Here is a 144,179-nt window from a genome sequence, read left to right as displayed (position 1 = left end):
ACTGGGCTTCTGCCTATGAATTTAGGAGGACACAATTCAGCCTATGAATAGCAGTAGAAGAACTGCCACGGGGCTCTGCTCCTGGCAGTGAAATGGTACAGAGTAGCCCTCTCGTGGCAAAGTCCCCCAGCTCTCTCCCTGTCCAGGACAAGAGATCTCTGAGGAGTCTCCCTGGAGTGTAGGCCGCCGAGCAAGGGATAGCTTAGCTTTTCCCTTCTCACCTCCTTCTTGCCTTCCCTATGGCATAAACTCTGTGCCCCAAGGCCCTCACGGCCTCATCTTTTAATTTGCAAGGACCTGATTTGGAAGTGTACAATAACCTCGATACCAGTATTTTCTTCTCTTTGCATTCTGACTATAACAGGCCCCTTAAAGAAAGGATCCAGAATGAAGGGGGAGAAGGAACAGCCCAAAGATTGGTATTTCAAGACCTCCTTTCTTTGCACATTTTAATGCAGCTCTACAAAATTCATTGTCCTAATTTGAAGATCCAATTTCAGAGCACCCCTATTATAATCTTCCTTATGATGGCCAAAGACTTGAGAAACCAGGAGGTAGGAAACTTCTACCAAGACTAACAGGGAGAATTAAATCAGATAACAGCTGAATATCAAAGTACCTGGCACAGAGTGGAATATAATCTAAACCTGTCTGCACTTCAATTGGCTAATGTGTGCACTGTGGATAATTATCAGGTACAGAGTTTATTTTAATGCAAAACTCAGGCATCACCCATAGTAGCTGCTCAATAAATATTCATTAAACTTTTAAAACATTTTCATTTTTCAGGACTCTGAATTATGTCCAGTAGTGTCCCGGTTCAGATCAATGATTCCAAGAGCAGCAATGTAATTCCTTGGGGCTTATATAGTATATAATTTCTCCTTACCCTGGAAGGCTTAGTATCAAGTCTTCAGATTAAGCACTTGGTTTTATTTTCTATATATTTTTTTCTCTTTCAGTCTACAAAGGCAGAAGTAGTGACTCCAGAATTTCTATATAGGAGGTGTAAATTGGATTAAAAAGATTAGTCCCAGAGACTTAAAGATGCATTTACATAAAATATAGCTGCTTTTTACATTCACGTGCAAGTTTTTGTGTGAACGTGAGGCTTGGTTTCTCTGGGATGACTGCCCAGGAATACAGTTGCTGGGTTGTATGGTAGTGGCATGTTTTATTTTTTAAAGAAACCATGACACTGTTCTCCAGAGTGGCTGTGCCACTTAACATTCCCACTGGCAATGCGTGAAAGAATGAGTTTCTTCACATCTTCACCAGCATTTGGTGGTATTGTCACTATTTTTTATTTTAGCCATTCTGATAGGTGTGTAGTGCTGTGGTTTTAATTTGCCATTCCCTGATGGCTAGTGATGCTGAACATATTTTTAGGTGTGTATTTGCTATCTGTATGTCTTTTTCAGTGAAATATATCTTCATGTCTTTTACCCATTTTCTAGTTGGATTCTTCGTTTTTTCCTTGTTGTTTCAAGAGTCTTTTCTGTATTTCTAAGATGCTATTCCTTGGTCAGATATGTGGCTTCCAAATATTTTCCCCCTGTCTGTAATTTGTCTTTTCATCCTTTTACCAGGGCCTTTTGTGAACAAAAATGTCTAACTTTGATGAAGTCTAATTTATTTATTTTTACTCTAATGAATTGTGCTTTTGGTGAAAAGCTTAAAAGATCTCTACTTAGACCAAGATCCTGAAGATTTTCTCTTATGTTTCTTTCTAAAAGTTTTATGGTTTTACATTTTACACTTTAAATCCATGACCCATTTTAAGTTAATTTTTGTATAAGGTGTGCAACTGAGGTCAAGGTTAAATGTTTTTAGCTTATGGATATCCAATTGCTACAGCACCATTTATTGATTAGTCTGTCTTTCCATCACTGAACTGCTTTTGCACCTTTGTCCAAAATGACAGTCCACTCACTATATCAGAATGATTTGGAGCCCTTATTACAAATACAAATTTCCAGGACCCACCCAACCTACTGAATCAGAAAGTTTGGGGGTACACTCACTATAATCCCTTTCATTCTTAACATTCCTGGACAGTTTCCTCTTTGTTTATCCCTTTGCTTTCTTACTGACTGAGATTTTGAACTCTTCTTTCCTGCCTGCTTCTGAAATTTTGGCTTAATAAAATTTCCTTCAAGCAAGGAATAAATTCTATCCAGATTCTTTAAAAAAGATGAAGTAATGGCATTAACATTACATTTGTTTCTATTGAATAGCTAAATTATGGAAATTAAATAGCTTTTAATAATATTCAAAAGTTGAATTAAGTGAGACCTCAGATCCATAATCTTGTATCTATTTGTGAAGGCTTATATTACCAGCCATTCTAAAATATCTTAATGCCAGAATATCTGTGCTGAATTTGTTCCATATTTTCCATTTGTTCTCCTAAATCCTCTCACTTCTCTCTTTCATCCTCCTTAGGGATTTAGGAGACTGACTTTAATGGATGGCATTAACTATACCCCCTGGCATTTGGGCTGGGTCAATGAGAGGCACCCCGGGAGATCAGACGGTAAGTAGAAATCATCAGGGTCAGGATATTCATTACCTGTTCCCTCCCCACTGGGTCACCGTAGGCTGATAGTATCTCTCCAAAGGCCACAGCTCCTGTCAGGCAGCCCTTTCCTAAAACTATCTCTCTGGGTTCCTTTACCTGGGCCCTCCCTTTACCACTTCAGGCCTAGAAATGATATCACTGTGGCTAGCCCTAGGTACTATACCATCCCTTGTTAACTTCCCTTAATATTACCACACCTTTGTAAATTTCCCCTTTATTAAACACTCCTCACTACATTCAGACTAAGACCTTGACTAACAGAATATCCTACCCAACTCTTTCTTTCAACATTCCAAGGGTGATTCCATAAGCTTTTTATTTTTAACAGGTGAACAGATGTGTCATCAACAAGTTTACCTTTGCAACTAGAGTCAGTTGGACTCCTCTACAAGAGAAGGTACAATTAGTAACATAAGCATATGGAAAATATTCAATATTTAGCCTCAATTATTATCAAAATACAGATTAAGCAACAATGATCTTTGTTTTCAGCCAGTTACCATTATGCTGGCAAAAATGTTAAAAAATGATGATATTACTAGTTCTGGTAAGGATATGCTGAGACTGGTAGACTCATACCTTGTTAACAGGTATAACCTTTGGAAACCATGTTAATTAATACAACTCTTGGAAAGCCATTCAGCAATATATTTTGAAAACCATTCACCGTTCACTGTTCAAACCCTTTGAGGCAGTAATTCTGTTGCTGATAGTTCATCTAAAAGGAAATAATTTATAAAAATTAGAGGGCTATATTAATGCTTGAGTTAATTAGATTGCTGCTTAAATAAATTTAAAAAACAACATTGGAAACTACTCAAATTCCACTGATTGGAAATTATTGAGTAAATAAAATGATAATTAAGAAAATTAAGTAACCATAAGAGGAAAGTCTTAGGGTATAATGCTAAGTTCAAAAGGATACTTCAAAATTGTAGCTATGTAAAATGATATATGCACATGGTCAAAGATTAAAATACAACCATTAGAGTAAAAAAACATTTTTAAGACGGTAGAATTATGGTTGATCATTTCTCTTTTTCACTTATTTTGTCTGTACAACTAATTTTTTAATGAGGTCAAAGGACATTTCAATAAGACAATAATATATATAATAGAGTACATATTATGGTGATATACTATGTTATATACCACTTATACCATATTGCATGGTACTACAATAGGCACTTACCTATAACATGCAGTCAATGTAATCCTCATTTTATACATGAGAAAGCAGAGGCCTGAAAAGTTATGTAAACTTGCTCAAGAACACAATGTAAATAAGAAGTAGAGCTGGGGGCCAGGCCCAATGCCCACACCACACCACTGTCTGCTATAAGATCTGGCTGGAGGGAGAGGACCTTGAACCCTTCTAGAGGCTTTCCTTCCCTGACATTTGTAATGTAGTTCTTGACTGTTCAGCTCCTCTGGCCATCCCTACTGAATCCCAAGAACACAAGCCTGGAACGTAGGCATTCCTGTGGTTCTATTCTTGGCTTTCCCCCTCTGTACACTTCATCCCTGAGAACACTGAGCTATCCGCAGAGTTGTAACTACGATCTGTCTATGGATCTAGACCAGTTCATTCCCTTGTGTTGGAAACCTGCCTTTTCAGCTAGTCGGTAGGACTTTGTATATGCTGGGCAGCTCAACCTAAGCATGTCCAAGACCTAAGCATCCTCTTATGTCAGAATACTGCCTGGACCCCTAACCTTTAACCTCCATTAGTGATACCATCACCTTTCCTAATAACACAGGCTGAAAACATCTTTGAATTTCTCCCTGCCCTATACTATCCTCACATTCGGTCACTTGCCAAGACATGTTGCTTCTTGCCTTACTTAGTTTATTGTATCCTTCCCACTTTTTTTACTCCTGCTGCTTCCATCCAAGTACTAGTCTCATTAACTTTCCACTGGACTATCATAATCCTTACAATTGAACTCATAAATTCCAACACTAGCTTTTGCTTCAGAATCACACACACACACACACACACACACACTCCCACGCCCAGCCCACACCTACTGAATCAAAACCTCTAGAAATGCAATGGAGTCTGGGAATTTTTTAATCCCCAAATGATTCCAATATGTAGCCTAGTTGAGGAGCCCCTTGCCTCTAGTATTTTCATCAAGTGCCCTCTTCCCCAAATTTTGATTTGAAAATCTTTCTGAAGCAGCTGCTTACATTACTCTTTTCAAAGACCTCCAATGGCCTCCCACTGCCCCTGCAGCAGCTTCCAAAGCATATACCTGCTAACAAATAATATAAGGGGAGTAGGGGAGAGAGGAACCCAGGACTGATTTTAACCAGCTCCTTTAATGCAAAACTTCTCAGCATTTAATATGCAATTATAGAGTGTGAGTTTTCAAGGGAGAGCGATGTAGCATGTATAGTTCCCAAACTTATCTGACCATGGAATCCTTCTTTTATGAAACATCTCATTGCTCTAGAGTTCTACGGAAGCCTTTGGGAAAGGCCAGTCTACAGGATAAATTCCAAACTCCTGAACCTGGCCCCAAGGCACCCTGTTAGATCCCGGGTCTGCCTTTCCAGCCTCGTCATGCACAGGCATCAATTACCCACTCAGACTGAACTATTCACTGTTCTACCAACACTTCTTGTTCTTTCTCTCTTCAGGTGGAAAGAGCTTTATTATGAGTGCCAAACAAGAGTCCACCACTCTGATTCTTGTCCAATCAGTCCATGGGCCCATTTCTATTTGCCAAACTAAAATGTATGTTTACACAACATAAACTAGATCTTTAACTGAGGGAAAAGGAAGTCTAGGTTCCTCATCTGTGCTAAAGAACAGTATCAGTGATGCATAGGTATACATGTCCATGGGCCCATTAACAGATGTGTGCACACTTAAAGACCTTTTGATTATTTGGTGCAGCAGGATATGGAACTGACTTTTGTTCTTGATGTTCTCATTTACTAGAGAAGCTTGCTGGATGATTGGGAGGGGAGTCTTTTACATAAGCATGACTAGGGGTGCACAGACAGACTCTGTAAAGTTATCTTCTTCCACTAAATTTCTGCAAAGTTGAGACCATCAGACAAATATCTTCTTGCCTTTTGGGTCACAGTGGCTACTGGAAGCTACTCAAGCATTGGGAGAGGAATCTCAGAGTTTTCTTTCTTTTTTTTTTTTTTTTGCCAAATCAAATCCTCAGGATGTTTGAAAATTGATCTTTCTTAAACTCTAAGTGGAGTGATGTCATGGGACAATTGAGCCACTCTTGTTTAGAACCAGGGCTCCTCAGGTTAAGTACCCTGCTGTAAGGACATTCGGCAACACGTACCAGTGCTTCAGATGCCTGAAACAGAAACCTGACTGCAGTGGCTAACACAAGTGGTCTATTTCCCTGGCATGAGAATTGCAGAGGCAGCATTGGCATCCAAGGGTTCGCCATCCAAGGGTTCTGATACCATCAAGGACCAATTTCTCCTACCTTCCTGCTCTGCCATCATTAGCATGTAGCTCCTGCCCTCTTTATGTCCATGCTCCTGTAAGAAAGAAGGAGGAAGAAAAAAGAACAAAATACACAGGCCAGCTTTTTATGAGAGAAAACAGTGGCTTTTCTAAAAGACCCTTCGATCAGGCTTTCATTTAAATCCTGTTGGCCAGCTGTACATTATATGACTACCTTAAGCAGCAGGGGAGTCTGGGGAATCGAGTTTATTAGCTGGCAAATAGTCACTCACCTCAAAATAGGTTCTGCTTGCCAAGAAGGGGAGATCGGAAATTAGGTAATCAGCCAGAAGTGTTTGACCTAGCAGAAGCACCAAGCTACCTGCACCATCAGGCAGAGGACTTGTAGCTTCTGAATGGACATAATGTGAGTGTGTGAGAGAGCCAAGATATCTCCTCTCCCTTCCACCAGAGCACCTGTAGCTTCTATATGGACATAACGTGAAAACCTTAAATTAAAAGGTATCGAAATAGATGTTCGTGCTCTCTTTACCTGTCTATTGCAATGTGCATATACACCTAGCATACCTTTGGGCATTCCATCTATATTAATAGCATTTAGCAAATTGCTTACCCAGGAATTATGCAACATCACTGAGATCTTCTGGTTTTTAAGCATTTAAAGCCAAATTTCAGCATATGAAATAGAAAGCATGGTGTGTCCTGAAGACGGCAGTTGTTATAAAAGCTAAAAACTGCTTTTGCCCAGAGACAAAAAGGTCGGTAGGCATTTGAATGACAAGTTTTTTCGTGAACTCCACTAATTCATTTATTTACACACAGCCTGGAAAAGGAATGAATTGTCTTCCTCAGCTTGCTGTTGCTGGATCCACTGTATTTTTTTAGTAGAAATTGTTCCAGAAGAGTCTAGTGTGAGTTTTCTGTGTATTAAATGACTTGAATGTAAGAACCTGAGCAAACCTCAGACATAACTGTCCCCACAAAGCAGACACCAGAAATGTTCACAGCAAATAACTGGGACAGTGAAAAAGAGCGACTGGTTCCTTCTGTAAAGGTCCAAGAGGAATAACCATGAAAGACAGGTATTTTCCAAAGAGCTTTCTTGCAAGGCTTTTGGGAGCTTTCCACTCCTGTGACAGCAAAGCCAAGAGAATTGAGCTGGAGCCCTTCTCCCCCTCTGTGACTCAGGCCAAGTAGGTCTTTTCAAACAGCACTTGTTAATCTTGTTAAATCTTAAGTGCCTCTTGGTGTTATGAGCTACACTCACTTTCCCTTCCAGCCCTCACTGACTTTGCTGTCTTTTCATGGCTTGAATGTCATCTCACGAAAGAAGTGGACAGTTAATTCTAGGACAACACCAGACCAACGAGTATGTGTGTGGCCTGCATCACAGGGAGAGGCCCAGGGCCAAGGGTCTATATCTGATGCCATCAAATTCATTTTCAATCTGTTAACAAACATCTTTTAGAGACTGAATTTTGGTGAGCAGCTTGTTGCATTTGTCTTTTTTTTTCTTTCTTTTTTAAAGATTTCATCCATTCATTTGACAGAGAGAGACATAGCGAGCGAGGGAACACAAGCAGGGGGAGTGGGAGAGGGAGAAGCAGGCTCTCCGCTGAGCAGGGAACCCGATGCGGGGCTCGATCCCAGGACCCCGGGATCATGACCCGAGCCGAAGGCAGAAGCCCAACGACTGAGCCACCCAGGCGCCCCTGTCTTTGTTTTTTAAAAGGGGAAAATGAATTTGTCCTAAGGGTGGTTCAGCTGAGTGGAGATGCATCACACATGGGAGTAAAAATGTGTCTAGTTGGTACAACTGTGCTGGACAGAAACCTAGTAGTATCCACAAAACTATTAGATGTGCATTCCCTATGATCCAGCAATTTCATCTCTAAATGGGCCAATGCTTAGATTTTTCACAAGAACATATCCTGGTTTTGCTTGTGAGAATAGCATTCAATGAAGCAGTTCACTTTTTTTTTTCAAGATTTATTTATTGACTTTAGAGGGAGAGAGAGGGAGAGAGTCCGGGGGTGGGGGGGCGGAGGGGCAGAGGAAGAGAGAATCTCAAGCAGACTCCCCGCTGATCATGGAGCCCAACTTCGGGCTCTATCTCACAACCCTGAGACCAGGACCTGAGCCGAAACCAAGACTTGGAGACTTCACCGACTGCACCACCCAGGTACCTCCAAAGCAGTTCACTTTTTGATACTAAATCGAGCTTCTTGGGAGAGACAAACATTCTAGAAGCAGAGGTAGCTTCCAAGTGCAGTGTCTAAGGACTAAATATAGGCATCTCAAATCGTGAAACAGCCCACCTTTTCAGTACTACCTGGACTCGGGCTCATTTTCATTGGGTCCCCTACACTATGCCCAGCTGAGAAGTGACTACAGAAAGGCCCCTCAGAATCATCAAAGAGAAATGGAGGCCATGAAAATTTCAAGATCTCTCCTCTCCCTTCCACCATCACTCAACCCCTCCTGCTGGATGATGACCCTCCAGACTTACTCCTGCTTCTGCCTTCATAAGGCCTGTCACATTTGGGGACACATTCTTCAATAAAATTCTATAGAGTTCAGGAAGAAATTATTTGTCCCCCACCCCAGATACAAACCATTTGCTCCAGGAAACAGCTGTGTTTCTCTGAAACCATGCTCGTTTTCAAGAGGATGGCAGTAGAAACACACTGTACTCCAGATGCAGAAACACCTCTTTACATTCTCCCAGTCTGGTTCAGTGTCATAAAGGAGTTCAAGTATCTACTCTAAGTAAGATCTGCACTTGGCATCATGAGTTTCCCCATAGTTGTAAATTACTTTTTAACATCTATATACTTGCTTTGCTTTGTGAATTCTTTAGAGTACTGTTATGCTGCGAGCTATAGGGTAAGTTTTCTAAGACAGCTTTAAGGTGTTATGAAAATGGGTAAATCTTGTTGAAATATCCCCAAGACAATGGGACAGAACTTGTGAGAAGGAAAAGAACCTGCTCACATACGTGTCACTGACGGCAATCGAGTCAGTTCAGTAGCAAGAATGACCTTTATTCAGATCCCAGGTAGAATCCTTTAATCCCTCTGGCTCAGAGTACGCATTTGGTCTGCTGGGAAGTTTACACAGCATGTTGCTGAATGTTATTCCTGATGACTATTTTTGCAAAGAGCACTTACTACCAAGTTTTGTCCCAGCCTTTCAAACCGGGATGTCATATGTAAATAAAGGTAGAGAGGAATTAAAACAAAATGTCTCTTCAGGCTCAAAGAGGGGATTTTACCAAACTCCAGCAAAAGAAATGCAAAGCCACTAAATCCTACTGGAACTAAAAGTCTTAAGGATAATGACTGCTACTCTGTGAGCTCTTCTGGACAGAAAGAGAATGGCACGTTGTGGGAGATGTGTATTCTGCCGTCGTCCAAAATAAAACTCCTCATCTTTGGATTTCTCCCTTACCTAAGCCTGGTCTTTAGAAATAAGAAAGTCTAATTCCATAATATAGGAAATGATTTAAAAATATCTTTAAAAGAGTACGTGTGTGTATAAAGCCAAAAATGGTGATGGAAAAAATTTCTTTTGGATTTCCTCTTTTCTCTCCTTCTCTAACTTCACACAGTTCCCCTCTGTGGGGCAGCCCAGACCCCTGTTTCTTACCTCCTCTGCTGCCCTCCTGGTCCTTGGCAGTGTTGTCTGGTCTTACACCCCCTCTGAAGGGCCCGGGGCCCACCGTGCTCACTGCTGCTGGGCCTCACTCTCCTTCCTTTACCCTCTCCCCAGGATGCCACCTGCCATTTCTCCCGGCATTGTTAGCTAACCCCTCACTGCTGCGCCTGGCAGAGCACAGGACTGGTCTTGCCCTGCGTTTTGTACCTTTCTTCTACCTACTCACTCTCTCACCCTAAACTCTGAAGGGGCCCGTCCTTCTTCCAGGCCTATGTGAGAAGCTTAGCGCATGTCATCTTGTTCTGGACTTCAGCCCGGTCATTGCCCCTCAGCATCTAGTCCTGATTCTCAGATTTTTTACAGGCGAATGTAGTAGGCCACCCAAAATGATCATTCTTTTGATGTTGTTCTTACTAAATTCACTACTACCAGCAAGCATGCACACTGCGCGCGCGCGCGCGCGCACACACACACACACACACACACACACACACACACACACACACAGAGGCAGGCTGCAGGACCTTAGAAAGAACTAATAACAAACAAAATTGCTGCTGTTACTATTTTTAGGCTATCTTCAACCCTCTCTGAAGTAACAGCTAAGACAGCATAGCTGAGCTGTCAAGAGCTCTGATTCTGGAGCCACACTGCCTGGGTCAAATCTCACCTCTGCTACCGGACCTAATTTGGCAAGTTAACCAATATCTCCATGCCTCCGTTTTCTCATCTGTAAGATGGGAATGATTAAAGGACTCACCTCCTGGGATTGTCTGAGGGTTAAATGAGTTAATAGTTGAACAGACACGAAGATGCACTGCCCAGATCCCCCTTCAAGGGCGAACTTGCTGCCCAGGTGCAGAAAGAAGAGTGAGCAGACTCCAGCTCTCAGCAACTTCAGTGCTGCTCGGCCAGCAGACTTGCCCGAGGCCATGCCCTTTCTAGAGGAGCCCATGTTTGGTGACTAAGTGAGGCTGGGGTATAAAGGCAGGCCATTCTGGTCTGATGTAGGACGCTGATGGGCAGCACTCGCCTCAAGCTCCCTGCCAGGCCGGCCAAGGCTTTGTTCAGCCGGCGTGGCAGTCTGACATTTTCCTGCTTTTTCCCCTTCTCTTCCAAGGTGTTAATTCCTAAGAAGCATCCCAAACTCTGTCTCAACCATTGCTTCCAGAGACCACAACCTGAGATGGCATTTGTCAGGTATTTAGAGAAGTCCCTGAAGTACAGTGAACACTCTTGTCAGTGCTTGTTAAATAAAATTAAATAAGGAATCTGGAAAGGCAGCCCCTTCACCGCTCATCCCTCTTAGAGAAGAGGTTATAATTAATGTTGAACATCAGGTTACTCTAAAGAGCCTGAGCGTCTCCCTAATCGGGATGAGGAAACAACACCACTCGTACTAACTACCGTACTGCTATGTTTCGGCTTTAGGACTGTTTTTAGCTATTATCTTCCCTGTGCTTGCTCTTATCAACTCAGTTTTTTCTTGCTTACAAGGGTATTTGCTGACGTTTTAAATTTAGGTTCAGCCATTTCTCCCAATGGCTAACATGAATTTAGATATAACTCCGATGGCTTCTAGAATCAAGACTTCCCAGTGGTGGGAAGGACAGCTCAGTGCCGTCTTTACAACCCAAGGCGGATTGTTCTCAGGCTGTGTAACAGGAGGGAAGTGAGTGGACTCTGGCCTTGGGACCCCGGCATCCTCAACAGTTCTGAGGTTATATTTCATCTGTGGATCTGTGGTTGTGCCCAGTTTCACCTCACTTCATGAAGAAGAAAGAAAACAGCCTGCTCTCAAGGCCCTTACCCTCTGGTGTGGGAAGGCCACGCCAACTAATAAACAAGACGATTAAAGATGGAAGTTAAATACTGTGGAGAAGTTGAGGATACAGTGAAGAGCACGGGCCAGGGCCTAAATTAGGGAAGGCCTCTCATGGGAGGGGACACGTAAGAATGGAAGGGTGACAGATCAGAAAAGTGCATTCCAGGCAGGAGGAACAGCAAATGAGAAGACCAAGGGTTAAGTGTACTTGGCTGCTGGAAGAACAGCAGGGAGGCCAGTTTTGGCCAAAGAGCAGCTAAACAAGGGAGAGTGTGGCCCCAGGGGAAGTTGGAGACATAGGGCCAGATCCCGTAGGCCTTAAAAGCCATGGAAAAGAGTTAAGGTTTCATTCTAGATACCAGGAGAACCCACCAAGTGATCTTAAGGAGGGTTGATGTGGTACAACTTCTTTTTTAAATCAAGCTCAACATTGAGGAAGGGGAGCTGAGCTACAATTACTAAAAGAAGCAGCGTCTCCTGGATTCCTGGGTGACACTCTATTTTAGCATTGTGTCATTATTTCAAAGGGCTTTTAGGTGAACCTGTGGCTGTTTTATGTGCCACTAGGAGACCACTGAGAATGAACAGTATTATAGGTTAAAACCATCACTAGACCTGAAACAACACTCATCCTGCCCATACTCAGAAAAGGTACCCATCGTCTGTCCTCACTAAGCCCGTTCCTTCTTATTTCCTTTTATAGCGTATCTGGCATTGGCTTGTCTGTGTAAATCATCTAGAGCCAACTCTTGGTTGTAACTTCTCTAGAATAATTGTTAGCTATATCACTTTGGCTTGAAATAGGATGATACTTTTTGGACTGTCCCAGCTATGGCATCAGTCTGTCAACAGTGACTAAAATTAAAAAGGATGGCTTTCCTTTTATTACTGCAGCTGCAGCCATGCTATGCTCAGGCTTCAGAAGAGGCTTGCCTCCAGGGTCCTGTGCTGTGGCAAAAAGAAGGCCTGGTTGGCCCCAGTGAGACCAATGAGATCGCCCACGCCCGTCAGCAGATCCGAAAACTGATCAAAGATGGGCTGATCATCCGTGACTGTCTGTTCCCATGCTCGGTGCCGGAAAAACCCTTTGGCCTGCCAGAAGGGCATTGGTAAGAGAAAAGGTAATGCTGGAATGCCTGAGAAGGTATTCTGCGCCAGAGATTGACCGCATGTCTCACAGCCTGTATCTGAAAGTGAAGGGTTACGTGTTCACAAACAAGCGGATTCTCATGGAACACATCCACAAGCTGAAGGCGGACAAGGCTTACCAGAAGCTTCCGGCTGACCAGGCTGAGGCCCTCAGATCGAAGACCAAGGAAGCACACAAGGGCTGTGAAGAGTGGCTCCAGGCCCAAAGGAGGAAATCATCAAGACTCTGTCCAAGGAGGAAGAGACCAAGAAATAAAACTCCCTCTCTTTTGTCTGTACCTAGTGGCCTCGGCAATAACACAGATCAGTTATTCAATAAAACAAAACTTTATCTGCCAAAAAGAGAAGGGGAGAGAGAGAGAGAGATGAGTATTGGCCTCCGGGAAGACAGGGACTTCTGCCTTCCAAAGAAGGACCGAATGTATACAGGATGTGTTTGTTTTTAATTTTCTTTCAGGCTGAGAACCTATTCCCTAAAGACGGGTGGAGGAAGAACCTGCTCAGGAGAGCCCAGAGCTAATAGAAGGAGTAGGGAGGAATCTAAAAGACCAGAGAGGAAGTGGACCAGCCTCTCCAGGGGAGAAGCTGGGATTACCAGGGAAATGAGCTATTTTGCATCATTAAGTGTAACCGATGTGTGAGGTGGGCAGGACTGGCCAAGAATCCAGTTGTGTGAGGGCAGATTCCAGATTAGTGTTAAGGGGGACTTGGCTTAACAGAGAAAGCTTCAAAGGATATAAATTTAATACTTGTGTCTCTGCCTCACTCATTTCAAAAACAACAAAACAAACAAACAAAAAACAAACCCAACTTTTTTTTTTAAAGCATGAGTTTCCTCTCTTCTCTTGATGGAGTTTTCCCTTGGTTCCTCTCCCCAATTTACTTGTGTTTATTCTTGGTAATTAAAATGAGGATTGGCTTTTAAGATAAGTTGAAAATTTCCCTCTGTCCCCATTCAACCCAGCCTTGACACACACACACACACACACACACAGAGGCACGCTTGCCAGCAATCTTGAAAAGTCATGCCTAGGCCAAGCCCCAGTGAATTTATAGAGTTCCAACTTATTCTTAGGTGTAGGAGCAACACTAACCAACTCAGGCCAAGGTTGTGAATGAATGAAATGTGAGGAGTTTAATCAGTGTAGACTGCCAATGTGAACTTCTTCTGCTATTTAAAACATTTTCTTCAACTCGTCATTTAATCTTTCTCTGTGAGATAAATTAATCATTTAAACAATTCAGACCTAAAATAAACATGTAGCAGATAATCTAAATTTAGATAGAAAATCTGTTATCTGATTGGAAGTGGAATGTAACCAGCCTCTGGATTCAAAACATTTTATTTCTATTTTCTGGGCTTAAGAAAGTCATATGGACACTGATATGAGGAATTCTTAATCTCAGGAAACAAACTGAGTGTTGCTGGAGTGGTGGGGGGTGGGAGGGATGGGGTGGCTGGGTGATAGACATTGGGGAGGGTATGTGCTATGGTGAGCGCTGTGAATTGTGTAAGACTGTTGAATCACAGACCTGTACCTCTGAAACAAATAATACATTATATGTTAAAAAAAAAAAAGAAGAAGAAGAAGAAGAAGAAGATAGCAGGAGGGGAAGAATGAAGAGGGGGGAATCGGAGGGGGGACGAACCATGAGAGACGATGGACTCTGAAAAACAAACAGGGTTCTAGAGGGGAGGGGGTGGGGGGATGGGTTAGCCTGGTGATGGGTATTAAGGAGGGCACATTCTGCATGGAGCACTGGGTGTTATACGCAAACAATGAATCATGGAACACTACATCAAAAACTAATGATGTAATGTATGGTGATTAACATAACAATAAAAAGAAAAAAGAAAGTCATACGGAAGAAGAAGGCAAGTATTTTAAGTGCAAGCATGTGTATGGTTGTTTTTCTTCTTCTTCTTCTCCTTTTTTTTTTTTGAAAGTAAAAAATTATCATAATGATGACCAAAATGGAGCCCAGCTCCAGAAAGAATAATAAATAAATAATAAATGAATGAATAAATAAATGAAATCTGTTTTCTCTGAATCTCTTTGATTGGTCAAATTTGGATTCCAAGTTTAAATTTCCAGGTCTCTCCTGGCTGGTTGGTGGTCTGCTCAGAAGCTGCGCTGTGTTAATCCCTACTCTGTGTAGCTCACCCTGTAAGAAATCCAGAAATCTGTGTCACCCAACCACATTTCCTCTAAAAACCAAACGACCACCTGGCAGCCTGCCACCTGAGTTTTCCTCCCCACTAGCTGGGATCTCCAAATGACTGCTAAATCCGAATGTGTTGGTCTCCTTCCACCCAGCTGAGCCACGCAAGTTTCCATGAAACTACAAAATAAGGAACCCTTTCTGCCACTTGACAACAAGAAAGTAAAATCACAGACGCAATAAAAGAGAGGACTCTAAACCAGCAAATGAAAACAGAAACATCAAGCACAATGAGAAGAGTGAAATTAGGCCTGGGGCGCTGTCACACAGGCCTGTCATATTCCTCACTGGCAAAAAGACTGGCTGAAGACCAGATCCTCCTCTTGGAATCACTGAAAGGTGAGGCTGGGGAGAAGCCCCAGAAGCGCATCCTCAGCTCTCAGGATACGCCCAATGCCATGCTGGAGAGAATCTTAAAATATCTTTCATTCAAGCTGCCAGTTCCAAACGCTGGAAGCAGTGTTCTTTCTGTTTTCCTTCGCAGAAGGCTTTCACTTCCCCGGCAGCTCTTGTCACCCTTCCCGGGAGTGAGCTCTCAGGACAGGGTGCACCCCAGCGGCTCTCACACACTCTAAAGGGCCCACAGTGACATCCCCTGGGTAGGAAAGAGCAAGTACCTCTGAAGCCTCGGGGGGATGGGCTCATTATTCTCTTCCTCGGCGAGGAGGTTTTCTGAAATCAATCCTTCTTGTGCCTGTAATTAAAACACAAGCAGGAGGCTGGTTCTAGTTTCCTCATAAATAAACTGAAAATAATGAAATGTTAGGAACTGCCATTGACTGCCAAGTTTTATGGTTGTCGCCTGATTACTTTGGTACAACACAAATGTATGCGTGTCTAAAATAATTATTTGATAACGGTGAGCATTGTTCCTACAATAATTAAGGACTTTAATCATGTACTGAAATATAGAAAAAGAGCTTGATAAAATGTGTGCCCTCCTACCTAACTAGGTAAGCAAAAGGATGCTGACTTTGTGTATTTTGCCACTTACATGAATATTTATCATGAGCAGAGACTGGCCTGGCAAAAATAATTAGGGAGAGTGGAAAGCCTGACGGGCCTATAAAACTGTGCAGTGTCATCCCTCAAAATAGGCTGCAACCAGCCTTTAGGGCCTGGGGTGGGGAAGGCACCAAGCCACAGGATAAAAGAAGGTAAACACTTGGGATACTTCAATTTTACTGTAGTTAAGGGTGTAGGGAGCACATTAGGTTTATATCAAAAATAAACATGGCAGTATGATAAAACAATGCAAATTTCTCAATATTACAAAGACATTTTGAGCTGGGAGTTATAGCTACAGGGGCTTTCACAGGTGCCCCTTCATCTTAGGTGTTCTTTGTGCGACCACTTGTGAAGTGCTCATGTAGTATCAGGAAGTGATGACTCACCAAATACAAAAGAAGGCGTTTCTGATGTGCAAGTTTACTCTAGATTAGATTGGATACATTTCATATCATGTATAAAAATATGAATAATGGGAATCTTTTTTAAAGAAGATTTTATTTATTTATTTGAGAGACAGAGAGAGAGAGCACAAAGCAGGCGGAGCGGCAGGTGGAGAGGGAGAAACAGACTCCCCCGATGCGGGGCTCAATCCCAGGACCCTGGGATCATGACCTGAGCTGAAGGCAGACGTTTAATGACTGAGCCACCCAGGTGCCCCTGAATAATAGGAATCTTAGAGCACCTTCTAGATAGCAGGTCCTGAATGGGAGGCAATTTTGCACTCCCCACCTGCACCCCATGGGGTACATTTGTCAATGTCTGAGGACATCTTCAGAGTAGGGGGTGACATTACTGTCATCTAGTGCTGAACATCCTATAATGCACAGGACAGCCCCCCTACAACAAAGGATTTCCCAGCCTACAATGTCAATGGCGCTGAGGTTAGGAAAACCTGCTCCAGCCAACGTGTCTATACACACAGAGAAAACAGGCGGTGAGAAGGTCAAAGTCAGGCCGAGGGGGTCAGGGCCCGCAGAAAGCCTACGAAGGCAGGCACAGGGCAGGGAAACAAGGCATGTCCATCTGTACCAGGGCGGGAGACAAAACGCAACCTCTGAGACATGGCTTTAGCTAGTTGCTGGGCCAGAGAGAATAGAGAAGACTGGATTTAGAACTCAGACCATAAATGGAGCTGTGATGTGGTGTTTGAAGACATGCTTTTTCGGGACTGTGGAAGTCGCTGTACGCTTTTGATCAGAAATTTGCCACCTCCTCCAGGAAGCCGACTTAAGCCTCCAAATGCAACTGACTGCCCCGCTCAGTGCTCGGGCTGTAGGTGTGAGGCCTTTATTACCTTACCAACCACGACATTCTGCCATTGGTTCCCAGAGTGAGCTGTGAGTGCCTGGAAGACAAGACTTGGGCCTTTTCAAGTATTTCTTTTTGGTCCATGGTATCATAGAACAAAACAATAGCCATAAAATAGTTGTTTAGTTGACATCAATGCTGTAGTCTCTTCCCAATATTAGAAATGCGGCCTGCACACATGTGAATAAAACACATTAAATGGGAAGGAAAAAAGGAAGTGATCTACTCTTTTCATCTGGGAAGATCATTTAGCAAAATCTTCAAAGACCTGTTTATACTTCTTTTTTGATGTTAACCATCTGTTTGACTGCACCACCCCCCTTCTTTAGCCTTTTTAGCATTTTCCAGTAGTAGTGCAGTTCATCTTGGAAATTTCACTGGTGCATCTCATAAAAGGGTCACAGTCTTGGTTAATGTTGTTTTAGACACAAATGCCTGAAATCCGAGTACAGAGCAGTCTGCCTTCTCTACACAACTAGGAATAAAAATACAGCTCTATAATTCATTAATTTGCTAATAACTTTTCCCTGTAAAAAGTAGTTTGACTCTGTTCAGCTTTAATTAGAATAAAAAATTCATTTAGGCTTTCTCCTTTCTCTTCATATTTAAAATAAGTCATTCTGTAGACTGAGAAGGAATCAAGCATTTTTGGGATAAAAGGCAATTTTCCACGTCAAAGTATTCTGGGACGGTTCAGTACCTTCCTGTTCTTTAAATTCCCAAGATGTAAGAAACACAGCTCAAGCAATCCAAATATCTTCAACGCCACTTACAAAAAAATTAAAGGATTATTCTTCACCTTATAAAATCACTTATCAAGCCAAGATTCAACCCAAGATTGCTTTCATTCAGCAGCCCTTACTCTCAAACCCATTCAAATTCAGATGGTATTTACACATCTTTTCAGGAACCCCAAGAACTTTCTAAGAGCTCAGAAGGAATGATGAATGAACCCAACCCTTCATTTTGCAAGGGAGGAAACAGGCTCAGAAGTCAGTATGAACTCTCAAAGCTGCATAAATGGTAACAGCTAGGACTTCTCAAGGGCCCACGGCTTTTCACATCTTTATCACTTCCACCGGGTGTCTGAGCCGCCATTATATCTTGCTGGCCCGGTGGAGGAGTCCTGCCTGTACCCTCCCTCCTGGGCACTCCCCGCCCCACAAAGGCCACTCCACACAGCAGCCAGAGGGATGCATCTACAACAGAGGGAAAACTATGTCACTCCTTTGCTCAGAAACTTCCAATGTCTTCCCCCCTCTCTCAAGTAAAAGCCAATCCTCACATGGTCTATGGGGCCTATTCTATTGGTAATTATTTATCTCTTCTGTCCAAGCACCCAACACTCTTCGCATACTTCACCTGGGACTTTTTCCTTGCAGTTCACTCCACCAGAAACCTCTTCTTCCAGACTTCCAAAGGACTCCCTCCGCCTTCCCTTTCTTCAGGGGTCTTATCAAACATCACTTTACCAGAGGTGGCTTCCCTGTCCACCCCTATGTAAATAACACCACTCCACCTCCTATCTCTCTCTCCCACCTTACTTTCTTTCCTATTTTTTTCTAGCACTTTTACTGCCTGACATATTATGTATTTATTTGTTTATGGACTGCCTTTCCCCACTAGAAGATCAACAACAAAAAAATTCCCTGCTGGATCCCCAGTGCCTGGTACGTGGCAGGCACTGAGTATTTTTGTAGAGTGAGTGCTACTATGGACCAGGTACTATTCTAAGGAAGGTACAAGAACCCATTTACTTAATCTTCCCAACAAGAAGGCACTAGGAACATCACCGCCATCTCTGGTTCACAGATGAAGAAATTAAGGCACAGAAAAGCTTAGAAACTTGTCCAAGATCACTCAGCTAGTAAACTGTAGAGACAGGATTTGAACCCAGGGCACAGGCTCTTTAACCACCAAGATGTATTCTGTCACACTTAACTAATGACAAAAAATGACTTCGATGGTTTTTCCCCATACCAGACTCTCAGAAACCGAGATATATCCAAGTGTGCTTTCAAAATGTCAATAGTTTCTTATAACTGCCTATATATTTTAAACAATCACTAAGGTGTGATTTTGAGCTAAGACTTGCAAACAAGATCAAAAATGTGAACCACAACTGTGTTGCATCTGAGTCTCTACTTCAGAGTACACAAAGGATAGGACTGTGGCGTACTGATGTGTGCAGGTAATTCTCCCTACTGGACTGAGATTACTACGATTAGCTCTGGTCCATAAAGGGAAAGCTAAGACACAAAAGCTGCAGTGATGTTCCAGGCCACACAGCCAGCAGCTCTGGCCGGAAGGGAGCCTGTGAGGGCCCCTCTGGGACTGCAGCAGGTCACACATGCTCCCTGCTTATGAGTGTAAAACACCCTGGTGATTCATGCAATGGAATGTTTAAACCAAGATGTCACCTAATAGAGAGTATGTTGATACAGCTTTATCTAAGAAGTTACATAATCATCCTAATGTGGAAATGCCAAAAAGGAATTTGTGCCTTGGACTAAAAGAGGGCTGTACCCCTGGGAATTACTCTACAAAGGATATAAGGAGTTTCCCAGTGAGAAACTTATTGGCCCTCGTGTGAAAAACGGGGCCCAGTGGGGGCTGAGGACTCGGAGCAGTTCCGCTTGGTAAGACATAGCCAGACCCCTGTCCTGGAGAGCCTCCAGGGTGGCCCAGACCCGCCCATCAGTCCAAAAGGGAGAGAGACGCCTATTCTGTATCTAGCCTCCTGGGATTTAAAAAAAAAAAAAAAAGTCCTTACCCTGAGTCCTCTCTGCCTCTTGCTTTCGGGTCAAATATTTATTTACGCAAATCTAGAGCCCTCGCATTATCTTTCTACCCTAGAGGGCCGAACGAATCCATCTTCTCTTCCACTTTGTTGGAATTTTCTGAAAGAAATCTGGAGCTCTGGAATACCGCCCCCCCACCAGTCTTCCCTCGACCTCAGCCTCCACCGTTCCACCTGCCCCAGGACGTGACAGAAGAAAGGAGGTTGGCTGGAAGGGAGGGGCGAAGGTGTCACAAGCACCTGTCACCTGGCAGGCCCTGGTCCCTACTTCCCCAGCCCCCAGGGCCGCCGCCCTCCCGCACGCCCCGACTGCGACTGGCCCGTCCCTCCCCCTTTCAGCCTCCCACCACCTTCCAATGGCCGAGGGGCAGGGCAAGCTGAGCAAGCCGCGGCAGCCCAGCCGGGTCCCCGCCCTGTTCCCAGTTCCCGAGCCGGGCCCCAGCGGCCTTTAAATGCCGCCCAGGGCCAGCGCGACGCGGCCCTCGTCACCTTTCTGCCTCGGGAGGCGACAGCAGCACCCCGAGGAAGAAAGCAGCCCGGACTCTGCAGCCCCGGCCCCGGCAGCGGCGGCCGCCTCCGACCTCCCGGCCCGCGCCGCCCTCCCGCTCCCTTCCCCCTCCACCCCGGCCCAGCCTGCCGGGTCGGCGCCTGGCCTCAGGCGTGCGCGCGCGCGCGCCCGTGTGTGTGTGTGTGTGTGTGTGTGCGCGCGCGCGCGCGCGCGCGCCGGGCCAGCCTCGGACCCGCGCCCCCGCCCGGCGCAGGACCGCCCCGGGATCCCCGCCCGCGCGCCGCGTCCCACGTCCCCCGCCGCCGCCGCCGCCGCCGCCGCGGGGCCGCCAGCCGTGCACCCCGGCGCGCGGTGCAAGAAGATGGCGGGATCGGTGGCCGACAGCGATACCGCGGTGGTGAGTGCGGAGGGGTGCACACGAGGCGCCCCTTTCCCGCGGCCCCGCACGCCGCCGCCTGCTCAGCCTGGCTGCGGCGCAGACGAGGCTGAGGCCCAGCCCGGCGTCCCCCGCGTGGGAAGGCGCCCAGTACCTGTTAGCGAGCGCCGGCTGTGAGCGGCCGGCCTGGGGGGCAAGCGGGGTGCCCCGGGTGCACCGGAGAGAGGGAGCATGGGGGCGGACGGCGGCGTGGGGGTGACCGACTGCCCCCGCGGTGCCATGCAGCCGGCGGCCAGGTGTGTGCACGTTGCACGTGTGAGTGTGCGCTTGTGCGAGTGTGTCTGGGGCGCGCGCCCCGCGGCCGCCTCCGACGTCCCGGGGATTCCCCCTTGGAAATGAGTCTGGCCCGAGGGCCCCCGAGAGAAGTTGAGCACGGCCCTGCACCCCAGCCAGGTCCCTCAGGACAGGCCTGGGCGACTGTGGGTCCGGAGACGTTTGCGGTTGAAGAGGGGCCTCCCCTCCTCCGACGCGGGGCTCTGGCTCCCAGGCGTGCCTCGACCTGGATTTTGATCTAGATCTGAAGGTCTGGGGATCTTCAGAAGCTGAGCTACCGGGTGGAAGGGACGGGTTTTGTTCCCGGGCTTTATGCGGTTATTCAATGGGCTGTGAGGTGGCAGCATCTGCAGACGCTGCCTGTGTCCTGTGAAGGCTGCTGGATTCAGCCAGATTTGTATAGGTGCTTCCCCACTCCCTCCCCTTCTCCTCCCAGCCCCCACGCCCCCTAAAACTAGACCCTCTGGAAAGCCAATCTGTGTGCTGCTATTTTTAGAAACTAGATGATGGGCATTTAAACAACTCCTTGGGCTCTCCAGTTCAAGCCGACGTGTACTTCCCACGCTTGGTAAGTGATTTCGTTCTGGGCTCTGTGTCTCTGCCTGCACCTTTTTCCTTTCTAATTGCATTTTCTGATGGGTCAGGTCCTCAGGATCTGAGGGCTTGGCTCTTCCCAGACAGAAACTTCCTGTTTCTCCTGTCCTCCTTTGCAGATAGTTCCATTTTGTGGGCACATTAAAGGTGGCATGAGACCAGGCAAGAAGGTGTTGGTGATGGGCATTGTAGACCTCAACCCAGAGAGGTAAGCCAGAGAGTCCTTGTCACCCCAAAGCTTATTGGGCAGTTACAAGGCCCTGCCCACTCTTGTGGTTGCTTGCTCCTCCTCTTCTCCCTGTGGCCAGTGTTGCTAGTTGGAAGTGCCAAGAAAGTACCACGTTCCCATGAAAAGAATGTGTATGAATCCCAGCCATCATTTCTCCAGACAGCTATTTATATCAGAGATTATAAATATAGGTCCACATCATTTTCTCTTTGACCCTTGAGGAAGCCAAAGGATTTTTTTTTTTTTTTGAGGGTTTTTAAACATGGTGCTTGGAGCAAGATCTACCAATATAAATGACAAGCAAATATTACAAGACATTATTTCCTCCGGTCAATTTCTGGGGCTGTTTTTGAAAATTCTGAAATGGATTAAGACAGATGTGTGGGTGGTTTGGGGTATCTGAAATCCCTAATGTTAGTCATGTTCAACTCCACTGAAATTCTTACCAGAGTCTCCTTTCGGTATTAAAATACCTGGCTTGGGGGCGCCTGGGTGGCTCAGTTGTTAAGGGTCTGCCTTCGGCTCAGGTCATGATCCCACGGTTCTGGGATCGAACCCCGAATCTGGCTCCTGGCTCAGCAGGAAGCCTGCTTCTCCCTCTCCCACTGCCCCTGCTTGTGTTCCCTCTCTCACTGTGTCTCTCTCTGTCAAATAAATAAATTCTTAAAGAAAAATAAATAAATAAATAAAATACTGGGCTTGATTGTAATCCTCCTCCTCCAGACATAGTCTCATCTCCTATGGAAAGAGTAGTGGCCCATTCAAAGCAGACAAACCCCAAGGAGAAAGAGGAACTATGGGAGCCTGGGTCGATGATAGCCAAACCCAGAATAAATGAAACGATGTTCTTTTCAGCTTTGCCATCAGCTTGACCTGTGGTGACTCCGAAGACCCTCCTGCCGATGTGGCCATTGAACTCAAAGCTGTGTTCACAGACCGGCAACTACTCAGAAATTCTTGTATATCTGGCGAAAGAGGTGAAGAACAATCCGCAATCCCTTACTTTCCATTCATCCCAGACCAGCCGTTCAGGGTGAGTACCTCGAGCGCTTCCACTGCAGCCACTGGTGGGGTGATGGTGCTCTGCTCCTCTAGCGTACGCCAAGAAATGCTTTAAGCAGCCAGAATTTTTCCATGTCTAGGAAATTTGTCACCTGATGGTGAAAAAAAGAAAAATGATCAAAAGAGCCCTGTTTGCTGATACAAACTGATACTCACCATAGTAGCTCTTGGCTCTGTTTAGCCAGTACATTTAGTAAATAAACCCATGTCCAGATTGTTAAGAATAAATACTTTTCTATGTAGTACTCAACCTAGTACTAGGCACGTAATCTATACCTGTCCCAAAATATCCTGATTGATTAATAAATAATAAATGCTAGAAATTTCCTCATTTTTTTTCAATCTATAAGGAGCCCTAAACCTTATTAGTGGTGACTTTTTTTAAGAACAATAGTGATAATCTTTTCATTTTCTCTTGTTACTTTTGCTAATGAGGTCTGGTCCTTGTGTCTCCCTCTGGTTAAGAAACCTCAGTCTGTTTTATTGTCACAGGCTGTATGGCTGACAGATTCCTTCCCTTGGGCCCAGATGGGTATAACTTGGCTCTCCACTATCTAGTGGGCAGGAAGCACAACCCAAACTTCCCATCCAGCCAAGCAATATTAGTAGCACCTTCCTTATGAAGTGCCGAGTAAGAGATGCAAGTAATGTGGGTAATGTGTTAGGAAAGGATTTATTGAAATACCAGGCCTGGTGATGAAGTTGTTTGTATTACACCTTGTTAACATACATCACAATAATAACAGCTCAGTGAAAAGCTCCATGTTGCATATATGCCTAATAAAGCACAACTACCCTTAACCTGTTGCTCTTTATCTAGACATTTACAAGGGCCTTATAAAGAAGTAGTAATTTTTCTTCTCATCATAACATCTGGTGAGGGGGGGATAAGAACCATGACTTTTACGTCAGTGATAGAATTGAGATTGTTGTCCTTCTAATCATAGTCTGGGGAAGGTACCCGTACATATTAGCCGTGCCCTCCCCCTTCTCTAGAATGATAATGGCCCCTTAGGCTCCTCTTGACTATGACAGTTTCTTTCTTTCTTTCTTTCCTTTTTTTTGACTGTGACAGTTTCTTAATGATGAATCTTAATGCGTAGCTCATGAGTATGAGTAACCAGAGCTTCTGTCTGCCAAGAGGAATATAATGCTCCCCAACAACCAAACTGAAATGAAATCAGCCCTTCTTGGTGATATAATTTTAGTAATAATATGAATTAAATGTGACTAATATCACATATGAAGTCTCTTCTTACATGGTGGCCACCAATGCTTTTAATAAATACATAGCACAGAACCAGTGATTAAAATCTATGGTGAATTACTTAAGGAAAAGAGGAAGAAAAAGCTTTTATGGAATCAGCATTTCTGTTTGGCTTAACAAAGCCTTGTTAATTACACATCCTTGATCCAGTGGTAATTACTGTGTACCCTTCTCTCTGCTTTAGTGTTTACCATGGTTAAATGCCTAGACTGTTATTACATGCTTCTAAGTGGGTACCAGTTTATCTCTGCGATGGTTTCCTCTGAGGGTGGGATAGGTTCAGGGGATGACCATGGAAGCCTTAAGTGCCATATAAATAACTCTGTGCTGCTTTACGTTACTTTCTGGAGTACAAAGAGAACGGAGAAGTGTGCAAGCATGAACAATTAAAATCTTTAAAGGATAGTGAAGAGTGAAGAACAATGGTTCACAAGGTGTGTTCCTCATTCCAGCAATAGCAGCATCATGTTAGAACGTGATGCAAATGCAGATTCTTAGATCTTACCCTAGACCTACTAAATCGAAAATTTTGGGGGTGAGGCGTCCAGCAGCCTGTGTTGCACTTCTGTATGATTCCAAGGTTTGAGAACCACTGAAGATGTTGCCTTTCTCTAAAGTGAAGTATTGTGTGTTTGTTCTCCCCATCAGGGTTCATTGAAATTGTGAATTGAGCTTATGATTTTGTTTCTTCCAGGTGGAAATTCTCTGTGAGCACCCACGTTTCAGAGTGTTTGTGGATGGACACCAACTTTTTGATTTCTACCACCGCATTCAGACGTTATCTGCAATTGACACCATAAAGATAAACGGGGACCTCCAGATCACTAAGCTTGGTTGATGCTGTTTAAACCACCTCTATTTCAAATAGGATCAGGTGCCACAATTATCTGACTGTGGGTCTGGAAGAAGTGTCCCAGCCAGACCTGGAGACTTAAAAAGAAAACAAAAACAAAAAGCAGGCTTCACTGTCTCTTCTTTCTGTGCAGTTTAAACCCAAAACGTCAACTTCAAACTGTGGTTTGCCCTTAGGAAGCTGTCAGAACAAAGACACCGAGCCATTATTTCCAGAACAAAGTAATACATTTATGCTGGATTTTATTCAGACTAAACTGACATGGATTTGTGATAATTTGTGATTTGGTAGCAAGTTATTCATCTTTTCAAAGCAAGGGAATACTTAGAAACAAAAGTGCTTAAGACTTAACACCACCGCCAACAAAGATGGTACACCGAGATCAACTCATTTCTGCACTGAGGTGAAGTGAAGTGTGTAGCACAACCAACATTTTAGTCAGGGTATTTACATAGAATGTAGGTTGTTCAAGGTTTGGTTGGCTTTGTTTTGGATTTATTCTTGTTTTTTGGTTTTTGCACAGCATAACGTTAATTCAGATTTTTAAAGCTTTCTCGTATTTATTTATACTCAATGTACGTATTAGAGAATGATTAACGTCTCAAAAATAGCAAGTTACGAACTTTTGAATGTACAGATATCTTAGGTCCAAAGGGGAAAATTACATATTACAGTCATGAAAGAATTGTTATCTTCCATACCCCTAAACTTAGGATCTCTTGATATAAATTGCTGTAAGTGCTTTTGGGAAAAGTTTGCAACATTTTGATAAAACTGCCCTTCAAGTAATCGACGATTACATAAATTCTATTTATATCACGTTTTCTCTTTACTCTGAATTAGCACAGTATTGGCTTCCTTAAGACTAATTAACTACTTTTGCCTAGGTCTTTATAACAGCTTGTTAAGTTGTTATTAAACTAACTGAAAACATGTAAGAGGTGATTGCGGAGACAATTTTTTAAATAACTATTATATAAACTTTCAAAAGTATACTATGAAAATGATTCTGGAATGCAGTGTAAAGCAGAAGCAAATGGCCCCAAATAACTTACTTGGAAATAATTTATATCAACTTAAGCTGTTAGCTCATTGTATTACTTTTATTATGTGACCCTCACCAGTATCTCTAAGCAATGCCTTTGGAACTTCAGAGGAGAGGTTGCTTCCTACTGTGTTAGCTGTGCTGAGACATTAGGATAAGGGGGGATCCAGATTAGGAAATGATCCAGTTAGTTTATCTGGAAGGTTAACTCCCAGAACTCCAGATCCCTGGAGTCCAGCCCATAGTGTGAATGTTTCAAATTAAGCTGTAGGAGTTTCCCTGCGTTTGCGGAGCTGATGGGACAGCAGAGCATCTCCAGGAGGAGGCTGCAGTGGTGTGAATATCACCGCACGGCAAAGGATGGCTGGAGTCCTGAGTGCGGGGCTTCACAAACTGCGCTGGCCCTGGAGAGGAGGAGCCTTGGCATTGCTTTGGTCAGGTAGTGGGGAGGGACAAGGGGGATCTGGGGTGGGGATGTATTTATATACAATTTAGGTTTTGTTTGCACAGCATACTGCGTCACGTTATGACATGTCCTTGTGCTTTGCTTTTGAGTTTTTTTACACAACATGCAGAGGCACGGAAGTGGCCACATCGTTTTCACGTGTCAAGAATGTAGACAGTGTTTCAGTACCAAAGTCTAAGAAAAAAGCAAACTAAAATCGTGAATTTTTTTATAGGTGATATATTTGGGTACTTCTCAACTTCGAAACTATTTAGCACAGTTCCATTGTGTTATAGAAGAAGATAACCTTATCCAACAAGACTGGCTGAGCATTGAAAAGCTTTATGTACCAGCTGACTTAATCGGCCATATTCAGCCAAGAGGGCTGTTCTTTGGCTCCAGGTATTTTCAAGCCTGTGATTCACTTCTCGTGGTTTAGAAAGCCACTAGATTTTGAGGCGTGTTTGTGCAGACACTTCGAGGGTACCCTGAACCGTATTTGTAGGGGTTTTGGTGGAAGATCCCCCCCACGGGAGGTTTCCTTTGAGTGGCCCTCCATCCCCACACACTGCATAATTCAGCAGAAACCAGAGGAGCTGGGCTTGTGACTAATTGGAAGTGACACTGTTCTCTCTACCTATCAGCTAACCGCTTAGCTGCCAAGCCCTTAGGCAGCTCTGTGTAAACATACACTGTTAACCCTTCCTTTCTCTGGGAGGCCCAGTGGGAACCTCTTGGTTAAGCCTGTTGGAATTCATCTAAATGATGTGATGGTTTGATTCAGGTACAGCTCAATTAGCAGGGGGTGGGCTGTGTTACTCATTAGCTGTAAACTAGAAACAATGTTCTCGCCTCTCATTGGCATGTGAGATCTAAGGTGGGAATTCAGGGTGGAAAGTGCAATTTAAAGTTTCACAGGAAAGCATTTGGGTATGTAAGGAGTTATTTCTGACCAGAGCCCTAATTTTGCAACGTGACCAAAACCAAGGAGTATAAATAACAATCAGGCTCTGGGGGAATAAAAGGCAGGCTTTAGACAATCTGTCCATTTCTGCATCAAAATTCGAGTGAATGTATATATCTACTTTAATAGAAGTGACTTCTACTTTCTGGGCTGTCCCAGAATTGTCTTAAAATTCTTATTTTTTTAAAATCTGAAACCCCATTTCAAATCTTGCCAACCTCAGTTCAAAACCCCCTAAGAAGTCACTCTGGGAAATGATGGTGGCTTGTTAAAATGGCAAATCCTTTCATTTCTATTAAGAAGGAAATATCCAAAAAGAGGGAGGGACCCCTGTTGCCTTGAGAGAAACAGCCTTGGCATTTTCCGGCATTAATGTAGGAATAATGTTCTTATGATGACGTATTTTCAAAGAAACACTTTCTTATTTACTGCGTGGTGTAAAATGTTGCTAAATGTGTTCTTACATTATTATGTCACTGCTGAAAGTTATTTGCACTATAATAAAGGAATTTTCTACAAAATGGTTTCCAGTTTATAAAATGCTAAATTTGGTACCAGGTAGGTATACTTAGCCTAAACCATACGGTATAGCAGTGTTCCCTCACTTTCATGTATACTCCCAAGACCAGTTGTTCACATTTCCCACCTTGATAAACGGATCAAGGAGAGTGTCTCAGAGACCTAATGAGTTTATGTTGTATGTGCAATGGGTTTTTTGTTTGTTTGTTTAAAGATTTTATTTATTTATTAGAGAGGGAACACCAGCAGGGGGAGTGGGAGAGGGAGAAGCAGGTTTCCCGCTGAGCAGGGAGCCCAATGTGGGACTCTATCCCAGGACCCTGGGATCATGACCCGAGCTAAAGGCAGATGCTTAACGACTGAGCCACCCAGGCGCCTCCAATGGGTTTTTTTTTAATAGTTTATATACAGTAAATTAGCTTTATTTGGTGTACAGTTCTTGTGGGTTTTAACACATGCATAGATTCCTGTAATTACCACCTCAATCAGGATAGAGAATTGTTCCATCACCCCCAAAAATTCCCTTGTGCTATCCTTTTGTAGTTAAACTTGTCCCCCGTTCCTCACCCTAATCAGGTAACCACTGTTCTCTGCCCGCTCCCTATAGTTTTGCCTTTTCCTGAGTGTCCTATAAAGAATATCATACAGTACCTAATCTTTTGAGGTTAGCTCTTTTCCATTTACATAATGCATTTGAGTTCCATGTGGTGTGTGTATCAATAGTTTTTATTGCTGAGTAGTGTTCTATTGTACAGATGTACCAATTTCTTTATCCATCTACCTGTTAAGGATGCAGTGGTTTCGTAATAAATCATTAAATATAGTCTTAGCACGTTGTATATACAAAAGCAAGGTTGCATTTCCCCATCTTCTCTTTCCTGTGGTTGGAATGATTAGGAAGGGAACTTGATTCCTTGGCTATTCTGCCTACAAATAAAACTATGGCTTATTGAAGTTTGCCTAGCTTCAGTTATGGGAGATGAGTAGAGAGTTACTCACAGGCTGTCCTACTTATGTCTTAATTATTTTTATTCCCCTTTTTTCCCATTTTTATTTTTTAAGGATGCAAAGCTATGAGACTGGTCCCTGTCACAGCTTTTGCAGTTAAGTAGAGGCAGGGTGGTACCTATATAGGCACCTGTTAAGATGGGGACAATTTGTTGACGCTGTTGGGCAGGGATGGGAGAGCTTCCCCTCCCCCACAGCCTAGCTAGGAGATCCCTTGTGGAATATGACATTATACTTGCTGTGTGACAGCATTGTGGATTAGATGGTGTGGAAGAGAACCATAACTGGAGCTCCCAAGTGCCTCAAACACGTAAGGCCTTCATTCATTTAACAGGTATTTATTGAGCTGTGTCAGTTGCTGTTCTAGGCACTTGGATACATCAGTAAATAAACTGACGAAGCTCTCTGGTGGATTCAAAATTTAGTGTGCTTTAAGAATCACCCAGAAATGGCTTAGTTGGTTAGGTGTCCAACTCTTGATTTTGGCTCAGGTGATGATCTCAGGGTGGTGAGATGGAGCCTCGTGTTGGGCTCTGCACTGGGCATGGAGCCTGCTTAGGATTCTCTCTCCCTCCCTCTTCTCCCACATTCCCACCTGGCTCATGCTCTCTCTTTCTCTTTCTCTAAAAAATAAAGATTAAAAAAAAAAATCACCCAGGAAATCTGCTTAAAGGCAGAAGTCCAGCTTCTCCCTTGGGAGATTGTTTCAATAGGTCTGGAGTCAGTCCCAGGAATTTGTATTTTTAAGAAACATCCTGATACTACTCAGCCATCAAAAAGGATGAACTCTTACCATTTACATCGACGTGGATGGAACTGGAGGGTATTATGCAGAGCAAAGTAAGTCAATCAGAGAAAGATAATTATATGGTTTCACTTATATGTGGAATATAGGAAGTAGTGCAGAGGATCATAGGGGAAAGAAGGGAAAACTGAAAGGGAAGAAATCAGGGAGACAAACCATGGGAGACTCTCAGATGTAGGAAGCAAACAGGGTCGCTGGAGGGGAGATGGGTGGGGGGGTGCGGTAACTGGGTGATGGGCGTTAGGGAGAGAACGAGATATGTGAGCAGTGGGTATTACAGGCAACTGATGAATAACAACTCTACATCTGAAACTAATGAGGTACTGTATGTTGGCTAATTGAATTTAAATTAAAAAAGAAAAAAAACATCCTGGATGTCATCAGTGGTCCTGGATCCTAAATTAAGCAGCTCTGCTTGGTGAATTCCATTCACTGTCAAACTGTTGGACTGTATGGGGTTGTGATATTCCAACCTGTGGATATCTTCCTGTGAAAACTGCATTTCCACACAAGTGGGTCCTGCTCTCCCCACAAAAAATCATGCAACTGTCATTATAAACCTTACAGCTATGTGACATTATCCCTGATTTAACCCTCTCCTCTCTTCACTCTGCCCCCACCTCAAATATGACACTGTAGTAAAAGAAAGTGCCTTTCAACCAAGTTTTACGAAAATCTTCCTCATTTGGGTTGTCTTAGGACCTCAGGAACCCCCTGACACCTATTTTAAATAGTGCATGCTCTGAGAAAGATTGAGGTTCTGGAGGAAGCCTGCCTTCCTTATTGCTAAGTATTTCAATTAGTTATTCGTTGGAGAATCGCCAGGGTGGGGCCTAATTTTTCTCTGAGGCAAATATACAAAGTGGCTTATAACTTGGAAAGGGGTCAGAGGGCAAGTGGTAATGGCCCCAGTGAGCTGTTCATGGCATTCTGGAAATGAATTTAGAGTCTTCCTTTCACAAGAAAACACTGGTGAGTTGGTACATGACACTGCATGCTTGCCTTGCTTACTCATCACCATGTTAATTTCACAATGATTTTCCCCTTAAAAAAAAAAGTCTCCTGCCCAAGGCAAAGAACTGCCTTGCAAGACATATACTTAATAATTAATTAATATGGGTGTATACAGATGCCAAAACAATACTCAACCAAGAGAGAAGGGGAAGAAATAGCCACTGACGCTTTCTCTTGCTTTGATACACCCTTCCATCTCCCAGGGAAAGATGGTGACTAGGCAAGCAAACCCAGAAGGTAAGGAGACATCTTTGTGTCCCTAAAAGGCCCTGGGAAGCAGCAAGCCGGCCACAGGCCTTGGGGATGATGTGAGGTTTTGGGGGTCTTCCAAGCTTTCATGAATAAGAATGATAACAAACGTTTGTTAATGACCCCCAGCACCTCCCTTTCTGTCAGTATTCTGTCATTATTTCTCAAATGATAGATGCACATAATCGAAGCTTGCCTAAACAGCTGGTCTGGGAAGAGGAGGAAGAGAAGAGGTGAGGTGGTGGTGAGAGGCGGGACTAGGGCGCCCTGGCCTCAGGGATTCCTTGTGTAAGCTCAGGTGGACACTTTATTGTATTTAGTTTTTTTTTTAAAGAAGGATAAAAATGTTTTGTTTTTTTTAAAAAGGTGATTTTATTTATTTTTTTAAAGATTTTATTTATTATTTATTTATTTGAGAGAGAGAGAAAATGAGAGAGAGAGAGAGCACATGAGAGGGGGGAAGGTCAGAGGGCAAAGCAGACTCCCCACTGAGCAGCAGGGAGCCCGATGCGGGACTCGATCCCGGGACTCCAGGATCATGACCTGAGCCGAAGGCAGTCGCTCAACCAACTGAGCCACCCAGGCGCCCAGGATAAAAATGTTTTAATTGTTGAAATACGTTAGTAAATTGAATAATCTACGTTGCAGTACAAAGCGGCTACACATGGTCATCGTCAGATTAAGAACTTTCCAGGGGTGCCTGGTGGGTGCAGTCAGTTGAGCGTCCAACTCTTGGTTTGGCTCAGGTCGTGATCTCAGAGTTGTGAGATCGAGCCCTTGATCAGTGTGGAATCGGCTTAAGACTCCCTCACCTTTTGTCCCTCCTCCCCACACGCTTTCTCTCTCTCTCAAATAAATTAATTAATTAAAAAAAGAACTTTCCAAATACCCCACGAACCATCAGTCACAATTTCAGGTGGGCACTTTAAACTTCCAACTTTTCTTAGCCCTCCCGTGAGAAATAGAAATAATGACCCCTGTGTCATCGTGTTTGTAGAGCTAGAGTTAACAACAGCTTGTACAGGTGTAAAACATTCATCACATCTGAAAAAGCCAGAGTTAAAATAATCATGATGCCGGGGCGTCTGGGTGGCTCAGTCAGTTAAGCTACAGGCTTGATTTTGGCTTAGGTCATGATCTCAGGGTCCTGAGACCGAGCCCCACATCGGGCTCCACGCTGGGTGTGGAGGCTGCTTGGGATTCTTTCTCCATCCTCCTTTGCCCTGCCCACCTCTCTCCCTCTCTAAAAAAATAAGAAGAATCATGATAACAATTTCTACAATAATCCTCCACAACGTTGTAAAACAGTATTAAAAGTGCTAGTCTTTGAGACTGTGTCTAATCCCTTGGAATATGCTTTTAATATTGTTTCATTCAAGTCTATTTTATTTAAAATCTAAAATCTTTAAAAAAAGGTCGGGGGGGGCGCCCGGGTGGCTCAGTTGTTAAGTGTCTGCCTTCAGCTCAGGTCATGATCCCAGGGTCCTGGGATCGAGCCCCGCATCAGGCTCCCTGCTCGGCGGGAAGCCTGCCTCTCCCTCTCCCACTCCCCCTGCTTGTGTTCCCTCTCTCGCTGTCTGTCAAATAAATAAAATCTTTACAAAAAATCTTTAAAAAAATAAATAAATAAAATAAAATAGAATCTAGCCAAAATTAGCAGTGTATTAGGCAATATTTAGAATGATGTTTGTAAAATATAATTAGAGATTTTTTTCTACCCTCAATTATTACAGCTGTTCCAAAATTAGAAGCATGAGTTTCTCCTAATGCAGTGAAAATAATCTTTAGTTCAACATAAAATGATTTTTCATGTTACATTAAAAAAGTGAACAAGAAAGATATGCACAAAATGATAAGGAACTATTGAAAACACTCTCTTTTAATGAGAATCTTCATGGAGTAATGTGGTCTGTTACTCTAAGATCTAGTTCACCATTCATTTATCCTATATTTTTTAAATCCTCAAATTAAAAAAAAAAAAAAAAAAAACCTCACATTATGGAACACAAGACCAGGCTCTTTATTTGAGGAGATTGGAAAGAGACCTGCTCTCATTAAGACTCTGATTAAAGTCGAATATTGGAGTTACCTCACAGTTTGGGGATTTTTTTAACATATTTTTAAAGATTTTATTTATTTATTTGAGAGAGAGAGAGAATGAGAGATAGAGAGCACAAGAAGGAAGAGGGGCAGAGGGAGAAGCAGACTCCCTGCTGAGCAGGGAGCCCGATGTGGGACTCAACCCCGGGACTCCAGGATCATGACCTGAGCCGAAGGCAGTCGCTTAACCAACTGAGCCACCCAGGCGCCCTGGGGATTTTTTTAAGGCAACTAACATTCTCTCTACTTTTATAAGCAGGGTAAGTTCTTGACTTGGGATTCCCCTTGCAATCCTCAATAACTTCGAAATTATGTAAATGATTTTTAAAAATTCAGCTTGCTAAATTGAAAGGGCAAATACGTTTATACGGTTTATGCTCTTGAAGCACGTCTGCATTGTTATTCACGTCCACAGTTCCTCTCTCCTGTCAGAGAATCACTCGTAACTGATGCTAATGAAGTGAAGCTGGATATCAATGGAGCACTTTTACATGAAGGCAACCTATTAGGCACTGTGGCTTATAAAAAGAGATAAAAGACAAATGTCACGTACCTTTGAAGAATTGACCTAACTGGAAAGACAGGTCATGTACATATAGAGTGTACATAAAGATGAATGTCAATAAATAGGGGCCAGACTGAGAGGGCGGAACCTCGTATGTTCAGAGCACAGAGCTTGCTGGGGTGACCCAGGAGGGTGTCTGGGTCCAGAAGACTGCAGCTGGGCTTCCAAGGACCTGAATGCCCTTTGCACGTCCGTGCTACACCAAAACTCAGCGACGTCTGCACAGCCATCCACAGGACCACTGATGCCACCGATGAGTGTCGGGAGCACAGCTGTCCATTTTAGACGGCAGTGACAATCAGAAGGCTTCATTTATTTTTATGACTAACATGAATGTATTTATGTGTTTGTCTAACCCCTATGTGGCTGGTCTCCTGGGAACAGTCTTGGGTTCACCTGAAGCCAGTCTTGGAGGAGAACGCAGTGCTTTGTCATAGCCTCGAAAAGCCAACCTACTCCAGAAAGTGTTAGGCGGCAAGAGATTTTATTGGCCATTTTGTGGGAAGAAGAGCATTTTATCACATACCACTCAACAAACAGAGGAATAAAAATCCCTACTAGACATTTTTGTTCTCCCCAAGTCCCTCTCTAACTTCTAGCTGTCCACACACAGCTTCTGCATCTCCCCAATCCCCTTTCTTATGCAGAGCTATTTGGCCTGTACCAGCTCCCCAAGGGAGCTTCTTAAAGGCCATTTTCTCCATAGGGGAGATTCAGGCGCAAAGAAAGCTAAGAATTCTCTATCATTTCATTTGCTAGTATCTTTAATACTGTGCCTCATTTCCAAAACAACTCAAGGCAGCAAAGAGTGAGGACACCAAGACAGGTGGGAAGGAAAATGCCAGAACCTCCTGATTCTTTCTAACCTCAAGACTCATGTTTAATGTCTCCTCTTCAACTCTCCCAATAACTTAATTTTAAAGAAGGTGCTTCCTTCTCAATGTTCTCTTATCTCTTTGCTTGTTTAATATCCCTCTCTCCTGCTAGATGATCATTTCCATCAGGGCAGGTACCATATTAATCTTGTTCACTACTGCATTTCAAGCATTTAGCAGGGTGCTTGTCACAATTAATAATAAATGTTTGTTGGATGAATCCATGGTAGCCAAGATGTTGTATGTTATCTATTGCTTTGCAACAAATTATCCCAAAATTTAGAGGCTTAATACAATAGTAAACATTTATTGTCTCACACAGTTTTTATTGTTCAGGAATTTAGAACAGCTTAAGTGGGTGGTTCTGACTCAGGGTCTCTCATGATATTACAATTAAGCGGTCAACCAGGGCTACAGTCATCTGAAGGCTTGCCAGGGCTCTGTAATTGGGTGCCTTCTTTGTATTTGACAAAATCTTGGAGAGGAATCACTTTCTCTCCACTCAGAAATACTGTGCAAAGGACATAGATCAATGGAATAGTATAGAAAGCCCAGAAATAAACGCACATTTACATGGTCAATTAATCTTTGACAAAGGAGGAAAGAACATGCAATGGGAAAAAGTCTCTTCAACAAATGGTGTTGGGAAAACTGGACAGCTACATGCAAAAGAACGAAACTAGACCACTTTCCTACACCATCCACAAAAATAAACTCAAAGTGGATTAAGGACTTAAATGTGAGAACTGAAACTATAAAAATCCTAGAAGAGAGCACAGGCAGTAATTTCTCAGACATTGGCTATAGCAACTTTTTTCTAAATATGTCTCCTGAGGCAAGGGAAACAAAAGCAAAAATAAACTATTGGGACTAAAACACAACCTACTGAATAAGGGAAGGTATTTGCAAATGACATCTCCAATAAAGAATTAGTATCCAAAATATATAAAGAACTTATACAACTCAACACCCAAAAAACAAATAACCCAATTAAAAATGGGCAGAAAACATAAGCAGACATTTCTCCAAAGAAGAAATACAGATGGACATATGAAAAGATGTTCAACATCACTCATCATCAGGGAAATGCAAATCAAAACTACAATGAGATATCACCTCACACCTGTCTGAATGGCTAAAATCAACAACACAAGAAATAAGTGGTGGTGAAGATGTAGAGTAATAGGAACCCTCATGCACTGTTAGTGGGAATTCAAACTGATGCAGCTGCTGTGGAAAACGGCATAGAGGTTCTTCAAAAGTTAAAAATGGAACGGCCCTATAATCCAGTAATTACACCGCTGGGCATTTAGCCCAAAAATACAAAAACACTAATTCAAATGGATACATGCACCCCTATGTTTATTCCTGCATTATTTATAATAGGCCAAATTATGGAAGCAGCCCAAGTGTCCATCAATACACACACACACACACACACACACACACACACACACACACACACACACAATGGAATATTATTCAGCCATAAAAAAGAATGAAATCCTACCATTTGCAACAACATGGATGGATCTAGGGGGTACAATGCTAAGTGAAATAAGCCAGTCAGGGAAAGACAAATACCATATGATTTCATTCATATGTAGAATTTAAGAAGCAAAACAAATGGGCAGAAGATAAAAGAGAGAGAGACAAACCAAGCAACAGACTCTTAAATATAGAGAACAAATTGATGGTTATCAGAGGGGTTGTGGGTTTGGGGATGGGTGACATAGGTGAAGGGGATTTAGAATACACTTATCATGATGAGCACTGAGTATTGTATAGGATTGTTGAATCGGTGTATTTTATACCTGATACCAATATAAAACTATGTGTTAACTATACCAGAATTTTTTAAAAAGTTAATTAAAAAAAAATAAATACCGTGCAAAGGAAGAGCATTAGGACAGACAGGTTCAAATCTTGCTGCTTGCAGCTCTGTGATCTCCCTGTATAAGTTTTGACCAATCTGAGCCTCATTTTTCTCTTCTGTAATGTGGGGATGCAAAAATCTTCTTCACAAGATTATTGTAAGGATTAAGCAAAAGAAGGTCCACAGGGCAGTTAGCATGGTGCCTAGCATGTAATGAGCATTCAGCAAAGGGTGGCTCTTCAAATACATCAGAATGATGACTCCCTCACCTGATACTTTATATTCTGGACCTCAACTTAGCAGTTCTGAGGCTACCCGAGTAGCAGAGCTTGCTAGGTTCTCACATGGCAGATGAGAAAAACAAGCCAGAGAGCTTAAGTGACTTGTCCATGGCCACTTGGGAGGAGGGATCCTGGGCAGAGCTTTCTGCAGAGACACAGTGCGAACCAGCTGAGGAAGGGTGACGAGAGGCCGGAGACAGCAATGTCCTGTCTGGGCTCCTTGGGGCCATTCCGGGGTGAGCTGGGACTCTGGTTACTGTCTTGGTTGATTCTTCAGGAGAGGCTTATGTGCCTGACCCACCTTCCAGTGACTGTTTGAAGGGATTATTTAGTGGCTGGTAAAACAGCAGTGACAGACCATCCTTATTCCAATAAGCCACCCGAGTGCATCCGGCAGCTAGAGCCAGATGGAAAACAACCACTTAGGCCTTAACGAGCTTGCTCAGCTGTAATTCTGGGGAGTCCTAAGAGCCTTACTAATTATCCCATCTTGTTGGGGTTGTTTAGGGGATTTGGGTCTTGTTTTGTCTTTTATTTGTTATGGGGTTTTGGGGTATTTTTTGTTTTTTGTTTTGTTTTGTTTTTAAAGTTCCCTCACAGGGTGCCTGGGTGGCTCAGTCGTTAAGCGTCTACCTTCGGCTCAGGTCATGGTCCCAGGGTCCTGGGATCGAGCCCCGCATCGGGCTCCCTGCTCGGCAGGAAGCCTGCTTCTCCCTCTCCGACTCCCCCTGCTTGTGTTCCTTCTCTCACTGTGTCTGTCAAATAAATAAACAAAATCTTAAAAAAAAAAAACTGTTGAAAGAAAGAAAGAACGAACCAACGAAAGAAAGAAGAAAGAAAGTTCCCTCACTGGAAGACTTCTGCTTTGATTAATCATCCACACTTTCCTGGCAAATTTTAAGTCCTTTGCAAATGTGAGCTTATGAGACTGTGTTTGTATTTGCCTGGGTCTCAGGCTCTCTTCAAGCCACCTGAATGGCTTCCATCTTCACTCCAAAGAGCACACACTTCTTTTTTTAATCCTATCTAGAAAGCTATCACAACCTACCCAGGGCTCTAGAGGAGAAAAGGATCAGATTTTCTCTTTTCCGCAAAAAGTAACTCCCTGGTTAAGCAATGAAAAAAGCACCCAACCTTTTTAGGTCAGGAGGACAGGAGGTCACGCCCTGCACAGGCTTTTATGAAAAACCCCGTATATGAAGCATCACCATGAAAGTTAAATGGGAAGTCGATCTGTGTTCTCACACTACAATAGGTTAAAAGGAACCCCCTAGTCCACCCACCGCCTAGGAGAGAGAGAAAACTCCTACTTACACATGAAGTTTGCTTCAAGTGAAGTGTCTGGCCACAGTGAAAAAGACCCCTTAGACAAGCAAGTTCTGGGTGGCTGACTGTTTGCAATGCGTGGGAGACACCACAAAATCAGGCTCCGAATTCCACTCACCCACCCGTTGCAGGCTGTAGCGTTCCCACCAGCAGAGTCACGCTCTGGAGATGAGGCCTGCTTCTAGAAGTCACCAGGGAAGAATTCAAAGAAAAGATCTGGAAAGCCGAAGCTATTGGCCATGCAGGACTGGGACTTGGAAGGCTAGGTCTAAAGTGAGAAAGGGAACTGACAGAAGACACAGAACTCATTTTTGAGGGGATCTAATATTGCCATTTTACAGATGAGAAAACTGAGGTCCAGGGAGATGATATCAACTGCTTAAAATCACAGTGTGCCCAAGGTAGATGTGGAGATGGAACGCAGATCTTCTCTCTAAGGCTGGAGGCTCTGCAGGAGCAAAGCCAGGAGCAGGAGGAGGTGGTGTGAAAAGTAGGCGTGAGGCGGAGTTCCAGGCTGCTGGAAAGGCCCTGGAAGGCACGGAGTTGGATACTCCAAATACTTCACATGCTTTCCCAGGATTATCCCGGCTTAGAGAGTAATGAGGGTGGCCCTCCAAGAAATTGAACTTTGCTACAAGGGTAAGGAAAACAGATACAGAAAGAGAGAAGGGCCTCATCTGCTTACTCAGAGGCCCTACAAAAGAGAAGGGCTGAGATGAAGTGCTCTCAGGTGACCTTGGAAAGCTGTCTGCAAACACAGTAGTCTGCTGGAAGCATTGCAGACGGTTCAGATCTACAGAGATGCTTCCAGCAGAAAGTCTGTTGAAAGAGACAGAGATAACTTTATCATCTGTGGTACCCAAGAATAACATCGTTATCCAAAGACAGATGCCAAGGCCACCTTTGCCAGACATGCCCACCGCCCACACTCCAAACAGGCATTGGTTCGCCGGGATGGCTCACTCATGGGTTCTGGGATTCTCCGCCTCGTGGAGACCTGTCCATCCCTAAGAAATGGGGAGGGCCAGGGTTCCTGAGAGGCCCTCCAAACTGGGTCAGAAAATGGGGGTATGAGCACCGAGAGGACATGAGGTGGGGACAATAGGAAGGATGGCTAGACCTTAAGTTTCCCTAAGTTGAGGCCTCCACTCATATCCTGAAACAGAGTCCTCAGTAGTCCATGCAGGTGAGGGACAGTGCATGTACTGTGCCCCCTGGCGGGCAGGAGGCCGAAATGTCGAGCCCACGACAGCCTTGGAGCCTGCGGCATCTGCATGTGTCCCTGGGGCTGAGGAGAACGGAGAGGGCACTGGATTCTGCACCTCCATATACCTTCCACTTAGGGTGTCTGTGGTTCCGCCAGGTAGACATTTGAGTCCTCACAGCCAGACCCTCCAGTTTCTGGGCTTTTCCTCATGACCCACAGCCCCCCCCCAAAAAAGGATGAGCTTTTCACTTCTCTTCCCAATAACTGACCCATACCTTCATGTGGGAATTGCAGGTGATAGCAGACACAAAGGCCAAGTGTAAGCTGGGTCTGGAGAGAGAAGGTGCTAAAATGGCTGGCTCTGCTGCTGGGTAACTTTCTCTCTCTCGTGCTCCACCAACCTCCCCATCTTCCTTCACTTTAGATAGTGTGCTGCAGTCATAAACAATCCTTGAATTTTAGTGACTGAAAACAACACAGGTTTGTTTCTTGCTTGTTGCTACACATCTACCTCAGGTTGGTGGATGGTGTCGGATTCCGTATCAGCCTCACTCAAAGATCTAGGCTGATGGGGCCTCCAGTCACCCTGGCAGTAAGCACTTACTAAATGGACCTAATGTTTTTATTCTAGAGTCTGTTTTCTCCCCGCGGTACGGTTCTGTTAAAGAGCGTGTAACCCAGGGTTGACAGGATACGAATATTCATCACAGGAGAGTGGAAAGGTCAAACCATTAAGACTCCAGAAACTTATTCTCAATTTTCAAACTGCCAGTTACTAGCTGTGTGACCTAGAACAATTCATATATGCTATGAACAGTTTCTGTGGCCTTGATGTTGGTCATTGTGATGAGTAAATTAACCTCATGTGAATATGCTTTACGATGTAGTTTTATCATCACGCATGATACATTTTGGTTCTCTGGTCATTCACTGATAACGAGCCTAGTTGTCTAGGGCTTTGGCCCATGCAGGACTCAGGCCCATCCTGGGTGGGAAGGAGCTGGCAGCAGCCTTGTGCGGTCCTCAGACTCACACCACGCTTAGTAGATGTGACGTCCCTGCAGCCATCTTTTCCTGTGGCCCCTGGTCTCAAAAGGGCTCTGATTCTGGTGAACGAATTGTAGAAAGAAGTCCCTTTGCTTGTCATACAACACTTTATGGGCTTTGGAGTGTATGAAGACTGAGACTTTCTTTTTTTCTGCTCCTTGTTTGACTGCAAAGGGCAGCTTATGGGCCAAGAGGCTGTTCCAGATCAACCCCCACCCCCACCCCTGCTGTCAGCACACCACCTTCTCACCTCCTGAAGCACTAGAACATCCAGGCCAATGTTTCCTGTCCCTCAGGAGTCTCACCTGGACAGGAAGAACCAACAGGCCTTCTAAAAGCATTTGCTAAAGCCAAAGGACACTTTTTAAAAAAATCAGACCTTTGAAAAATAGTCATTCTCAAACAGCACAGGTAGAAGCATACATTGGAGCAGGCTTGTTGGCAGGCCAGTGAGCAGAAAGCATCCAAAGTGTGTCCGCCATTTGAGCCAGAAATTCCGCTTCTAGGAACTTACCTCACGGAAACAGTCCTAGACCTAAAGATTGAGATGCCAGGGGTTTCATTACAGCCTGCTTAGTGTAGTGAAAAATCTGGAAACAACCTAAAAGGGAGAGCATCGTCAACAAATAAATGTGATCATGGGGTGAAATCCTATACTGTCACTACAAATGATGTCCTAAAATACTGTAAAATGAAAGGAAGAAAGAAGAAAGAAGTGAGGGAGGAAGAGAGGGAGGAAAGAAGATAAAACAGTATGTAGAGTAAAATCCTATTTTTATAAAAATGTATGAAGGACACATTTCAAGAGGTAGTGGTGGAATTATGTGTGAATCTTATTTCTTCCTTATGCTGCTCAGTACTTCCCAATTTTTCTGCAGGAAACAAGGGCGTTCAGTCTTTCAACAACTATATATTGAGTACCTACTAGGTATCAAGGGCAGGGCTAGGTTGGTCCTGAGAGAGAAGATTCCGGTCCACCAGAACTTTTTGGTCTAGTGCTACTTGTGCAGTTTTTAAAATTATTTTTTGATCAGACTATTCAGTACTATGGTACTAATGGTTAGCAATCATACTAGTTAGTGATTTTTCAGGCTAGAGTCCAGGAGGTGAGTTATGTCAGAGGCTCTCAAATAGTTCCAGTCTTCAAACCAGCTTATAGTGCTAAAAACCCATGGTTCTCCTGGCTCTTTCTTTCACACCCTCATCCCTCTTGCCATGGCAAAATCAAGCAAAATCTTTGGAAGGGCAATAGGGAAAACCAAACTTGTTTTTAGAGAAGGTCATCCTTTTCGTAAATATAAAAGACAATTACCGATTTACGTGGGACACAGAGGGACACTGTGGTAAGAGATGAGCAGCTGGAGGAAGAGCCAGGTTGGCCGTGGGACCAGCCCTGCTGAGGCGTCTAGGTGGCTTACGGAAATACATTAACCTCTCTGGGCCACGCTTCCCCTGGGGGAAAAATGGGAACAATGACATCTGCCCTGCCTGTGTCACCACCTGTATGAAATGAGGGAAAAAACACCTGCCCTGCCTACCTGCATGGGGCGTCGGTTCAGTTCATACTGACCCTCTGTGGAGTGAACCTCACTCCAGGCTGGGCCTCAGCAGCTTGTCTGTAGCCTGTGGCCACCGCTGATTGGACCAGGAGTGGACACCAGTCGCACACAGTGCCAACCAGATTTGCCCTCCTGCAATCTTAGAATGGGTACCAGGGGACCCAGGTTCAGTCTGGGCTGGGTTTTTTGAGAGAAAAATAAAAACCGCCGTTTCTGACCTTGGCCACCCCTTGTTAGAGGAAGCTGGGTTACAGAAGAACCAGCGGCTGGCTGAGAAGCAGAGCTGACAGTCCTGATGGATTTCCAGTTCTGGAACCCTGACCTGACCTCAGGCTGGCCTTTATGCTGATCTTCAAATCTGTGGCAATGCCCCAATAGTTTTATCATAAATTCCCCCGTTTTGCTTAAACTAGCTTAAATGACCTCTAATTCCCATAATTAACAGGTTCTAACAACGCTTCTGTTAGAATCAAACCGACTCGTTTGAGGTGAAGAATTTGAAAACTCCTCTGGAAAGGCTGTCTGCTGACTTTGCAGAGTTAGGGTGGGATCTCAGGGTCTGAGTGTTTTTTTAATCTGAAAATTCAAGCAATTCTGCTAATTCCAACCCCACCCTTACCCCACATTCAAAAGTATCTGTTGCCTGGCACCTGGATGGCTCAGTCGGTTGAGTGCCCGACTCTTGGTTTGGGCTCAGGTCATGATTTTGGGGTCGTGAGATCCAGCCCCACATTGGTGCATTGGTTCCATGCTCATTACAGAGCCTGCTTGAGATTCTCTCCTTCTCCCCCTGTCCCTCCACTTGAGGGGCTCGTGCTCTCTTGCACACACACACACTCTCTCTCTCTCTCTCTGAAATAAATAAATAAAATCTTAAAAAAAAAGGTATATGTTGTATCCAATTCCTGGGCTTTCCAAGGGTCTGTGGCACAAAGTAACATGATCCTTGGATTCTGCACTGTTTCAAAGAAGTAACCTTGGCTGCTGTAACAAACCAACCCGCAATTCTCAGCCAGTTAGCAAAATGAAGAGTTAATGGCTACTTCCTGTCTAGGTCTGACAGTGTGGGCAGGGAAGCTCTGCCCAATCCTATTATCTGGGAACCTAAGTTCCTCCAACCATGTGACTGCAATTTCTGGGGCCTCAGAGTTCTCCCCTGTCTCCTGCTGTACCAGCCAGCAGATAAAGAAAGAGCAAGTGAGAACACAAAGGCCAGACCTGAAAGTAGCATACCCTATTTCTGCCCATTATATGGCACTCTTCAGAGCTCAGTCACATGGCCCCATCTAACTCTGAGGGAGGCTGGAAAAACACAAGCGAATATATGTCTGTACAAAAATGGGGTTTGGTGAACACATAGCCATCGCTGACTCCATTTTCCAGCCCCATTTCCCCCACTTCTCTTTGTAGTTGTCTCTGGCCTGTTGTTGTTTAACCAGTAATAGAAGGATTGGCCAACAATGAATGGCCTGTGGGCCATATCCAACCCATGGCTGTTTTTGTAAATAAAGTTTTATTGGAACACAGCCATACCTATTTGTTTACTTACTGTCTATGGCTATTTTCATGCTATCATGAGAGAGTTAAATAGTTTTGACACAGACCACGTAGCCCGCAAAACCTAAACTATTTGCTACCTGGACTTTTACAGAAAAAATTTGACAACCTGTGCAAAAATATATCAGCTTTCCAAATTCCAAAAGCGGGTAGACCTCTCTTGACCGTATCTTTTCTTCTGTTTCTTTCCCCCTTGTGGGTCAGCATGGTATATTGGGCAAACCACAGGATGAGACAACCTCTAGAGAAGAGTTCCAACATGTTGGAGAAGAACTTGGATGCTTGTTTACTTTCAGGGTTCATTGGAGGCATTTTGGTCATTTTGTAACATAAATGAAGTTTTTTATGTTGTTTAGGCTTGAGGAAGTTCTTCCTGAACTTAATTTCTTTCTCTTATGCACCCTCTAAAAGAAAGTTCCCATACCACCTGGAAGTTTTATATATATTTTCAACTAATGGATCAGAGAGTAAACAATCTGAGTATGATCAACTAAAGGACAAAAAATGAGTTCTCGGAGGAACAAAAATTGGGAAGAGACGTGAGATGTTAAGACAAATCTCACAGACTGCAACACCAACTCTTCTCCTCTTGTGTCTTCTTATTGTTACTGAGAAAGACCAACCGCAGAATATGACGTACCACGTAAGTCGTGCTATCTTTGTAAATTCAGACATTATATGGCACTTCCATCATTTTTAGTTAACAACGACCATATGTTGCCTCATTGTCCTTCATCATAGACAATGTTATTAAACTGTGCTGTGTGAGCAAGGCTTCCCGGATCCTTTATTTAATAAAGATTTTGGTACTTCAAAAGAAGCTGCATCCTGCTCAGATGGCCTCTCCTTGCCTGGGGTTCCTGTGATTCACAGCAGCACCATCCCACCCCCAGGGGTTCTGCCAAGCCCTTCTGTGGTGTTTCTAAGGACATAGATTTGATTTCAAAAAGCACCGACACCTCCCTGCCTCTCCCAGCACTCAGAAAATAAGTTTCCAACCTCCTAGTCTGCTGGCTTTGGCCAGAGCCCACGCCCTGTTCCCCTGTTTGCAGAAGGGAGGCTGGGCCCTCTGGCAGAGGCATTGTCCTCTCATCCCACGGAGTCACTGGTGGGGAGGGGGTGTGGAGGCTGAACTCCCAAGCTGTAGGGAGACTCTGGGTGGGGTTAGGGCTAGAAGATTTGAAGGCTCTCTCTCTGGGCCCCCACCTGAAAGAGTAGTTGTAGCCTACAAAGCATCTCAGGAATGTGGGCTTTCTACTTTCTGGGCCTTTTTCACTAATCCCCCCCTTTTTGTGGATCACTGAGGCCATCTCAATGGCCTGAAATCTGCTGCCCTCCTGCTAAAAGCCTTCCTTCACCCCCCAAAGGGTGCTACTAGAATGTAAGCTCCATGAACACAGTGCTCTTTGTCTCTTCACTGATGGATCCTCAAACAGCCCAGTACATATTAGGTGCTCAGTAAATATTTGTTGAATGAATGGCTCTTAGATGATTGGCATATATGACACTTGGGAATGACTCTGTGTCTACTTACTTGTGTTCCTTTAGAACTATGCCTTTCCTTATTTCCTAGACAAAAGAGGTTTTATTTAGGTAAAGTTTACACACAGAGAAATGTCAGGTCTTCAATGCACACAAGGTTTGAAAAATATATTCCCTATGCAACCAAAACGCCCATCAAGATTTATAATATTTCCATCACCCCATTAAATAATGCCCTTTAAAACCAACTTGGGGTCTTACCTCACTTCACATATTCCGCTTTAGGGTTCTTATTTCATTTCACACTTTAGAGGGACTCATGTCTGCCTTCATCTCCCAAAGTATAAGCTCAGTGAGGTTGGGGATACCGTGATCCGCTGTGACCTCTCCAGAGCTAGGCAAGTGAATAAATGTTGAAGGGCCCTCCTGAATAAGCAGAAGATAAAACTTACATCACAGATGCATGGATGTGCCTGTAACTATTTCTGAGTGCAATGCTGGGTGCAGAAGCACAGAGAGGAGATCCTGCTGGAAAGGAGCAGCTTCTGAAGTTTAAGAAAGAACAGAACAGGCTTCAAGAAGTGCCCCACGATGGGACACAGAAACCTGCCAATTTTGCCTCAAGTCAGACCTGCTCTTCTTACAAGCAAAAGGATTTTCTTTCCAATCTTCAAGTGAAAGATTAGCATGGTTCGTCTCCACACCAAAACCTACACCTCAGGTTTACAAGCTAGCAGTGCTTTGTACCCAGGAGATATTCAACACATGATTCTGGAATAGAATTTATTGAATACCTGTCTTATCTCATGATAGAGCTACACCTGGCCTGCAAATAACAAGGGCCTAAGGGACCCTGCAGAAAATGGGCTAAGATCTGGCACCAGCCAATAACAGTGTCATGGTGAAGAACATCAGCTCTGGAGCCAAGCTGACTGAGTTCAAATTCCAGGACCAACACTAGACTGGTGACTCCGTGCGTGTCACTTAGCATCTCTGTTTGTCAGTGTCCTCATTTTATGACAAGGAGAACAAGCTTCTCGTGAAGATTAATGAAACAACACACATGAAGAGCTCAGCACAAGTCTTGTTGATACTAAGTGCTCAGCAAGGGTGCTCATTATTAACAATCCTCAGAGAAGGGCCAGCCTTCCAAGAACAGCCCCGGCTGCAGGAAGTAGGTAAAAAGTAGCTAGCCCATTCCAGGGCCAGCCACAATATGGGGGAGACATGGCCACAGCACATCAGAGTTCCGGCAGAGAGGAGCCTTGGAGAATCTGGGAGGAGGCAGCAGAACAGCCCAAGGAGCAGAGACGAAAAGCCTGGAATTCGGGGGAGCAGTGGGGATCGAAGACGAGGCAGAGAGAAATCCTGACGGTGAGGATGGAAACCGAATATGAGTGACTTGTCCCAGAAATGGGAAGAAGTCAGTCCAGCCTTCAACCCTCATACATCCGATTCCTTCCCCCATTTCTTGAATTAGGCTATGAGCACACACCAGGTATGTGCTGATTATCGGCGTGTGTACAAATACAGCACGGATCAGGGGCGCCTGGGTGGCTCAGTTGGTTAAGCAACTGCCTTCGGCTCAGGTCATGATCCTGGAGTCCCGGGATAGAGTCCCACATCGGGCTCCCTGCCCAGCAGGGAGTCTGCTTCTCCCTCTGACCCTCTTCTCTCTCGTGCTCTCTATCTCTCATTCTCTCTCTGTCAAATAAATAAATAAAATCTTAAAAAAAAAAGATTTTACAAATACAGCACGGATCTGTCATGAAGAAACGATTGTGGCAATTACCATAGGCTATTGAAAATATAAATGGGGAAAAGAATGTGTGACACGCTTCCGTGGTAGCGGTCTCTGCTGAAATGCGATTGTCAGCTCTATAAATGAGATTAATACTGCAACGCAACTGCAAATCACTAAGGTCTGTGAGAGCTTTGCTCTGGAAAGCAGAGCTGAGTTTCGACATCCCTCAATGAGAGCAATGCAGGGAGGTGGGAGGCACAAATCAGATGTGGAGCCTCTTCCAAGCAATTTTTTCCTTTTCCACGCTACTCTCCCAACATCACAGTTATTAATTATCCAACTCTGTAGTCCCTATTAGAAGCACCCCCTCCAGGGAGAAAGCAGTTGACCTTTAAAAAATGTAGTCCTTAAGGTTTAGACCTATGACTGTCCCCTCGGTGATGTTCTAAAAATGCTTCTCTGGGCAGTTTGGCTATGACTGATACGGCATAGAATAGCATATCAGGGAAATTATTTTTTGCCTGTCTCTGAAACCAGGCTCATGGTCTAGTCACTGTTGTAGGTTTCTCTTGCTGGGCTGATGGGACTTCATGGGACCATCTTAGTGATGGAATCAGAGTTGTATCTGCACATAGAACCTCTCCACTCCATCGCACGTCTCTCCATTTGGTGTGGCAGGAGAAGCTAAGGTGGAGGTTTTCCATTTTGTGGTGTGGAGGCCTGGGACATCCTCTCTGGGCCCTGAAATTCCTGGTTCCCCTTTCCTGCCAGGATGGGCAGCTGTCCTCAATAAACAAGGGCTGTTGCCGGTGCCTGTGGAAGCAGGTGGCCCTGCGTCCTCCCTGGCACGCTCAGTCTTTGATTTAACACAGAAACAATTTGACTTGGAGAGTGAAGAAGAGATTCCTTCCCAGGGGATTTGTTCACCTGGCAGCAGGTCTGGTTAGAAATTTACCTGCTGGCACAGAAAGAAAAGAAGAGAGGAATTCTGTGGAAGCTGTACAATCAAACTGGGCAGCCCTCTCTGAGTGAAGGCCTCATGTTGGAGTCCATGCCCCACGAGCAGGAACAAGTGGGCCTGTTATTGGATAAAACAATTACCTGCATGCCAGGAGGCAGCAGGCTGCCAGGGAATGACCATGCTTTCCCTGTGTCCCAGCACTGTACCTTCCCTGATAAGTGATCTTGAACAAGTCATGTCAACTTTCCAGGCTTCTTACCTATAGAACAGAACTAATAAACACAAAAATAGGGTGTGGGGGAATGACTAAATTAGACCAGTCATGGAAAGTGGCCTGCAAAGTGCTTGACAGTAGGCTGTCATTATTGTGAGTTTCCTAACATATTTCTCTTCCTTGTTCCCTTCCCTTTCCTGCTGGCTCTTATAAAAGCATGGAGAATGGGAAAATAAATAAAGAAAAGGCATGAAGAAAAAAAGGATAATCCAGGCGGGGGGAATACAGAACTGGAAGGAAAAGTCTCAAAAGGAAAGTTCAGGACATTCAGAAACGAGAACAATGATGGTATTTTGTGTCCTAGTACGTTCTGTGATGGATATCTCTGTTTTTCCTATCCGCTCAATGTCGTTCCTTCTTGTGTTGGTTTTCTATTGCTGTGTAACAAATTACCCCCAAACTTAGCAGCCTAAAGCAATGCACATTTATTATCTCTCAGTGTCTGTGGGTGGGGAATGGGAGGGTAGCTTTGCTGGATCATCCAGCTCAGAATCTCTCACAGCTGCAATCAAGCAGTTGGCCTGGGCTGCCCTCTACTCAAGTCTCAGGTGGGGAAGCATCCACTCCCAAGTCCACTTCGTGATTGCCGGCAGGACTCAGTCTCTTGTTCTCTTGTTGACTCAAACTTCAGTTCCTTGCCACATGAGTCTTTCCACAGGGCAACTTACAACATGGGAACTGATTTCATCAGAGTGAGTAAGGAAAAAGGAGGGGGCAGGGGTCCCAGACTTTGGTTAAGCAATGTCAGAAGGGATAGCCCATCAATTTTGCCATATTCTATTCATTAGAAATGAGTCACTAGGTCAAGCTCACACTCAAGGGGAGGGGATTACAGAAGGCCTGGATACAGGAGGTGGTGGGGATCATCTGGGACCATCTTAGATGGCTTACTACCTCACTGCTCTTCTGATAAGAACACCTGCCTTCCTCTATAAAGGCACATACGATTCTGGTAGGGCTGCTCTCCATTATACCTGCCATCTCTACCATACCCCCACATTGGGATAGCATGGGACCCAGGTCTGGTCAATCATCATAACACAACCAGACAGCCACAGTGCTTGGTCCAAGAAGTATCGATGTGACCCAAGCTTGGCCAGTCAGTCTTTCCCTGGGATTTATATACACTGAAACAAGGAGACAGAAGTTCTCTCTTTTATCTAAAATCACTAGCATGAAATGATATAGCCTGGGGTTTCCTGTCGCCATATCTTCTACCAGCCATATAAAGGAATTCGAACTATAATAAGAACAATTGAAGCCATGACATTTTGAAGTAGAGACAAAAGATTTGAGATTAAAAAGAGAGCACAAGGGCGCCTGGGTGGCTCAGTTGGTTAAGCGACTGCGTTCGGCTCAGGTCATGATCCTGGAGTCCCGGGATCGAGTCCCACATCGGGCTCTCCCTGCTCAGCGGGGGGTCTGCTTCTCCCTCTGACCCTCTTCCCTCTCATGCTCTCTGTCTCTCATTCTCTCTCTCAAATAAATAAATAAAATCTTTAAAAAAAAAGAGAGAGAGAGAGAGCACAAATCAACCAGTGACATTTTAAAAAAAATTCCCTGAAAGCTAATATATCTCTGATATCTCTCTCTCTCTTTTTTACTTGAGATAGCTTAAATTGTGTTGTTTCTTGAAGCAAAAAGAATCTTGGTTAACTCAGCTTCAGTTTTTGCATCTGTAAATCAAAAAGCTGAACTAAATGATCTCCATGTTTTCCCCCATATTTTGAGTTCTCAGATTCAAACTTAAATGGCCTGATCCTTTACTAAGAAATAGGTTGTTTAAAAGTGGAGAAAGAGCAGGAGGAGCAGCTTGAAGAAACAGGAGTGCATGAGAGGGGAACAGGGGCACGCCTGTGACCAATGGGAGCCATAGACCGAGTCTGCCTTCTTCATAATGTAGGCAAGGCTCCAAGATGTAACTCAGAGCTTTAAGAATGCCACCAAAAAGGACTCATGCCTCTAGGGATCCAGAGTAAAACCCAGACATATGCTTCTTTCACATGCTTCTGGAGCCATAGTAACACAGTATAAGGGGCATGGGCTTTATTAGCTAATGTTTACTGAGTGCTTACTATGTACCTGGCAATGTCTCATGTCCCAGCTCCTTGACTTACTAGGTATGTAACCTTAGGCAAGTGACTTAACCTTCCCTAAGCTTTGGCTTCCTCATCTGTAAAATGGGCATAACAATTTCTTTCTCACAGGGCTGTTATGAGCCTTGCATATCCATCAATGCCAGTAAAGCACCAAGCACAGTATTTGGCATGGCTGTTCTTAAAAAGCTTCTTCCTTGCCTTTTACACCCAGCTCAAATGTCAGCTCTTCCACAAACCTTCCCCAATTGCTCTCCACCTCCTCTGTGCTCCCACAGCACTTGGCCACTGCCTGCTTTTCTAGGCCTAGGACCCTGCCCTACGTTTCCCTGCTCACATACTTACCACCCCTGGCAGACTGTATCTTAGTTATCTCTGGGTCCCTGAAGGCTAGATCAATGCCAAACACGCAGTGGGAGCTCAACAAATCCAAGTGGATTGATAGACACAATGAGTCTCTCAAGAAGAGGAACAGACGGGCTGCTTAGTACATGGCCACACCTTTTGGTTTCACCACCTCATTGGGCATGAAGGGTTTTTGTCAGGCGAAACTCTGATGTGTGTTTGTAAAAGTGCTTCTCAAAGGAAACCACCAATTGCTCAAGTTAAAAGTAACAATTCCTTACAACTAAGAGGCCAGCCCATCAGTCACTGGTGGGGAGCCCAGTGTTAACAGGTGTGGTACTGCTGGTTTGGAAGCTGACCAAAGACACTGTGAGTAAACATGACGGTTTCCCGGGTGCATAAACACAAAACCACTGTCTCAGCACCTCATCCCAGGGCCACTCCAGTCACAGCATCGGTGACACCCACAAGTGGTTACTTGTTGGCTCCCGTCAAGTGCAGCAACAGGGGCCATCCAGCCCCAGGAGGCAGATATTAAGGACAAAAACAGAGTAACAGCAATTTTTATCAGAAGCTAAATACTGTGTGTGTGTGTGTGTGTGTGAGTGTTCAGAAAAAGATATTTTTCTAAGGAGAGTAGAGAACAAGGGCCTGTGTTAAAAGAGGAAGTATTGTTCTACTTTTGAGACCATATTCTTTTGTCCAGCTAGAGGCTGGGGAGGACTAGAAGGGACATTTTGTTGGAAGTGCCCACCCAAATGAGTAGAGAGAGGCCCTCTGGAGTATAGTCTGCTAGGCTGACCGTGTGGCACCTTATTTCTCATTAGTGCAAATCCTAGGGAAGCAGTCCAAAGTGCTTTCGGAATCTATAAGGAGAGTAGAGGAGGAAATGAGAAGCCTGCCTGGCTGGGGTGGCATAAATAATCGAATAAAAGATTTTAAATCCAATTTGCATTCCCCTGTCTTGATTGGAATTCAACTTAAGGGCTTACAGGATTGCAGTGGTGGGGTCTCCTATCACAGGACAGGAGTACAATAAAACTCTCTTATTCCCAATTCCTCTTCCCCATCTGTTTGTTTCTATTCATTCCCTCATTCATCTATTCCTACCTTGCCTGGTTCCTGAAAGTAACGCAGCCTCATCCGCTATAGGCACTGGGGAGCTATCAGTGGTTTTTAAACAGGTGAACTCCATAATCAAATATGACTTTTAGATCATCTGGAGTCAGTGTTGAGAATGGAATTTGAGGAGACAGAGGCTAGGAACCATCCACATGAGTCCTCATTAGTGGCTGTGGAAGGGAAAGGACAGAGAATCATCAGGATTCTTTGTTGCCTCAATGTGGATGGCAGAGAGAGTAGAAAATAAAAAGTTTCTTGTTTAGATGAATTTGTAAATGCTGACGATAAAATAGCAGATTGACAATATGGGACGGGGACCAGCTTTGGAGAAGGGGAGATAGAAAGCTCAAGGAACTGCTTTAGTGCAAAGTGCCACCAAATGATGTGTCCATTACCAGTGTGGGGGACAGATAACATTGTTCCTGAGGGTCAGTCATGATCTGGCAGTCCGTCATGGGTCGGTCACTTGACGTTGCTCTGTCCTCCATCCATAGCTTGTCTTATGTGCTGATCATGTCCCATGGCATGGTCACTATGGGCACTAGAGAATCTTTGAGAGAGTGAGGGAATGGAACAGTACTACAAGCCTAGGGCCACTCTCAGAGACTCAACCAGAAGGCCTCTCCTACTGAGAGTAGGCCCCACAGGGTACCACTTTCACATAGAAATCAGCACATCATGGAAAAGTGAGTACAGGTGGGTAGATAACGTGACTGTTGTGATTTTTCTCATATCCCTCTCTTGAGTCTCTACCCAAATCTGACCTCCTAGTCTGAGGGTTGGACAGGAGAGAGGAGCCCTTTCGAATTAACTTAGTTTTCTCTTTTGCCCAAAACGCCTTCTTCCCATCTCAGAGCCTCTGCTGCTCCTTGCATGTCCCCAGAATGCCTTCCCTTTCCACACTGGACAAATCTATAGGCTGGGCAGCCTCCTGAGTGGGAGGATTGTTATTTGTTGGAGCAGCACCACCTCTGGATTTAGTAGGCTGTCTGTTTGTAGTACAAATAGAATACTGTCATTCAGCTTGGGAATTTTTTGTGTATTGCTTATTTATTCTCATCTTGTTTTAAATAAACGTTTGAGGCATTTTGCAGTATCACATTTTTTTTTCCCCCACATAAGAACAGAAGGACTGGGGGATGCCTTGCACCTTGCAGGCGCTAAGAACCTACAGAGCAAATGTAGAGGCTCCCCCTGCTGGCTAGTTTTGCTCCTGCAGCCCTCTGTCTGAACGTGTTAGCCTTGGTGAAGTCCTGTGTCTCCTCACAGGGGAGAAGGAGTCACTCAGCTTCAGAGGACACTCTTGCTTTCACAAACAGGGGTTGGTGTCCCTGATAGACTGACAGTGTTTAAAACTCTTTCCATCCCGGGGCGCCTGGGTGGCTCAGTTGATTGGGTGCCTGCCTTTGGCGGGGTTCATGGTCTCGGAGTTCTGGGATCCGGCCCTGTGATGGGAACCCCTGCTCCATGGGGAGTCTGAAGAGTCTGCTTCTCCCTCTCCCTCTGCCCCTTCCCCCCTTGTGTGTTCTCTCTCAAAACAACAACAACAACAACAACAACAACAACAAAAACTCTTTCCAACCCTTTCTGCCCTTCTCTTTCACTGGCTCTTGCACAAATACTCATTTTAGGGTCTTATTTTGTTCGTTTGTGGAACATTTATTGGGCCCCGAGGCTGAGCCAGCCCTTTGCTAGCAGTGGGAACACTAAGGCGAATGTGACCCACTCCTTCCCTGCCTTTAGGAGTCCCCCATTAGCAAAACTGACCTCTTTCGGTACTAAAGCCCCAGTCAGCCCATGTTGAGAACACTCAGACTGAAGGGGCTCCCCAGCCAAGGGTCCAGATAGATAGCATCTGTCTAGGATTTTCAGGAAATAGGAGTATTTTATCAGCAGTTAACCTCCAGGTTATGGGGGGGGGGGGTCCTTACTCTAGGCTGAGACAGAACCAAGCTGCCCCCTACAGGTGCGAGGGAAAGGAAAGGTAGACATCCTGGAGGCTGCAGCCCTGGGCGGGGAAGGGGGGGGCACTGTGCTTCACCCGTGTGATCTTCATCTCTGAGGGCTTCCCCGCCTGGGCGACGGGGAGATCTAGAGCGGTGGTTGTCAACCAGTGATTCCCAGACTAGTGGCAGCAACATCACCTGGGAACTTGTCAGAAATGTAAATTCTCAGGCCCCACCCAGTCCTACTGAAAGGCGACTGGGGGGAGGGGGTCCACAGTCCAGTCTAGGGGATTCTGATGAACCCTCAGGTTTGAGACCCACTGGCATGGCCACATCTGGCATCCCCGCTTGCTAGCTTGGCTTCATGAGATGTGGCCCCTCCTGCCTCCTCTCAGCCTCAGAACCACAACAATTCAGAGGTACCTGCAGCATACCCTTCCCTTACAAATGGAGAACAGTGAGGTAGGAGGATGTGTGGTTTGCCGGAGGCCATCCTGTCAAGGAATCTTCCCCCAAGCCTCCCAAATTACAAGAGAGGAAAAGGGAGGCCAGTAAAAATGACTGTCTGGGGTTCCTCAGACCTAACCGCTCGTGGTGGTCTGCCGCTCCCAGGCCTTGCTGCGTACCTCAGAGCCCCGGGCCCTGGCACAGGCTATGTGGCACCCCACCTTGTCCTCCTCTCTCCTCTGGGGCAACGTTGCATTCAGCTTTACCCTCTTTGCTCACACTGGTCCTGCCTGCCACTCACTCAGAGACGAACACAAAGGGCCCAGCTGTGAAAAGATCGCAACAGGATTTGGTTTTGTTTTTATCAATCCCAGCAGCTAAAACTACTTGTCAATCATGGACAGACGGGAAGTCACTAGAAAGACAGGAAATGTTTGAGGTTGGAAACGCATCCCCCTTAGCCTGGTCCTATGGCACAGATGTCTTTTCAGATAAGTGCCAGGGTCCTTTCGGCAGGCTGACATTAGGAGAATGCTCCGCCCCTGGCCCCCCATAGAATTCACAGGTGTTGATTTTCTAGCAGAGGGGTGGGGGCAGGAGAAAAGGAGAGGAGAATAGCATCTTTATTAATATTAGTATCTTTGTTGGTATCATCAGAAGCATAGGGCCACAAAGGGGAGGCTGTGCTTTTAAGACACAGCTTTCTCTCCAAGAGCAGAAAGATGATCAGCCCCCTTTTCTAAGCACCCTCTGCGTAGCACTGCGCTCAGCCCCAGACAGTCTTTCTGTACCTCTCCGCCTTTTATGGCCTGTGCAACACGTCCAGTGTTCCTTTGTTTCAAAACAACACCACATACACACTTCTGTCGCTTGCCCAGTGGGCGGGGCAGGGAGCGGAAGGAACTGCATACAAAGGAAAAGCTACCGTTTCTCACCAAGTGTGGAGGAGTCACTCTCACAGGAGGCTCTAATCGGTCGGACGTTGCGGGATTGAGGAAGCACTGGGGGAAATCCTCCAGTAATAGGACAACGCTTTCTCATACTTGCAGTGGGGAGCTGCCCTCCCTTCCAGCCCTCTTGGGAGGTGGGCTTTGCAGAAAACCCTGTTCCGTTCAGAGGGGCTTCAGCAGGTATTGGTAGCATGGCTGGACTTTGGAACTAGAATTAAAAGAAGAGAAGGAGAGGAACTTGGTAAGGGGAGCTCACGGTATAAAAGTCTTGCTCATCTCTCTCTCTCTCTCTCTCTCTCTCTCTCTCTCACACACACACACACACACACACACACACACACACACACTTACACACTTACTGCTGATTCTGTTTTGTTTTCTGGATATCCCACTTCATTGCAATAAAGTGGCCAATCCTTCTATTTCTTAACCTCAGGAGCACTTGCTAGGTGGAAAACTGATGTTTCTAGAAGATGAACTCTTTCCCTGGCTTAAATGAAAGTTTAATCTCATTGAGGATACTATATTATTCTGGAAGTGGGCAGTGTCTGGGGAAGGGATGGGGTTGAGCTGAAGGAAGAGGAAGATTCATGGGTTCACCGGTGGGTTGGGACCCACTCTCAGTGCCCTGTTCGTGCCCCAGGGCTGCGGCAGGCCCTTGAGGAGGAACAATGTGTCCCGGGAGGATACATCCAGGTCTGGGGACTACCCAGTTCACACAAAGATAGTGTCGTGGTTAATAGAAATCAGATGGCCTGGATTTCAACCCAAGCTCTGTCACTTGCTGGGTATGTGACGTGGGATAGCTACTTCCCTTTGTGTGTCTCAGTTCTCTCGCCTGCAAAATGAAAAATATGTATGTATTCCACACACATTTATTGAGCTATATGCCAGGTACTGTCCTAGGGGCTTGAGAGACAGAAGTAAACAAAATAAAGACCCTAGCCTTGCGGAGCTTACATTCCAGTAAGGGAGGCAGACAGGAAACACTACTAGTATGGAAATCATAAAGAGGAGTATGTTAGAAGAAAGTGCTCTGGGAAAAAAAGTACCATAAGGGAACGAGATGGGTAGCTATGGGGGGGGGGTTAGGCCCAGATGCAGGGAGTCAGAATAGGCCTCACTGGCGAGGCAATAACTGGGCAAAGACTTGGAAGAGATGAGGGAGAACCGTGAGTTTTCTGGGAAGAGTATGTTCTAGACCAAAGAGTAGTTGCCGCATATGAATTATTCACGTAAAGCACTACTGAGTCCCTGGCACTTCAGTAACATTCCATAAATGCTAGTTGTTATTATTATTCTGATGCCCAAGTGTGGCCCAGCAGCTACCAGACACCAGGTACCGTGTGGGTGTGGAAAAGGAACATACCCACAGTTACCAGCATGCCCTGAACTGCAGCAAGCAAGAGCCGGGTCTGAAAGAACATAATGCACCAACAAGGATCCTGTTGTAGGACAGACCTGGAGATACTAGAAGTGACCTATGAATGGCTCTACCAGCAGGGGCAGGGGGAGAGCCTAAGTCAGAGCAGCTGGTGGTGACGAGGTGAGGAACAAACGCAAAAGAAAGGTGGATACAGATGAATTTCCTTATAACCTGCGGCCTGTGGACAAATACTGGAGGCAGACAGAGTAGGCCATTCCTCCAGGAAACTCCGAGCTATCCCAACGTTAATGCTTTGCTAGAGGAAAAAACAACCTTAGCTTGACAATAGTTAGGCCTCCAGGATCCTGTGAGTCTTTAGCACATGGAAGTTCTTTTGGAAACTTCCCTGTCTTTAGCTCCCCCAACTCCACAGTATATAATCAGTTGCTCCTCACAATCCATTTCTGCCCATGGGTCCTGTCCCTGTGCATTAACAAAACCATCTTTTTGCACTGAAGACATCTCAAGAATTCTTTCTGGGGCTCCAAACCCCAACATTTCCTATATCAGTGATAGGGGCAGAGTGGCATGTGACTCTGGGGAAGCAAGTTCACCCACAGGTGAAAATGTTTGGGCTCCATAGCTTGAGAGCCTTAATCGTGTTAGAATTCTATAAAGTGTTGAAATCCTGGAAAAGGCTTTGGTGCTTTTCTAATGTGACCCACTCCTTTCTATAAGCAAAGGAACTGAGACTCAGAAACATGAAACAACTTGCCCAAAGTCACATTCAACTTGTCAGCACTCTGTCATTCACAGTGACAGAAACCCAGCTCAAACGCAACTCAAACCCAGCTCAAAGCCAGCTCAAACCCAACTCAAACCCAGCTCAAAGCCAGCTCAAACCCAACTCAAACCCAACTCAAACCCAGCTCAAGCCCAGCTCAAACCCAGCTCAAACCCAACTCGAATGCAACTCAAACGCAACTCAAACCCAGCTCAAACCCAGCTCAAACCCAACTCAAACCCAGCTCAAACCCAGCTCAAACCCAACTCAAACGCAACTCAACCGCAACTCAAACCCAGCTCAAACCCAGCTCAAACCCAACTCAAACGCAACTCAAACCCAAAGGCATGGCACTGGCTCCTGTAACTGGGAAGACCAGGACTGGTCTACACGCCAGGATCTAGACAGAAATTTAGGAATGAAATCCAGGCTTTACAGCCGAGACAAGATGAAAAGTAGACTGCTGTCCCAGTATTCTGGGAAGACGAAAGCAGGCATGAGGCTCCCTGAAATAGACAAGACTTTTCTCAAAACGCATTGTGGTCTATTTCCCAGAACAAAATAAATCAAATGTCTACTCTGTGGGAGGCAGAGGACTGCTCACAACCCTAAATGGCACTTTTCTCCAAAGACTGCTCAGTAAGTGTCTAAAAGCAAAATTGTAAACTGATGGCTCTTGAACTGCATCAAATCTCCAGGTGTGCTTGGTCTGATTCACATAGTGGAGTGTTTTTTAAAAATCATTTACTTAACAAATAAATGTTGAGCACTATTTGCCAGGTACTATTCTAGGCACTTGGCATACAAAAGCTAACAAATCAAGACAAACAATTCTTGCCCTCATATACTTTGAGTATAGTGATAGGAAATGGGCAGACCAATCAAAATTTTTTTAAATTATTATTAATTTAGAAGGTGATAAATAGTATGGAAGAGGGGGGAAAAACAGGGAAAGGGGAGAGAATACAGGGGGGAGGGAGAGGGTGTTGCAATTTTAAAGAGGGTGGTCAGGAAAGGCTTTGCTGAAAAGGTGATATTTGGACAAAGACCTGAAGCGAAGAAGGACCAGGTCTTGCAGGTGTCTAAGAGGAAGAACATCCCAGAAGGATCAGCAAGTGCAGAGACCTTGAGGCAGAGGCATTCCTACGATGTTTAGGAAATAGCAAGGATGTCTATTTTTGGTTTTGACTTCATTTTGTTTTAAATTTGTATGAGCTGCCAACATTTAAATTTTGAGGGAGTTCACATTAACATCCAGATTTCCAGCTTCTCTTGAAAAAATAAAAATTCAGTTAAGACCCGGCAATGCTGGCCCCAAAATATTTCATAAGAGAAAGAGCTAGGTCTGAGCCCTGCTCTTCTATAACCGGACAAGCACCTCCTATTCAACACAGTTCCCCTCCCATTCCTAGTTCACTGATAGCTACTTTATTCATTTTAATTGTCTGCTAGTCAAGCCCCTGTAAGCATTTAAGCCCTTGTAGTCTGCATATCAGGCTAGGCTAGGCTGTGGTCATAAGTAAACCCTGACAGCTTAGTGGTTAATTTCACAGATTATTTCTTGTTTACACAAAATCCAACAGGGGTGGGGTAATTCTTCTAGGCATCTGTCCTTCATGCAGTAACTCCAGGATCCAGATCATTTCCATCTTGTGGCTCTACCATTTCAACTTGTCAGTTTCACAGTCACCACGGCCAGTAAAGAGAGAGCATGGAGGGGACACACTTGCCCTTAAATACTTCCCATTGGAAATGATACACATCACTCCCGCTCACATTTTATTGGCTAGAACTAATCACATGGCCTTTCCTAACTGCAGTGAAGATGAGAAGTGTAGCCTTCAGTGTCCAGGGAAGGAGAAAGAACTGGAGAGAAGTAAGAAGTATCGGTCTCTTCCCTACCCCTGTTTAAAACCGTTTAAAGGGGTGTCTGGGAGGCTCATTCTGTTAAGCATCCGACTTTTGGTTTCAGCTCAGGTCATGGCCTCGGGGTCATGGGATCCAGCCCTGCATTGGGCTCCCCATTGGGCAGGGAGTCTGCTTGAGATTCTCTCCCTCTGCCTTTCCCCCCACTCGCATGCACATGCTGTCTCTCCAAAATAAATAAATCAATCTTTTTTTTTTTAAAGGAGAAAAGAAAACTGCTTAAAAACTGTGAATGTAGTCCCAGCCAGAGCCACCTGGTTATAGCTACATGATGTGATGTCATTGAGAATTTTCCAGAGAGCTGAGCCAGCCAGATGGCTGATTAATCTAAGCAATCTTTGGTAAATTATACATGACACAGAGGTGAAGTGCATGAGCTCTGGAATCAGACAGCCTCTCTAAATTACGGCTCAAACATTCCTAACAGTGGGACTTCGGCCGAGTCTTTTAACCTCTCTAAACCTGTTTCCTCATCTTTAACTTGCAGATAGTAAGAGTACTTGCCACATGCAGTTAATGTGAAGATTAAAAGGTATTACACATACAAAGTGCTTTGAAGAGTATTTAGTAAGTATTCATCAAGTCTTCAATAAAAGTTGGTATGATTATTATGAGATATTTTTAAACTTTATATTGTGAAGTAATTGGAAACTGATAAGTTGCAAAAGTAGTACAAAGAATCTCCATATACTTTTTTCAAATTCCCCAGATGTTAATATATTATCACACTTTATTATTCTCAGCCTCTCTCTACACGCATGCAATTTTTTCTGAACTATTTGAGAGTAAATCACAAACATGATACCCCTTTACCTCTACATATCTCACTGTGTATTTTCTAAAAAACAAGGACGTTTGCTTGCATAACCATAGTATAATTGCCAAAATCAAGAAACTGGCATTGAAGCAATAATATTTACTCTACAAACTTTATTCAGATTTTGCCAGTTGCCCCACTAAAGTCCTTTTTCTGGTCCAGGATTAGATTCCAAACCACATGTAGTGTTTAGTTGTTGTGTTTCTTTAATCCCTTCTAATCTGAAATAGTTCTTTCATGACCTTGACATTTTAAGATTTTAAGAATACAGACTAGTTCTTTTGCAGAATAGTCCTCAGTTTGGGTTTGTCTAATGTTTCTTCACGATTAGATCGAGGTTATGCATTTTTGTCAGGAACATTCCAAAAGCCATGTAGTAGCCTTCTCAGAGGTTCATGTCAAGAAGCACATGATGCTTTTTTGTCCCATTAATGATGGTGTTCCCTTTGATCACTTGGTTAAACTGGTATCTGCCAGGTATTCTCCATTGTAAAATGACTAATTTTAGCTTTGTGGTAAGTATTTTATGGGGAGATACTTTGAGATTATATTACTATCCTATTTCTCATCCTACATTTGCTCATTTAGTTTTAGCTTTTCTTGGGGTACCTGGCTGGCTCAGTTGGAAAAAGCATTTGACTCTTGATCTCAGGCTTGTGAGTTTGAGCCCCACATTGGGTGTAGAGATTACTAAACTAAATAAATAAACTTAAAAAAATTTTTTTAGCTTTCCTTGATGAATCTTGCCTGAAGCAGTTATTACTGTGGTGATGGCCAAATAGCAATTTTCTAATGCTGGCATTCCTTCTACCTTCCTCATTAGTTATCATTACATATCAATGTGTCTTGAGTCTCTCAAAGGAATGGGCCCTCTAGTATGAGACTACAAAATGTGCCATTAAATTAAAGATGGTGAACAATGAAAGGATGTGGCAACCTCAAGGGACTTGTGGAATGAGCACTGTTGTTTCTATAGGAACTTGTAATTTCCAGCATGAATGAATGTGGCCACCATCACCACCCACAGCCTTCCAAACTGGTGAATTAGTGTGCGGTAGCCTGGTGCATGTTTGCATATCTTTCAAATTAATCTAAGATAAACTGTGCCTCCTAGGACCAGTATACTCTTGGTCACATCAGAGGAGGAGGGTGCTTCACCGGGCTTTCCGAGAGCATGGGAATGAGAGAGAACTCAAGGGTGGATGTACTGAGAGGAGAGGAATCAGCATGAAGGGGAACTTGGGGTGTTTTGACTATTACAGCTCATGCAACAGATGAGCCAGTGAGAGAGGAAGACCAGAGAGGGAGGAATAGCATGGTGTTATGGAAACCATGGTAAGAATCTGAAAAAAGAGAGAGCATCCAAGGTTATCTTGCGTTCCTGAGTATAGTGTTGGATTTGGAGTGACTTGGGTGCTTTTGATTAGAAACACTCAGGTTGAACATTTTCGGTATGCCTGACTCCATAAAGTAAGTGGGAACCTTCCCGTAGGCCCTGGGATGTCTGTTCAACTCCTTTCCCTAAAACAAAAGTCATACAGCCAGTCCTCTGCCCAAGCAGCACTGTGCCCAAGGTCCACCAGGATGTACAGGGCCTGCTGTTTGGGCTCTGACAATAGGGCCTGGGAGGCAACTCTGCACCCTCCAGCCTCCACAAAAAGGAACCAAGCCCAAGGTCCTGGTGTGTCTGACTCAGCTTTACCTCTGTAATGGCAGCTTGCAAAAACTGCACCTCCCCTCTGGAATCTCATTTACCTCCTTCTCCCTCTCCAACCCCCTTTGTCCTCCTTTCCTAAGCATGGCCCACAGTCAGGAGTATCAAGGGTTACAGAAATCAGCAGCATGAGGTCATTGGGTGTGGTGTTTAAGCAGTGCATTGATGACCTTTAAGAGGCCAGTTTTAATAAAAATTGTGATCATTCCAGGGGCACCTGGGTGGCTCAGTCGTTAAGCGTCTGCCTTCAGCCGGCTCATGTTCCCAGGGTCCTGGGATCGAGCCCCGCCTCGGTCTCCCTGCTCTGCGGGAGGCCTGCTTCTCCCTCTCCCACTCCCCCTGCTTGTGTTCCCTCTTTCGCTGTGTCTCTCTCTATCAAATAAATAAAATCTTTAAAAAAACGAAATTGTGATCGTTCCAGATAAATTGACTATAGCCTACACTTTCCAGAAAGACAGGTTAGCTAGCAATCTGACAGGAAAGCATAGCTGTGGTATAGGTTTTTGCGGTCAAGACAACAGGGCCTGCTTTCAAGAAGCTAGAGGAGAACAAGAACTTGAAGATGCCAGAAGGAGTGAGATAATGAACAATAGGGATTAAGTGGAGAATCATTGGTAAAAGACCCCCGGGAAAGGTTAGCTTTGGGGTGAAAAATAGGATGTGGCTTCTCTGGAAACAGAAAGAATGGATGGTGGGGGGGGGGGACAAAGGATGGATGGTGATTCAGACAAAACTGAGATAGTAGAGAGAAGAGCTGAGGCCTTGACCTTCTCAGTAAATTAGGGATAGAGGTCATCTGTGGCAGTAGGGGGAGGTCAGAAGTTTTGTAAGAAAAGTGAGAAGAATTTGGAAGAGCTGCCTCGAAGAATTCAATAGAAAGTTAAGAGGAATAAAAAGGCTGCTCGGACAGCAAAATACTTATGAATCTGAAAAACAAACATACCTGGATAATGCAGTGGGTACAGATTGATTTTCTCCAGAAAAGTCTTTACAGGTCTCTGCTGATTGTAGTGTTTGTTGGATCATCTATCTGAATGCCTAAGTCTGATAGGAATCTTTGGCAGACTAACCAATGGCTGGAATAACTATTAGCATGCACTTCTCAATACTTAGAGAAATGAAATTTTCCACTCACAGTAAGCTGTTAAAATCCTAATTATCCCCTTGGAGGCTGGTCCTCTCAATTTCAGAAACTAGCTCCTTTACAAAGGAAGGAAATCTCACACACACACACACACACACACACACACACACACACACACACACGAGTACCCATTCATACACACCATGAGTAAAATAAATTGATCTTCATTTCCTCATCCAGTAGGATACTCTAAGTCACTCCTTGACACATTGACTTTCTGGTAATTTCATCATTGATCATTCCAAACACAGTAAGCTTTCTACCCACTCCAGTGACAACTGCAGCTGGTTTTTGTTAGAAGATGCATTTATGTCAACTATGGAGAACATTTACTCTACTCCCATTGCATCCCATCGCACACAGTGGCCAATTATGAATGAAAGGCCAGTTTCTTTCCTTCTGGGCTTTTGTGGAGAGACTGAGAAAATCATTTCCTAGGGAGATGAAGTCTGAGAGCCCTGGCAGGGAAGGAGACAGATCTCCAGAGAGGGATAGGAAGAAGTTGGCAGGGAGAAAGATGGAAGGGAATGATGCCAGAAGCAAGGTACCGAATGTTGACAGCACCTTCTTTCAAGCCCTAAAGGGGTTCTTTGTGCGCTCTAGCTTTCAGCAAAAGGCAGCTTGCAGAAAGCAGTGAGGAGAGCTGTCCTTGCTAGGTCTTGAGCAAAAAGACTGAGCAATGCAGCTTAGGAAACCCCAGATCAAACAGAAGCCCCATGGCAGGTTGTCCAAAGCAGAACCCAAGAACAGAGTGGACATTGGAGGAGGTTTGGGAAGCAGAGGCACGCTTCAACCAAAAGGTGATCAACAAGAGAAGGAAAGAGAATAGGAGTCTCCTGTGAAGTTATGCCTGCAGAGAAAATGGAATTAAGAGTTAAAAATAATAATAATAATAATAAATACATAACATCGAGAGATTCAAATATACTCTACAAAATTGAGAATTTGCAGCATTTTGTTATTTGAGGGCTTGTGTTAAATTGTAATTAGATGAGTAATTTAGCATACAGATCATATCATATTACATAGTTTAACATATGCAGATCATATCATTTTACATATTGCTATAATTATTAGAGTTACTTTGCTCTTTGCAAAATATGCCTTATAGGAAATGACCATCTCCCCAAATACGTGATGACTGAAAAAGTGATTCTGTTGTGGGGAAAGTAACTGTAAAGTCAAACGCTTTAGAAAAGTCAAGCTTGGTGGGGGGTGGGGGGCACAAGTGTATTTACCTTTAAAAGTTATGCTAGAAAATGCTGCAAGTGTGCATTATAAATCCACCAGTAGTCAAAAAGGGAAGAAAGCAACAGGGCTATGACGATGGGGGACACCATGGGAACATAGTTATATACAGTAAAAGTACAAATAATACGAAGTTAAATGAATAGAATGGGGCTACCCCTGGAGATAAAAGTAAACAACTGAGTCGAAACACAGCCAGGCAGGTGATATATTGTGTTCTTTCCCACAGTTGGCTGTTCTTTAATAGTGCTGTTTATCTCCTAAGAACACTTGAGTGGTCGCAAAGCAAACTTCTGAGCTGAGATCTGAAATCTCAACTCAAGCACAGTCCATTAACAGCTTCCTTATTGCTTTAACTCTTTGGTGCACAATTTTAAAACCCTGCATAAATTGGTCTCAGCCTGCCTTCCCAAACTAAGGTATAGAAGAGCCAGTCATTAAAGCGTTCACTTGAGAAGAGATGAGTTAACACTGTGCTAACACCATGTTGGTAATTGAATGAATTCACCGGTTGCCTAAAAAAGACTGGGATACTGGAAAGAACAAGACCTACGCACTGATCCAGGCATTGTCCCAGGTCTTCTGCTGCCCTCTCCACTTCCTCCTTCCTTCACCTCACCCCATTTCCAAGGTATCCAGTTGCACTCTGGAGGTGAGTTCAGACTTATTGTAGTCATCATCATATTCCAAACCAGACTTGCAGCCAGCCCTTTGACATGCTCCAAACTTACTTCCATTTTCTACCCCACTCCCCTGATTGAGAAATCATGGCATTATTTGTCACAGTTAAACATAGTAGAGAATGTGGAATTAGTTAAAAAAAAAAATACATAGTTGGCCACATTATGGAGAACTATGCAGCCATAAAAAAGGAGAGAAAAGTGCTGTATGAACTGATGGGGGAAACGTCCATAATATGCTATTGTGGGTTTTTTTTTTTAAGTAATTATTTCAAAACTGTATCTGGAGTCAGATGATTCCATCTTTGTAAAATAAATGAAACAAAACAAAACTACATAGATGTCTTGAGATCCCAAGGGTAGGATTGAGAGGGTGATCTGCTTGGCTAAGGCCAAAGACTCTTGCCTTGCTGGGCTGGGTTGAATGTACACACACTGAGCGCATCTAGAGGTGATAGTGGTGAAGAACGAGAGCCAGTTCTAGAGCAGGGAGGATGGGAGGAGGCAGGTTTAGGAGAAGGATGGGCAGGAGAAAACAAAGGGCGAGAGAGATCCCAGAGAGAGAACGACCTTGAGGCTGTCCTTCTAGCTATTCTGAAAGTCATGTGGGGTTGTGGTATGATAGGCTCTTGCCAGAGCCAATTGCTCAGCTCGGAATATTTTTTAAAGCACGCTGTGGAAGAGACAAAACTCCTCATTGAGTTTTAGGTTTATAAATTGTCAGAAGAACTTTTATTTATTTATTTATTTATTTTTAAACCCCTGCAAAAGGAAGATAATGGAGCTGGTTCTTGCTGCCTCAAACACCAGAAATCACGTTGTATGGTCTTGAGGAAGAAAAACCCAGAGAAAAGCGAGAAAGTAGAAGAAAAAAAATGCCTCGAGTGTAATGGAATTTCATATATGTCTCTCCCTGTGATTAATACTAAGGTCATTTGTGAACCATCATCATTTCCTATCATTGTTTTACTACCTTCCACAACTATATGAGCCTTTATCACAAGCCTTTCTGTCCATATAGATGTTATAAGTTTATATTTGACAAAGATGAGGCTCTGTAGAAAAATCATTTGACAGGATGGTGATTTTATCCCCTATAATCAATGACAAAAGAGAAAGCTGCACTTTGATGGGTATCAGGGCACAGACAATTTATGCTAATCTGAGACCTTCATCACTATCCCAGTAGCCAGCTAACAAAGCCTTTTTGTTTAGTTCATTAGGTCATTTCAGCTTCTTCATCAAAAGGGCAGACCATTTTCAATACAACATTGAATAAATAAGAAATTTTAGATCCAAATGATTTGTTTCATAGATTCCATTGAATAAAAACTGATTCTCTTTTTTTTTAAAAAAGGATTTATTGGGGCGCCTGAGTGGCTCAGTTGGTTAAGCGACCGCCTTCGGCTCAGGTCATGATCCTGGAGTCCTGGGATCGAGTCCCACATCGGGCTCCCTGCTCGGCGGGGAGTCTGCTTCTCCCTCTGACCCTCTTCCCTCTCGTGCTCTCTATCTCTCATTCTCTCTCTCTCAAATAAATAAATAAAAACTTAAAAAAAAAGATTTATTTATTTATTTTAGAGAGAGAGAGAGCATGCAAGTGCACGAGCAGGGGGAGGGGCAGAGGGAGAGGGAGAGAGAGCATCGCAAGCAGACTCACCCACTGAGCTGAGCACGGAGCCCCCCATGGGGCTCAATTCACGACCCTGAGATCATGACCCGAGCCAAAATCAAGAGCCAAACACTTAACTGACTGAGCCACCCAGGCACCCCAAAACTGATTCTCTTCTTAAGGAAAAATACACTTCTGTTTTTTTGTTTCAAATTTAAATACGGTCATGGATGTTAACTAGACTTATTGTGGTGATTATTTCTCAATATATGCAAATATCAAATCATTACATTGTACACCTGAAACTAATAGTATAATGTTATATTGTGTGTCAATTATCTCTCAGTTAAAAACAAATTCTGGAAAAAAATTGCTGCTTGGGATTTTGATTAGGATTATGTTGAATCTATAGGTTAAATTGGGAGAAACTGCCAGCTTCACAATGTCAAGTTTTCTGCTGCATGAACATTATATATTTCCATTCAATTAGGTCTTTGCTAAAGTTTCTCACAATGCTTTATTGTTAGCAGAATAAATGTCTTGCAGATTTTTATCAAGTTTATTCCCAAATATTTTATTTTTGAATGCTATTATAAGCAGTATTTTTAAATTCGCTTTTTCAATTGTTTGTTGGTAGCATATACCAATAGAGTTGATTTTTGTATACTAGCCTTGTAATAGGCAAGGTTTTTAAATTCACTTTTCAGTTTTAGTATTTTTTTCATAGATTTTAGGAGTTTTCAATATAAACAACCATGTTGTCTATAGTAAAGGGAATCTTGAGAAATACCCCACCAGAAAGTGGCTGCCCTACATGGCCGAAAGATTTAGAATTCACATAAATGTAGATCTAGATTGCTAATCTGTGATGAAGCTGGCATACTGAGTGAACTTCAATAACATTTCTCCAGGTTGGGTGTTACAAAGGATGGGTAACTTGGATTCTCTTAGCAGGAGCAGATCAGTGCCCCAGGATTCGGAGTGGACACATTTCTGTAGAAGGTAACACAGACTTAACAGCGATGCATTCTAAACATTTGTGCTCATTCATTCAATAAACATGTGAGTATCAGACGTACATAATACTGATGGAAGGATAAAAGCACCATAGTAAGCTTATAAAACCTCCCAGGGGCTGGGAACCACCAACACCATTTCCTTAGTTCATGTTTCTTTACATGCTCTCTTTTATACCCAAGTACTACCCAAGATTCAGCCCTACTTCATCCCAGTCCAGGAACTGCATTGAGAACAACATGGAAGGAAGGGTCTTGGAACACTGATTCTGAAACACTGATCCACTTGAACTCATGCTTGGGAGTCCTCAGGGGTCTATCTCAAACTCTATGCACCTGATACAGTAGGAAGAGATCGATTCTATGTCCCAGTCAGTAGAGATACAACACTCATGGAATAACCACATCAGTGATAGCTAACATTTGCTGGTACTTAGTATGTTCCGAGCTCTGTGTTCAGTACCATATTTACAGCATCTAATTTCGACCTCAGATAGATCCATGAGGTAGAAACTATTAACGATTGTTCTATTGAAGTATAAAACACAGAGAAAAGTGCACAAAACATGTAAAATCTTTGCATGTACCTGATACCAGGCTTCAGACTCCTGAGGGACAAGGAGTATCTTGTTCATATTTGTCTTCACAGCACCTGGGATAGAGCCTTAACACAGTAGTTAACGTTCTTACATGGCTAAATAATAAGCTCACAGCCAAAAGTAAATCAATGGTCCCTTGTCTTAATTGTTATCCACTTTTGGCTCATCACTATCACCTGTGGAACTCTGAAAGCCATAGCTGTCTATGCCTCAAGCCCAGGGATACTGATACAGTGGGAGAATCCTGATTCAGTAGCTGGATTTTTGGTCATAGAAATATTTTCATTAATCTTTAACCTGATGCTGTTCTCAAATGAGAACATGTTTGTTATGACTTCACTAAATTATATGGCTAGAAGCTTCATAATGTGTATCTGCCATCGCTTTACTTCTAAGATGACTTTTTTACACAACTCTTTATCTCAAATGCCTAAATTAAAGTACTCTAGGGAATATCACTAAAAGGATTTTTTAAACCCACAATTTCAACATTTTTACGTCAAAAAAGAATAAAAGTAATCATTGGAATAACAATGAAAATGTCTCTGGCAGTGCACAAAAGGGAAATAGTTACTAGGTTAAGAAGGAATCCATTAATGTTATGGATATCAGTAGTATCCAGAGAATTTACAGTGGTATTTTATAAAAGCAATACTCTAAAATTTGCTCTATTTTTCTTGTCAAGAGAACCTTATCGATGTTCTATTATGACAAGAATGTAAATGGTAAAAAAAAAAACCTTAGAAATGATAACTATTTATGTCCAGAGCTGTTATCAACATACTAAATTTCATACCACCAATTTCATTCATTCAATTACTCATTCATCCAACAAGTGTTAGATAAACACCATACTAGGCACTAGAGATACAGAGATGAAGAACCCAGTTCTTTCCTTTAAAGTTATGTGTTTAGTGAGGGAGGCAGTTTGGGAAATTGGAAATTACACTGGATGTGATAAGAGCAGTATTATAGATACACACAAGGCATGGCAGGGGCTTAGAAGAGAAGAAACAAATTTGAGGGGGGCAGGGAGTACAGAGAAGAGGTCAGTGAAGGAGGGGTAATTCTTGTGGTTTGAATTTTATCTTAAGGAACAAATAGAAGCCACATAGTTTAAGGGAGTATCTGTCAGAGTTCTTAGTCACCGGCAACAGAAACGGACATTGACGGATTAAGTGGAAATTTATTAAAATATTAGATAGCTCACAGAATTTCCTACATGATTCAAGAACCAAGCTCAGAACCCAAACAGCCAGAAACATCTCCCGAAACATGCCAGAGATCTGGTCCAGTGAGGAGGCTGCCGAAACTGGTATTGAGCCTTGAACATGAAACAGCCACCAGCTGCTGCTGCCTCAGAAGCTCTGTGTTGCCAAGACAGTTCCCATCACCATCAGAAAAAGTTCTCTGTGGTTCTTGATTCTGTTTGTTAATTAGCTCCTATTCGAAGTCTGGGGAGGGGCATCTGTTCAGCAAAGCCTCGTTTGCACGCTCCACCTAGCAGCAAAGGAAGCTGAGAAAAGAAGTTTCTGCCTGTTTTCATTGCCAATTGCTGAGTAACAAACCACCCCAGAACTTGATGGCTTAAAACAGCAATGACCATTATTGTATCTCAAGATTCTGTAGAATGACTGGGCTCAGCTGGTTAGTTCTTCTGCTCTAAGCGTGCCTGCTGGGTCTAAAAAGTCGTCTGAGGGCTCATCTGCCTGGAATGATCAAGATGGTTCACTTGCATGGCTGGCTGTTGGCTGGGAGCTTAGCGTAGGTCACTTCTATCTTCAAGTAGATTGGGCTTCCCACAGCATGCTGCACTCAGGGGAGTTGTACATTTTATGTGATGTCTCTCTTCCAGGATGAACATGCCAAACAGCAAAGTCAGAAGCTTCAGATCTCTTAATGCTCAGCCTGAAAAGTTACACAGCACCACGTCCACCCATGCTGTGGGTCAAATTAAGCCACAGGCTAGCACACACTCAAGAAGAGTGATAGACGCCATCTCAAAATTGCAGAGTGGCAAAATCTGCAGCTGTCTTTGATTCCCCACATTGGCCCTCTCAGCCTTATACTGGGAGGAAGGGGTTGCCTCCCACCTAGACTCATAAATTGGTGATTTTCCCAAACATAGGAAAGGGGTTCAGATTCTGAGCTCTTCAAAGAAGAAGAAGGAGATGGAGACGGAGAGAAGAAGGAAAAGGAGGAGAAGGAGAAAGAGGAGAAAGAGAAGGAGGAGAGGAAGAAGAGGAAGAAGAAGGAGAAGAAAGAAAGAAGAAAGAAGAAGAAGAAGAAGAAGACGACGACGACGAAGAAGAAGAAGAGGAAGAAAGAAGAAGAAGAAGAAGAAGGAGAAGAAGAAGAAGAAGAAGAAGAAGAAGAAGAAGAAGAAGAAGAAGAAGAAGAAGAAGGAAAAAGGACAGTCATCCACTGTAAGAAGCAGGAAGAAAGGCATTCCAAGTAGAAGGACCAGTCTTGGAAAGTCAGAGAGGGCTTCAGCTGAGACTGCTGCTTAAATAGTGCACTACTCTTGATAATGTAATTCCTGCTGTTCTCTTGCTAACACTGCATTAGAACTGCTCCTTGTTGAGCAGAGCTGTAATTCTACTGTATTTGTGCATATTAGAGGATTTAAACTAATTACAATTGATTTGGAAGTTGCAGTCCTTGCCTGTTTTCTCCTTTCTACATCTTTAAACCCCTTTACAAGATCACTGTTTACAAGGTCTGCTCCAGAATCAGAAATGTGTATTTGACAATGATTGCCTAGGGAATGCAGTAATTTGGAAATAAATGTAAGGGAAATCCAGACCTCATCTGTATACTTGGGCATTTTTTAATGGCCTTTTCTTTTACTTCTTATTATGAAATACTCAAAATAGCAGAAAAGTAAAAATAATAGCATAATAAACACTAAGACATCCATCACCTAGATTCAATTTAATAATTTCTAGCATTTTGCCATGTTTGCTTTATCTCTATGTATTTGGGGGTTTTTTTCTGAACCGGTTTTTAATTTCTTTATTTATAAAGATTTATTTATTTGAGAGAGACAGAGCAAGTGGGGGAGGGGCAAAGGGAGAGGGAGACAAACAGACTCCCTGCAGAGCAGCCGTGGGGCTGATTCCAGGACCCTGAGATCATGACCTGAGCCAAAATCAAGAGTCAGATGCTTAACCAACTGAGCCACCCGGGCATCCCTTTCTGAACCATTTTGAAATAAATTATATACATCACTACATGTCAGGCATCTCCAAAAAGTAAGGAATTCTCATACATATCCATAATTTCATTACCATATTATTAAAAATTAGTAATAATTCCTCAAGACATTTAAGTCAATACATAGTCAGATTTCCTCAACTATCCCCAAAATGTGTTTTATAACCAGTTTATTCGAATGATTCTATCGATGAACCACAAATTGCATTAGATTGTAATTTCTCTTAAGTCTCTTTTAACCTAGACTATCCCTTTTGAAGAGAATGAGTTGTTTGTACTGGACTGGTGCAATTGTTTCTTAGTAGTCCTGCTTAACTTGTTCCTCCGGTATTTCCTATAAACTGGAAGGTAGTTTTAAAGGCTTAGTAAGATTCAGATTAAACATATTTGGCAAGAATACTGCGTACTTCTGCCATCTCCATGCTTTCTGTGACCTGTGTATTTTAGCTATGATCTATATCACATCGGGGGCTCACTGCGTCCAATTGCCTTTGTCTTTCAGTTTGGGGAGGGACAAACAGAAATAATGTACACAGGTTGAGTGAAATAAAATAGTCTAAGACAGGATTACAGCAGGACTGAAGGTGTGGAGAGAAGTGATTGCCAGCCCCTGGAATTGCTCTCTGCCTCTGAGCCCTTAGGCTTGGGATGACTCGATTACCTGAGAGGAGAGACACTCGTCTTGATGGTATTAATGAAGGGAAGCAAAGATCCTGCCTGAAGTCTGAGAACAAGTCCCCCTCTATCCTAGGGAAGAGTAAGGTCCCAGCATAGCTCCTGCTCAAGTCTCTCTTGCCTTGTTCTGGGAGATGTCTGGCCTGATTTCCTGTTAGGAAAAGCACCACAGCAACATTTACTTCAGGGGGTCTACAAGCTATAAGAATTTAGGGTCTGGCATACTTAATATGGACCCAGAGGCCAGAACACCTGAATTATTGTCTCTGTCAGTTCTAACATACCAGTAGAGGCCCAAAATGCCAGTAGGAAGCTCTCCAGAAAACCAGTATGGCAGTTTGGCTCCTGGAGTGATTTTTAAGTTTGGGGGAACAGTAACAGACACTTGAGGTAGGGACCCTAGAGGCTCTACAGGGACTGTGTGAGAATCAGGAGGGGTAAGATACTGAAAAGCATTTTGAAAAGTTGTACAAATCTCAGATACTAGTATTAGCACAATATGTCAGGAACTCTCTCTGAATGCTGTTCACAGTTCATGGTTTTAAACTAACTAGCTCTGGAAAAACTATTTTTTAACCATGAAAAAGTGAATACAGAGCATGTCAGAGAATTATATAACACACACCCATGTACCCTCTACCTAGAATTAAATGTTAATGGCTTGATCAAAACATCAATTGTACATCTTAAGTAAATACAATTTTTATTTGTCAGATCTTAAAGCTAGAAACAAAAAGAAAAAACTGTAAATGGCTTGTCACATTTACTTCAGATTTTCTTAAAGATATAAAACATTCCAATGACAGATAAAGTCCACTTTAGTGCTCTCTGGCCCATTCTGTACTAGCCCCTAATCCATATTTTTATACTTTATTATATAAAATTCATATCCATAAAGTATTGGTCTCTTTTTAAAACTCACAGATACTATAAAATTCATATCACATTTTACCCATTCTGAAACTTCATTCACTCTTGTTTTTATAATCTAACCGTATTGATACCTATAGCCCTAGTTTATTTAAGTGCTGAAAAGTAATCCATCTATGAATATACTATCATTTGTTTGTCCAAACAAGTATTACTTAGCCAGAAAGTGTCTACTGGGTCATAAAATGAAATCCTAGGAAAATGTGTAGATGCAAAGGACCTTGGAAATCATCTGATGCAGGGTTTCTGAAGCTGCGGTTCATAGACCCTCTTCCATGAATGAGCTTTAGGAGGTCTAAGAAATCTGAACCTCTGTGGGATGAGTATTTTCTGCAGGATGGGCCAAAGCTTTGACCATATTCTCAAAGAGATACATGTGCTAGTTACTTATCCTAAAGGAGTTGAGAACCTGTAATCTAGCTGCACTCTCTCATTTTGACATATAAGAAGACTGAAGCCCAGAGAGGTTAAGTAATTTATACAAAAATCATAGTGATGATAGACCCTGTTCATAGATCCAGGTCTATGTTACTGCTTTTCCAGAACATCACTGCTGGGGTTTTGTGCTTGTTGATTTCTTATACAATATATGTTAAGTTCCTTTCAACTTTTAGTCTATAAAGTATAATTCCATCTTTTTTTTTGTTTTAATTATTATCCACTGCTGGTAGAGAGGTGGTAAAATTGGAACATTCCTACATTACTGGTGGCATTGTAAATTGGCATAGTCTTTTGGAAAATAATGTGAGATGATAAAGCGCCAATAAAACATTGTTTTGGCTCAATCATTTTTATATTGAGAAAAAAGTCCCACAATCAGACAAAGCCACATGCACAAAATGATCATCAGAATATTATTTGCAATAGTGGAAAATATCTACTAATAGGATAATGGATGGATCACAGTATGTCCACTCCATTGAATACCGTGTAGGCAATTAAAATTAAGATTTTATAAAATGTTAAGCAATAGAAGGAAATGCTTACAACATAATATTAAGTGGAAAGTTATGTTTACATAACTTTATTAAGTTATGATTACAACTTTATAAAAAATCTGCACAGGAGAAAAAACTAGAAGTAAATATAACACATGATAAATGATCATGTACTTTTTCTTTTCTTGATGCAAATTCTTAGGTAATGAAGTTATGGTCATAATTTTTAAAAAGTAAACAAAAATAATACCATCATTAGATCCAAATGCAATGACTTTTTTCCAAATGCAGTGAATTTTAATAATTATGTTTCCTACAGATTCATCATCTTAAAAACATTCAGAAACAAAGACTGACTGTCCTTTTGTACTACATTTTTGTAGGCTTTGGAATGCTGTCTTCAGAATCCTGTGTAAGATTACCAGTTACAAGTTGGTTGGTTGCACTCACAAGTCATCTGACCAAAGAGCTACTCAATTTCCATATTCAAAGTTGGACACGGATTTCTAAATTGTTGCCCTTAAGTGAATACGATTGGCTTCTACATTTATCTGACAAGAATCATCATTTTATAATCATATGTTATGTATGGATCAGGGAGATATTCTTCCTAAGGCAGGGTTTTCTTTTTAACGTTTTGATGTTTAAATTCGTTATTTCAATTTATTTATTTTTTTTAGGAGTTTTATTTTATTTTTTTTAAGATTTTATTTATTTATTCATGAGAGACAGAGGGAGAGAGAGAGAGAAGCAGAGGGAGAAGCAGGCTCCCAAGGAGCAGGGAGCCCGATGCGGGACTCGATCCCACGACCCTGGGATCATGACCTGAGCCGAAGGCAGACGCTTAACCGTCTGAGCCACCCAGGCGCCCTCGTTATTTCAATTTAAACATTTACTTGGTGTAGGGTCTGCTTTAGGATTTTATCTTATGTTCTTCTTATTCCGATATTCCTGTTTAGTAGAGCTATCAAATTAAAACAAGCATGTGTTCACCGAAAGTCAATTCATTTCCAGTCTCTACACAAACACACACATATATTTTTCTTTCTTTCCTTGGTCAATAAACATTTATAGTGACATATACATATTTTTTTTTCACGCTTGCACGCAAGCTACACCAGCAGAGGGCGAAATACAATAGGAATTTGACAAGTCATATAGATTTTTCTTTAGTGACTGAGCAACGGAACAAAAAATCCAGTACCACCACAAAACAATTGGTACTCCAATTTAAAGTGATGCAGTCTCCGTATTTCTTACAACGACTGAGTTGTAAAAAGACAAATGCGAGTCTATTTTAGCGCTCCAAGTTAATTTGTCTAGAACATTGCAGAGGCGGGATAAACCGTGATGAACTGCTTTTGTCCTTATCTTTCCCCTGATTTGTATAATTTCTCCACTCAAGGGGGTGGACACTTCTCTGTGGCTGAGGGTGTTTTCCGTCCTTGTTTCTTTGCGTAGCTGTTGAGCTTTGCTGTCTTAGAACTATTACCGGTGCAGGTTTGGCAAAAGTGAGCAGAATGAGCACTCAGGAGGGCTCATGATTTGCAGGGTAGGTACTCCGGGCTCATCATCCCGGACGATAACAATAATCCTTAAAGCATTGTAGTCTGATTTTTACAGTGGTCGGTGTTCTAACAGATATTTGTGATGATAAAAAAAAAAAGGGAAAGGTTATAAAAACGCAAATGATCAACTGCCCAAGGCTGATGATAGAAAAAGAATCCGTTATGACCCCTACTAGAGAAATGCATAAGTTGATTTGCTATCTTTAGCTTCACTGGATATTCTCCCACAGCATCTATGAAAAATTATCACCGTCTCCATCTGTTAGCAAAATTCTTTTTTTTTTTTTTTGGTGTTGGTCTCAAAGCCGATTTGTCAGTCTTCGGCGGGTGCTTCCCCTCTTAAGATTGATTTATAACAATCTCTTTGTTATGTATCAACTACCAGCTTCCTCTTCTGTCAGTTTAAATTAAAAAGAGGAAGGGACTTGGACTGAATGAAAAGTCGTTTTTCGGGGCGAAAAGGGCAAGCCGATAAGGGCTCTCCGGTAGGTTTTTGGTGGAGAAGATATGGTTCTGTATTTCAAAATCTTGGCAATTTTATTTGGAGAGCAAGAGACTTAACTCGGTCTTGACTGAACGATATCGTTAACCGTCTGAAAAGCACCTGTCCCTCGCCTGGAGCGCAGCTTCAGCGGGAGGCGGAATGCGGAAAGACGTCTTTCCCCGCAACAGCTTGATGACTCGCAAGGAAGTAAAGAAAAAGGGCAGCTTGCCCACACCCAAAATGGCGGCCGGCACGCTGCGCGACCGCGCCTGCGCAGGGGTAAGCGTTCTGTGACACTAATTCCCCTGGAGTGTCCTCCCCCGCCCCCCCCCCCCGCACCCACCAGCGCCCGGCCCCGACCTAGCCACCTGCGCCCGGAAGTGACGTGTCGGCGGCAGCGGTTCCCCCGCTGCATGATGGGAGAGTGTGTGGAGTGGGCGGGGGGTCTCGGCGGAGGAGGAGGTGGAGGCGGCGGCGGCGGCGGCGGCGGCGGCGGAAGAGGGCGGAGGGTGATGGGATGGGGGTCCCGCGACAGCGCTGAAACTCCGGGTGGGCGTCCATGGCGCTGCTTCGCTGACAGGGCTGTGAGCAGCCTGCCTTCCGCTCTCACCAGCTCCGCGTCGGACTAGCCGGTCCTTCCCCGGGGAGCCAGCTACTCCCCGGGCCCCTGAGCCATGCCCATCGCGGCCGCCCGGAACGAGCCAGGTAAGCGCCACCGCTCCGCTTCCTCGGCCGCGCGGGGGAACAGGGTGCTGGGACCCGGCCCGGCCCACTGGCCGGATCCTTGCCGGGGCCGGGAGCACCTGCCTGCCGCGGAGCCTGGGACTGCGGGGACGGGTACGGTGCCGGCTCTGCGGGCCTGCGGGCTCCGGACTTGGGCTCTGCCCTCTTCCGCGGCGGGTGCGGGAACGCCGGCGGCAGCGCCCAAACCGCACAGATCCCTCCCCGCCATCCCGGGCACCGGCCGGGGAAGTGTGAGTGGTTCCCACAGCCCCAGCCGCCGCCGACTTGCCCTGCCCCTCCGCTTCCACCTGCCCACAGCTCCGGCCGGCCGCTCCCTCCCGGGAGCTGTGCAGAAGTTTGGGGCTTTGCTTGGGTTTCCTCTTTTTTCCCTCCCCCTTCCTCGTGACAGGTGTAAACACTGCCTGCTTCTCCCAGGCCCGAGGCCGGCTGCGACCGGAGTGCGGCTGCTTCCAAGGGTCTCTGAAGCAAGCGGATTTTGAGTCCTCCAGCAGGCAGAGGAGAGCCCCAAAGCTCATGCATCCGCTCCTGAAAGGATCTTTTCTGCTCCTTTCTTGCACTCCTCAGGAAATAATCTTTCTCCTCCCCAGATTGCGTTCGCAAAGTTGGACCATTATTCTTTACGCTCCCAGTTTGTCAAGTGCAGTGTCTTGCTTCGGCAGAGGACAAGAGTATAGGGTGAACAGTGGCAGGGTCTTTTCTCCATTAGGAAAGTACTGAGAGTGGCTAGGTTTTTCTGTTAGTGGTTTAGCAAGTTTTAGCTTGGTTTCCCACTGAATCTTCTCTTGGGGGCCGAGGAAAGGACTAACTCATACTTGTAAATATTTTAGTAGGGGCACGGGAAGGGGGCAAATTAAAAGCAGTGGTTCCGTTTCAGAGTTCTCACTTTAGGAGAAGAAAAGTAAAACTTTACTTTTGAACTTTAATCTTCCCTCTTCACTGGCTTTCACGGAGTACTTTCTCATACTCGGAATTGGGTTTTTTTGAGTTTTGTTTGTTTTTTATTTTGAGGGTGGGAGGGGGAGACAGATCCTTGATGTTACATTTAATTGTTACTGTTAACCTTTTAGACATTGAAATATATGCCAAACTCTAGGGGAAACAAATATTTCAACACTATTCCATTGATATAATTTGCACAGTTTATCTACATTTTATATGCTTTGCTGGCTTAAATGTTGGCTTTTGTAGTAGTCATTTTTAACTCTTTGCAAAAGTATATGTGTCTATACAGAGTACCTATGGTAGCCTTGTAAATTTTGTCCATGAAGATACTGTACATGGATTTAAAGATCTTGTATAAAGTATCTAGACCAGTAAATGACACCTAGTAAATGCTTATTAGATCGAATTCCTTTGTGTATCAATCAGATACATTAATTGATCTTCAAAGTATAGATTTATATTTAAAACCTTTAAAAAGCTCTTGTAAGAAATTTACTAGAATTCACATAATATGTAGGGCATTTGTTTTTGTTTTCTGATTTTTAACCTGGAGACTATTAAAAAATAATCCTATATCATATGTGTCCATAATTAGATACTGAGCCCATGGATAAATTTTGCGGAATCCAGTTGTTTTTATGAAAATTTTGTAATCTAGATGAATCCTATTATGAAACATCATTTAAAATTTTAATTTGTTTTACTTGCAGTTAAGAGTTCAGAAAACAATGAAATTTGAGTACCAAATGTTTTATTTTTGTGTGAGACCTAAATTAACAGTCTAAAAAGTCTTTGAGGGGCGCCTGGGTGGCTCAGTCGTTAAACGTCTGCCTTCGGCTCGGGTAGTGATCCCAAGGTCCTGGGATCGAGCCCCGCATCAGGCTCCCTGCTCAGCAGGAAGCCTGCTTCTCCCTCTCCCACTTACCCTGCTTGTGTTCCCTCTCTCGCTGTCTTTCTCTCTGTCAAATAAATAAACAAAATCTTAAAAAAAAAAGAAATAAAAATAAAAAGTCTTTGAATAGCTTCCCATTGAGGAATTACTCCTCTCATAACCCTACCTACCAAAACTCATAAAGGAGGCCATTACATACTTAGGTATTTTTAAACTGTCATAAATTATTTAAATCAAATGTTTATATTGTAATTTAATGTTACCTACAATTTGTAAGTTAAAAAATAAGGACTTTATTCTCTCTTAGCAGTTTCAGTTCCTCTCTTAGCAGTTTCAGTTGCAACTTATTTAGGCTGGTGAATCTTTCCAGCCTGAACTTCATAAGTATTTATACTTTTTACACAATTTGAAAAATGTCTGGCATTATATGGGTTATATATATCTATCAATTCAATAATTAGTCTTTTCTCAGAGTGTGTATATGTAATACAACCACAGGTTCTTTTGCAACTATTATAATTACTAACACTGATATATACTACTTACTATGAGTGAGATACTTATCTAAGTGATTTATATAGAGTATATTAACTCATTTAATCCTCATAACCCTATAAACTCATAGGTGGTATCCCCATTTTTCAGAAAAGAAACTGAGGCACAGATGTTAAGCAACTTGCCTGAGGTCAAACAGCTGGTAACAGAGCCAGGATATAATATGATAGTTTTGCTTATATTTATGTAATTTTAATATAGTTTTTAAAACATGCAAAACTATACAATATATTTTCTGGGAATCATGGAATGTGTAGCAAAAGTATAAAAACATTTATTGGAATGATAAATACCAAATGAGAATAAAAGTTACCTCTGAAAAACTGAAGAGGGATAAAGGATCTAGGAAGGGCCTGTGTTTTTCAACCATAGCTTTACTGTTTTTAATATAAATCTGAAGCAAGTTGGTAAAAGGTTAAGATTTAACACAGCTAAGTGGTGGGTACTTGGTCATTCATTAGATTTTTTTTCTAAACTTATGTGCTTGAAATCAAAATAAAAGGTCAGATTTTTCATTTTAAAATAAAGTGTCACTTTGTCTTTTAGCATTGTATATTTAAAAAGAGAACAGGGGAGTAGTTAAGTGTCATTTTGTATTGTCTTCCCTTTAAAATATAAGGAGGTTCTAACTTGAAAATGTTTAAAGAATTGTTCCCCTTCCAAGGTTCCTCTGCAGTAACCTCCCTTGCCTGGGCTCTCCTCTTATTCCTGCCTGCCATCTCCACAGCCCTGTATCACACTCCTAGTTTCTATTTCTGGCCTTACCCTGCGGTTGGGGCTCATAGGTCTGGATTAGACCTATTCCCTGGGAAAAGGAAAAAGTCAGAAACTGTACACTGGGGAGGAAGCAGAGAGTGGGGAATCATTGCTCTTTAGTTTGGGAGAAATGAAAAAAAAAGGAAAATAGGTTTAATACTCTCTCCTTTCTTCCTCAGTCTTAAGTAAACCTTGCAGAGATAAATTGCTGGTAAATTAAAGGTTGTCTGTATGCTCAAAGCTTAATTTATAAGCACTGTTTTGGTGAATAGTTCCCAGAGGAAAATAAAGTAGTAAATTAGAATAAATTTACTGTAGGCTCTATTTATGTAAATACTTTTTAAGATGCCATAAGCCATTTCAGCTAAATATCTAACACTGGTATTCTCTTTCATTCTCACTGCAATATGTGAGGCCCTGTTCTAGATGCTGGGGATACTGAAAAGAACAAATAAGAAAAAAAAATGCCCTTATTGAGCTTCATTTTCTTGCATTTCTGTGTGTGTATATATATGTATGTGTGGGGATTAAAAAAATAAAATATAGAGATGGCAGATGATGTTAAGTATCACAAAGAAAAACAGTCCATTTGGAAGGATACGGGAGTTCAGACTTTTTGTCTTAGAGACAGGAGTGAGAGGTGGTTTTTGTTGCGGCTTGCTGTTTTATACAGGATGGGCTCAGAGAAAGCTGAAGACCTGAAGTTGGTGAGGAAAATACAAGGGAAGAGTGGTAGAAGCGGAAGTATGCCTGGAATAGTCAAAGAATTGCAAGGGGAAAAGTAGTATATGTGATCACAGAGTTAGAGGGTAAGAGGGCAGTGTTGAAGGGCTTTGTAGAAATTCTAATGACTTTGGCTTTTTACTGTGTGAAATGGGAAGCCATTGTAGGGTTTTTGAGTAGAGATGTGACATAATCTGTTTTAAAAGGATCTGGCTGGGGGGAAAAAAAGGATCTGGCTGGCTTCTGTACAAAAAATAGACTATGGGAGTGCAGGAGTGGAAGCAGGAAGATTCCATTAGGAGGTGGTTACAGTGATATGGACAGTTTCTTGAATTGGAACCTCTAGTAATTTCCCCATTGCTAAATTCAAAAAACTTACAGAGGTACTCCCTTCTGAAAATTCAAGGCCTTCACAGCCCACTTTTCCAGCATAATGCCTACTTCCTTCATATATCCTACATTCTAACCAAACTCCTATTATGTGACTTACTGTTCTTTGACACTTGCCCCATACTTTATTTTTAGTGCCTGCTGTTACCTCTGTCAGTTAAAATCCTTTTCATTTCAGATTCTATCTCTACAAAGCTTTTTCTCATTTTCACCATTCTTCCTCTTTCCAATCAAGTGAGATTCTTTTTCTTCAAATCCTTGTAACTACATTTGACTTAATTTGATGTTTATATTCTGGCTTGTGTTACTTACTTTTATTTTTCTCTTCTCTTGTTCCCCCTAAATAGTTGTAGTTTTCTTTAAGATTGTGACTCCTTTTACTCATTTCTACCTCTTATAGAACCTAGCACAGTTTTGTATGTAGTAGATGCTCAGAAGTAGTGGCTGTATATATGTATTTTAATTTTTGAAAATAGACTTTTATTACAGGGGCATTGTAGAAAATTGGCAAGCCAAAAAAAAAAGAAGAAGAAGAAGAAGAAATCACATTCCTGCTATTCAGAAATATCCTGTTAACAGTTTAATATATAACTTTCCCCACATTATATATGTGTGTGTGTGTATGCCCTTTTAACAGACTGAAGTCTTATCATACAGACTGTTTTGTTTTGTGTTAGTCAACTAAACTTCCCTTGCCATTTCAGAAAATGTTCATCTAAACTAATATTCAAGACTATATTCACATTCTTTCCCAGGTGGATATCCCTTTTCAGTTGCTTTGTCCAAATCAAATCCATATTATATTTTTTCTGGTTATTAAAATTATGAAAGGATAACATGTTTATTATAGAATAGTTGGAAGATGTGGAAAAGCATAAAGAAAACTGGTATGCCCCTTGATGGCAGGGACTCATCTGTTTTAATGCCTGGCGCAGAGTAACACTCAATAAATATATGTTAAAAAGAATAATATGTGTTAAAAGGACTATTAGTCATCACACTACAAAGAGATAACCAAATGTTTTGGATTGCCTTCAGTTTTCCCGTGCCCCGCCCCCCCCGCCGCCCCCCCCCCCCCGCCGTGGGTATATGAGTGTCATATACACATGTATGTATAAATCGTATTATATCTTGGTGAAAAAGTTTGTGATCTTTGACTTTGTTTTTGGTTATTTCCATAGGACTGAGTCTTAGAAGTGGAGTTACTAAATCAAAAGTAAAAAACCAGTTGCTTTCCAAGAGATTATAATAAAATCACTTATCTACAAGCAGTGTTTGAGAGTACCCATCTTCCTTTAATCTCCTCAGGTGATCAGTAAAAATGCAGTTTTTAAACTGTTTACCTGAATTTTTATTTTGGATTTAGGCTTTTCAGCAGTATGAATATTTGCATAATTTAAACATTTTTGAGCAGTTTAAAGGGAGATGTGTCCTTATTTGATACGAATTTAAAATTGCTTAATGACATGTTCTTTTTTTTTCTTTTTTTAAGATTTATTTATTTATTTGAGAGAGACACAGCGAGAGAGGGAACACAAGCAGGGGGAGTGGGAGAGGGAGAAGCAGGCTTCCCACGGAGCAGGGAGCCCAATGCGGGGCTGGATCCCAGGACCCTGGGATCATGACCTGAGCCGAAGACAGATGCTTAACCAACTGAGCCACCCAGGCACCCCTGCCATGTTCTTTTTGAAATAACTCTGATTATGTTAGCAAGCTATTTAAGTACAAGAAAGAAAACATCAGGGGCGCCTGGGTGGCTCAGTCGTTAAGTGTCTGCCTTCCGCTCAGGTCATGATCTCAGGGTCCTGGGATCGAGCCCCGAGCCCCGCATCGGTCTCACTGCTCGGCGGGAAGCCTGCCTCTCCCTCCCCCACTCCCCCTGCTTGTGTTCCCTCTCTCGCTGTGTCTCTCTGTCAAATTAATAAATAAAATATTTAAAAGAAAAAAAAAGACAACATTATCTTCTGGACTGTGTTGTGCCACACAATAACCACTAGCCACGAGTCACACTTTTAATAAAGCCAGTCCAAAGTAGATATGCTCTAAGTATAAAAAACACACCAGATTTCAAAACTAATGTTAAGATATATATTTTAGGTTGATCATCTATTAAAATCATTTAAATGCTTTGGGTTAAGCAAAATATAATTTCATCTGCTTTTTTAATTGACCGTTGGAAGAGTTAAAATTGTATATGTGGCTTGAGTTGTATTTCAGTTGGACAGTGCTGCTCTGGAGCATGACACTGACTTATTTTTATCTATGGAAAAGAAATAAAAGATTAACTTCACTACTCTGGAAAGCAGTAAATAAGTTTTTTAAAATCACTTCTTATATTTCAGTTTGTCAGTACATTTTTCATAGGATGCACAGTTTGCACAATCATTTTTCAGATTATAAGTGTTTAATTACAGACTATAACTTACTGCAGTTCTTATGCTCTGAATGAAATATAGGACTTGGGGGAGGGTGTTAGGAAATTTACCTGAGAACCTGATCCCTCATCTAAGAATTGAAGGATGTGTGGGAATGTTTTAGGCAGTGGGACTACAGGTGCAAAGGCCCCGTGGCACAAAAGAATGTTTGCCTTTCAATAAATGAAAGAGGGCCTAGTTTAGAGCTTTGGAAACAATAGAGGAAGGGAAGAGGAGGTGACTGGAGAGATGGGAATGGCTTATATAGATTTTATTAAAGATTTTTTAAAAATCTTTATCACCATCAGGGAATCAGTGTGATCAGATTGACTTTTTAAAAGATTACTTGGGGGCGCCTGGGTGGCTCAGTCGTTGAGCGTCTGCCTTCGGCTCAGGTCATGATCCCAGGATCCTGGGATCGAGTCCCACATCGGGCTCCCTGCTCAGCGGGAAGCCTGCTTCTCCCTCTCCCACTCCCCCTGCTTGTGTTCCTGCTCTCGCTGTCTCTCTCTGTCCAATAAATAAATAAAATCTTAAAAAAAAAATAAAATAAAAGATTACTTGGGTTGGGCATGATTGAATACCAGTCAGGAAGGGGCTGTTTAAATGATAATGACAGCTTAGACCAGAACAAGTCACAGGAGGTGAAAGGAGCTACAGATATTCTAGAATTGAGGGATTTATGAGATAAAAATCGTAGTTTAGAGGATAGGGGAAGGTGAGGAGCTTCGTCAAAGGTGGCCCTCATGTTTGACTTAGTAACTAGGTGGGTAAAGGGGCCATTCCCTGAGTTAGAGAGCCCTGGAAGAGGACCAGATTTGAGGAAGAAAAGCTTGAGTTCTCTTCCTCTTAAGCTCAGTTTGAGTTGAGGAATTCAAGTAGAGAGAACTAGTAGAGTGTTGGCCTGGCAGGTCTGGAGCTCAGGTTTGAGAGCTGGGCTGTAGGGATAAATCTGGGAGTCCTAGAATGTGGTAATGAAAGCCTTAGGTGGATGAGATTGTTTTGGGGGAAGTTGAATAAGAAAATAGCCTGGATGAAACCTGTTAGACCTTATACTACTAATTTGAATATGTTTCATACTTAACAAGAAAATTTAAGTTTGTCTTGAGACCTACTTGTAAAAGTGAAAGTAAGGAGTAAATTGGATCAAGTAAGTTAAATATTTCTGTTTGACATGTGTAATCGGGCAAGTAATCTAACACAATGCTTATTTGATTATTTGGAAACACCTTTCTCCAGCAGCAGAAAACAAACTGGGCTTCTTCCCCCACGAACACATTGAAAACAATTATGAATAAGTATTGGGTTTTTTGTTGATTTAACAGAATTAAGGAAAAATTATGTAATTATCTCCTTAAATACTGTAACTCGCTCCATAAATTTTGAAACTCATTTTTAATTTTTTTAACAAAGCAATTTAAAATAATTATTGGATAGTTCTATAATATAAAATGTATATATGCCTCAAATCAAAAATCAGTATCTTAATTTAGGGGGAATACTAATGCCTACTATCACCACTACTATTAGATTTGGTATTGGAGGCATTAGCCAGCACAATCAATAAAGAAAAAGACAAGAATTGGAAAGGAAATGGTCAAACTACTCCAGTTTGCTTATGATGTGATGGTAAACTTTACAAGTAACAGGAGTTTTCAATTTTATAAATAGTACTCAGCAGTTAGAAAATAGGATGGAGGGGCGCCTGGGTGGCTCAGTCATTAAGTGTCTGCCTTCAGCTCAGGTCACAATCCCAGGGTCCTGGGATCAAGCCCCACATCCGGCTCCCTGCTCCGCGGAAAGCCTGCTTCTCCCTCTCCCACTCCCCCTGTTGTGTTCCCTCTCTCGCTGTGTCTCTCTCTGTCAAATAAATAAATAAAATCTTAAAAAAAAAAGAAAATAGGATGGAAGTGGAGACCCCATTTTACATGAGCAGCAAAAAAAATAAAATACCTAACAAGTTTTAACAACAAATGTAAAAATTCTGCCTTGCTAACATTGAATTTTTATGTTAAATAACAATTCCATGTTTAGGTTAGAGGATATCATTCTTAATTCACATCTTATTATTCTTTTAAATGATACTTTTCAAAGCAAGCCTTCTAGGAGTAGGATCTTTAATATTTGCATATATCTTAATGAGACCACAGTTATTTAAAGAGATAAAATGAATAATGTTTCTGCCTCACCCACCCTCCAAGGTGGGTGTTTTTGGTGTTGTTTTCTTCTTAGTCGTTGCTTGTGTTTTGTAGTATTTTCTGTTTTGCTGTGGTTAATCATCTCTCATCTTGTTATCTGATCTGGATGCAGAAATGTTGACCTGGACTATTTTCAGGTAAAACACTTCTGCTACTGTGACACTCAAAATCTGAGGCATTGATTTCTTAAGACTTTTGATTGTAGTAGCTATTTATAAAAAGTCGTGAACCTACATTAAGAGATAAATTAACTCTTTTTGCACTGGATATTTTTAATAGCGTCTTTGTTCGTACAAAAAACAACACCAAGAGTTTCAGGAATCTCATTCAAATTTTCTCTTTCCTGAAGCCCAAACTGGAATGTTTGACTATTCATTACTTAAAAAAAAAGAACATTCATGACTTTTTACCTATAGTTAAGTTGTCATTTCTTCTTACTCCTTTCATATTTCAGACGCATTCCTCTATATCATAATGAGCCAGCAGATGACAGCTTTCCATCTCATTAGGTTTCAGAAGTTTACCTGACACACAGTGCAAGTTTCGCACCTAAATAAAAAGTACAGATTTTAATCAGATTACCAGCGACCTTGGTTTCTGGAAGTAGAGAAAAGTTTGTTGTTGCTGTTCACATTCGTTTCTTAATATTCAACTGCAAGTGAAACTAATTAATTTTTTAAACATGATTTTATTTTTTCCAAGGATTCTATAACATTTAAATTATATACATAATTGCATCTGTTTCAAGGATTATTGCAGTAATTTAATTTTGATCCTTTAAGGAAATCTTCCAAGTTTCATTTAAGAAAAATATCAAAAATTTTATGTTGTAAATTCTTTTTAAATCTTGAGTGAAATTTCTCTGTGATATTCTCAGATAAATGTGTATGACGGAACTTTAAGAAATGTCTGTACAATTAAATCATTGTAAGTAGGGGAAAACTTTTTATAAGAAAAATTAGAATTTCATTGATTTACCTGTATCAGTGAGTTCAGCAGTGAAGTTTACAGATACTTATGTCATCCCCAAAGTTATAAAGTCTGGTGATATTCTTATCCTCTGGAAACTTAACTCAGTAGCTCTCAAGCTTTGCTGACAATCAGCATCATCTTTGAAACTTTAAAAAAAAATACCGATCTTTAGGTCCACCTGTTCTATTAAAAAAGGAAAACTTAATACAAAGCTAAGATTGAGTAACATTGGTTTATAGGCTACTAGAGGAGAAAAACATGGAGACAAATTTGGTTTATTTTGTCAAATGTAATAAAAGAGGTAGATATAAAGAAGGATTAATTAATTCAGAAAGACAACCTAACATAATGAAAACACTGGCTATAATGTTAGAGCCCTACTTTCCATACTTAGGCTGTATGAGACCGTGAGCAGATTATTTGACCTCTCTAAGCCTGGTTTTTCCTCCATAAAAATGAGTGGTTGAGATTAAATTGGATAGTGTATGAATAGCACCTAGCATAGTACCTATGACATAATAACTTTATAAGTATTGGTGATCTCACTTCACAGAAAACTTCATGACTGAATAGGGTTTGAAGGTATATAAATGGGTTCTCCAAACAGGTAAGGATAGTAGAAGAAATGACATGTGACAGCCTAGAGGTAACAGTGCCAGTGGAGGAACCAGGGGGTACTTCTGTTTGGCTGGAGCAAAGAGAGAGTATCTTAGCCATGTTGGATAAAAATAGGAGTTTCAAGTAGACTGTAGTAATCCTGGCCAAAAATAATGAGGCCCTGAAATAAGCTTTTGGTTGTAGGATGTTAAAACAAATATAGTAAGCAATATAGAAAATTTAATTTTGTGGTTGATTTAATTTGTGGTATGGGGGTGGCGAAGGGGGAACGGTCAGGGCTAACACTCAGATTTCTGGACTTAGAATTCAGAATGTTGTATAGAAACTGTATAGTTTCTGTTCTTTGAGTAAAGATTGACTTCAGTTTTGGAATTGAAGAATATGAGATAGCTTTGGGACATCCAAGTAGAGAGATTCAGAAAGGCATTCAGATCTGGATGTTGGTCAGCCTGTAGATAGATAGAGGTTTTGGCATTATGAACATACAAAAACAAAAGGTGGATGAGATTTCTCCAGGATAAGAATATGGGGAGGCCAAGGCCTGGGAAACACTGAAATTTAAGAGGCAAGCAGAAGAAGCAGATCCGTTGAAGGAGGAGAAAGGCTATGGTAAGTAAGAGAATCGAGAGAATGCCTTTCAGAAATGCTTTTGTCACTTAAAAATGTGTTTTAGACACGTTTCCTGATTAGTAATGTAGCTTTATCTTTTTTTTAATGGCTATATTATTTACCCTATTCCTTATTGATAAATATTTAAGTTATTTTCAGTTGCTTTTTAAACAAACTGTAGGAATTAACATTTATGTGGAATGATCTTTGTATACTTGTATAGGCTACATTCTTGTGGATGAAATTGTTTAGTCCAAAAAATATACATTAAAATTTTTGGTATATTAGAGAATTGCCTGGAGTATGAACCAACATTTACTCCCACCAATAGTATCTTTAATTTTATTAAAGTGACTTGCTTCCTAGATTGGGGGTAGTATGAATTTGAAAAATAAATAGTATTTTTTATTACTATATGTAAAATTCTGTGAAGAGAAAAGGAACACTTTCATTTTATCAAATTACTTGGTTCATTCAAATAATGTAATTTAAGAATGCATTTTGTCCTTGTAAGCACCAGATCAAGGAGGAGTTCTTTGTTTTGGAAGAAGCTCTGTTCCCTCCTCTTATATGCTGGAAGCATTAATTGGATTTAGAGGAAGTGGTTCAGAAGGAAAGAGAATGATAGTATTATTGTGAGGGGGATTAAACCTTGAACAAAATTGATACCTGCAAATAGTTCTTGTTATGGTAGACATACATTATTAACACAAATTCTGTGCTAAGATTTTGCAGAGATAATTTTGAATTTTTTTCTTGTTGTAGCAGACTTTAAGCAATGGCTACAAGACTGTAAAATGAATTATTCCTATAAAACTGATCATAGGAGAATTGATGTCTTAGAACATACCCAGAATAGAAATACTGCAGAAGTTTTAAATCACCTTAAATTATGCCGCTTACATAGTTTAAAGGTAAATATATGGACAACTTTCAAATTTTTTTATTGATTACTTGACATTGTTCATAACATCTATATAGAAGGACCTGCATTTCCCTAACCTCAGTGGTACTAATAGTATTTAGGGGAAATTGACTGTTAATTTTGGTCATTTTCTTTAAATTCTTCAGTGTCCTGTCTTTTTTTTTTTTTTAACTTTGGGTTATGACCTATTTCTGGTTTATAAATTTAGGTTTGTAAAATCAATTTAGGGGATCCTGACCAGCTTTTAAGAAAAAATGAAACTATCAAGAGTACCCAGAGAGTAAGGGTAAGTACTCTTTGGTGAAATTCTTTTTACCCTTTAGCCTTTCTACCTCTCAGGAGAAAGTAAAACTTTAAACCATGGAACATCACCATTAAAAGGTCAACCACCTGGAATTTGTTTGCTATGGGAATTCCTTCCATAGTTTCCATGAAGGTTATCAGTACAGGGGGACCTATTTGTGGCATTACCTGTGTATACCACACACACATACACTCTTGAGCACTGTTTCGTAATGTGTTTATATTTGGTTTTTCACATATACAAAGCTTTTGTTTTATAAAACTCATCCCAAGAAGGTCATTATATGTTGTTATTTGTGGATGATTTATGACTATTTTTAAGTCTGTTTCGTCATCTGGTTTCTTTCTCACAAGTTTCTAGGTTATCTTTTTCTCAGTTGATGGGTGGTCAGGGAACAAATTAAAGTAACAAATATCACTTAGCAAAGACAATTTGTGAGGTAAATCTACTGTTACATAGGTCATATTTTAAAGCCAAATTTGTGAGTTATATATTATATAGGACACTGCATCCTTTCTCATTAGCTCAGATAATTGAATTCTAACCGCATTTGGTTGCAGTTTCAGAACTCTTACTAGATGGTTTTTTCTCTAAAAGGTGAGTTGCTCTCATGGTAGATATTTATAATAATAGAGAGTAGCACTGTCAGGGAAGGTGGCTGCCAAAGGCCTGCCAACATATATGAATTTTAGTTACAGACTAGAGGGGGGTTTCCATTTTGAAAGTCCACAAAGTAGGTTTTGTGTTTTGGTTTTTGTTTTTGTTTTTTTTTCAGAATACCATGGGATCTTGAGTTTTAACTCATCAATCTTGACCAGAATTTAAATCTAAAGCTTTACAGTAAGAAATTTCTTCTAAAACATGTCAGCTATTCATGTCGGCTGATTGCAAATCTGTGGGAAATTTTACATGGAGTATTAAAGTTGCTGGGAGCAGAGAACAAGAGCAGGGGAAATTAGTTGGGCCATCCAGAGTCGCATCACGCTCTGGAAAAACCAGCTGACACCTCCACTTATGGTGAGAAACTGCCTCAAATCAAAGCAGAGAGTCATACTAGCTGGTCTGTTAAAAACACATGAACAAAAATTTGTCCTTTAGCTGTTTTGTTTTTTTTTTTCCCCTAGCTTGCATATAAATACTGCCCCTCTCAACATATTCTTTTTTCAGACAGTTGCAGCACAAATGATTGGATTTGCTTTCTTTTACATGTATTACATTTCAGACCATTCTCTCTCAGATCACACTTACTTACCTTAACTCAACTTCAGTGTTTTCCTAACTTAATTGGTGGAGCACCAGAGCTAGGGTTATAGAAACCTAGTGGGAGGTGGAGGAGACAGTTCACGGGTAGTCAGTGGAGTAAATGCCCCAGCAAAAACAATAATAGTGTATTCAGTTCCTCCTGTACACCAGGCCCTGAGGATGCAGTGGCCAGCAACAGAGGCTTGCCTATTCCTGCACAACATTTCCAGTCTTTTGAGCTCAAGTAAAGTACCTCTTGCAAGAGCAGTTTCAGTGGAGTGGTAGGATAGAAGCCAGATTGTGCTGGGTTGAGGAGTGAGTGGGAGGTTAGGAAGTAGAGATAGCGAACAGATAGGGCCCTTTGAAGAAGCTTGGTGATGAGGAGGAGGAGAGCTAGAAGGACACAGAAGGGAGGAGTTTGTTTTGTTTTGCTCTGATTTGTTTGAGGTTGGAAGACTCTTGAACATTTACAAGCTTGATGAGAAAGCATCAGTAGTAATGGAGAAATTCAAAGGGTCCTCTGGAGCAAGCAATTCAGGTAGAGAACAGAAGGTCCAGGGGTTATCTGTAGACAATATTGTAGATGTAAGCAAGATTTTAGTGAAAGGACATGAAACTGAAGTAGTTCCTGCTTTTAGATTCTGTTTTTGTCGTAAAGTTTCTGGGATATTAGAGGGAAAATTAGAGTGGCTAATTTATTCTATAACTGTAATAAGAGCAGCGAGTACTAGGGAAAAAACTGTTTGGCTAATGCATCCATCCTCACTGCTGCTTCTGTTTTGTTGTCTTTGTTATTAACAGTTATCCAGTATCATTTATTCAACTTCAAGTTGAAGTGCCTTTTGGGGAATAATAGCTAGTAATCTCTCAAATATGGTCAGTTGATATGATGAATTCAAGGTAAAACAATTTCAGATGTTTTTATTTATCTTGTTTAATTTTTACTGTGCAGCCATACAAACACAAATAAAATGTCTTACGGATTTACACAGAAAGTTAAAATACACAGTAAAAGGAAAGCTCTTTCTTAAGAATTTTTGAAAACTACCTTCTGTAAAATGATTAACTCATATTGCTATTTAGCAACATTCATTGAAGAGTGAATGTGAGTTGCTGCTTATGTCATCATTTACATTATATGTATGATATTTGTACTTTTGTGAATCATTCCTATTGACATCCTTATTTGTGAATCATCCTTACCCATCAAAATCAGGAAGACAGAAAATTTGGTTGTCATTTTTGGCAGTCTGGCCTTTTGAGAGTGATCAACTTAGTTATAAAGATATTTTGCTGCTTGTTTCATTCTTCATCACATTTTTAATACTGTGTACATTAATATTAAAAGAAGACATTCACCTCTTGGCATTTTTGTTGGTTATTAGGTTGTGAGCATCTTTTTTTCTACTTCCAAATTGTGGAAGTTTCAGAAACCTTTTTCTGAACAACTCAGAAACCTTTAAGGTGATTCTTGTAATTCTAGTATTTGTTGTCAATTATTTCTGCAATAAGACATTTTTCGAGTGTTTTATTAGCTTGTGACTGATTCACTGCTTAGTAGTTACACTACCATGAGGGATTATTTAACCTCTATAAGCTTTTATTTGTAAAATGAAGATAATAATCTCTACCTCATAGCATAGTATGAGGACTAAATGAGATAATTCATGAGTACTTTTCACACAGTATCAACACATAGTAAGCGCTGAATAAATGTTAACTTGATATTGGTATAAGTACTGGGAATATACTATTCAACGAAGTTTTTTTTTAAGTTTTTATCTGAGAGAGAGTGAGCGAGAGAGAGAGCATGAGTGGGGTGGAGGGGCAGAGGGAGAGGGAGAAGTAGACTCCCCGCTGAGCAGGGAGCCCGACGAGGGGCTCAATCCCAGGACCTTGGGATCATGACCTGAGCCAAAGACAGATGCTTAACCAGCTGAGCCACCCAGATGCCCCTCAACAAATGTTTTAAATAATACTGCATGTTATGCAGTTGATGTCTATGATGTCTTGGGTGTTTGTTTTTAAATCGGAAAGTTCGAAGGAATTACGGGATCTCTTAAAAATATTCAGCTTCGGGGTACCTCGGTGGCTCAGTTGGTTAAGCGACTTCCTTCAGCTTAGGTCATGATCCTGGAGTCTCGGGATGGAGTCCTGCATTGGGCTCCCTGCTCAGTAGGGAGTCTGCTTCTCCCTCTGACTCTCTCCACTCTCATGCTCTCTTTCTCTCTCTACCTCATTCTCTCTCTCTCAAATAAATAAAATCTTTATAAAAAAATATTCAGCCTGGGGATTATGGAAGTTTGATTAAATAGCCTTGAAGTTTGCAGCCTGTTTTGAAGGGAGTCCTACAAACAAATAACAACAAAACTTTTCTCAATTCTTTACTAAAAAGCATCTATTTCTAGGGGCTCTCATTGTTTTGTTATCATAGAGCTAATAGGCTGAGGACAAACCACTCAAAAAGAGAAAATGAAAATTATTCTTATAGATTTTCAATCTTAGAAGCATGAAAACTTTTGTGACATCATGCATGGTCTAGTCATTTCTAGTTGTATGGAAAAGCAGAAAGTTAACTAAAACCCATATTGCTCAGAAGAAGGGCTCTTTCTGAGACAAGATGATGAGAGGACTCTTAAGCAGAATGTAGGCTGGGCAGATTCAATGAGAGTATATTTTGATAGTATCTTAAAACTCCCGTAAGGATATTACAAGTAAAGATTTGAATAATTTGAACTACTGCAATAGCAGGCAACATTTGTAATGCAAATCGATGTTGTTAATTGCTTATGTAACATTTTCGTTCATTTTTCTAAAGAAAATACACATTTTTTCCCCATCACTCACCCAAATGATTTGACAAGTGACATTAAAAACCTCAGACATCATGGTAAGAAGGTAGCGGTTTTTTTGTGTGTGATCCATTAACTAAACCTTGCTGGTGTAGTTTGTGCTACTTAAAGCTTATAGCACAACTTCAGATATGGTTGTCTTTTCTTTCGTCATTTCTTACCACCATCCTTCTGCTTGTTTGTGTTCTCCATTACCCCCACCCCCATTCCAGTTCAGTAAAACTAAGTTTGGAGTGAAAGGTCCTCAGTAAAGCTGGGGATTGTATAATCTGGGTGTGCTTATCTGGCCTTGAAAGTTGATGTACACATTGATGCAGCTTGACTGGAGCCTTCTAAAACGTGGGAGTTTCTTTCTGGTGAGTTTTTAGCTTGTCTGGAAGGTTCTCTCAGTGTTTGAATCTGGGAAATTCCTAAAGGGCCTCTTAGAGACCCCACCACTACCACCAATGTGAGCCCAAGACCCTGAAGATAGTTAATACTCTGTGTGAATGATGGAGGATAGAGGGGTGGTGAAGGATTAACTCTATCTTAGAGGAATATGTAGAATCCTTTCCATCCCAACCAGGTACCCTCTTAGAAGCTTTTATTCTTGTGGTCTTTTCTCTAAATGGATAGTATCTACAGCCAGTTTACTTCAGGTTACTACTGAGGACATCTGGGTTGTATTGTCCTGTTCCTCATCAAAACCTCCATTCTTTTAATAGACTACTATTAACCTCTGTGGTCTCAGTCCTTCAACCTTGGGCATTGTTTCATATTTTCCAGGGATGGGTTATAGAAATTGGCAATAAAGTCAGTGTCATGTATCTTTAGTGTTAGTAATATTTTTAAGTGACTTATTCTTTCAGTGACCTTTTAAAGTATATGCAGAGTCATGTGAATGTTTTTGGCAAGCAAACACTGGCTTAGATTTTTGTTAAGGGTAGATTATGGTTTGAACCACACACTTGGTGTAAGTTAGAATGTAATGATAGTTGATAGCTTGCTGAGGCACAGAATGTGCCAGGTACTGAAGGTCTGCTGTTATCTGTAATCCTCACAACAGCATTGAAAGGGAGGAACTGCTGGCCCTTTTTTATAGATAAGAAACTAAAGCTCAAGGAGGGCAAACTCACATAATTAGTAAATGAGGAAACTGGAATCTGAACCTAGGATCTGACTTTCCAAGTCCAAGATCTTTCTCCTATACCATGCTACCTTTTGAGACATACATATATTACCTTAAATCCCAGTTAGGCAAAGTATAAATAAGCAAACTTTTTTATTAGAATGGTATGCTTATTATTATGGTCCCATATGCATTCACTTGTAATGTAGTTGTTGTTAATCTAAGTATATTGATTTTCTGAGAAACACTTTTTGTTTTTTATTGTTGCATACATACAGCAAAGTGTACAAGTCCTAAGTGTACAGTGGGATGAATTTTTACAAATATATGTGCCTGTGTAACTAGTACTCTGATCAAGAGAAAATAACATTATTTGCACGCACCAGGCTCTTTTATACCCCCTTCCAGTCAATACTGTACCTGCTATAGGTACCCCTATTCTGAATTATCACCGTAGTTTAGTTTTGCCTGTTTTAGACTTCCCAGAAATGGAATCACACAATACATGTTTTGTGTGTATATATCTGGCTTCTTTCACACATCATGTCTGTGATAGCCATCCATGTTGTTGCATAATAATAATTCATAATGTACCCCATTGTGTGTGTGTGTGTGTGTGTGTGTGTGTAATATGTATATATATATATATATATATATATATACACCATGATGCATTTTAACCATTCTGCTGATGGACACTTGGGTTGTTTTAATTAAGAATAAAGTTGTCATGAACAGTCTTGTATATGCCTTCAGTGCATGTATGTACTCACTTTTGTGGAGTATGTACCTGGTACAGTTTTAGTATATACTGACAGTTTTCCAAATGTGTATTCTAGTTTACACTCAAACCATTAAAGTATGAGAACACCAGTTGTTCCATATTGTTGCCATTGGTAGCTATGATTAAAATTGTTTTGTTTTGTTTTAAAGATTTTATTTATTTATTTGACAGAGAGAGCGCCAGAGAGGGAGCACAAGCAGGGGGAGTGGGAGAGGGAGAAGCAGGCCTCCTGCCGAGCAGGGAGCCCGATGCGGGGCTCGATCCCAGGACCCTGGGACCATGACCTGAGCCAGAGGCAGATGCTTAACGACTGAGCCACCCAGGCGCCCCTAAAATTGTTTTGTTTTAATTTTAGCTGTTCTGGTGGGTGTATAGTAGTGTCTTGCTGTGTTTTAATATGCATTTCCCTGACGACTTTTCATATGCTCACTGGCTCTTTGGATAATCTCTTTTGTGATTTACCTGTTCAGGTATTTTGGCCATTTTTCTATTGGGTTGTCTCACATCGATTTGTAGGAATTCTGTATATATTCTGGCTCGGAGTTCTTTGACAGTTATATGTACCACACATTTCTTCTCCTAGGCAGTGGCTTGCCTTTTCACTCTCTTAATGTTGTTCTTTAGGTGACCGTAAGTTTTAAATATTCGTGAAGTCCAGTGTATCATTTTCTCTTTTATGATTACTGCTTTCTATGTCCTATTTAAAACACCTTGCCGCCCCTAAGGTCATGAAAATAATCTCTTAAGTTATCTTCTAGAAGGTTGATTGTTTTTACCTTTCACATTTAGGCCTACAGTCTGTCTGGAGCTGATTTTTGTGTGAGTTATTAGGTAGAATCAAAGATTGATTCCCCCTGTGTAAGTATTTACTTGATCCGGCACTGTTCAAAGAAAAGGCTTGTCCTTTCCCCCTCCACACTGCAATGGCATCTTTGTTATCACATGACATGTAGCTTTAAACCAGGTCTTGATACCTGGTAACTTAAGTGCTCCAACTTTCTTTCTTTTGGGAAACTATTATTAAATTGCCAGATAGTCTTAGGTGATAGTTAGCCCCATTCCTCCTTTTATTCCTCTGTGTTCCCAGGCCTACCTTTCCGCTTGACCCCAGAGCTTTCAACCTACAGACCTACCACCTCTTCTTTACCATGATCATTTCAGACCTGAGGCTAGAACTCCTTGAGCAGGTGCAACTTCTTTTCTTATGAGAGATTCATACTGAATCACTTCACCCATTGTATGCCTTGTTGCCCTGGCAGCTAATCTGGCACAGGACTCAGGGTTCCACTGCTGACTGCTACTAGGATTGTGGATTATTCCCTTGGCCCCTCTGTATTCGACTCCTATAATAGAATTACCAAACCCAAGATCCTTTGATTTTCATGGTTTGTAGCCCTGAAGGTCGTGTTTGGCTTACATTTTTTTTTCCAAGATTTTATTTATTTGACAGAGAGAGACACAGCGAGAGGGGGAACACAAGCAGGGGAAGTGGGAGAGGGAGAAGCAGGCCTCCCGCTGAGCAGGGAGCCCCATGTGGAACTCGATCCCAGGACCCTGGGACCATGACCTGAGCCGAAGGCAGACGCTTAACGACTGAGCCACCCAGGCACTCCTTGGCTTGCATTTTTATTTACTATTTTTCACTTATGTTGTCCCCTAGGCTCTGTATTTAGGGTGTGATTTCCCATGGACAGATCTCCAAAGTGCAGGAGGTCTACCATATTCTCTTATCTGCATGCTCTAACTAGCTTCAGGATACCCCATTTATTACCCAAGCACGAAAGCCCCATGTCTACTTTTTGTGTATACTATAGCTTGACTCTTTCCTGGATACCCCCATTACTTGTTTAAACAGTTACTTGTTTAAGAGGTCTTGGAATAAGCAGGCATAAAAATGGGAAGTTGAACATGCCCCTCCACACACACACACACACACACACACACACACACACGTACGTGTGTGCATGCACTTGTTCAGATTAAAAAGAAACTAGAAAACTGATTAGAACTCCTTGTGGTGTGGAGTAAGTAGTCCGTTAAGAAGGATGAAGAAACATTTATTAAGGTTGCTATGTGCCAGGCACAGTGTTAAAGTAGCTCATCTATCCCTCTTTCCTGTTAAGTAGGAATAGCTATTTAAAGTCCATATTTTCTGTGTAAAAAAAAAAAGGATTTGTCATAGTCAAACTTAATAAGCTAATTCATCATACAAATACTTCAGTTAACAAATAGTACTTCAACTAACAGAGTTTACTGAGTTGGAAAATTCTGGGAAGTTTCAAGCCTCCTCCACACTGGCTGGTTGGCATTCTTACTGAAACTTGAGAGTAGCGTTCTCTTAGATTTTTGAAGGATGAATTGGACCAAAGCCAAAACCTGCTGAAGGGGAATATGTAGCCCGAGTTCTTCCCATCAGTAGGTGACACAGTTTTGAGAAAGAAGGAAATGTTCATAGTCTGGGAGGCTGACAGAGCTTGTTGCATCAAGAAGGAGAAAGAAAGAGTACTTTTTCAAGATGTGACAAGAACTATTTTCTGTGTTGTTGGTTTGATTACAAAGTTTCTGATTCAGATTGGTATTTCCTTAACATCTGAGTTTTAAATAAGCCTGAACCAAGTAAAATATTTCATTTTTCAAACAATGAAAAGTTTTAGGAAAAACAGTAGGTTAATCATGAAGAGATTCTACCAATAAACATCACAGGTGGTTCTTTAAAAAAGTAAAGTATTATGGGGGCACCTGGGTGGCTCAGTCAGTTAAGCGTCTGCCTTTGGCTGAGGTCACGATCCCAGGGTCCTGGGATCAAGTCCCACATCTCACATCGGGCTCCTTGCTCAATGGGAAGTCAGCTTCTCCCTCTGCCTGCCATTCCCCCTGCTTGTGCGCTCGTGTGCTCTCTCTCTCTCTCTGACAAATAAATAAAACCTTAAAAAAAAAAAGTATTACGGAAGGTAAAATGGTACAGCACTCTGAAAAATAGTTTGGCAGGTTTTTACAAAACTAAACTTGTACTTACCATAGAACCCAGTAATCACACTTTTGGGCATTTATCCCAGAAAATAAGAACTTAGGTTAACACAAAAACCTGTACATAACTGTTGTTAGCATCTTTAATATGTATACTATTTAAATATGCTACTGGTACATATATTATTAATGTAGTTTATGTACTACTTATAATAATAAAATATAGGAGGGGCGCCTGGGTGGCTCAGTTGTTGGACGTCTGCCTTTGGCTCAGGTCATGATCCCAGGGTCCAGGGATCAAGAGTCCCACATCGGGCTCCCTGCTTAGCCGGAAGCCTGCTTCTCCCTCTCTCACTTCCCCTGCTTGTGTTCCTGCTCTTGCTATCTCCCTCTGTCAAATAAATAAATAAAATCTTTGAAAAAATAAAATATAGAACTAACCCGTATGTCATTCAGTCGATGAGTAGTTGAACAAACTGGTATATCTGTACTATAGAATACTACTTAGCAATGAAAATAATTGACCTACTGATACATTCAATAACCAGGATGGACCTTAAGGGCATTATACTTAGTGAAAAAGTCACCTTCAAGAGGTTATATACTATATAAAAACTTTTGAAATGACAAAACTATGGAGACAGAACACAGATCAGTGGTTTCCCAGGGATGAGGTGTGGGGGAGGGAGCAGTTCTGTATATTGATAGTTAGGTAGTTACACCGATGTGTACATGGGATAAAATTGAACAGAACTACACACAAATACAGGTGGATGCAAGTTTTTTTGTTTTGTTTTGGTTTTGTTTTTTATAAAGGTGAGGACTGAAGAAGGTCTGTAGTCTAGTTAATAGTACTGTGCCAACATGGTCAATTTCCAGGTTTGCTATTGTACTAGAACTGTGTAAGATTCACTGTTAGGGCTAGGTGAAGGGTGTGCAAGTGTCTACTATTTTTACAACTTTATATTAACCTATTATTGTTTCAAAACAAAAAGTTAAAAAAAATAAGGTATGCTGTACACCTATGTTCATAGCAGCATTATTCACAATGGCCGAAAGGTAGAAGCAACCCAGCAGTCTGCCAACAGATGATAGTATATACATACAATGGAATAATATTCAGCCTTGAAAAGGATGAATTCTGACACATGGTACACAAAATGCGTGAACCTCGAGGACATTATGCTAAGTGAAGTAAGCCAGTCACAGAAGGACAATTGTGTAATTCCACTTATATGGGGTACCTAGAGTGGTCCAATTCAGGAGACAAAATAGAATGCTGGTTGCAGGAGCTGGGAGGAGGGAGAATGGGGAGTTATTGTTTAATGAATACAAAAAACGAGGCCACCTGGGTGGTTCAGTTGGTTAAGCATCTGACTCTTGGTTTCAGCTCAGTCATGATCTCATGGTCATGGAATCAAGCCCCACGTCGGTCTCCATGCTCAGTGCAGAGTTTGCTTCTCTCTTTCTCTCGCTCTTTCTCTCAAATAAATAAAAAATAAAATCTCTTTAAAAAATGAGTACAGAAAACATTTTAATATTTTGGAAGATAAAAAGTTCTAAAGATGGGTGGCGGTGATGGTTGCACAACAGTTTGAATGTACTTAATGCCACTGAACTGTACACTTAAAAATGATTAGTAAATTTTTTTATATTTTTAAATAGTAAATTTTATATATATTTTGCCATAGTTTTTTTTTAAAGGAAGTTGAGGATTTTTTTTTAATTTTATTTATTTGAGAGAGAGAGAGCACATGAGAGGGGGAAGGGTCAGAGGGAGAAATTTGCCACAGTTTTTTAAAATAAGATACAATATAAGTAACACATTTATTATACAATGTGCACATTTAAATGCAAACATAAATCTCCTTGAATGCTTTTAATTTTTTCATTTTCATTTTGAGATGATCACAAACATAGAAAAAGTTGCAAGTTCAGTACAAATAAGTCTTTTTCCAGAATAATTTGAGACTGTTGCCAACCTGATGTCCCATCTCTCCCAAGTATGTTAGGGTGCATTTCCAACAACCAAAGACATTCTCTTACATAACCACAATACTACCCTCAAAATCAAGAAATTAGGGGCACCTGGGTGGCTCAGTCGTTAAGGGTCTGCCTTTGGCTTGGGTCATGGTCCCCAGGTCCTGGGATCGAGCCCCACATCGGGCTCCCTGCTCAGCGGGAAGCCTGCTTCTCCCTCTCCCACTCCCCCTGCTTGTGTTCCCTCTCTCACTGTCAAATAAATAAATAAAATATTTTTAAAAAATCAAGAAATTAGCATCAACACATTGCTCCTTGGACTTCATTCAGGTTTCACAGTAGTCCCAATAATGACCTGTATAGAAGGGGAAGCCAGTTCAAAATCAGGTGTTGAATTTACTGGTCATGTCTCTTTAGTCATCTTCAGTTTGGAAGAATTCTTAAGTTTTTCCTTAACTTTCATGACATTGATACTTTTGAAGATTACAGGCCAGTTTCTAAACTAACTCTCAATTTGAATTTGTCTGAAATTTCATGAATAGATTCAGGTTGTGTATTTTGGGCAGGAATATTCCAGGAGTGATCCTGTGTTCTTGTTGCATCTTGTCAGGTGATACATGATTTCAGTATTCCCATTACTAATGATGTTCACTTTGATCATTTGATGAAGTGTCAGCCTCCACCACTGTAAAGTTACATTTTTTTCCTTTGTAATTGAGTATGTTGTGGGGAGATTTTGAAACTGCAGTATCTTAAATGTTCGTATCTGAGGACTGATAGTTGATTCTTTTATTCAGTGGATTATAATCCAGTATTATCTTTATTTTGATGCTCAAGTTGTCACTGATTTTACCACCAAGAATCCCTTCAAGCTGGCTTTTGTGTCCTTTTGATATGTTGCCAACATTATGAATGCTTTTAAATTAAAAAAAAAGGGGAGAATCATGATATTAATAGCTACATAGTATCCTATTGGAAGGACAAAGCATGATTTGCTTAAATAATCCCTTTGGAGCATTTTGTTTTACTTTTAAGGAAAAAAAAAAACAGTTTGTATAGTATAGCCAGATTGCCTTCTGGAAGCCTTCTAACAATTTACACACCCACCAGCAGTATGTGTGTGCAAATGTCCTTTTCTCCACATACTCATTAACAATCAGAGTACTTTTAAAAATAGGAACTTCATAATCACAGGAAAACTGTTAGAGGTCAAATTACCCTGTATACCTAAGCATTGGAAGGGGTTATCAGGACTCTGGACAAAGGAGGAAAATAGGGTTTATATGTAACTTTTACTGTTATTTTCCTTTTCTCTTTAAATCAGAAAAGTTATCTCAGAAGTAAAGCCATCATTTTCTTCTTTATGATGCTGATTTTGTAAGGAAGGCAGTTTAAAATAGATACATTGCAATGGAGTCTTTTTCTTTTGATTTGTTCAATTTCTTTCAAATAACTCTCAGTGACTGTCCAGTCACTGACCTCAAAGAACCTTTTCAAAATTCTGAAGCCATTCTCTACTAACCAGCTGTATGACCTTTGGGAAAGTTGCTTACCAATAGGCCTCATTTTCCTCATGTCTAATTAAATTAAGTGGTTTCTAATGTGCCTTCTCCCTATAGCTGGAAGATCTTATGAATTTTTATTCTGAGAGTTGGGAGAAAGTGGTTGTTTTGTTTTGTTTTGTTTTGAATTTACAAAACTGGTTGAATTTTGTAGTAAAATATTTTCTTCATATATCTAATTTTGCATGTATCTAATTTTTGTGAATTACAGGGAATATTCCTTGGGCTTCAGTTCATTGAAAGTATCAATTTATGGACTGGTTTTATTCTAGGACTTTTGTTGTTAATTCTCCCTTTGCTTTTAATGTAAATCTGTCTTGTGGCCCTTTTGACTTTTTATTACAAAGGAACGGGATAACCCAGACATAGATTCCAATTAAGAGTTAAATGTATATAGAAAGAAGATATCATAAACTAATGGGTATGGGAAGGATTATTCAGTAAATGGGATTATGATAATTGCTTGGCTATTTAGAAAAAAAAATTGCTTAGACCTTTGCCTTAGATCATATACCAAAATAAATTCTAGATGTATTAAAAACAAAATGCAGCAACAGATGAATCATTGAACATTACATCAGAAACTAATGATGTACTATTTGTTAGCTAATTGAATTTAAATTAAAAGAAAACTAAAAGAAAAAAAGTGAATACTTATTAAATCTCAAGCTTATATGAAAGTAAAATAATGAAAATACTAATGAAAAGTTGATCGATTTGTCCCTTTAAAAATTAACTTTGGAAAACAGTTTGTCAGTTTCTTATAAAGTTAAACTTACTGTAACCCAGCATTTGCACTCCTGAGAATTTATCTTAGAGAATTAAAAACTCACAATCAGATAACAGTCTGTACATAAATATTCATAGCAGCTATATTTGTAATTATTTGTGATTAGAAATAATCCAAATGTCCTGCATTGTGTGAACAGAGAAACAAACTGCGGTGCAGCTATACAACGGTGGACTACTTGGCAATAAAAAAGAATGACTTCTTGGACATGCAACAACATGGATGGATCTCAGGGGCATTAAGGGCAGTGAAAAAAGAAAACTTCAAAGAATTACATATTGTATAATTCCATGTACATAATACTTGTGAAGTAGCAAAATTATAATGGAGAATAGATCAGTGGCTGGCAGGAGTTAGGGCTTCAGGGAGGGTATGAATATTGAGAGGTAACACAAGGGAGTTTCTTTATATTGATGAATATTATTGAACTATTTTACGGCAGTTCTTATCCCAATTATAGTGGTGGTTATTTGAATCTAATCTGCACATGTGATAAAATTTCATAGAACCACATACACAAAACTGGTGAAATCTGAATAAGGTCTGTAGCTGAGTTAATAGTGTTTTACTGATGTCAGTTTTCTGGTTTGGTCCTGTACTATCATTATTTACCGTACTATCATTGTGGGAAATTGGGTGGGATATACATGAGAACTCTGTATTGTTTTTGCAACTTCCTTTCAGTTTTCTGGTTTGGTCATGTGCTGTCATTATTTACTATACTGTCATTGTGGGAAATTGGGTGGGATATACATGAGAACTGTGTATTGTTTTTGCAACTTCCTTTAAGTCAGAAATGATTTTAGTATTGAAAGTTATAAAAAAAAATTGACTTAAATAAACTGGGATACATCTAGACAATGGAATATTATTCAGCGCTAAAAAGAAATGAGCTGTCAACCATGAAAAGACATGGAGGAGGCTTAGATGCATGTTACTAAGTGAAAGAACCAGTCATACAGTATGTTCAGGCTATATACAATGTGACATACTGTACGATTCCAACTATATGATATCCCAAAAAAGGCAGAACTATGGAGACAGTAAAAAGATCAGTGGTTGCCAGGGGCAGGGGAGAGGGAGAGATGAATGGGTGGAACAGAGGATTTTTAGGACATTGAAATTACTCTGTGTGATACTGTAATGGTGGATACATATTTATGCATTTGTCCTAACCCATAGAATGTGCAACACCAAGAACAAACCCTAATATAAACTATGGACTTTGGGTGATAATGATGTGTGTCAATGTAGGTTCATCAGTTGTAACAAATACACCACTCTGTAGGATGTTCATAATAGAGGAGGCTATGCATAAATAGGGGTGGGGGATATATAGGAATTCACTGTACCTTCTGCTCAATTTTGCAGTGAACCTAAAACTGCTCTAAAACAACTGCTCTAAAAAGTCTATTTAAAAAAAAATTAACTTGGGTTAGAAATAAAATTGAAAAGCAAAGTGAGGAATATATTTGTAGCAATTATTAGAGATAAAATTTTCATGTCTTATCTATAAAGAAGTCATACAAATCCATAAGGCAGGACCCGAATCCTCAATGGACTGGAAAGAGAACTTAAGAGAACAAGCAAGTTCCCCGAGAGGGAATTTTGTAGATATACTTTTGTGTTTATTCCAACTTTTTTGGAAACCTCAAATTCAGTAATGTAATGCCAGTGTTCTTGGAAACATGCACTAGAAGAATTTTTTTTTCTTTTGCCATTAGAGCTGTGTAAGGTAATCTCACCTAAGGGAAAAATAATTTAAAAGATACAAAACAGAGCACTGTAAATTTGCATTGTTTCGAAATAGCTTTGAGAGAATTTTGAAAGACCTTATATGTAATCTGTCCCCTCCAAAAAAAAAAAAATCTGTTCTCTTTTTTTTTTCAGGTGTAAATTAATTATTTGAAAGCAATTGAGCAATGGAGCCAGACATCATTCGAATGTACTCTTCATCCCCACCACCACTAGATAATGGAGCCGAGGATGATGATGATGATGAATTTGGGGAATTTGGTGGGTTTTCAGAAGTTACCCCTTCTGGTGTAGGGTTTGTTGATTTTGATACACCAGATTATACTCATCCCAAGGAAGAGTTTGTTCCTTCAAACCATTTTATGCCAATTCATGATTTCTCAGAAAATGTAGATAGCCTTACTAGCTTTAAGTCCATTAAAAATGGTAATGATAAAGACATCACAGCTGAACTTTCTTCTCCTGTAAAAGGACAGTCTGATGTTTTACTTTCTACCACCAGCAAAGAAATAATTTCATCTAAAACTTTAGATACTTCCACTGATGACATAGAAAGTCCCAGAGATTTAAATACTATAGTGAAGCAAAGACAGAATGTTGGAACACCTGAAAGTTTCTCTCCAGGAGATTTTAGAACTGATATGAATGTTGTTCATCAGAACAGGCAGTTAGAGAGCTGCAATGGTGAAAAGCCTCCTTGTCTGGAGATTCTGACAAATGGGTTTGCAGTACTGGAAACTGTAAATCCTCAGGGAACAGATGATCTGGACACTGTAGCCAATTCGAAAGGAAGAAAGCCTCTTAACACTCATAGTACTGAGTATAACTTAGACTGTGCACCTAGTCCTGCTGAGGAATTTGCAGATTTTGCCACATTTTCCAAAAAGGAAAGAATACAACTAGAAGAAATAGGATGTGAAGTTTTAAATGATAGAGAAGCATTAACCATTCAGGAAAACAATAAAATTAATAGAGTCAGTGAACTGAATTCTGTAAAAGCAGTGTCTTTGGGTAGAAGTTTTGATGATAAAGGAGACATGGATGGAGAGGATCAGGTTTGTGTTTCAGAAATAAGCATAATGAGTACCAGAGGTTTCAGTACTGAAAAACAAGGCCTTCCAACATTGCAACAGGATGAATTTTTAAAATCCAGTGTTCAATCAAAGCCTTGGAGTTTGGCAGCCTCAGCTGATAATTCAGAAGCCAGTATGAGAGAAGAGTGTAAAACTGAGGAACAACTTGATTTGTTTACTTCGAAGTGTGCTGACCTATGTATGGATTCTCTTAACACTTCTGATGCTGATGATGAAGTTGCTTCTTCCAAAGAAGAAAGTAGAAGGTTCACTTATTCCCAAAGCCCCAGCATTGATCCTACAGAAGAAAATGTTCTGGATGATTCTCTAAGTGTAAAAAATGGTGATAGTAGCACCGACTTTGTGACTTGCAACGATACTAACGAGGATGAGTTTGGTGACTTTGGCACAGCCAGTGGCACAACCCCACCCTTTGTTACTGGCACTCAAGATTCAATGAGCGATACCACTTTTGAAGAGTCCTTAGAGCACTTTCCACATTTTAGTGAGCCAGGTGATGACTTTGGAGAATTTGGGGATACAAATGCTGTTTCTTGCCAAGATGAAATTATATTTACTGAGTCTGACCTAAAACAAACTTCTGATACTTTATCAGAGGAATGTAAGTTGGGAGGAAAGTCTACTGGGACAGGCACTGATCCTGTTTCAAAATTGGAAATTGGGCAAGAAGGTGAATTTGGAGATTTCGATTCTGTGCCAAATATTCAAGATGGCTGCAATGCTTTTCAAGACTCCGATGATTTTGCGGACTTCAGTTCAGCTGGGCCTAGCCAAGTTGGGGATTGGAATGCTTTTGAGGATGGACAGAAAGATAGTTGCTCTTGGGCTGCTTTTGGAGACCAGCAGGCTACTGAATCTCACCATCGAAAGGAAGCCTGGCAGTCACATAGGACAGATGAAAAGATTGATACTCCAGGAACCCCCAAAATGCACAGTGTCCCTTCAGCAACTTCCAGAGGAGCAGTTGCTGGTGGCCATTTACAGGAAACAGCCACTTCAGTTCAGGTATTTACTGATTTTCTCTATTTTGTATGATATATTAATTGCTGTGGAGGCTTTACAGAAAGTATTTTTAGATTGGGTACCTGTTGAAGGAGTCTCTTATGATACATAATGCTTGCTTGATTTGTAGATCGGTTAAATTTTTCACAACCCTTTGGTGGTAAACTTTAAATAGTTCTATAAGAAGTAATGCTTGGTAATAAGCTTTTTCTTTATCTCAGTGAATTTAATATTTACAGAAATTCATCAGCTTGGTTTTTTTGATTAACATAAATACCACTTATGTCCAAATTCATTAACTAGCTAATTAACTATCCAATGAATCCTTCAGTTTTTACCTTTACAGTGATTTTTAGAAGAAGGTTAGGGGCACCTGGGTGGCTCAGTCATTAAGGGTCTGCCTTCAGCTCAGGTCATGATCCCAGGGTCCTGGAATCGAGCCCCACATCGGGCTCCCTGCTCAGCGGGAAGCCTGCTTCTCCTTCTCCCACTCCCCCTGCTTGTGTTCCCTTTCTTGCTGTGTCTCTCTCTGTCAAATAAATAAATAAAGTCTTTAAAAAAATAAAATAAACTTAAAAAAAAGAAGGCTAAACTGAGATATAGATTTTTTTTTTAAGTTTCAGAAATAATGTCTCTTAATTTTGCCCACCAAAAGACCTAGGAAATTGAAGTACAGTTTCTGTTTGTTTTTTTTTAAAGATTCATTTATTTTTGTGAGAGAGAGCTCATGCATGTACATGAGCTGGGGGAGGGGCAGAGGAAGAGGGAGAGAGAAAGAGAAAGAACCCTCAAACAGACTCCCTGCAGAACCCGTCGATGGAGGGGCTTGATCCCAGGACCCTGAGATCACAACCTGTGCTGAAATCAAGAAGCCAACTGCTTAACCAACTGAGCCACCCAGGTGCCCCTGAAGTACAGTTTTGAGTGCAGGAGAGAGCAAGCAGAATTTGAAACCTCAGCCTCTGCTGAAGGCTGTAGGGAATTGAAGGATAGAGAATTTGAACAAAGTGGATTTGGACTTCATAATTTGACAGCAACTAAAGACCTGGGATGAGAGTATGAGAAAAATTAAGGGTTAGACCTAGAACAAGAAACAGTCATAGGTTGACTTACTATGGCTGTATTTATTTGCTTATAATTTCCTGCAAACGTACATTTATGTTTACACTTCTTGGGGATTAGGTGTGTCGGGGAAAATATTTTTACCCCCCAGCGCCTGTACTTTATCCTTTTCTGTTCCAGACTATTTCAGAGAAGATTCACTAAGATTTATTTTGACCTAAAATAGCTCCTAGAGATGCAGTTTGATATCCAGGTTGTTCCGCAATCCTGAGTTATACCCTGTGTTAAACCTAACCTTTCTTCAACCCCAGAGGTGTTGAAGAGCACTCCCTAGAAAATCACTGCTTTGTAGTGACAATTGATATAGGGAACACTTGTCTCACCAGCTTCTTTTAAAGATACTAAGAACAAGATCAGAATCTGCAAATTCTTCCAGTTATCTTTTGCTAAGCAAACCATTTTCAATTAGAAGTATTTCCAAAGTCTGAGTGTTAATTGAAATGGTTATACATCATTGCTTTGATACATGAAGATATTATTATGGTATTACCAGGTGGTGGAAACAGCTAATCACTTTTCATTTGACTTTGAGCATTTGAATAGTTTAATTTGCTAATTCAGTTATTATACGATTTGGCTAATGCGTATTATTCCTGTTGATTATTATTGAAGTAGAAGGTTTCCATTTTAAACAAGGAGTAAACTAATTATATAATACAAAGCCAAGACTGTTGATTTTGACCTAATCCTTTCCTATTTAGTTTCATCTTATTGTAAAGTGACACTGGTATTGAATAATCTTTATAGCCCTAGAGCTTGTAACATCATGAGATAATGAATTTTTTAAACTATGACCACTTCAAAAAAGAAATTTTGCATTACACAAGTTGATTGAAGTTATTTATAACTTGACAACTGGAGATAAGAGGTAATAAAATATATAAGCTTTATATAATCTTAAAAATCTGAGTTTGAATCTTGACTCAACCTCTTATATAGCTTTTTGGATAAGTTACTTCTGAGCTCAGTTGTTTGTAAAAAAAAAAAAAAGAGAGAGAGAGATAATATCCACTTCAAGGGACTTTTGTGAAGATAAAATGACAGTAAACTTTAAAGTGAATGAAAAAAATCCACTGAAAAGTAAAAATTTTGTCGTATGATTCTATTTTATAAAGATAGAGCAAAAACTGTGTAGATGTGGCAAGATACATTTAAGACTTCCTGAGATTTGTTTGGCTCGGTCCTCAGACTCTTATTTTTGCTGAATAGGTTTGGAAAATGATGGATTTTGGAAAGGAGAAATTGTTGGAAGGGGCTGGAAGATAAGTTTAGAAGGAAGTTGAGGTGGGGAAATGGGTAAGCCCTGCTGAGTAAATGACTGAATTGGAAGTGATTTTCATTCTTATCCTGCTGTTGTGAAGGCAACTTGTGGCCTGCAGTTTCTTCCTTTTCCAGAAGTGCCCTAGGAGAGGATTAGATTTACTGGTATTTTTCCTAAAATATTTCTCCTACTTGCTACAGTGTTGAGGACAGCACAGAAATCCTCACATACTAAGGACAGTGAACATTGAGTTCTTTTTTTTTTTTTTAATTTGAGCACGCACAAGTGTGGGGAGGGGCAGAGGGAAAGGGGGAGAGAGAGAGAGAGAGAAACAGACTCTCTGCTGAGTGCAGAGCCTGACGTGGCACTCCTGAGCTGAAATCAAGAGTTGGATACCTAGGGCGCCTGGGTGGCTCAGTTGGTTAAGCGACTGCCTTCGGCTCAGGTCATGATCCTGGAGTCCCTGGATCGATCCCGCATCGGGCTCCCCGCTCAGTGGGGAGTCTGCTTCTCCCTCTGACCCTCCCCCCTCTCATGTGCTCTCTCTCTCTCATTCTCTCTGTCTCAAATAAATAAATAAAATCTTTAAAAAAAAAAAAAAGAGTTGGATACCTAGGGGCACTTGGGTGGCTCAGTTGGTTAAGCGACTGCCTTCGGCTCAGGTCGTGATCCTGGAGTCCCAGGATCGAGTCCCGCATCCGGCTCCCTGCTCAGCAGGGAGTCTGCTTCTCCCTCTGACCCTCCTCCCTCTCATGCTTTCTCTCTATCATTCTCTCTCTCTCTCTCTCTCTCAATAAATAAAAATCTTAAAAAAAAAAAAGAAAACCTTTATTTCAAAAGAAAATCCTTAAAAAAAAAAAAGAGTTGGATACCTAAAAAAAAAAAAAAAAGAGTTGGATACCTAACCAGCTGAGCTACCCAGGAGCCCCAAATGACAGTGAACATTAGGTTTTTAATGGTAAAATTTAGAATGATTTATTCCTCTTGAATCTTAACTGGATGCAACAATTCTGCCCTGAACAGAGTGCAGTGCCTTTAAGTCATTTTGTCCAAATTCTGCTTTGACAGAATGTTGTGAGTCTTTAGAATTCATAGCTCAGTTAATTCAATTAAGCAAACACGGGGAGCAATTCTTTGTTTTGAGAAATGAAACAAATGGTGCAGTTGTCATTTCAAATTTCTAATTTTCACTGTGACATTGTCTGGGTCCCTATTTTTTAGTACTTTCCTTTTTTCAGGCTACCAAAAAGATCTTAATATTTTAATAAAATATATCTTCCTTGGGTCAAGAGACAGTCAGTTGTTGCAACTTTATTGTAATAATTTATTACTTAGGGAAAAGTCAACCAAGAAGACATCTTTCAAATTTATAAAATGTTCTTAGTCAAACATTCTCAAATGTGGGTCTAGTGAAACTCAGAGGTTCAAGCCTTGATGTAAAAGCCATACATGACCATTTATTAAGAAATATTCTTCCCTTTCAGTGAATATTTTTTTCTGAGAACCCAGAGCTCGGGGCGCATGGGTGGCTCAGTCGTTAAGCATCTGCCTTCAGCTCAGGTCGTGGTCCCGGGGTTCTGGGATCGAGCCCCGCATCGGTCTCCCTGCTTGGCAGGAAGCCTGCTTCTCCCTCTCCCACTCCCCCTGCTTGTGTTTCCTCTCTCGCTGTGTTTCTCTTTGTCAAATAAATAAAATCTTAAAAAAAAAAAAAAGAACTCAGAGCTCAATATATTTCATTTTCTTGTTAACATTCTTATAAATGGCAGAAATCAAGTAGTGGTATTTCTGTTGTACAAATTGGAAAAGAGGTCCAGACTGTTCTTTGCTTTTTGGGCTAAGGTTCAAAGCAAAATGATAATAACAAAAAAAATCCTCCTTACTTTCAAAGCAGTCCTTTTTTCCAGATTTCTTTATTTCTTTCTTTTTTTAACCTCTTAATATTCCGCAAAGGAAATTTGATTGAAATAACCAAGATTACTTTTTTCTTAGGTATATGGTAGAGGAGGTTAATATTGTAAGTTCTCAGCTTTTATAAAATTTTTTAAATATTACTGTGGATGTTATTTGAGAATTTAGGTAATTGGTAAGTAATCTCTTTATATTAACTGACTATAGAAAAGGAAGCTATGAGTAATTTTTTCTTATTAGCCATCTACTTGATAATGCTGCTGGGGAAGTGTTACTAGATGAAGATTGGTTTTGAGAGCCTTAAAAATTAAGAGTATCACAAAGAGAAAAAGGAAGAGAATTATGAATACTTTGGCCTATTTTTACTTTTAAATTAAATTTTGATTTGTTCACCAGAAAGTCAGCATTCTCAAACTGACTCTAACAAACCCCACATTTTCACCTTTGTTTATTTAATCATCTGCCTAAGATTTGTGCAAGTTTTCCTTTCTGTGGATGAACACCTGAACTTATTGAAAACAGAAGTAAGCAACCAAATAAAGAAATTAAGTGGTCAAAAGATACAGACTTCCAGTTATAAAATAAATAAGTCCTGGAGATGTAATGTATAGCATGGTGACTATAGTTAATAATACTATATTGTATATTTGAAAATCTCTAAGAAAATAGATCTTAAAAGTTCTCATCACAAGAAATGAAAAATTTGTAACTATGTGTGGTGATGGCTGTTAACTAGACTTATTGTGGTGTCATTTTGCAATATATACATATCAGATCATTATGTTGTACACCTGAAACTAATATAATGTATGTCAATTATATCTCAATTTTTTTTAAAGAAATTAAGATTTTGGCCTTATAGCTCTTTGCTTACTTGAAGTATGTGCATAGCAGTTTCTTTTATTTTTCCCTCGGGAAATTCTGGTCTTTAATTCCAAAATAGGTAGAAGTACTTTATTAGATTTATCCACAAATTGTGCAGAAGGGCCAAACCATCTTTTTAAAACATGGGGAATATTACAGTTGGTCACTCTTCTTACATAATAGCTTGAAATTGGGAATTGATAAAGTGTACAATTGTAGATCGTACTTGATATCTTACTTAATATTTAATGGTGGCAAGGTATAAGGTAACCTTTTAAATGGAAGATTAAATTACCCAGTGGATTTTATATTTTTTCTAAACTTGCACTTAAGAGCAAGACCTAATGCTATCAATGTTAAAACTATTAACATTAATCAACTTTTGTTCCAAAGGAAGAAAAGAAAACTAACTAGAAATATGTTGAAGGAACTTTAGAAATTACCTTAAATACAAGATACTTCCAAGAAGATAATGCATTTGAGTGGCCTAAGAACCAGAGTCTAGGATCCTGGGTGCTGGTCTTACACACCCCTTTGGAAAACTGAATGAGATTTTCAATACACTTTTTATACTCCAGTATAGTTATTTATAAAACAGAGATATATTAGGGTTTTCCAGAGAAACAGAACCAGGAGGAGGGAGGGAGGGAGGGCTTGGGAGATGGGGGGTGGGGGTAGAAAGAGAGACTTATTATAAGGGATTGGCTCAGGTCTTTATGGAGGCAGATAAGTCCCAAATACAGTCCTAAAGCTGTCTTCAGTTGATTGGGTGAGGCCCACCATATTCGAGAAGACAGTCTGCTTTACCCAGTCTACCAGTTCAAACGTTAAACTCATCCAGAACCACCTGCACACATATACGCAGAACAACGTTTGACCAGTCATCCGGGCACTTCATGGCCCAGTCAAGTTGACACATAAAATTAACCATCAGAACAGGAAGCGCCATTTGTCCCTGTATAGCTTTCAAGATTTGGGAGAGACTTGTAGCCTGTTTGTGACTGGAGCCTACCAATTGGGAAACTCTGCATTCGATAATATGATTTGTTTGCATCAGTGGGTGAAATGAAATGGCTGCTTATATACCTCCTACCCTAAACACGGAGATATGACAGAACTCAGAATGAGAGTGAATTCATACATGATGCTTTGCCCTTATTGATGAATTAAAACCATTGGATAGTTGATCATTTGTGCTTTCCCAGAAATCATATCAGGTTTGAAAAAATAATTATTATTATAGAGACATTCAAGGTAATAAAGGACCCTGATAGGAAAACAAATATATGAGAAATGAGAAAATTGGGAAAGATAAAAGCCAGTGTATCTTTGAGAGTAATGTAGCCAGGGCCACATATGACTTTTATGTGTCTTACCCATAAAAGATATTTAAAATTCTATTTTATAACTTGGTATAAAGATGAATTTGTTAAAATTAGCCCTTAAAACATTTTCATGAATCCCAGGGGCGCCTGGGTGGCTCAGTCATTAAGGGTCTGCCTTCGGCTCAGGTCATGATCCCAGGGTGCTGGGATCAAGCCCCGCATCAGGCTCCCTGCTCAGCGGGAAGCCTGCTTCTCCCTGTCCCACTCCCCCTGCCTGTGTTCCCTCTCTCGCTGTGTCTCTCTCTGTCAAATAAATAAATAAATCTTAAAAAAAAAACATTTTCATGAATCCCTAAATTTATCGTGGGCCTTGGGCCCTGGCCCTGGCAATAGTATAGTGCTTAAAAGCAACGCTCTGGAGTCACACTGCTAGATTGAGATCCAGGTTTCAGCACTAACTTGTATTAGTCACTTCCCTGAAGCTTAGAGAATAATAATAGCAGTTATTTAAATCTCTCATTCTGAAGGTAGAATGAAATTGTGTGTGTAGATGTGCTTACCACATTGTCTTGCACATAGTAAGTGCTCAATATATGTTAGTTACTGAATAATCTCAGAAATGAACTTCTTGGAAAATGGTCTGTAAAGGAGCAAAGAAATAGTGTTGGCAACTGAATTTTTTTGGTGAATGGCAAAAAGTAATAGGGGGGCAGATGAGAATTTGTGTGGGAGTAACCTCTAGTTCTGGCTATATACTCTCCTGTCAAACTATTTTGAGAGAAAAGCTGCTGCTTTGGGCTGGTTTCCATTCGCAGAATAGTTTTGACAGATTAGGAGCTCTTCTGAGTACTAGTGCCCTCCTCCTTTGTCCTAGCACGACGTGAACGTGAATAGAGAAAATGGACTCTGGCATCTGCCTCGAATAGTATTTGACTTTCAACTCTACATTTATCAGAGCCCTCAGTTCTTACAGTGTGTAATGGCTAGATATGCTGCAATTTGCGAGGCTGAGAATTTGATGCACGTGTGAACTGGTTACATAACTGGTATTCGGCTAACCAGTCAGAGCACCAGTTCTCTGAGTCCAAATTCAAGGGAGAACTGATGACTACTTTTCTTCTTTGACGTTGGAGTTAAAGGCATTTAAAAGTCAAGTAATTATTGTGACTATTATTTCATTGTTTGCTATTTAGTTACTATTGTAACCTCAGCTAACTACTATGCTAAGTGTGTGGGCACTCAGCACCTTCTCATTAATTTACAGTGTAGTACTCTTTAGTAAAAATTTATAATTTGCTTTGTTGAAAACTATGAATTGTAGTGTTAGATGAATCATTGCTTTCTTAAGTATAGTCATCACCTCAGCAGTTAACAGCTGAATCCCTTATCTAATGGCTACAAATGTTTGAAAGACCACCAAAATTGGATAAAAGCATGAATTGGTGAAAGGAGAATAGGCTTTGGAGTCAGACTTGGGATCAAATCCTTGCTGTGCACCGTACCAGCATGAGACTGTGGTTAATTAATCTCCCTGAGCTTTAGTTTCATCTGTAATATTGGAAACAGTTGGGGTTTTTTGAAAAAGATTCATAAAGTAATATATGTAAGTACCAAGAATAGGACCTAGTATGTAAGGGATTCAGTTATTATTCTTGTTACGATTATGTAAACATATCCAACCTGTGTACAAAACCTATGATTTAGATGGTTTATAATAAGATATACTTTCATAAGTAGAACAAATATGCCCCCTGCAGTCTTAAATAAAAGTGAAGTGTGTTTTGTTTTTTTTCTTGAATCTAGTGCACACTGAACTAGCTAACATTTCTGTATCAACTGTGTACAGGAACCTAAGTACTGGAGATTCAAGATGAGACATATTCCCTGCCCTCAAAGCTCCTGTAATTTTTAGAAATTGAACTTAGAACTGCTTTGATGACAGCTTAATACAGTGTTTAAGAACACAGACTCTGAAACTATACTAGATTAGGATTCAGCATGTAATATTCATCTGACTATGGGCAAGATAACCTCTTAGTGCTCTCTTTTTCTCATCTAGAAAATGGGTATAATAATATGACTGTTACCTCCCTCCTGTGGTTCCTCTGTGTTCTTCTGTGAGCTGATATTTGTAAAGCATCTAGAATAATGCCTGGCATGTGGTGTGACATGACAAATGACTGTGTAAGCATTAAATAAAAAACATAATGCGCTTTATCAGGCTTTTGCAGTTTTAACTGTTTCAGAGGACATCTTTTGATATTTTACTGAATTTAGGCCCTCACTTCCTTAAACAGATTGGGGTTATACTGATATTGTTTGCTTTATATATGCTGCCCTGTCTGCCTAGGGAAACTCAATTAGCCAGTCTGACTTTACCTCTAATTCCACATAATAAAATACAATCTTTTAGAATTTTATATCTAATACAAGTCCACATGTACATGTTAATAAATATTACTATTTATTATTAAATATTACTGTTATATGTTATATCATTATATTATATTATTAAATATTACTATTTAATTCACATCTTGTTCTGAGTTAATCAGCTACAAGGAGTTTAAAAATGTGTAGTGTCCCCATTTAATCAAAACCAGGAGTAGATTGCCTCTTATGGCTAGATATACTCTATATAGAAATAAGAATTCTTATAAGCAGGGTAATAATAAGTTCCTTTTCACTTACACACAGTAGAGTAAGTCCAAGTTTAAATAATATATCACTTTGTTGACCCTAGTGTTGATGTAACATTAATTTTGTTACTAATTTGGTTTAAGGCTGTTGTATGTATTAAACTGGGCACTGGGTATGGAGCCTGCTTAAGATTCTCCCTCTCCCTCTACCCGCCCCCCTCCCTTACTCTCCCTCAAAAAAAAATTTCTTTTAATAAAAAATAAAATCCACAAAGAGTAGCAGTAAGAGGTTCTATTTATGTAAGTGACTCTTAATGATAGACATTTTTAAATTGGTAATTATTTTCCAATTCAGTAGGAGGATCTTAGGGAGGGTGTAAAAATTTGGATTGTTTAATTTCTTCTTATGGTAGAAATTGATAGATTGAAACAAGTACTTTCATAATGATTTAGAATGCTAAATCGTGGTAGAGAAACATCCCTAGTGAGATTTGAACCTAGTTTTGATACTTATTTTTTTCCTTGGTAGGCCACTGTGTTTTTGTGTGCCATCTGTATAATAACAATAGTAGTGATAAAAGTTACCACTTCTTGGGGCGCCTGGGTGGCTCAGTGGTTAAGCGTCTGCCTTCGGCTCAGGTCATGATCCCAGGGTCCTCGGATCGAGCCCCGCATCGGGCTCCCTGCTCCGCGGGAGGCGTGCTTCTCTCTCTCCCACTCTCCCTGCTTGTGTTCCTGCTCTCGCTATCTCTCTCTGTCAAATAAATAAATAAAATCTTTAAAAAAAAGTTACCACTTCTTAGGCACACACTGGGTGCCAACTATTTAATCCTGTAATTCGTCACCCACCTGTGAGATTGCCCCTGATATTTCCAGTTTATAAATCCAGAAACTGAGTCTCACTTCTGGGTCCACAGTCCTCCATTGAAGTATTCTAGTTAATCAGCCACTTACTTCCTGGAATTAACTAGTAGCAAATGAAATTTGGCATGTATTACCATGAACAACATATTAGTAAGAAACTCTTTTTAGAGGATCCCCTTTTACCATCAGACTAGTCTTGTGGGTTTGTGGATAGCTGGAAATTGATGTACTTTTAAAGGAAAATGTCAGGAAATTTAATTTGCATCACAGTCTTTGTTAATTGTTAGCTGCTTTCTTTTTGAATTGTTAGAGTTCCTCCTTGTGGTGGGTGGTGTGCTGTTCAGTTAGTGGATTCTGATTATTCAAATCTTTTTTACTGCTCTACCTCAGGGGTCAGCAAACTGGCCTATGAGACAAATCTATCCTGCCGCCTGTTTTAGTAAATAAAGTTTCATTGGAACACACGACACTTATTTGTTTATAGGTGGCACAAAACTGAAAATACTTACTAGCTGGCCCTGTATTTAAAAAATTGTTAAAAGAAAAGAAAGAATTGCTGACCCCTGCTCTACTGCATTCAACAAAATATTTCATTGAAGCAATTGAGTGTAATATCTAACTGTAAAGATAAATGGAATTTTCTTATAAATTTTTCATGTAATTTACATTCTGTATGAGAAAAGGTTAGGTAAGAAGTAAAAACTTGAGGTGAATGTGATGTTCTGTTTGTTCACGTACATTCCACTGATTTGAGAATTTGCTCACTGGTGTGCCTAAGACTGGTAGTTAGATATAATATTGCCCAACTGACTAACTGTGTTTTGGCGTCATTTCTTCCTTCCTTTGATAAATATTTTTTCTTTCCCATTAAAAGGATAACAAAGGGGATACGAGAGAGATTCGGTTTTAATTTACAGAGAAGTAAAATTTGGTCATATGTGAGTTTTTGTTTACCTTCCCTGCCCAGAAGGAGCCAGCACTCATCATGTTTCCAATTAGATTGTTATCTGATCCCTTTAAAAGTAATGTCTGTCCATTCCCTCTGTTGAAGCAAGTAAGTATGGGTCCCCTTGACACACTCAAGTTTCACAAGCCTTGGGATCTTGAGTCTACTCTTTACTGTAGGTTTCATAATTGATACTGTGAACCTTTTCCCATATCACACACATGAATATAATGAAGGTGTTAGAGTAACTTTGTAGAGATAGCAGAAGAGTACCCTGAGACTAATTATTCAGTGTTAAAGTTTTTGCTCTGATACTGCTTCCAAAAGAGAGATTTTGGTTTGGAAAACATGTTTGTGAAGATTTTTCCTTTTGTTTTTCATTTGCCTGTTTGCTGACTATGCTAAACAACAGAAATCAAGCGTTAACTTGTTTTTGTTACTTGGCAAGAAATACCACCATGATGTGGCATTTTCTTACACACTCGGTATCATTTCAGGAGTACACTTCCAACAATCTTTAACTTAACAGTCTGTAGTCCCCTTTGGTGTTTAAGTAGTAAATTGAGCTAAGTTGAAGATATTTTACATGTATCTGACATACAGTTAGAAAAGTGGGAATAAATGTTCTTGTAGGCTGCACATGTAGAATAACATAGTAGTACCCCCCAAAAATGTAAGTTAATCTCAATTCAACAAGTTTTAATTAATGAAAATACTGCAAAATGCCAATGTTCTCAGTGAAAATGCTCTAGGGAATATCCAGTCTTTGCTTGGAGGAAAGGCAGTGTTCTATTCAAAAATACATTTATACACACCATAGATAGAAGAATAGAGAAATGGAATTTTTAAAAGATAACACAGATCATCAAAATGTTAAATGAGCTTTTGAATTTCTTAGTAAAAACTGAGACATTCTTTCCTACTCTGGTTTGTTGTATTAGCAGCAGAGATATTTCCAAAAGGCTTTTAAAATTCAAATGTTTATATTCAAGAAAAAGGTTCTGTTCAACTATAATAGCATAATGCTTTTCATAAACATTCAATTTAATTCTTAAATCTAGAGTACATGAGTGGTAGTAGGGAACATCTAGTGATAGAAAGAATATGAGTGCTGCTTGTTTTTCTGAATGTTTCTCTTTGTTTTTATTTTTGCTTTGGGTAGATTATTCACACTTTGAGATTGCTTTCTCACTGTACAATTGAGTAAGAATTTCTTCTTTGGGAATTCTGTGGTAGATTACATAAGGTAATGTTTGTAAAGTACCAGATATGTTGCTTGGTATAGAACTACATTTGTCACCACTGTATCACTTATGATTACTTAATGTAATCATTTAGAACCGTTGTTCTTTGAGTTAGTTAGGCACCTTTCACTTAGTGTTTCCTGTACCTGACTGGTAGTTAACCTCTCTCATTGTAGTGGACAGGGTGTGGGGTTAGAGGTGTGTGTGTATGTGTGTGTGTGTGTGTGTGTGTGTGTGTGTGTTGATGATAAAACACATCATTAAAATTAGAGAAATGAAAATAAACTTTTGGGGTGTGTTTTGATGCAGACAGCTTTACTAAACCGCCTGGAGCGAATTTTTGAAGCATGTTTTCCTTCAATATTTGTCCCTGATACTGAAGAGGAAGTTACTTCCCTGAAGCACTTGCTGGAAACAAGCACCTTCCCAATAAAAACAAGAGAGGCCTTAGCTGAAAGTGGGTAAGTAGTAGACAGTTTTTAGACAGCATGTATATTTGTTACTTTCAACTATTTTAACTTACATGGTTATCTTAAAGTATCAAGGTTCTGAAATGTTCTTGTAACATTGTGTTGAAGTTTAAAAAGTAAAATTGTGCTCTAAAAAAAACCAAAACTCCCTGCTCCATTTTTGAACGCTTTTAAAAATATTTCTAAATCAATATTCTCATCAATTTTATGTATTATCTTTTTTTAATTTTATGTATTATCTTTTGACTTCTAGTATGATAGATGAGAATTTAGACTTTACATCTGCTATCCTACTCCCTTCATTGTCCCTATATATTTTTTTTAATTTTTTTATTTAAATTCAATTAACCAACATGTAGTACATCATTATATTTATATCATAGTTTTTCATTAAGTTGATATTTGGTATTTTCATTATTATAATCATGTAAATAGTGTTCACTGTCCATTATTAGAGCTTCTTCCTGGACGTATAGTTGCCTCTCTTTTTCATTTACTAAGTCTTTTCCTACCCTCCAGCAGCCTATTAATACAATTTTACTTGTGATCAAACCTGTCAGGCTAGCCATTCGATTTTTTTCCTGAGTCCTCCATTGTCCTATTCCAATCTGGAATGGATTCGATGTAGAAACACATGTTGTGTTGGGACTTCCCTTCATTTAGAGCCCATTTGGTGGAGCACATCTTCTAATAGCCTCCTGAGAAATAAAGTACATGGGTGGTAAAATTTTATTTTATTCTACCCTTACATTATAATTTAGGATTTTTTGTTGTTGGTATTCTGAAAATTCGCAATGAAGTGTCTTGATAAATCTTTTCATTCATTGGACTGAGGGCAAGGTGTACAGTCTTTCAATCTGGAGACTTCTGTTCTTCAGTATTGGGCAGTTCTCTTGTATTGACATTACCTTCCCTCCATTGTCTGTTTTCTTTCTGGAACTCCTATTAATTATTAGATGTTGGAGGCTCTAGATTGATTTTCTGATTTTAATTTCAGAGTTACTCTTATTCCTGTACTCTTCTCTTGCATTTCATTACTCTCCACCTCTGGACACATTCTGTGCAAGTCTCTCCTTCATCTCTCTTTGTAACCTCAATGCTTGTGGTGCAAGGTTTTAAGTACCTCTTAATTTCTTTAAAGATGAAGATTATGATTTGCTTCTTGGTTTTTTGGGGGGTGATTTCTGAAAAGAAAAGGGGACAAAAACGATTATGCTTTACCATCTTAAAACCATTTAGATGTGTTATTTAAAAATATGCTAGTTGTCCAAATAGACCCAGGAATCTCTCCAAGAGATTCATTTTTGGGATATAACACAACTCTACAACAAAACACACCATAAAATACAGGAAGATATTTTTGCCTTAACTAACAATAGGAGCTGAATAGTAAAACAACTTATTTAAACTGTAGGGTTGTGGCCAAATAAATAATGATGCATTCTGTCTAATAGAACGTTACACAGCCATTGAAAAAGGTATACATGTAGATGAAGAAATGCTTAAAATCTGAAAAAACACAAAATTCTCTATATGTTATAATTGCAGCTGTGTTTGTGGGTCAAGACTAAAAGAAAAAAAGCACAAATATTAAATGGCTATAGTAATATGGTGGAAGGTTGAATGATTTCTTTTCTCCTTTTAAATATTTTTGTTTTACAGTTAAAAAAACATACTAAATTTTGGTTGATTACTGGCATATTGTTCCAAATGAGTTTAACTTAGCCACTTTAATGACTAAGTGGTGGCTGTTGATTTTATTCAGATAATAGTTGTGTACTCACGTTAAATGCAAGATTAATTGGAATGTATAACATTTCACCATCACATTAAAACTAGAATTCATGGTGAAAGCTATTCAGTAACCCTTCGTTGGTGGCTTTGTCTTGACCTTTGCAGGGAACTGCTGGATGTGTGGACTGAGCTACAGGATATCCATGATGCACATGGCTTGAGATATCAGTGGGGCGGCTCCCATAGCAACAAGAAGCTTTTGTGCTCCTTGGGTATAGACACCCGAAACATTGTGAGTTTTGTTAGTACCTTGGAAAATCCTTTAGTGGACCTATGAGTGTTTTTAAATACTGTTAGAACTTCTGATCAAGCTGTGATAAGCTAGTAGCTCAGAAAAATAATTATTAGTTGTCTTAAATGCTCATGTATTTTGAATATGCCAACTTTTAAACATAAATCTATCTAAATTTTTCTCCAGTCAATATTTCTTATTTTAAGAAAAGGTTGTTTCAGTGTTTTTTGTTAATTATAAAATGAAGGGATTGGACTAAGAGATCAAAAACGTAATCCCATATGGGCAATTTAATAATTTGTTATAGTTATGTTTCACAGTGTATATAATAAAGCATTGCAAGCATATTTTAACTGTTTCATTATGTGCCATAGCATTCTCTAAATATGTGTTCTTTTTCTCTAACACATGTATGTAGCTCTTCACGGGTAATAAGAAGCAGCCTGTTATAGTGCCCATGTATGCAGCAGGATTGGTAAGTGCAAAAATGTCTGCAAATTTATCATTGCTGCATTCTGTTAAATTATCTTACATGGCATAACATGGAAAGTATATTTTAAGGGGCACTTAGTGTGGGAACATTAAATGAATATTAATTTCCTTTTTGATGTCATAAATCCCTTCAAGTCTTGATTTAAAGACATTTTTCTATATTCTATTAATTAAAAACACTTATTTTTTTATTTTATTATTTATTTATTTATTTATTTAAGAGAGAGAGAGTGAGAGAGAGCATGAGAGGGGAGAGGGTCAGAGGGAGAAGCAGAATCCCCACTGAGCGGGGAGCCCAACGTGGGACTCGATCCCGGGACTCCAGGATCATGACCTGAGCCGAAGGCAGTCGCTTAACCAACTGAGCCATGCAGAGCCCCCAAAACACTTTTGTTTTAGATTGAAGATTATTTTTATCCTAGTAATATAGTGCTCTTAACTCCATAAAATGTGCCTTTGGAGGTCTTGCTCTTCTTCTTTTTTTTTTTCCCCTCTCTAAATTTGCTTTTAAAAAGTGGAAACTGAAGTATCTGAAGGCTTAGATATCATATGTTTTAATTCAGTTGTGATAATTTTTAAATGTTGCATTAGTGAAGCTATGGATGTCTATAAAAGCTTGGGAATACTATATGATAGTAATTGAAAATGAGCCAGGACCCATAATTGGTCCTCAGTTTTTCCATTAATTTTTTAAATGTGTTGAATTTTGTTTTTTCAGATATGCCAGGTAGTCCAGGATAACTGAGGAATTTTCTTTCTGTACCTTATCAAGACTCAGTCATGAGTCTGTTCTGTCTATTAAACTAAAAATATTTTTAAATTTTTTCACCAATAACTTGAAAATAAGATAAAAATACAATGATTAAGAAAAAAATAACTAACTTGGTGTGGAATTTAAATTATACAACCCTTTATGTGCATGCAAAAATGAATTTGCTGTGGAACTTGACCTTCTTTAATTTACAAACTTTTTCCCTGAATAAGCTCTATTTATTGATATTGAATTGGAATGTTTTACTTTGTTTCATTCTTGTAGTTTTGTTTGTTTTATGGAATTAGACAAAAACTTTTCTGTGCTTCAGCCTTTTATTCAGTTTCTGCTCCTTTATAAATGTAACTTATCTGGTATTTTCAAAACACTTTGATTATCCTTATACTTTTTTCTGTTGTAAATATAATGGAGAACATTCTTTAACTTTTTGGTTATTTGTATTTCTTTTTTCCTCAAGGAGTAGCATTCTAGAGATTGTTGGTGTTACTGTCACATTCTGAGTAGAAAGTATGAATTTGTAGGGGTTTTCATTCAGCACATTGGGAGCAATAACTACTTAATCCTTATGTGTAGGCTTAGCACATTAGCCAATTCTTTAAATTTTGTGAGCAGTTAGAGACTAATATTTTTGCTTTATTTTCCTACCTTAATTATCTTTATTAGTAATAATTTCACCATTTTTATAAGCTTTTAATACCAAAGTTGATTTAGTGACTATACCTCTCCTACTGCATCTATATGATGCCTTACATTTAGAAACTTACTCTTTTTCATATCTGGTTTCAAAATTTAATTATACCTGAATTTTTCCCATGGTGCTTCACACAGATGAGGTGTTCAGTATCCTTTGGTCTCGTCTGGAGGAATAAGACCTGAAATGATCACTTAAGTCACTGGTCTCAGACCTTAATATGCATCAGAATTGCTTGGAAGACATGTTAAAACAGAATGCTGGGCACCACCCCCAGAGTTTCTTATTCAGTAGGGGTGAGGCTGTTCATCTGACAAGTTCTCAGGTGATGCAGAAGCTGCTGATTGGGAACCCCTTTGAGAACCACTGATTTAAGGGATAGTTCACATTAGAGAAGTTGCCTAAGGCTGGGAATTGTTTGCTGAATGCATTGTCTCTTTATACAAGGGTGCACTAGATAGAAAGCCTGTATAATATATAAGCTACTGAGTTAGACCATTAATTTATTTTCATACAAGCTGCTAGAGTAAAGCCTCTCACAAATACCATTGTAAAGAATTCAGTCTGTAAGTTGCTTTAGTTAGCATTTGCCGTATTTTATGAGAAGAGGGAGGATTGTCCTGAAAACTTGTTTTTGGGAATATACAGATTCTGACCTTACTGTCTTAGCCACTTTAATATTTTCCCCCCAGTAAAGGGAGACTTTTGTGTTGTCTGGATAATAAATATTCAAGAGTTTATTGAGTATTATTTTAAAATGTATTAAAGCTTAGCTTTTTTTCAGACCATTAATTAATGATTACCCATTATTATTAGTGTTTGGTAAAGTATTGATACAAAATGCCGGGGATTTTTTTTTCCTTCTTTCCCTGAATGGCTTCCTTTCTTACTCAGAAAGTGCATTAGATTTGTAACACACCTAGAGGAACATGTAAAATGTTTTCCCCCCTCTGAAATGGCTGTGTCTCTGCTTTGCTGGTCCCAGGAACTAAGTATTAAGGCTCCCATCCTTTAGTGGAGATAGGATCAATACTAAATTTACATTGAAGCATGTAGACAGCATCACATTAGATGGCATGTTTTAGAATTCTCACTTCTCCAAGCACCACCATGGTGTAAAGGGTACAGAGGGTGTCCTTTTCTGCAGTTTCAGTGTCTGGACCATCATAAAATTGTTGGGAGTCTTAGGGCCTGGATATAATCTGCGGTGCTTGCCTCTTCCCCACCCCTGCCATCCCAAATTGCTTATGTTTTTGTAAAACAGTGATAATTAGGTACTTTAAAACCAATCAGATTTAAAATACAAGGTCTTACTTCAAAAAGGTTGGATTCCAAAGGTACTATCGTAAAACATTTTCCATGATAGTGCTAGATCGTCTCTTTAAACATTTTCCATTATAGCGCTAGATCGTCTCTTAACAAAATCTAAGAATAGTTCCTCTTTGTCTTTAGTACTTTCCAAATGACTTGGTTTTTTACTTTCTACTAGATTAACTTTCTCATAAAGTTTGAGTTGGTTTCTCACCCCCTTCCACTAATGGCTAATATGCCTTTTTCAGGGTATGTTAGAGCCCACCAAGGAACCATTGAAACCACTATCGGCTGCAGAAAAAATCGCTTCCATTGGTCAGACAAACACCATGTCACCAGAAATGAACACATGTACATCTGACCAATTCCAGGTAAAAATATCTGTACGTGTATTGATATATTTATGCATGTATGCACACATATGTCCAGACACAGTGTTTCCTGTAATATGTTACTTTTTAAAATGTTTTAAAAATTGATTTAATTAATGATGGACATGATTTTGATTACTTATTAACATCCCTTGGAATACAATAAACAAGCCATCTTTAATTTTCAAAAAAGGCACAATATGAGAACTGGCTGGTTACTGGTAAGTCCTTAAAACCTTTCTAGGCCTTAGTTTCTTTACCTGTAAAATGAAGACTTTGAAGCAGGCATCTCTAAAAGTCCCTTACAGCTTGAACATTGTATGATCATAATTACTGACACACCAGTCTGGTAAGTACTGATTTTCAAAATAATTGGGAAACACTGCATTTACACCAGCTCTGCAAATCTGCTCATATGTGTTTTTCCTGAAGCCTGCAAATTTTATAAAGTAATAAAATTAGGTGTGTTTATTACATCAAAACTGTTGTTTTGAGAGTTTGAATAGAAGTGTTACTTAAGTTGAAAAAGACGTGGCCTTTTACAAAACATTATTTGGATTAAGAAAAAAAGAAAACTGTCTTACCTTTCTTATTCTTTAGCACCTTGGCACCATTAAGCACAAATTTTCTTTTCAGTTTGGTATGTTTATTATCAAAGCTATCCCCCTCACTTTTTTATCTGGGAAAAAATTTGCTTACTCTTCCCACATCAAATTAGAAACTGACTCAGTGCTAGTTAAGCATTCTTTTTAGAAGATTAATATTTTTAAGTGAACATTATCATTTGTAAAACATTTTCTGTGTTTGTCATTTCTTACCTTCAGTATCATCTTCAGTTTTATCTAACACAAAAATGTGTATTTGGACAGCCGTTCCCAAAATGTGTGTTCCATTGAATGCTAATCCCCAGAGATACTCCACTAAAGAAGGGTTCCAGGGGGAAATAAGTTTGGAAAATTTGTCACATCATACCCTGTAACCACCCTTGGAGATTCTCAACACACATTAAGGACTCTGGAGAATCCAGCAGTGAATAACCCCATTTAATTTTAATTATTTCTTAAATTTACTTGGCCACAAGACCCTTCTCTACAGGGACCAGAGGAAAAGAGTCATAACACCCATAGAACTAGTATTTTAAAGAATATACTTTAGAAAATAATCATATAAAGCAAAGTCCTACCCTTTCACGTGTGTTTCAGGGAACATCTAATATTACTGCTGTGTACCACTGTGGTGTATACTTGAGCATAGCTTAAACATTCCTGTGAAGCCAGTTTATTACTAGCACTGAAATAGTGGGCAGGGAGGCCTGAAGCATACAATGCCTGGCCTTGCTGATGGTTGGGCAGCAGGCAAGGAGGTTTGGCCAAATTTGTCTCCATAGGTATAGACTGTCCTTAGTTATCTTCCTTTAATTGCCCTTATATGTTCTCCAGCTATCAGCTTCCCTCCCAAGCCTACCCTACATAAGCAGATTCCAAAATTACTTCTCCCATAGCACATTCCCACTTCAGCCTTAAGCAACATATTTCTTGTAGCAGTACTGGATGTTAGGAAAGTAATTTGAACTACCTGGTTCAAACTGCCCGGTATGTTAACTGAAAATGAAGCCGCTCTTTATTTGAGGCCACTTGTTGCTAGTTTTGCTTGCCGATGCTGATGCCTCCTCTTCTCCCCCATCCAAGCACTTCTCTGTGTTATGGCCCCATAAGCTATTGCTTATTTGATCATAGTTAGCTCTCACCTGTCATTTTTGCCCCGAGCTGATTTAATCAATCTCATATATTTCATTCTAGTCACACCTCATAATTTATATCACCTTTCTTATAGAATTTAATTATAAATGACTAAAAGTCTAGATGATCTAATAAAAAATGTTAATTTAATGGAACTTTTAATGGAAATTAATGTGTATTAATTTAATGGAGGTTAGTCATAGCTCCATAATATGTGTTTAGTTGCTGCTATCTCTTTACATGTACACACACGCCTCTAGATTTATAATCAATGGACTACTGTCCCCCTATTCATAGGCAAGCATATCTAACTTCTGCTGGAAGATGAGACTTTGGTCTCTTGCTAATAATTACATAAAAAAAACTTTTTAATCACATCCTTTTATTCTGTTTAGTGCACACATCTCTCTTGTTAATCCAATACTTATGTGTAATTTTAGAAAGTTTATTCTGTACTTTTTTGTGGTAGTCTGTGATTCTCATTAGCTTTCACTTTTAGTATTTCCCAGTGGAAGTTGTTGTTCAAACTGATTCTGAATCAACTTGAGCCTCTCTAGGACTTCATTGTAACATACACACAATTAAACTGAACATTTCAGTATCCATATCAGAATTTTGTGCTGAGATGCCTGACCTTCACTAAATTATATGATCTTTGCTTGGCTCTGTACCCCTGAATCAGGTTAAAATATTTTTAAAACCTCTAAAATGCATTGTAAGATTCTCTTAAAGCAATATTTCTTACCACTGTTCTTTGGCAGTCAGTGTGTATATTATTTTTACTTTACATTTTGGCCATGCAATAATACTATTACATCTTCCCCCTAGTCATAATATCCAGAGGAAATAGCCATAACCTTTAGTGCTGGAAGTTCAGCAAAATGTGTCAGGAAAGATCTGTTTATAATTTTGTTTTTGGTTTTTTTTTTGTTTTTTTGGGGGTTTTTTGGTCAACCATACACCAAACCTTGCTTTTATGTTTTTATATTGGCACCACTAACAGTGACTTTCGAACTTAGCATCATTGTTTAATTCTCATTATGACTAACTGCTTTCTGATCTGTCTGTTCTGTCTGTTTTGGTACCCATTGGATTTTTACTATTTCTTCCAAATTAGTTTGTACTCATTACTCTTGTAACCCTTGCATCTCTTGTTTAGGAGCTGGATGACTTACTAACAACTGTTCTGGTGTTTTTTCCAGGATACTTTTACTTGGAAAGATAGCTTATGGGCAAAAAGCAGTAGTGATACTTCTGTTGTTTTGTTCTTTAAAAAAATCTTTATTCACTGAATTTCAAGGTCACATCATTCATGGTGCCATTACTGATTCCCCTCTCGGTAAGATCAGTATGTTAACCACACTTTATCCACGGCTGAGTAGAGTCAGCTCTCTGGCTAGCAGTTATCCAGCTAGTCACTACTTATCCAATTTCCTGCTACTTGATGTGGCTCTTTCATTTGTGAGTCAGAATTTTAAAGTTAGAAGAAAGAAAAAAATGATTATGTAGCATTGTGCTCTTTTTACATTAAGAGAACATATTTGGAAAGGCTAAATGATGTACCCCAAATCATTAGTCAGTGGTACATCTAAGACTAGAACCCAAGTCTGTGATCTCTAGTCTCCATTGGTTTGGGGGCAGGAGCGGGGCAGCTCTTTTTTCTTTTTTTTTTTTAACTTTGTCTTTATTCACAAATGACATGATCATCTACATAGAAAATCCCAATGAATTTACCAAAAAAAAGATGGTAATGTCAATAAGTGAATTTAGTAAAATTTCAGAATATCAGATCAATATATAAAAATGAACCTATATTTCTATATATACTAAAAACAAGCGATTAAAAGCATGTTATTTACTAAAGCAACAAAACCATGAAATACTTAGGGATAAATCTAAATGTACTTAATGTTTCTCCTTTCATTTTTTTTTATTTCAAGTTTTAATTTAAATTCCAGTTAGTTAACATATAGTGTTTTTACTCTTTTTTATTATGACCTTGTCTTCCTTAGTACTTTTAGTTGCTGTAGTAATCATTCATACCACATTGCTTGAGGTTGTTTTAAAATGCTTCATTTAGTGCTTTCTCTTTAAGTAGCCTTCCTCACCAGTGCCATTTGTTGCTAAGGTCTTCTGTTTTACTTCTGTCTTACTTCCATTAAATGCTGATTCGTGTTTTAGCACCTCATTATTATAATATTGGCTATGTCTTCAAAATGCTGTACACCTGTATAAGAATCTCAGATTCCAGCAAATCACTGAAATATTTCTAAGCAACCAGCTACTTGACATCGTTTAGATAAACCATGTTAATGAAAGAGCTTGGCTCCATTTAACCAGAAATTTTGTTATTGCATAAACGTGGGTGTTGTCCATCCATTATTCAATAGGACTGAAGGTTTCACTGATCTCTAAGGAGAATAATAGGAGTTGAATCTGTGGGAATGCTTAGAGGTTTTTGTTTGTTTCTGAGATCAGCTAAAGAAGATATTTTCCAAATGGTTATTAGTCTTGCGGGTAAGTTATAAACTAGATTTTCACCAGCATTATTTTTAATTTTATTTGAAATAATTATAGATTCACAGGAAGTTGCAAAGATCGTACAGAAGAGATGCTTTGTACCCTTCAGTTTCTCCCCCTAATTACATCTTAATTATAGCATAATATCAAAACAAGGGATATTACTTGATTATTACAATATGTGTGTATAGCTCTATATCATTTTATCATGTGGGTAGATTTGTGTAACCACCACCACAATCAAGATACATGACTCTTCCATCACCATAAAGAATTGTCTTAATGGCCCTCCCCACCCCTAGCTATCCTGTAACGCCCTGGCAACCACTAATGTGAGGATTTTGCTTTGTTTATACCTCCCTCCTCAACCTCCAGGCCTGACCTGATTTAGGAAAGACTAAATGTGTAATAGTAACATGCCTGTCATTGATACCCCAATTATCAAGACAATTGTATTATAATGGGATTAGACTTTCAAAAATAATCAATTCATGCTCCTCTCCTACAGGGAACAAGTCTTTATCTACACACCAAAAAAACGAATGTAAAGTTTTAATAGTACCTACCTTACAATAAAGCATAGTGGTAAGCAATACCGGGGAAAAAAAAAAAAAAAAAAAAAGGACACCAACATGTTGGTATTAAGAGTCTATCAGAACACAGGCTATTTCAGTAAGTGTTGTCACAACCACCCCAAAATAAAAGAAGAAAGAAAATCAGGAGTCCCAATTTTTTCTTGTAAAATTTGTTCTTAAAGCAATGATCGTTTTTTAAATGTTTTGTATTATTTTACGTCTTACATGTATCATTTACTCAATTTATCTTTATGTGTTTGGCAGTCAACAAAATTTAAAACCTAGAATATTCATATGAGCTCTGAGTATACTTTTAAGTACATTGTTTTAAAAATTAAATTCTGATATTGATTATAAGTAATTTCTAAACTAGAGAAGTTGATTTAAATTTTTTTTTTGAATTTTAAATTTAGTTCCTATTTACTGGCCCATACTTTTCTTTTACTTGGGAAATTGTAAAGAACCAGAGACCTTGGACTTTAAACCTTCTCATTTTATATACAAAGAGACCAACTAAATTAAGCTACACATGGTCATACAACTAGTTATTTAGTAGTTATTTGGTCTTGAATAACTCAAATCTCATTTTCAATATGGTACCTTCTCTATTGCATTAGACTGTCCACTGAGAAATTTTAAGTGGCTAGTCATTTAATATAAAGTAGATGACTCTTTAGTGATTAAAGTCAGTGATTTTTTTAATATTTGAATTGTAATCTAGCCAATAGTTTAAGTCCTAACTTGAGACTAGATTGAAATCTTGACATAGAATCAGTCCATAAAAATCTGTTTGAAAATGTAAAGTGAATTCCATTTCTCAAAGACAGTTTTTTAATATCAGTAAACTGTATTGTTTGTCAATTTTTCAATTTCAATTTGTGTTCATATTTTTAGATAACCTTCTGAAATTGTAAACTCTCCCAGTTTTGTCTTTTAGGTACTTTATTGCCTAATGATCTTGCTATAATAGTTTTTTGTTTTTGGTTTTTTAAGGATTCTTTATGTTGCTACAGCCTGTACTGATTAATTTTGATTTTTTGGTTTTCAACTCTAGGAGTCTCTACCACCCGTCCAGTTTGACTGGAGTAGCAGTGGCCTTACTAACCCTTTAGATGGTACGTCTCTCCGTAGAGCCTCTAGCACCAGAGCTAGAGTTAAGAAAGCTACAAAGTTCAGACAGACTTCTCTCTGCTGATTTCCTTTTTTGTTTGAACATAATTTCTTATTCTTATCTTTGGAAATTCAGGCTTTCTTTCTGAACAGTAATTGCTCAAAAACAACAGCTGTTACTATTATTAACGGTATTAATGTCCATAAGTAGGTAGCAGTAGCTAGGTAAAATTTTAATTTCTTTAAGTCAAAAACAAGCTTCTTTACGTTTTACAAGGATCTAAGTAGTTGGAATGATATTTTAGGTAGGATCAGTTTACTTGAAATTTGTTTCTGTAGATTTAATTTATGGAATTTTCTTGGATGCAAAGTCTTGTGGCTAGAGGCTGCTTAAAAAAAGCACAAAGCACAATTGTATAACCAAAAACAATGTGCAAATAGATCCATATTTATTGACTTAAAGTAGTTTTCAGATTTAATAATATTTTATAGAGCACTTATTATGCAACTGGAAAATGAATGATTTTCATGATCCTTTTCTAAAACTCATCTCAAAATACTAGTAGGTAGTTCCAGAAATAATTGGTTTCTCTCAAGGCTTTAAGAGAAAATCCTGAAAAGGAATAACTTATCCTAGTAATGTGGGTCTTTAAAATAAATGACACAAAATGCTAGTTTTCCCGTGTGTTGACACCACACATTTTAATTGGACCCTAAGATAGAATTATTCTTATTCTTTATACTTCATAAGTTATTTGAGCCATTGTCTAAAACACCTGTCATTCTATCAGCTTTGCCTTAGACTGGGGGTCCTAGGACATCTGGAAAGCATCCAATTGAATAGCAGTGCTGAAGGAAAGCCTGGATGCACCTTTTGCTGTTGTCTGGTGTCTCGAATATTCAGTCAAATCATCATGCTTTTTATTAACAAACAACTTCTTTAAAACTGTATGCTATTTCTGATTACTGTTTCAGAGTTAAAGGGGAACAGTACAGCTTGAGGCTGCACATCAGGGTAGGGCAGTTATGACAGTCCTTATTAATGTTATTTTAATTTAAACCAAGTTAATGTATTGGTGTGTGTCCTGAAACTGACAACTTTGTCATTTTTTAAAAATCATTAATTCGAAACCAACATTACTAACACAGAAGATTGATTGGGGCATGTATAGTGATTTACTGTTGGGTTGAGATTAAAGTATTGTTTCCCTTTAACGGGTACACTTTCCCCTTGGTCTTTCTGGTATGGCTTTGAGTTTTGATTGAAAGAACTGAACTCTTAACTAAAACCTTACTAAGTGTTAAATTATTTACTTTGTACATGAGAAAATGTACATTGAATTATTAAATTGTTACTTTAGAAATGTCCTTAGTAATGAAAAACTAATACTGTACACATTGTTTTAATGTTGATTTTAAAATATGTAATGACTACTAATTATAACCTGCATGTTCAAGTGTGTGTCTTACCCCTTTTTACACATAACCCCTCCTCCCTTGGCTTACCTTCTGTGTGGCTGCCTACCAACACGGTCACTGAATTTCAAGCTAGTGGAGGTTCCACTCTTCTGAACCTTGATTTCTTTGGGCCCGTGGATGACAGTAGCTCTAGCAGCAGCACCACAATCCCAGGTCAGCAGAGTGTTAAAACCACAATTCTAGTTTAATTACTAAAAGCATGACCACATCACTTGACTTTCCTATAAACAAGGAAACAAGTAGTTGTATTCTCTATAATATCTTTCTAATACTTTTCTTTTATCTATCATTATTTTCTAGTATCTGACTATAACAAATGACTTCTGTGAAATGTGTTTTAAGGAAAGCTTTCTCAGTGTACCAGTCAGAGCCGAAAGTAGTTTCTAGGACTAAAGTAGCCCTAATGTGCTTAGACAATTAAAGGCAGGGTTTGTTGGGGGGGGGGGGATCTCCTGTAAATGCAAAATGTGATATTTTATATGCTTATTTTTGAAAGCATATCCTATAAAGCCATTTGAAAAAAATACAGGTTTAGAGCTATAAGAATATTTTAGTATACAAAGATGACTTTACATTGTAGTGCCTGTGGTAATAGAACCTCTACAAATTCTAGCATTCAGTTAGTTGTTTATTAATGCTAAGTGTATAAATAGGTTCCAAAATGTTAGAGTCTAGCACTTAGTTCTATATAGATCCCACATAGAATTTATTATGTAGTTTTTATGTAGCTCTTAAATAGAAAGTATTCTGTTAGACTTCCATGGAGAAAAAAGAAATGTTACAGAATAGTAGAAAATAATTGCTATATTAAAAGCTAGAAATTAAAACTTACTGGAGTACCTGTTAAATTAATGTTCAGCCCTGCGAAGTTCAGTTTATTGACCAAAGGACTAATGTACTTTGTCATTTTTTAACTGAATAAAAGATTAAAATATAATGGCATTTTTATGTTTACATTTTATTTGATACGATTTTAATGAGTCCCTGTCATCCTTCCTTGTGATCTGATAATCATGCCCATTGATCACCAGATGCTGATGCCCAGAATGCATAGCGAGGATCCCTGTCTATCCCCACTAGCAGCCAGTTAACAGCCAGCCTGGTTCCTGAGAATTTGCTGGTTTTATTCTATTCTGCTTGATACCCTACCACCCACTTTGAGCAGTTCAGGAGCCGTGGTGGGAAATGGGGGAGACCATAAGAGTCAGATAAGGGTGAGCCTGGAACCCAGAACATCCTTCTCCAAAATCTGGTTATGGAAATCTCATCCTGCTCTAAGGAAGTTCCAAGGCCATTTGGTAGAATGACTGGATTTCTCAAATCTAAGCCCCTGGTTATCATTTTCATTATTTCCAAGATTTTGCAAGCATATGAAAAACCAATCTGTGTCTGGTTTTGACTTCAAAATGATATTTTACTATTTACTCAAATTACTTCTAAATATGTTTGAGCTATGGAATGACCGGAGTAAGCCTAATTAGCTGTTTTTAATACTTAATTGGGGGGAAAAAAGACAACAAAAACTTGTGTATCAGTTTCCTTATTACTGTATTCCCAAGAATGAATTACCAGCCTCCCATTTTTAATTTGCTCTCAGATTTGTTTTGTCATGAACTGTACTGTAATTTACATGAGGTCACTATTTTTAGACACCTAAAACCTGGTTTAAGTTTAATTTTTGGTTACATCTCAAACTCAGTTAAGAACACAAATGAAGTACAGAAATTACGTGATAACCAGGCTCAGTATACACAGCTTCAAGAAGAGCAAGTGGTTTCAGAAGCTTAGAGCTGTAATGGAAGTGAAATTAGCATGCTCAAATGCAGTCCTCCTTATTTGGAACCTTTTAAATATTTTTGTTCCGTATTTTCATTAATATGCTCTAGCTGCTCTATAAACTTGATTACTATAAATTTGCTTTGGCTTCTTTTTATTGCTATTGGGTTTTGTTAAAACTTACCATCAACCTACAGGTATCAACACCTTTCTCAGTGTTCCATTTCACCACTTGCTTGCACTTTTTCTGACTTGTTTCTGGGAAAGTCATTTTGTCTTAGCTTGCGGTTATTTAATTATTTGTGTGTGAGACTTAGGAGGTTGGCATAGAACTTGGTTGGCTAGCTTTAGTTATGTAACTAAACTGTGCCTCATTAAGGTTCTGTAAAAAACAAACAAACAAAAAAAACACAGGCAGACTCTTCCATTAAAAAAGAATTATTCTCCAATTATTAGGGTAGAGTAAGTAGTTACCTTGTTTTTGAAAAATATAAAACATGGTCATGGTACTTTCCTGGGGTTGTTTTCTTTTGTTTTGGTTTGGTTTTTTTGTGATGGTAGTGGTTTTGTTTTGGGCAAGGGGGGTTGGGTTTTTTGTTGTCTTTTTTTTTTTTAATCTCCCACTTTATTTTTTGACAGCCAAGTGGCCAGTATTTTACAAACCTGACCAAATTTTTACTACCACTTTTTGTTGCCAGTCAGAATGCAGTTGTTTATTCTGTGCTGTATATTAGACATTAGCTTAAATTTTGTGGTTACTTGGAATCTAACCTTTCACAGTGGAGGAAGGAGGTACTTTGGGTTCATTTGGTCCCCTACAGGTATCTACAATTTTTTAGATTTTAATTGAAACCTATATTCTTACAGTGATACAAAGAAAGGGTCTAAGTATTTTTCGAAACTGTACCTTAATGAAATAAATATTAAGAACTTGGGAGAGTCAACAAACATTTTCTATAGCCTTCCTTCCTTGTTGGACATAACAACTGTGGAAGCTGCTTTTGCTTGTTTGATTTCTGTAAACATCTGAGTCTGTATTTACATCTGCCAGTCATCTGCAAAGTTGGTTAATAGAAGGCAGTTCCTGATTTTTTTCTTAACCTTTAAATATCTTAAAAGGAGGAAACTTGTTAATAACATTAGTATTTACATTTATGTGTAATTTTCTCTTCTGATCTTCAGAGCTTTTTTAGAAATAATAAAAATTGATGAAACTATAAGACATTCTTCCTTACAGTCTGCTTTTCTGCTATACTCTGAAACTGCTAAACTTTTTACCTCAAGTAATTTGCTGGTACCATAGAGAGCAGAGGATTAATTTTTTTTTTAAGATTTTATTTATTTGACAGAGACAGAGCGAGAGAGGGAACACAAGCAGGGAGAGTGGGAGAGGGAGAAGCAGGCTCCCCGCGGAGCAGGGAGCAGGATGCGGGGCTCAATACCAGGACTCCAGGATCATGACCCAAGCCGAAGGCAGACGCCTGACAACTGAGCCACCCAGGCGCCCCGGATTAATTTTTTTTTTTTTATCTGAGTCTCTATTACCCAAAATTGAGCCTGAGTCGAAAATATTTAATTGTTCTTTTAAGTGTTTTTGTAGTCATTGTTATTTAATATAAATCTATATTCAAGGGAAATACAAAAATATATACGTATGTTTTAGTGAAGTCAAATAAATCTAACTCAGCTTCATTTTGAATTCTTTAAAACCAACTCGGATATGAGACCATAGAAATATAATTAACCCCGAGACAGTTTTCATTTTGTCTAAAAGTAGTGCTTTTATTAGTTTTTCTGGGAATATTTTACCCTCCCTACTTCAAAGAAAGAACAATGTGGTATATAATATGATGTTTTGAGTAGTATTTCATGTCCTCAGGTGGTCAGAATATATTTAACCAAGTCATTTACCATATTTGAGACTTAAGCTTCTAAATCTTTGGATGTGGAAGAGAGTGTAATGGAGATAGAATGGTTAGAGAGGTGTAGAGGGAGAGAAAATATCAAAAATGAGGTTAATCAGTCCATTTAAACATTAAGGTATCATATAACAAATCATGTGCACTCTCTATAAAACATTGATAACTTTCATGTCAGTAATCCAAAATTGAGAGAATTTTCTACAGCAGATAGAAATTTTAGAAATATTTGCATGATATCTACTACATAAATGTTAGATGAATTAAGGCTGTATTTATACCAAAGTGAGATTTTAAAAGTATTTTCCTACTTTATAAAAATCCTGAAAGGTGGAATTGTAATTTAAAAAATACATGCAGTATTACAGTAGTCTAAAGACATGTGCTCGTAAAATACTCAGATGTTTACAGAATGAGTGCCTTTTGCGTCTTGATGGTGGCTGACTGAGTAACGCACTACAGCTTGCCCTCACTGACTGTCATTTTATACTATAAGGTGTGGATCCAGAGTTGTATGAGTTAACAACTTCTAAGCTGGAAATCTCCACCTCAAGCCTCAAAGTGACTGATGCATTTGCAAGACTCATGTCCACAGTAGAGAAGACAAGCACATCTACCAGGTAAGCAGATAGTGTTCATTACACCCTGTTTTGAATTCTGTATTAAAACAGTCCAAATGGGAAAGCAAATAAGTTGACAGTATTTCAATAAATTGTATTAAAATTCACTTTGTATTTATAAAAATCAATAGATGATGCCTAATTCCAGAAAACAGTTATCAAATTATGTTTCATTATGAACTTTATCAGAACGGAGCTATTTCATAAGAGGCTAGAAAGGGCTGACAGATGTGGTTTTCTCTACTTACCCCCTCTTCCCCCCCCGCCCCACCAAACTTTGTGGAGAAGAATTCTGATTAAATATTGAGATCATTAGCCACTGTAGAAACAATCCCTTTTTCCCTTCATAACCACTGAGATGATCATCTGTGGGAACCCACTTTCACACTCCCAGAGTCACTTAGGCTAATCTTTCTAATCCTGACCTAAGCTGGAATAGGTGATGGCTACTATTTTATTTTCGGCATTTTTGCTGATGTACAGCATCTCTGAGTTGGGATGTGAAGGCTTGCTTTGCCAGGCTTTCTGGGAGGCCCTTCAGGGACATGGCCTTTAGAAAAGCAGTGTTGGAACCAGATAGAAGGAATGTCACTTGGGCCCTGTGCTCAGGATTCAGTAAACCTTTAGTTTTACATAAATTAGCAGCAGAACAGTAAGCCATTGCTTTGACATGTTAGCCATAAGAATAGGCCAGTTCCTAATAAGAGGTAGTCATTGTGAACCAGGAAATCACTACTGCGGGAGCAAATACTGGTTGATAGGAGCACCAGCTTCACTGTTCCAAATCCATTGTTCATCAGCATTTTCAAGCGGAAATACTTACCTGCTAGTGGCCCACTTTGGCAGAAGTATTATAGCCCTTACTCCTAAATAAATACATTCTGTTTCCATATCAGATTCAGGTTTATCTTTTGAATCAATTCTTCTGTAGAGAAAAAGCCATTTAAAAAGTCTTTTTTTCTGGGCACCTGGGTGGCTCAGTTGGTTAAGCGACTGCCTTCAGCTCAGGTCATGATCCTGGAGTCCCGGGATCGAGTCCCACATCGGGCTCCCTGCTCAGCAGGGAGTCTGCTTCTCCCTCTGACCCTTTCCCCTCTCATGTTCTCTCTCTATCTCATTCTCTCTCTCAAATAAATAAATAAAATCTTTAAAAAAAAAAGAGGTCCTAAAAAGTCTTTTTTTCTTATGAATAATAAATGCTTACCAGTCTTAAAACTTTGGTTTGAATTATCCCATTGCCTTTCAAACTGTATTGTGTACTTAAATATCCATTCATTCAACAGATATGTATTATTATTAATATTTATAATTATGAAAAGGCATTATTATCTTATAATTGTGGACACCCGTAGCTTTTCCTTAGAATAATTTACAACATGCACGCACCACAGATTCTCCTGTTCTCATTGTTCCCGTGTCTTTGTGGTAACACCTGCTGGCACTGGTAAAGCCTCCTCTTAAGTGAACCTATTTGTAAATGAATCCTCTGTGGATTCTTTTTGCTCACTTTCTAATTTTTCTTCCCCCCAAATCATATTTTCAAATCGAAATTCTTCTCATACAAATTTCTCGTCCATTTTTTCTATATATGTTAGCCAAAAGCTACTGCACATTTGACTTTAAAAAAAAAAATACTGATGCTTTTATTGTTTGGGCTTTTCCCTACCATTTTTAGGGCGACCTTTTCTAAGGACAGTCCTACCATTTCATTACGTTTTTACTTCTGCAGTCTCACTGGAGGAACTGCGGTAGAACTTTGAAAATCCCATGATGAGAATTCAGTCTTTGTGCCATTAGGAGGAGCTCTACACCACATTGTTAGCTTGCTTGCTCTCCTAACTTTGTAACTCATCCTTGAAACATCCTGTGTACGCCAGGGAACTTGAAAAACTTCTATCGCTTTAAGAAATTATTTTCATTGTTTCACTTATTCTGTACTATTACGGAATGAACTAGAACCACTGTGTGTATCTTAAGGTGAGTGTTGTAACTGCATTGAATTGCTCTCTAGTATCTGTCCAGCTTCGTGTTTAAAACACAAATTGGGGGGGAAAAAAACCACCAAGTTGCCAACGGTGTCTTTTGTTTTGAGGAATTATTTGAAAATGGTAAGAAATGCACATATTCACGTCTTATAATTAGAAGGTAATACCATAAGGTGTCCCTGTGAATGATTCTCAGTTGTACAGGGTGGATGAAAGGTGAATGGCATGCATCATTTCAGAAAATTTCAGAGTCTTTGTTGCTTTTACATTTTGTTCTATTTTTCTTTTTGTTTTTGAATAAAAAAAACTACAGAAAGTAAAGCTCAGCAAAATCTTCTTGACTGTTGACAACACACAGAAGGTAGAGTGACTGCAGGGTACCACAAGGTTAAGAAACAGAGGAGTAGGTAGAGGAAATTGACATGTAACAAACACATACTCTTTTCTGAATGCCTTTGCTGCATATATAGGAAGAAATGCATGTGCTCATCTCTTTCCCTACCCAGCTTGTTAAAGTAACTTCTCACTTTTTAAAGAAATGCAAGATCTTAGTTTTAAAATAGTTCCTTCTTCTTGCTTTACCTTTTCTAACACAGAGAAAAATTACTTCATTACCTTAATCAGTAGGTGACCACCTAGTTAGTAGCGGCAGACCTCTAACTCGTTTATACAAGCCAAACGACTATTTGCCAAAAGGGATACATACGTCTTTTTTTTTTCTTTTTTTCTTTTGACCTTTTAGTTGGGATATAATCCACATACCATAAAATCCACGCTTCTCAAGTATACAGTTGAGTGGTTTTTAGTATGTTCACAGCATTGCACAACCATTACCACTATCTAATTCCAGAACATTTTTATCACCCCAAAGAGAAACTCCATATTTATTAGCAGTTACTCCTATCTGACACTTTTCCCAGGCTGGGAAAAGTGGTATATTAGTATATTAGTGTATTAGACATACACTAATCTGCTTTCTGTCTCTAGGAATTTGCCTGTTCTGGTTATTTCATATAAATGGAATCATACAGTATGTGACCTTTTGTTCCTGGCTTCTTTCTCTTAGTGTGTTTTCAAGTTCGGCCATGGTATTGTGTGTATCAGTGTTTTTCATTCCTTTTTATGGCTGCATAATATAATATTCCTTTTATTATACCACATTTTACTTATCCATTAATTAGTTGATAGATACTTGGTTGTTTTCGCTTTTTGACTATTCTGACTAATGCTGCTATGAACACTCATGTACAGGTTCTTGTGTGGACAGATGTTTTCCATACTCGGAGTGAAACTACCAGGTCGTATGGTAACAATATGTTTAACTTTTTGAGCAACTGCTGAACTGTTTTTCAAAGTAATGCCACCATTTTACATTCTTCCAATACTATGTTAAGGATTCTAGTTTCTCCACATTCTCACTGAGGCTTGTTTTTGTCTGACTTTTTGGTTATAGCCATCCCAGAAACCATTGCCTACTTCAAGGTCAGGAAGATTTACACCTATGTTTTTTTCTGAGAGTTTTATAGCTTCAACTCTTACATTTAGGTCTTTGATCCATTTTGATTTAATATTTGAATGTGTTTTGAGGGGGGGGTCCAGCTTCATTCTTTTACATGCAGATATCCCACACTGTTTGATGAAAAGACTCTTTTTTCCCCATCGGTGGTCTTGGCACCCTTATTGAAAATCAGTTTTCCATTAATATATGGGTTTGTTTCTGGACTCTCAGTTGTATTCCACTGACAAAAAGGATAAATCTTAGCTAACGAGAATGTAAATCAAAATTAGGTCACTGCTTTTGTATTTGAGAAAAGTTCATGATACAACTTTTTGTTTTCAGGTTCTCCTCAAGCATTTCTTCTTATATTCCAAGAAAACTAGATCACATCAATGCACAGTGACTACAGATAAATACACAAACTATCAACTCTGTAAACTTTTTTTTCAATTTCCTGTTGCTTCTAAGTAGTGCCTCTGAAGTAAGGCCGTTTAGTAGAAAGTCTATAGAGTAATCTTTACCAACCATTTCTTGGGTAAAAGCTTCTACCTTGCTCTCCTTTCTCACACTCCAACTGCGTTTCACAAATAAGAAAGTTCATTAAGGTGCAATTTTATTTGTTATTGTGTTTTGTTTTGTTTTAAGATTTTATTTATTTGCGAGAGCACGAGTTGGCAGGGAGAGACAAGGAGACTCTCCGCTGAGCAGGGAGCCAGACTCAGGGCTCCATCCCAGGACCCCGGAATCATGACCTGAGCCGAAGGCAGACACTTAACCAGCTGAGCCACCCAGGCGCCCCTATTTGTTTCTGTTTTTTTTCTTTAATTCAGTTAGCCAACATATAGTACATCATTCGTTTTTGATATAATGTTCAATGATTCATTAGTTGTGTATAACGCCCAGGGCTCATCACATCATGTGCCCACCTTAATGCCCATCACCCAGTTACCCCATCCCCCCACCCATCTCCCCATCCACAACCTTTTGTTTCCCGGAGTCAAGAGTCTCTCTATTTGTTACTGTTTTTAATAACCTTCTATCATTACAGAAGCAGTAAGATATATTATAGAAAGTTAGAAAATACAAAAAATTAAAACTTAATTTCACATTCTTACCACTCAGATCAGTATAACTCCTTTCAGATCATTTTATGCAAATAATATATGTATGTGTGTTGTTTTAACCAAAAACGAGATTTTATGGTCCATGCCAAATTGAACTTACCTCTGCAGTCTGTGATCTCCATCTGTGAACTTAAGTGCATTTTTATTCTATCTAATACCGAAGCTATATTCAGATGTCCCCTCAACTCAGTATTGGTTTCAGCAAAGCAGAGAACTGTTGTACCTGCCTGTTACAGCTCCTCAGCTTCCTTTAATCCAGCTTATCTACCCCAACCCTTTTGTTTGTTTTCAGTTTTAACAATAGCTTATTAAAAAGATCAGTCCAGATGTCCTGCAGAACATCCCAATCTCAGGATTTATCTGTTGGCTTCCTTCAAGTAGTATTTAATATATTTCTCTTTTCCCCTTATTTCCTGTAAGCTAGGAATTATATCCACAAGTTTAATGAATTCGGGTGAAACGTTCTGGCTGGATTCCAGCACAGGTGTTGTACTGCATCAGAAGTTGCATAATAATCTGGTTGACTCCATCATTAGTGATGCTAAAATGGACCACTGGTGAGAGGCTGGCCTTTTCCATCATTCAGACACTTACAGTCTTTCACTTTACTCTCTGGTTTTTCTTTCTTTCTTTTTTTTTTTTAATATGTATTTTTATTTATTCATTCGAGACACAGAGATCGAGAGAGAGAGCATGAGCAGGGGGAAAGGCAGAGGGAGAGGGAGAAGCAGACTCCCCACTGAGCCAGGAGCCCAATGCGGGGCTTGATCCCAGGACCCTGGGATCATGACCTGAGCTGAAGGCAGACGCTTAACCATCTGAGCCACGCAGGTGCCCCCAGTCTCTGGTTTTTCTTCATCAAACATCCACCTAATAATTTTGCCACCATTTAAATGCAATTAAAATTGTAGATTTTAAGTGGAAAATACTGAATTGCTATTCCATTCTGAGAAACCCTAAAACTGAGTATTGGTTGATCTGATGGCTTTGGTGTGCCTAAAGCCCATCCCTTGTTGAAGAACTTTGGTCCTAAGATTCTTCCGTCCCAAAATTTTTCCATCATTCTATTAAACCTTTTCATTTCAGCCTGAATTCAAAAGTGATAACAGAAAATCTAGGTATGAAATAAAGGCCCATATTTGTCTTTCCCTTCTTGCTTCTTCTCCTGACGTCCCGTTCCCCATCACGACGACAAAGAGAATAATTAGGTGGAAGAAATAACTTGTGTCACACCTAATATAGTACCAACTATTTTACCATAAAAGAGAATTGGGCTTTTTAGAATCAACAATTTTAAATGAACTTTGGTCTAAAATTAATATCTTTCAATATATTTAACTTTCAACTATTCTTTCAATATATTTAACATCCTGGAAAAAAATCAAGGTTGGGTTACAGTCATGTGCTCAATTTGAGCCACATTTGAGGCTCACTTGACATTTCTGCAGCTCACTATCTGGGAAGCCCTGGATGAAAAGGAGTTCTTCCTATCTGTGTTAGGCACTAACCTGCTCACCTCTAATACCGGGGGCAGTGAGTAAAATGTACTTTGTCTACAGAACCCCTAGGATTTTGAGATTTCCCCTCTCCCCAAGCACTTCCAACCTGTGTCCATTCTCAGCATCCAAAACCAGCTCCCCTGCTACCCCTCTTGGACCTGCCACCTGTGTCCCAGCAGGGCCAGGACTGGGTATTTTTTGAGCTGAGGGCTTTCTCTCCTGGAATTCCCCATGTGGAATGAAGAAAGCCCGGGTTAAAATGACTTACAAGATCTTGTGCCAGACATAAACTTTGTTTTATGTTGAAGTAACTTTGGTAGTTTGGGGGTCAGGGAGAAATCTGGTTGGGTGAACTTTTATTAGGGCTCCAGCATCCTATTTCTGCTTAGTAACATTTTAAAAGTGTGCCCCGGTAGATGCTTCGAACCCTCAGCAAATCTGTGTGCTGTACATAGGTACATGGGAATGTCTGTAGGTCCGATCCTGGCTGTAATGAGCACACACAACTCAGGCATGCATCTCTGTGAGAGATTCGGCATCTGGCACTGGAAGCACACACACAAAGGGATTACGAGGTTCAGGACCTGGCAGAGAAGTCCCCACAGATCTCTAACTCTCTACCTTGAGAGTGGATTTTCTCCCATTTGACCTACAGCAAAGTCACATTAACACGGTTCTCTTTTTTCATTTGTCAATAGGAAACCGAAAAGAGAAGAGCACCTAAGTGAAGAAGCCATCAAGGTGATCGCTAGCCTTCCAGACTTAACGTTCATGCATGCCAAGGTGTTGATGTTTCCGGCCACATTAACACCTTCCACAAGGTCCCAAGAGAAAGCAGACTGATAACTGATGTGAATTGGACAATTTCAATTGCTTTCCCTTCTCCAGCCCTTCCCTCCCTTCCATCAAAAGCATACCTGCTCTAATTAAAAAAAAAAAAAAAAAAAGTTCAGCTGATTTGTTGGTAAGCCGCACTAGAAAGGTATACATAGTAATGTATATTTATTTACATACTGAAGTCCTAAATTTATATTAGAAAAAAATGTAAATAATCGGGGATGAACATTTTTGAAGATTTATTCTTTTTGTGTTGCTGGGGTGTATACATTTATGTCTTTGTGAAATACACTGGTGGTGTCCTTCTTACAAAACTTTTGAAATAAAAAAAAGAAAATTAAAAACTCAAATCTCCACTGTCTGTGAAATCCCCTTCAGTCTTTTTCAGATTGCATTGAATGTCCTATTAATTTTTCATATCATATGTTGAATTAATTTTTGCTATCATAAATAAGCTCCAAAGTCCCCGTTTAATTTTTTTTTTTCAATTTTATGTGTAGTGGGTTTGTTTAAGATCTGGCTTTTGTTAACAGTTTTGCGCTCTTTTTTAATCTTTTCAATCTGGCATATTGCTGTTTGACCTTTTGCAAGGTACTTTATCGATTGCTCTTTTGTTACAGGGTGTAGATCATTGTCAGAACTTGATTGGAGGGGTTTAAAGAGATTGTGTCTGTTTTAAATCAGTTTAGTTTGGAGAAGGACCAAATTACATGAATGTCTTAAAATGAAATTTACTTGTTAATGATTTTTTGTTTTATCATACCACTATTTTTTGAGGATTTTGCACAGTGTAAAATGACATAATCATAGATTGCTATGGTTTAGGCTGTATATACAGTAAAAACTATGGGTTTTAAATGTTTGGGGAAATTCCTATGGAAAAAAGAAAGACACGTAGAAGAACCTCTGACAAGGTTAATGTGCATGCCCAAGGTCTTTTGAGATTTCAGTGTGTAAATTTCCTTTTAGCTTACACAAAAATAAAATAATTTAAAAGAAATTTAGCCTGGTGTTTTTGTACTTTGGCATCTGAGGGAAAAATATGAGTTTGGATGGGAAGGTTTATTCCATTTTAATGTATTTCAGTCCAGAGGAAATCACTTGGTAGTTCGGACTTCCACTTTTTTGAAAGCAGAAGGAATTGGGATCTGGCCCATAGGAACTGGATCAGCACTGAGGCGGAGCTATTTTTATGTAGAACATGAGATCATGAAAGAATTTCCCATGATTCACTATAATGTATCTTCATCAGAACTGGCAAGGTTAA

General features: G+C 40.3%; 2 protein-coding genes and 1 pseudogene across 7 annotated transcripts; all 3 read left to right on the top strand.

Annotated features, from left to right (window-relative positions):
* Positions 1-12,415: 12,415 nt before the first annotated feature.
* LOC114201291 (large ribosomal subunit protein eL19 pseudogene) lies at positions 12,416-12,913 on the top strand (annotated as a pseudogene).
* Positions 12,914-20,432: 7,519 nt separating this feature from the next.
* Positions 20,433-28,196, top strand: LGALSL (galectin like). Its single transcript, XM_028093867.2, has 5 exons — positions 20,433-20,904; positions 21,713-21,784; positions 21,930-22,018; positions 22,895-23,072; positions 25,063-28,196. Exons 1-5 carry the CDS (start codon positions 20,452-20,454, stop codon positions 25,204-25,206), a joined length of 936 nt encoding a protein of 311 aa, XP_027949668.2. The 5' UTR covers positions 20,433-20,451; the 3' UTR covers positions 25,207-28,196.
* Positions 28,197-76,243: 48,047 nt separating this feature from the next.
* Positions 76,244-143,912, top strand: AFTPH (aftiphilin). 6 transcript variants are annotated; one of them, XM_028093852.1, is made up of 12 exons: positions 76,244-76,452; positions 88,329-88,474; positions 88,694-88,771; positions 103,965-105,928; positions 118,408-118,559; positions 120,468-120,594; positions 121,013-121,069; positions 124,109-124,231; positions 130,120-130,180; positions 131,724-131,807; positions 135,846-135,969; positions 142,774-143,912. In XM_028093852.1, exons 4-12 carry the CDS (start codon positions 103,997-103,999, stop codon positions 142,916-142,918), a joined length of 2,805 nt encoding a protein of 934 aa, XP_027949653.1. In that variant the 5' UTR covers positions 76,244-76,452; positions 88,329-88,474; positions 88,694-88,771; positions 103,965-103,996; the 3' UTR covers positions 142,919-143,912. The 6 variants fall into 6 exon arrangements, with proteins under 6 accessions (XP_027949653.1, XP_027949651.1, XP_027949654.1 ...); XM_028093850.1 differs by having other exon boundaries at positions 88,326-88,474; XM_028093853.1 differs by lacking the exon at positions 88,694-88,771 and having other exon boundaries at positions 88,326-88,474.
* The last annotated feature ends 267 nt before the right edge of the window (positions 143,913-144,179 follow it).

Source organism: Eumetopias jubatus, unplaced genomic scaffold, assembly GCF_037043125.1.
Source record: "Eumetopias jubatus isolate StellerSeaLion01/CBP00866 unplaced genomic scaffold, mEumJub1_p1.0 scaffold_9, whole genome shotgun sequence".
Classification (NCBI taxonomy): Eukaryota; Metazoa; Chordata; class Mammalia; order Carnivora; family Otariidae; genus Eumetopias; species Eumetopias jubatus.
Note: the sequence above shows the minus strand (reverse complement) of the source record. Positions and strands in the feature narration are given on the sequence as shown.

What these genes read in the sequence shown, in the direction of transcription:
- LGALSL (XM_028093867.2), top strand. Translation starts at nt 20,452, where the DNA reads ATGCCGCCCAGGGCCAGCGCGACGCGGCCCTCGTCACCTTTCTGCCTC. An exon ending in ACGTGTACTTCCCACGCTTG is followed by an intron (nt 21,785 to 21,929) that starts GTAAGTGATTTC and finishes CCTCCTTTGCAG; the next exon opens with ATAGTTCCATTTTGTGGGCA. An exon ending in TCCCAGACCAGCCGTTCAGG is followed by an intron (nt 23,073 to 25,062) that starts GTGAGTACCTCG and finishes TGTTTCTTCCAG; the next exon opens with GTGGAAATTCTCTGTGAGCA.
- AFTPH (XM_028093851.2), top strand. Translation starts at nt 103,997, where the DNA reads ATGGAGCCAGACATCATTCGAATGTACTCTTCATCCCCACCACCACTA. An exon ending in GTATAGACACCCGAAACATT is followed by an intron (nt 120,595 to 121,012) that starts GTGAGTTTTGTT and finishes ACATGTATGTAG; the next exon opens with CTCTTCACGGGTAATAAGAA. An exon ending in GTACATCTGACCAATTCCAG is followed by an intron (nt 124,232 to 130,119) that starts GTAAAAATATCT and finishes TTTCAACTCTAG; the next exon opens with GAGTCTCTACCACCCGTCCA.